This window comes from Marmota monax, unplaced genomic scaffold (assembly GCF_021218885.2).
Source record: "Marmota monax isolate L192 unplaced genomic scaffold, Marmota_monax_Labrador192_F-V1.1 WCK01_AAM20220418_F8-fsc00160, whole genome shotgun sequence".
NCBI lineage: Eukaryota > Metazoa > Chordata > Mammalia > Rodentia > Sciuridae > Marmota > Marmota monax.
This window is the reverse complement of record NW_026694183.1, coordinates 819,306-944,601: the sequence shown is the minus strand read 5'-3', so window position 1 is coordinate 944,601 and position 125,296 is coordinate 819,306. Positions and strand designations below refer to the sequence as shown.

The window sequence follows — 125,296 nt, the reverse complement described above, 5'->3', positions numbered from 1 at the left end:
TTTATGATTTGTCAGGAAATCAAATAGAAAATAAAAATTCTCTGAACATGTTAAATATAGACCACCTTTGGCAAAATATTGGAGAGCCTGAAAACAGTGAAGTCCAACATTTAAGTGCTTTTGAGTCTAACCTCCATGTGTCAGACAATACGCCCTGTGTACATTTCCAGGCAGGCTACCTCGTACCCCATGTCTAGTTGCTTTGCCAATGAGTCCATATTTTTTTTTCCATTGATGCTGGATATCAAACCCAGGGATTTCAAGCATGCTAGGGGAAAGTGCTGTACCACTGAGCTATACTCTCAGCCCAGTTCCATAATTTAGAAAAACTGCTTTCTCTGGCACTGATTATTATTGTAAGAAATATCTTTGGTCTTTGTCCCAGATTCCTTGCAGGGAGCTAAAAACCTTGCCTTGGAGTTTCATAAATGACAGGGATGTCTTGTTATTCACGAGGTCCTTTTAAGCACACCTTAGTACATCCTAATAAGGTGATAGAGGGAGGAACTGGTCACCATAAAGATCAAATGATTATAGGGTAGAATCCTGGGCAGAGGGTTCTGAAGATTGAACTCCTGAATAATGAAACTGTATGCCGGCTGATGATTGGCTCACAGCGGCCCCAGCAACATCTAGCTGATTGGCTCCTCTGCGGTGATGCTCATTGGGCTGTTTACGTCTGAGGAACAGATAGGGAGAAAGGACGGATGCACATGTCAGGAGGATAGAACGGCTATAATGACTTTTTGTTGTTCCCTTTTTATTTCATTCTGTCTCGGTTTTGTTTGGCGTCATCTTGTTGGGTTGTATTATAGTAGAAATACAGGATCAGAAATTAGTAAAAAACAAACTGAAAGAGTGTTAAGTAAATTGTTAGAGGAAGGAGGCATCTCAGTAAAATCAAGAACAATCAGGGCATACGTTGATACAATACAAAAATGTAGCCCATGGCTTTTTAAGGGGAGAGAGGGGCTTGTGGAAAGCCGGTGGTGGCAGTTGAGGCTCTGAGGGTTTTTCCTGAGAGGCTGTTTTGTTTGGCGTGTGTGGTTCTAAAAATAAAGTTAGTTTCTTTTGACAAGTGGCTCCTGATTGTGCCCAGCCAGACTGCGGCAACTGTAGAGTGTCCAAATTGGTGAAAAGACCTGTGTGCTGAAAGGTTCTCACACTCCAGCTCCATGGGTACAGAGGCTTCTGAGCTCTGGGCCCTTCCACTCTTTGTATCTTTTTGTCTGACTGTTCATTTGTATCCTTTATAATAAACGGTTAAATTTAAGTAAAATTTCTCAGATTTTTGTAAACATTCTAGTAAATTATTGCATATGAGGAGTATCATGGGGCCTCTCAGTTTAATGCCAGGTTAGATGTACAGTTAGCCTGAGACTTGTGACTGGCATCCGAAGTGAAGGTGGTCCTGCAGCACTGAGCTCTTGCACTTGTGGAGTTTGCACTAACTTAGAATACTGTCAGAACTGATTATAGGATGCCCACTTGGTGTGGGAGAGTTGTTGAGGTTGTGAAGTTGGGACCCTAGCAACTTGCTGGTGGGAACATGAGAAATGATGTGGCAACTGGAAAATAATCTGGCAGTTTCTTCAAGGTTAAGCACAGAATTGTCACATGGCCCAGAATTCTACTCCTAGATTTATACTCAAGAGAAATGAGAACTCAAGAATGTTTGCTGTTCCTTAAATTTGAGGCCACATACTGAGGCCTTATCTCAAAAAAAGGGGGGGCTTGGTGGTCAGTGGTAGAGCACCCTGGGTTGTCCCAAAGTACAAAAAAAAAAAAATGAAAAAAAAAATTAAATGTTCATTAGCTGAGGAATGGATTAGTATATTCAAGTAGTCAAGCATTGGGTGGCAATAAAAGGAATTATGAACTGATATGTCCTAAAACAAATGATCTGTGGAGAGCCATTCTCGCACGTGATTGGGCACCTCCCGGATTGGGTGTGAGGGGCTCTGGCCAAACTGTGTTGGAGCTTTCCCCACCCTCTCCAGGTGCGAGAGCCTGTCCATGTGGGGGTGTGACTGACCATTGACCCTGAGGCCAATCACTGACCCTGACCTTGGAATGCTGCCCCCCTCGACCTTCATTGGATGGAATTTTCCCCTGAATTTCTTGTTCCCCAATAAAAGGCCACTCCCTGGCATGCTCTCTCTCTCTCTCCTGCTAGCCCCTGCTAGCCCTGAGTAAGCCTTGCTGCCCTACCAGGTGGTTCGAGGTGAGAGCCGTCTTGGACCTGGTCACAGAAAAAGGTAATTGAGTCTGTGTGTTTTATTTTGATCTCACTAGTTAACTTCTGTGCCACGAACCTCTTTAATGAAACCAGCGTGCTGGTCACCTGGTGGAATGATCCTTGCAAATATGCTGAATAACCAGTCACCAAAGATGACATATTATTTGGTTGCATTAATACGAAATGTCCACCATAAGAGCTAGTGGAGAGAATGGTGGGAAGAAATGGGGAGACACTGCTAATGGGTATACAATTTATTTTCAGGATGATGGAAATGTTCTAAAATTGATTGTGGTAATGGTTGTACAACTCTTAAGAATCACTGAATTGTATAGTGTAAGTGGGTGAATTTTACAATATGAATTATATTAATAAAGCTATTATATTTTTTAAAGATCTCTTTCATTATTAATCTGATTAATCAGCTATGCAGTTTTATCGTTACAGAGTCTTCAAGTGGCTATTCTGTAATGTACTAAATTATTCACATTTGAGTTTCATTGAAATTGTTCTTACCCGTCTCTGGGAAGGCCCCGATTCCCTGTCTTAGGTCGCACAGCAAGCGTGAAAGTTGCCCGTCACTGGGTACTACAAGATCAGCTCAAGGTGTTATGACCTATCAAGACATTATTGCGGTAAACGCTTAACCGTCTCCACCTACGGGACCCATGACCGTCACCGCCGAATGGCAGATGTGATTGGACCGAGAGATTAGACAGCAAAGATCCTAATACAGGAAGGCAAGAGGGAGAGGTATGCATAGAGAAAAGATATGGCAGGAGTTCTTCTTTTAAGGAGGACACTCATCTTCGGATAGGTCTGAAGTATATCTCAGAGAGGCGATCATCCATCTTCAAACGTTGATAGTGAACCTGTATCGGCTTAGAGGCTAAGATATTAATTTGATCCTTAATGAATTGTACTATCTTATTTACAATGCAGGGTCCTATTGCCACTACTAGAAGGAGGCCTAACAATGGTCCCAATAAGGGAAGAAGATAAGGCAAAAATCCATTAAGTCCAGTCCAGAGAGGGTTCTCAAATAATTCCCTCCTCCTTTTTTTTAGGTCTTCTTGGAGTTGTTTAATTTTTGTGCGAACTATGCCAGATTTGTTAGCATAAAAACAGCACCTCTCCCCAAGGGCTAAACAAATTCCCCCTTGATTGGCAGTAAGCAAGTCTAAACCCCACCTGTTCTGAAGAACTACTTCTGCTAGAGAGTCTATCTGGTCTTGTAGGTCCTGAAGAAGTCTCCACTTCCCAGACCCCTTTTGTATAACAAAAATAGGGGTATTCCAAGGGGAGGTAGAGGGCACCACGTGTCCTAACTTAAGCTGGTCTTGAACTAATAGGGAAGCGGCCTGTAATTTGTCCTTAGTTAGGGGCCACTGTTCTACCCACACAGGGTCATCTGATAACCAAGTAATGGACAGTGGAGGCGGCCGCACTTCAGTGGCCCCTAGGATAAATTTCCCAGTCCTCTCCGGTCTCTTCCCCGCCGGGTAACCTGTTCTGCTGGATCCACGGGTGATATTCTGCCCTCATGTCTCTTTCCTAGTCCCCTTCCAGGGATCCATCCCATGTCTAGCATTGCATCATTAACAAAGTCATTATTTCCTTTCAAAGTCTGGGTAGTGAGAATAGCCCCCATTTGATGAAGCAAGTCCCTCCCCCAAAGATTCGTGGGGAGTCCAGTCACCACATAAGGCTGGAAATGGCCACTATGTCCTTCACCATCTCTCCATTTTAAAAAGGAGGCACTTCTTTTTGGTTGGGTCTGTCCTATCCCCTGTAATATGGCCGAGGGACTCTGGAGGGGCCAGGCAGGTGGCCATTGTTTTTCAGAAATGACAGAGACATCCGCCCCCGTATCTAGTATTCCCTTGAAAGCCTTGTCCTGTATCTCAATGGTCAGGTTGGGACGCGAATCCAAATGAGCTACCCAAAAGGCCTGGGGAGTTCCAGTGGAGCCAAAGCTGCCGTCGCCCTGGGACCCACGGAGGGCGTGCCCAGGAATGGAAGCTAAGGGTAGCAGCAGCAATTGAGCTATACGCTCCCCGGGGGGAAGAATAACAATTCCTTGGGTAGCTTCTACTACTATTTTTATTTCTCCCTGATAATCAGCATCAACAACCCCCGTAAGAATCTTCAAGCCCCACTGAGTTGCGCTACCTTGTCCCAACACTAGTCCCACCGTCCTCTCTGGCAGGGGTCCAAAAACCCCAATAGGCAGCGTCTGAGGTCCCATTTGGGGAGTTAATACCGCTCGGGAGGTGGGACTGAGGTCCAGTCCTGCGCTTCCTGGTGTTCCCCTGGGGAGTTCCCAGATAGAAAGGGGTTGGTCAGTGGGAGGCGGCGGAGACGCCCACTCCCTGGGGCACTGTTCTGTCCCTGCACTGCCCCGTACACTTTGGCTTCCGGGGCCCGGGGCGGGCCCCTGCTCCCGTTTCCCGACGGTATTGGGTTACCCTGGATGTCAAATTTTGACCTGCACTCACTGCTCCAATGATTTCCTTTATGACATCTAGGACAAATTCTAGGCATCCCTCTGCCAGCACCCTCGCTCCTTTCCGGGCAGTTTCTCTTTATATGTCCCTCTTTCCCACACTTAAAACACCCCTTAGAGCGGGTTCCCCTGTTATCAGATTTTTGCATTCCAGTCTTAAGGGCAGCAGCCAAAACCTGACCAGTAATATGAGGTCAGTCTATATCTTTGCATGCTCGAATCATGTCATCTATACTTTTGGCCCGGGAGGACTTAATAGCATTTTGGCAGTAAGTGTTAGCGTTTTCATATGCCAGTTGTCTAATAAGTGGCATAGCCTGTTCCAGATTAGGGAATATTTTTCCAGCAGCCTGCATTAGGCGGGCTATAAAGTCCGAATAAGGTTCAGAGGGTCCTTGAGAGATCTTGGAAATTTTTGCTTCAGTCTTAGAAATGGGCAGGGCTTTCCAGGCATGAACTGCAGCTGAGGCTATTTGAGCATAAACACCTGGGTCGTAATTAATTTGTTGGCCTATGGTGGCATACTGCCCAGTTCCTGTCAACATTTCGGCATTTCGCTGTTGATGGCCCGCATTCAGGTTAATCTGAGCCAGCTCGCGGCACCTTTCATGATATTCACTTTTCCACAATAAGAAATCCCCTCCAGATAACACAGCCCTGCAAAGTTGCTGCCAATCATTAGGTATCAGTTGACTGGCTGAGAAAGACTCGAAGAGGGTCAATGTGAAAGGGGCATGAGGTCCATAATTAATGACCGCCTCCTTAAGCTGTTTTATGTCCTTGAAGGCTAGGGGGACATGGGCTCTGGCCGGCTGTCCATCAGCATCGGCGTTTTCAATCATTGGAAAAACCTGAGCCACTCTAGAACCCCAGTGGACCCCCGCCCGTCTAGTAGGGGCGTCCTCATTCCAATCAGGATTATAGGGAGGAGGTACGGCAATTGAGGGGGCCCTAGGCACCCTCACATTTGCCCTTTTAAGGCGATGTTCTAGTTCCTCTATCTCCCTTTCTAATCCCTCCTCTTCCAAGTTGTGTTTTCATTTTATTATTTATTTATTTTTAGTTGTAGTTGCACACGATAGCTTTGTTTATATGTGGTGCTGAGGATCGAACCCAGGGCCTCATACATGCTAGGCAAGCACTCTACCATTGAGCCCCAGCCCCAGCCCCTTAAGTTGTGTTTTTAATACTAACACTTGTGATTAACATAAATTTAAGCAAATAATATAGGTGTGGCAAACCAAACACCAAGTGATTTCCAACACTTAAAAGAGTGAAAATATAGCCCTTAGTTTGCTAGGGCTACCATAACAGAATACTAGACAGATTTAAACAAAGACATTTTATTTTTTCATGGTTCTGTAGGCCAGAAGACCTGCCCGCATGGTTAGGTTCCAGTGAGGACCCCCTCTTCTGTCTGGTAGACAATGCATTCTTCTACCTCATGGGGCAGAAAGAGTAGGCTCTGGTGTCTCTTGTAAATTGACTATGATGTATCCCTATGTGGATCTGAAATTTTGGATCTGAAGACTAAGTATATTTTATCATACTTGGGAAGTTTTGATAATTTTTTCCTCTCTTTTTTTAGCCTTTTCCCTGGGAATCCTATTTCACATATTGTGACGTTTGTTCTTGTCCTGCAGGCTTCGAGACTTCCTTTTGTCTCAATTTTTTCCTTCTGTCTTTCACAATGGATAATTCCATAACTGAGTTTTCAACTAAAATGGAGACAGACAAAAACTGACAAGGCTAGTCAGGCATGGTGGTGCATGCCTGTAATCCCAACTAGTTGGGTGTGTGAGGCAGGAGAATTGCAAGATCAAGGCTAGCCTGGGCAACTCTGCAAGACCCTGTCAAAATGAAATGAAAAAGTTCTAGAGCTGACGCTCATCAGTAGATGCCCTGAGTTCAATCCTCAATCAATCAATCAATAAGCTAATGTCAAATAATAAGATAATATTGAACCTATTGAGAATTATAAACATTATTCAAATCTAATCCCGAGAACCACAATTATATGATCCATTTTATATCCACTGAAGATTGTGAATTGCATGTGTCTACATTTTAAAAAATTGTTCACATTATTTGCAGTATTATGCAACTTGTTCTGATTTTTTTAAGTCAATCATACACTCATTTTTGTCGTTTACATGGACATTCTAAGTCTGCATACTGCTCATAAAGAGACCTCAATCATTTAATAAATTGCGTTTACTGGTATCGGTTTTTACTGCATTACAAACCTTCCCCAAACTTAATATTCAAATATAACATTTATTAATTCTTTCAGTTGTTTAGGTTTAAGTTTGGATTTTAAAATTTACTTAGCATTCATTTAACTATTCATGACATTTGAGATTATTTTTCTACTGGGGAATGAACCCAGAGGTGCTTTACCACTGAGCAACATCCCCAGCGCTTTTTATTTTTTAAGCTAGGGCCTCACTAAGTTGCTGAAGTCCTTGCTAAATCGCTGAGGCTTACCTGGAATTTGTGATCCTCCTGCCACAGCCTCCTGAGTTGCTGGGATTACAGGCGCCACCATGACTGGGAGGCATGATCATTTTAAAAATAAGAGGCCAATTTCATTTTGCTATTAATGAAAAATTTAGGTAGGATGTATTTTTCTTCTTTTTAATCCCTCTTTTTTGGGGGGGAGAGGTGGTGCTGCAGAGTGAACCCAGGGGAGTTTTATTACAAAGCTACATCTCCAGCCCTTTTTTTTTTTTTAATTGAAACGTGGTCTCACTAATTACTGAGGCTGGCCTCAAATTTAGAATCCTCGTGCCTCGGCCTCCAGAGTCGCTGGGATTATAGGTGTGCACCATCTCGCCAGGCTTTTGAGAGCTGATAGGAAATGCTAGGATGTGGGAAAAAGCGGATCCCACACGGATGATGGGAAGAGAAAATGGTAGTCCGCTCTGGAAATGATTGCCAGGTCCCTTTGCCCGCTCTCTGTGCTGCCCTGCTGTCACACGTGCACGAGGCCTTTCCTCCATCTCAAGGTCAGGGTCTGCGACCCTCCCCGCTCCTCCGGGACAGCCCGACCAGCGGCCCTCGCCCCCTGGCCCCGCCCCCTCCGGGGGCCCCAGGCCGGTTGGAGCTGCTGTGAAGTGGGCCCAGGTGTCCGCCCTCGGCGGCGGCCGCCTCCCTTCTCCAACGCGTGCCGCGCGGCCTGGACACCCAGCCTCCTCGGCGCTGGCGTCCACGGAGAAGCCGGAGGGGCTCGCCCCGCGCCCAGTCTGCTGCCGGCTCCAGCCTGGGGACGTCGTCCGCACGAGGGCTGCGGTGCCAGGAAGTGGGGCCGTTCCGGTCCCTTCCCTTCCGGGCCACGCTGCACGCGGCTGCGGAAACGCCCGGGGGACCGACTTCCCCGAACCCCGGCGCGCATGGCGGCGCCCGTGGGAGGCAGCGGGCGCGGCCATCTTGCCTCCGCGGGCGACGGTCCCCGCGCCTCGCCAATTCCCTTCGCTGGGTCGCGAGTGATGTCGGGAGGACGCGGGGTCCCGGGCGCTGGGCGGGCGTGGGCTCGGCTCCGCGGGGCTGGGCGGCGAGCTGGGGGCTGCAGGGTCTGCCGGGAGGCAGTGCGGGCTCGGCCTTGAGGGGCCGGGGGCGGAGGGCCGAGGGGCTGTCGCACCGGCTGGGTCCACGCCCCGGCGGCCTCCCGGCGGCGCTGTGCCTTGGGTCGCGCCCGCTCCTGCGCTGCTGCGGGGTGAGCGTCCCAGTGTTCCGCGCCCTCGGCCCCTCCCCGCCCCCCAAGGCCACCGAACCCCGCCCCCACCGACCCCCACCCCACCCCGCCCGCTTTCCAACCTCACGTGCACCTGAGCCCCGCGCTCTCCGCAGCCCCGGGATCTAACTTACCCCAAAGTGGTGCGTTTGCATTGAGGCGAGGACTCCTGCGAGTTCCCAGCTTTTTCTTTTTAGGTTTTCCTGGCACAGTTGACACCACGTTTCTGTCATGGTAAGTGACCTTACTCAAAGATAAACCTGCCCAGATGTCGGAATGCCTCCCTCCTGTGCTTGTATGTTGTGCTAAATGAGCAGCATTCGGAGCCAGTGTATTACTAACCCACATGTGTAGGCTTCAGAGGGCTAAGTGGAAACGTTGAGGCCCTGGATTTAAGGTGAATGTATTGTAACGATTCACGACTGAACCGGTCAGGGTCACTCCCAGTGACTAAATAAAGACACACAGATACAGAAAGTACCTTTTCTCTGCGTTCAGTGATCTCTCCTCAGCTGCAGCTCCCAAAAGGGGGGGCAAGTCAGGCAAGAAAGAGAAAGAGCATGCCTGGAACCCAGGTTTTATTGGGGAGAAGCCATTTGAATTAGGCAAGGGCTAGGGTTCCAACAAACAAGTGGGTTTTATTGTTTACACCAGAGATTGAGTGATGCCCACTCCTGGAGCTGCACCTTTCTTGTCCAAGCTGAGGTAAGGTCCAATTGTACCAATTTCCTACCTCTTTACTCAGACTTAAGTGTGTACATAGCTCCTGTCCAGAGCGGCTTCTGACATATTTCCCCTTTCTTAATATAAAAAGGCAATTGGGGAATTATATCTTTCAGTCACTGGATTCTTGGTCTGAGATCATCATGACCTACTATTGAGACACAAAAGGAATTAATAGAAAACATATTATTCCAATAACATATCATATAGAATGTTTCAGAATTCCTTTTAGGATTAAAATGATTTAATTAACTCTAAAAGATCCATGTTATTATTATTACTCTGTCAAACACTCATCAAAAGATTCTTAATCTTTTACCAATTTGATTGGGAAGCATTGTGTTTGGCCACAGTAACACAGACGTAATTAACTGGCACAGCATTTAAGCCTTTCCTCAAACCATAGAGCAGAGGGCTCATTTGCATTGTTCATTATAGTGGCTTCTAGAATGTTCAACTTTGTTCCAGTCCTTCTATAAGCACTTATCTGACTATGAAGGATTTTGGAAGTAATTTAAGTCAAAGTATTTTTTTAACATTCATTTAATTTTGTTGTTGTAGTAGTTGGACAAAATACCTTGATTTTATTTATTGTTATATGGTGCTGAAAATCAAACACAGTGCCTCACAAATGCCAGGCAAGTGAGCTCCCGCTGAGCCCTAGCCCCAGCCCCTAAGTCAAATTATTAAGAAAATCCACATGTTGTAAGTTTTAAAATATAGCCATAAAGGCTGTAATTGTAGAAACAATAATATTTAAAGTAGTCACTTCAAGGATTATGAGATCAAGAGCTTGCCCAAGTCTGGTTAATTGGCCCACACCTGTTTTGAAGCCTGGATGTTGATTTCAGCATACCACAGCTCTGAAATGTCAGCTGGCAATAACTAGTGATACAGTGAGACAAGTTGTATTCCTTCAGGCTACAGGATATTCATCATCCTTTCCCTTAATTCTCACATTTAAGGAGTCTCTTATATCTGTCAGTAATGTAAAATTCTGGAGGCAGAAGTTAAGCATCAAAACATCCTTCTGGGTGCCATCTCACTGAGGGTTAAACTTTCTACAATTGTCCTTGTCAAGACCGGTCTATAAATAACTGGAGTATATAGGAGATTTCTATGTCAACAATCTTTCTATTTTGACAGTTATCCAGATATATAGTCTTAATTTCTAAGGACCAGCATGATTGGCTGGCTTAGGTTTCTCATACGCTGTCTTTTTCTCAAAAGATACTCCTAGACAGCCTGTTTACCATAGGATCTATATATATATATATATATATATATATATATATGTGTGTGTGTGTGTGTGTGTGTGTGTGTGTGTGTGTGTGTATCTATGACCATTATAGTCATTATAATTAGTCTAGTTTCATGGGTGGACTTTCCAGTGTACATTGTGATGCACATTAAAGGTGGACTTGAAAGATGGGTCCATAGAAGTCTACTCATAAGTTTTACTTACCTGACAAGCTCCTTTTGAAGTTGCAGGGTTGTAAACTCTGCAGCTGAAAACTTACCTTCTTGTGCCAGGATTTTCAGTCATTTTCACTATGACAGGTTTAAACTCTATCCTTTGAAGTCTGATTTAACTTTCTAAGTCATGTTCAGCAGAAATAAGACTTTTAATATTACAGTTTAAGAAAAATTTTGAAATATTTGTTAGATACAGCAGGGGCATATAGGGTCCTGTTTTTCCCTTTTCTTTGAATTGAATGAAATGAAATTGAATGAAAGGCTGATATAAGTTATAATATCATTAGTTTTAAGTTATAGACAATAGTACAAGTATTTAAATAATAAGAAAGGATCTATCATTTTTAGCTGGTCATAAGATTTGACAAAAGTCATTTAAAGGGACTATGGCAAATAGAAACTTAGTCTTTATTAATTGTTTGACTTGATTTTGACTTTACTAGAATTACCAAAAAATGGAAAATATAGTAAATTGTATATAAAAATTTGTATTTTGAAATTAGTTCTAGATTAACTTAAATAATTATCTCAATTTGGGATGCAGCTAGAGATAGTTTTTAAATTAGGAGATCTCTGTTTATAAAATTATATCTGTATTTTATAGTAAATTACATTTATCTTAAATATTTATAACTATAAATGGCAGAGCATCAAATATATATATATATATATATATATATATATATATATATGCATAAATTATGTGCTTCCTGTTGTGGAAAAACAATTTGAAACAAATAGACATTTAATTAAACAAATAGACATATGCTAATTATTTTATGAATTACTGATTATAGATTATTTAAATAACTGGGAAAATATGCATTGAAAATAAAGGTATAGCTATAATTTTGTAAACCTTATAAAACCATGTGCTTCTTAAAATATTTGGAATACTTCAACCTACTTTAACTATGGATACACCATTAATGTAGATCCCAGTATTTATTTATTTATTTATTGTAATTACATAGTCAGAAATGAAAATAAAGATTTTTTGGTCATCGTGGGAACATTGTGAGAAAATTGTCTCAGGTTGCTGACTTTTGTTCCTTTGACGAGCAAAATGAATCCTTATAACCTCTAAAAATAAAACATAAGCAAGCATGTGTGTCTCTCATAAATGTTACACTATTTCTGCAATTTTCCTTAATAATATAGCCATAAACCCTGTTGAGGGTTAAAAATCAGATTTTTGGCTTTGAAAACATGTTAGGATTAGGGCAGCAGAGTAGAAGCTTGTGAAACCCGATTTTCCTGAAAAGGATGAGTCTTTTTTTAGTGAGAATGTATTAAAATTATGAAGGAATTTGCCAACAGCTGGGTGCAGTCCTTGTAATTCCAGTTGTCAGGCTGTGAGAAAAAGAAGGATATGCTAGTAGCTGGGAGGCAGAGCCAGAAGTCCTGGTTAAGTGACAGCGGGAAGGACCAATGTGGAGCCCACAAAAAATATGGAGGTGGAGCAAGAGAAAGGGACACACAAAGGGCATTTCCATGGAAAATTCTATCCCAAACAGGGCTAAGGGGTAATATCACAAAGGAACAGGTGAGCATTAGTCAACCCATAGGGCTGTAGGAAGGCATACCTACACAAGAAGACACATTTTGCTATATTTTTATGACTTTCAAGATTGGGGCCACCTTCTATGGCCACTTTGATGTGGCCAGATCACTTGGAAGTGACACAGAGCCTCACCAATCAAGAAAGGAAAATGCTGGTCACATGGTGTGGCAGCCTCTCAACAGCAGCTCCAAGTCCAGCAAGAAAATAAAAGCACACCTCAAACCCATGTATTTTTGGGGAGAAGCCATTTTAATGAGGCAAGGGTTAGGGTTCCAACAAACAAGTGGGTGTAATCTAACCCCATTGGGTGACTCCCACTCCTGGAGCTGCACCTCTCTTATCCAAGCAGAGGTAAGGTTCAATTGTATTGCAATGGTGCAATACCAGTTCCGTACCTCTTTACTCAGGACTGAAAGGTGTGTACATAGCTCCTGTCGAGAGCGGCTCCTGACAGTGTATAGCAACAGTGACAGTGGCAGGGCACAAGGAAAATGAATCATTCAGGGTGACTTGTCCTTCACCCTACAGGTGCCAGGTTGCCAGGAAGAAGAAAAAAATCAAATTAAGCAAATAGATTTTAACACTTGGATATCATATAATTGCTAGGGATACCCTTAGCTGGAGATGGAGGGTTTTTGTTTTTTTAATTAATTTCTTTAGTTGTAGATGGACAGCAGGTGCCAGGTTTTTGTTCTCACGACTAAAAGGCTCAGGGATCACTCCAGTCAAACTGGGCTAACTGGGCTGCATGAAATAACCACACGAGAGACACAAATACCTTTTTCTTTGGGGTCGCTGCGTCGGCTCCTCTGACCTTAAGGGTCCACAGAAAGAGAGAGAGCAAGAGCACGCGCTGACCCCTTTTATTGAGGAGAAGTATTTTAAATGAGGCAAGGGGTCAGGTTTCAGGGGGCTGAGTCTATCTTCATGATGTCCACTGTCAGCAGGTTGACTGACACCTGGGTAGGCCACACCCAAGGGCACAGTAAGAGAAGGGGTCACACACAAGGCACTTCTATGGAAGATTCTATCCTAAACAGGGCAGGGGTTATATTATAAAGGAACAGGTGAGCATAGCTTCACCCCTGGGGCTGTAGCAAGACACGGAGTCACGGACCCTCAAACCCCCAGCTGGGAAGTATAACTCAGTCACATGTAAGGTTGGTCTCCCACAAGCAGGCTTTTATTTTATTTGTTTATTTTTTTTGTATGTGGCATTAAGTATTGAACCCAGAACCTCACACGTGCTAGGCAATGCCCTACATCACAAGTTGGTATTTTTGAAATTAGTAAAGTCATAAATTATAGATAATTATTGGAGCTAATCTTGCTACATTAAATAAAATTACTAAACATATTCATACAACCCGTTTCTTTATACATAAGGACTATTTTGACATAAATTCCTCAAAATGTCATTACTAGCCCAGTGCCATATAAAATTATAAATTAGATGTTGACCTATTTTTACCCATTAATATTTGAGATACTAACTCCCTACACTTGGATCAACATTGAGTTTGATAACAATAATAACAGTTTTTCATAGATTAGTACATAAAGGGCTGTTCATTTTTCTATTTCATTTTTGGTTAATGGTAAAGAAGAAAATATCCTCTCTAGGCTTATTTAACATGTCTACTTTCTATTTGAGATAGATGTCTTTATATTTCTCATGTCCCTAGTAAAGGCCACCATTCCTAAGTTAAAAACTCTGTCTCTCACTTCACTCCAAATTTAGATAATTATTTAAGTTAATCCAGAGCTAACTTCAATACACAAATTTTTATAAACAACTTATTATATTTATTTTTGGTAATTCTGTTAAGTCAAAATGAAGTCACACACACACACACACACACACACACACAAAAGCTAAGTTTGTATTTACCATGATCCTTTAAATGACTTTTGTCAGGTTTAAGACCACCTAGGTATAATAAATCTTTTCTTATTTAAATACTTGTACTATTGTCTATAACTTAAACTAATAATACTATGGCTTATGCCAATCCTCTACTCAATTTTATAAATAAAGGGGGGAAACAGGACCCCTATGCACACACTAGATCTTACAAAATATTTCAAAACTTTTTAAAGCTGTTACATAGGAGCTGAGCGACCCCTAACTTTGAGCGATGGAATTGTGGAGCAGAGGAGCACAGCTTTGGGAGTGGGTGTTACCCAATGAAGTGGGCGTTACCCAATGGAGTGGGCTGCCTTCTCCTTCCTTTGTAACACTACCCTGACCTTTTTGGGATGGAATGTTCCATTGAACCTCCCCTTGTGTGCCCCCTATATAAGAATAAAGAATTCAGGTGGCTCTCTTTCCAACAGATCCCTAAGGTTGAGAGCCATCACTGGGCACTAAGAAAAAGCGACTTTCTTTGTGTAAATTATTTTGTGTAAATCCAAATTCACCTGGGGTGACTCTGAATGATTTAGTTGAGTGTTGTGGCAGCGGATCTAGAAGAGGCAAAAGATGGAACATTCCAATTAATGGTTATTTCACAGATTCAGAAGAAATTGATGCAGGCCCAGCCGACTTTTGATTTGTCTTATTCTTTATTCCCCAGTGGATTTGTAAAGACTGGTAAAAATCAGTGCATTTAAACAAGTATGAATGAGGAATAGTGTGATCTGGGGAAATCTGTGCAAAGTAGGATCAGAAATGAATGAATAAATAAATGGGTTGATAGGTAGGTAGTTACTAGGGATTCTACTCAGGGGTGATTATTACTGAGCTACATCTCCGGTTCTTTTCACCTTTTATTTTGAGACATAGTCTCATTATGTTGCTAATGCTGGCCTCAAACTTGGAATCCTCAGCCCTCTGAGTTGCTAGGATTACAGGTGTGTGCCACCATGCTCAGGAGGAAATTATTATTCATAGGGTTTTACACTACACGATTCATGTTGGAATATGCTATATGACTGTGCAGGAGGACCCTGTAGTTCGCATTAGCTGTCAGCTTGTGTGTGATATCTATGACAGTCATACAAGAGATTCACAGTAAGTTGCATCAACTATGAGAAAGCAGACAAGTTTTCAAGGGATGTTGGTGTTTTGTGGCATCAGTTCTGAGGCTCATTTTGGTCTTAATGAGTTTTCTTAGAGGTGGTGCGGTGGTGATGTCCTAAACTGTAGCCTTCTCATAAATACAAAAGCAGGTTTCCTCTGTATGTCTCTAACATATTAATCAGTTTTTTATGCACATCTAGATAGGCATTTGTGTATATGTGTTTGATATGCTTTTTAAATATAATTCTTTCCAAATTTGCTGAATTATCTATTAATATTTTTTGCTTTGTACATGTTCTTCAGTTTCTTTTGTTTTGTTCTGTACATTGACCATAGTTGTTTGGTATATATTATCTTGTGATACTAGCATCTGCAATTTTTTTTTCATTACTTTGATATTGGCTCAAAGATCCATGGAACATATAACAATCTGTATTATTTGTCTCTTTAGTGTATAGTTTGGTATTAGAAAATAGATGCTCATATATACATATATATGTACACTTATAGTAGATGTTATTACATTAGCTAGAGGAATTAAGGGCTACATATGCCAAAATTTGTTTGAATTTTCAACTTTGTTGAATCAACAGATGATCGCACAGTCACAGAATATTTTATTTGAATTCTTATTTTATCACTTTGTATTAAGAAAACAAACACCAATTTTCTTTTATTGTGAAAATGAGCAGAATAACTTTTGCACACTTTCCGTATCACCAAAGGAACATCATTTCATTAATACTATGTCATTACAGGAATCCCTGACATTTGATGATGTGGCCGTGGTCTTCACCTGGGAGGAGTGGCAGCTCCTGAGCCCTGCTCAGAAGGACCTGTATCAGGATGTGATGTTGGAGAACTACAGCAGCCTTGTGTCAATGGGTGAGGACAGCTGCCTTGTGTTACTTGGAGGGTGCTAGACTGTGGCCTTCCATTTCTCAGCTGTCTAAGTCTGTGGAGCATCAGCAGTACTCTCAAGTGGTTGATTCTCAGATCTTCTTTTGCCCCATATGAAGAGTAATCCACCTTTTCCTGAGGGAGAAGCTGAGAGCTATAGATATAAAATTTGGGTTTAGTCCCTAAAATGTAACAGTCTCCCTTCTTGACATATCCTAACCCATTTCAGTGTAAGTCTTCTGTCATTTCCCACAATCAGGGTATGTATCCAGCAAACCAGATGCCCTCTCCAAATTGGAACGAGGGGAAGAACCATGGACAACAGCAGGTAAAATCTACAGTCGATTCTGTTCAGGTGAGTGAGAGAACTGGCCAGGTGGGCAGCCACAGAAGTCATATTCTGCTTACTCAGAATAGAAGGCAAAGCCATGAACCAGCCTCTTTACGTGCCCCTCTGCCCATGTCAGATCATTTCTTTGTTGGAAATATACCCTTCTTTTCTCTTCTTGCTCTCATCCTTTCTTATTTTATACCTATCTTGTTTTGGTTTCTTTGCATAATTATGTTCTTCCTAGGATTTTCAAATCCACTGTCATAGTGTCTCTGCCTGAGTCACTTGCTGTAAAAAATTCCTCTCTTCAGGCCTTTCTAAACAGAGAGCACTCTGAATGCATCACTCTTTTTCTAACTACTACATTTTAATCTTCTTTAATACCATCTAACCTCATCTTGGATGACCTGGTCTCTCACTCAGGGTTTATGTGATTTTTTAACCTTCTCTTTTTTTCCCCTTTCTGAGATTCTCCATATTTCTCTATTTTCTTTTCTGTTCTCATAAGTCTTAAAAGTTTACTTTATGATTTCTCCATTCTCTGAATTAGTTTTTTTCTGGTCTCTGGAAGAGACTTACAAATTGACTTCCCCCTTAATACTATCTAATTTATATTTAATTTCTGTATATTTTGTCCATCTTCATGGCAGCTGGCTGGTGACTTCCCATTGTGTGTGAGGAGCAAGAATCATCTTCCTCCAAAAATAATTATTTTTTGTTATCTTTGTTTATTGGTTTGTTTATTGATTTAGAGCTGGGATCTCCCTGTGTTGCCTAGGCTGGCCCCAAACTCCTGGGCTCAAGTGATCCTTCCACCTCAGCCCTCTGAGTAGCTGGAGCTACAAGTGTGAGCCACTGCATCCAGTGTGGCTATTCTGACTCAAACTTGGGTTCTCCTAGATCTGCCCGTTTCAGTTTCATCCATCCTGGCATTACCTTAAATGTTCCCGACATGCTGAGCTCTGTCTTCTTAAAATTCCCTGTAGGGTTTTGATTGTTTAATTAATTTATGTCCCAAAGCAAGTCAGAACTTAACTCATTTCCATCATAGTTTTTCTAATTCTGAACTTTCCTTAATTCATCTTAGGTGTCGCTATGCATTTATTTCCCAAAAGTTTTTGGGGTTTCATCATGTTTTTTTGTAGTGTGATTGAGATATGTTCCACATACCATGTAACTCACCCATTTAAAGTACAATTCCATGGTTTTTTAATAGCCATTTGTTGCTTAAATATCATCTAATTATGTGTAAACAATTTAGAGACATTTTGTATTTACATAAATTATGTTCTCAAGTTGCTTTGATTACTATAGTTTTGTACTAAGTTTTGAAAATGGAAAGTTGAGTCCTTTAACTTGTTCCTCTATTTCAAGGTTGTTTTTATTAGCCAGGTGAGCTGATGCATACTTGTAATCCCAGAAACTTGTGGGAGGCTGAGACAGTCAGCTTATACAAGTTAGTGAGACCCTGTATCAAAATAAAAATGAAAAAGACTGGGGATGTGGCTCAATGGTAAAGTGCTTCTGGGTTCAATCCCAAGTATCAGAAAAGGAAAAAAAAGGATATATATTTTTTGTTTGAGTCCTTTGAATTTCAATTTGAATTATAGAATGAGCTTGTGATTTTCTCCTTAAAAGCTCAGTAGAATTATGCTGAGTCTGTTTACCACTTTGGGGAGTATTGCCATTTTAATCTTATTAAATTTTCTGATTCAGGAGCAATGGACATTTTATATTTAATTAGGCTTTTAATTTCTTTCAGGGTTGCTTTGTAGCTTTCAGAATACAGTGTAAGTTTGGCACTTCCTTTGTTAAATATATTTCTAAGTAGTTTTCTTTTTTGATTTTGTAATTGATGAAATTCTTTTTTACTTGCATTTCCAGATTATTCCTTGTTAGACTATAAAAATATGATTATTTTCTTATCATGGAAGATTGCTGTTTCTCTTCAAGTGATCTCAATGCCACAATACCATCTTAATTATAGAGCTTTGGTTTTCTTTTTAAATATTAATTCTTATCAATATGGTTTATATGTGTGATTACCTTCATAATTTACTTCTTTAAAACTTGTGTGTTGAAAGCCTTGCTAACACCAATACAAAAAAAAAAAAACCTGAGGAAAAAATATTCTTGTTCCTTTTCACATTGCTTTCATTCTCAATGGAGGTGACTATATAATAAAAAGTAAACATAATAAATATGTTTGGGGGATAAAACAATACTACAAGGAAAATTAAAGCAGCTATAGGAATGTAGGTGTTGGGACATGGCACTGTGCTTTTAGGGTGGTGGGTGGGAATGGCTCCTTATTAAGGGCCTTTTAGTAGATAGATGGCAGAAGTAAGTAGGCTCTCTGGGTGTGGAGTGTTCCAGATGTGAAACAGTGGAAGTTCTACTACATTGAGACTGGAGGGAGTTTGTGGAACTTCTAGGAAGCTGGTAGGGAAAGTAGAAATAAGGATAGTTGGGTAGTAGCAGGAGGTTCTGGTCCATGGGCCACATATTGCCTATCTAAGGCATTCAAGACTTTGATTTTACTCCAAATGAGTTGAGAAAGCACTAGGTTTTGAATAGAGGAGTGGCATAGCATCACTACTTTTTTAAAATAGATTCTTTTCTCTACTATTTAGAATGTAGGCTTTAGCTAGGATGGGAGGGAACTATTATACTCATGTTACAGTCTTTGACAGTAAAGTGATACAAATTAAAATCATCAGGGGCTGGGTTGTGGCTCAGTGGTAGAGCGCTCGCCTGGCATGCATGAGGAACTGGGTTTGATCCTCAGCACCACATAAAAATGAATAGATAAAATAAAAGTATTTTATCCATCTACAACTAAAAAATATTTTAAAAATAGCTCAGTGGTATAGCACTTGCCTAGTATACGTGAAACCTTGGCCTCTGCAAAAAAATAAAAAAGAAAAAAGAAAACAAAACAAAACTAGGCTCAAGCTACCAGTCATCTTCTATTAGTGAATCTCTGCAACCAGTGCTGAATTTTTCCAGCAATAATCTTTGACAGCATATGTGAAGTGTTGCCTCTGCCACGCGACCAGCACGCTAGCTTCATACTAGAGGTCCTAAGCATAGAAGTTAACTAGTGAGATCAAAATAAACACACATAAACTAAATTTACCTTTTTCTTGACCAGGTCTGAGCTGGCCCTCCCTGGCTCCTGCCTTGAGCCACCCGGTGGGGTAGCGAGGTTTACACAAGAGACTAACAGGAGAGAGAGAGGGCATGCCAGGGAGTGGCCTTTTATTGGGGAACAAGAAATTCAACCTTCATCCAATGAAGGTTGAGGGGGACAGCATTCCAAGGTCAGGGTCAGTGATTGGTCTCAGGGTCAATGGTCAGTCACACCCCCACACGGATGGGCTCTTGCACCTAAAAAGGGTGGGGATTAGTTCTGACACAGCTTGGCCGGAACGCCTCACACCCAGTCAGGGAGGTGCCCAATCACGTGCGAGAACGGCTTCCCACAGTTGCCTATCAGGGAAGTTCACCCAGGTATGGTGTCTAACTACCCAGAATCAAAATGATACAGTTGGGTCCAAAGCCTCAGGCATACACAAACAGGGTGTCCAACATTAATAACATTGCTAGCATTAAACACATCTGGTGTGACCCAAGGCCTTAGGCATAAAAAGACACTCTTGTTAGACAAATATTCCAGGGACCCAGAGTTACCTTTCAGGAGCCAGTCAAGGCCAGTGCTTTCTTTGGTGTGTGTGATGGAATAACCCATGCCTGCAAACACTTAATTGTCCATCATTGTTTATTCCTTCTGTAGCAACATAGGAGAGTATGACCCAGAAGGAGTGGGATTGGGAGTTGGTAATGTAACTTGTGATAGAACACTTGCCTAGCATGTACAAGGCCCTGGATTCAATCTCCAAAACCACCACCACCACCACCAAAAAAAAAAAAAAAAAGTGCTGATTTAATTCTGTGGTGAGAACACTTCATATCTACCCTTTTATCAGTTTTCAAGAGGATTTCACTCCCCTTTCCACCACAGAACTGAGGATTGAACCCAGGGGATGTTCTACCACTGAATTATATCCCCAGCCTCGTTTATTTTATCTTGAGACAGAGTCTTGATAAATTGTATCCTCCCCCATGAGTTGCTGGGATTACAGGCAAATTCCACTGCACCCTGCTAGAGAATCTTACATTCTTGTCACTGTGGGGTATTTATTCCATATATTTGGATCTCTGGAGGTACACCTGGTCATAGTAGTCAGTATTTGGTTTATTTTGGTGGGCTTAACAAATTTCAGAGCTGTTTATATAGGCATGGCTAAGTTGTAGGCCTTATGCATGTACCTTCTCTTTTTCTACTTGTTTCTGAGTACAATCTTATCCAGTTCTTTCTTTGAATAATTTTGTGTGGATTGATGATATCCACATTGCTATTTCCAGATAAGACCTTTTTCAGTACTTACATATTCAATCAGTTTCTTCATTTTTATATTGGATGTATAGTAATCACCTGAAACTTTATGTTCTTAATGTACACTAGATTTTCCATTCATTCCAGACTTCAGTAATATTTCTTATTTCATCATGAGGCTTTCCCCTAATGTGGTGGTTGAAGCCATGTGATTTTTACAGTAATCGTTGTGCCCTTACTTTCACTTATCCTCTTCCCACTCCTCCCATTGAAACTATTAGTAAGTTAAACTTTAGCTTTTCTTCTTTTAGTTATATTCTGATTTCCTGTTCCTCCTGTATATCTTACTGCCTCCTTCATAACATTTTACAGATGACAGTTACAGTCTTTATTTCTTTGATTTCTTTTGAATTCTTTTTCCATAATTAGAACTAAACTTTCATGAAACTAAGAAATATATTTGTATATTCAAAACACAAACATGGCAACTTACACATAGCTGTTGTTCAGCAAATTAATTGTAGAGTAAATAAATGTAGCCTCATATGGTCTGGTATGTCTCCAGCTTCCATGGTCTGATGGTGTCCTGTGAAATTCTGGGGTTCCTGCTAAAAGTGATCTTGTTGATATTTTTACTATCTGTACATTTTGTAAAGATTTATTTAGAAAGTAGTCACATCTACAAATCACTCATACAGGAGAGAAACCTTACATATGCAGTGAATGTGGCAAAGGCTTAACTGGGAAAAGCATGTACACTTACTGATTTTACTTTATAATGTGTGTATGTTATTGTGTTTTACCAAGGTGCAAGAGATAGGGATATTTATATACAAAACCTTTTTATATTTATATGGGGTTGTCATTAAAGAGTTACATCACACCACAGCATTTTTTAAAACAGTTTAATGACAGAAGAAGATGATGAAATGATTCACTGTTCTTGTTTTTCCTAGAAATCAGAAAAGTTGATGACCCTCTGCAACATCACTTGAAAAATCAAAGCATTCAGAAGAATCTGGAGCAAGGCCATGAACATAAAGCATTCAGAAATATTGTTAATCAGAGCAAAGTTCATTTTCCACTAAAGAAAAATTGTGAAAAACCTTTAAAATCAAATTTAAGTTTAAAAAGCCAGAATAGAAGCTGTGACCTAAAGAAATTTACTGAGATTAATGGAGATGGGAAATCTATATACATCCATGCAAACCATGAATGGTTTTATACTGAAATTAAATTTCCTTTAAGTGCAAAACCTACCAATATGGCCCTGGTCATTAAACAACAGAGAACTCATAGCATAGAGAAAATACATGAATGCAGTGAGTGTGGGAAGGTGTTTGTCAGGGTGTCTCAGTTCACCAATCATCAGAGAGTTCATACAGGAGAGAAACCTTATAGGTGTAAATGTGGGAAAGCCTTCTCCAGAAAGTCCCAGCTAACAGAACATCAGAGAAATCATACAGGGATGAAACAATATGAATGCACCAAATGTGACATGTCCTTCCTCAAAAAATTACAGTTCAGTGTGCATCAGGAAACACATATGGGAGAGAAACCTTATAAGTGTAGTGAATGTGGGAAAGCCTTCATTAAAAAGTGTCGACTCATTTATCATCAGCGTACTCATACAGGAGAGAAACCCCATGGATGCAGCATATGTGGGAAATCCTTCTCTACAAAGTTCAGTCTCACTACACATCAGAAAACTCATACAAGAGAGAAACCTTATATATGTAGTGAATGTGGAAAAGGATTCATTGAGAAGAGGCATCTTATTGCACATAGTCGGACTCATACTGGAGAGAAACCCTTCATATGCAATAAATGTGGGAAAGGCTTCACCTTGAAGAACAGTCTTATCACACATCAGCTAACTCATTCAGAAGAGAAGTTGTATGCATGCAGTGAATGTGGAAAAGCCTTTTCCATGAAGCACTGTCTCATCATACATCAGCGAACACACACAGGAGAGAAACCATATACATGCAATGAGTGTGGAAAAGGCTTCACCTTGAAGAGTCCTCTCATCAGGCATCAGCGGACACATACAGGAGAGAAACCCTATGTATGCACTGAATGTCTAAAAGGCTTCACCATGAAGAGTGACCTAATTGTACATCAGCGAACTCACACTGCAGAGAAGCCATATATGTGCAATGACTGTGGGAAAGGCTTCACTGTGAAGAGCCGCCTGATTGTCCATCAGCGAACTCACACAGGAGAGAAACCTTATGTGTGCAATGAATGTGGAAAAGGTTTCCCTGCAAAGATCCGGTTGATAGGACATCAGCGAACTCACACAGGAGAGAAGCCTTATAAATGCAGTGAATGTGGAAAGGGCTTTACTGAAAAGAGTCACCTCAATGTACATCGGCGCACTCATACAGGAGAGAAACCCTACATATGCAGTGCATGTGGCAAAGGCTTAACTGGGAAAAGCATGCTTATTGCCCATCAGCGTATTCACACTGGTGAGAAACCATACATATGCAATGAGTGTGGGAAGGGCTTCACCATGAAGAGTACTCTAGGCATACATCAGCAAACTCACACTGGAGAGAAGCCTTACAAATGCAATGAGTGTGGTAAAGCCTTCAGGAAGAAGACATGCCTTGTCCAGCATCAGAGATTTCACTCAGGAAACACTTCCTTTGCATGTACTGAATGTGGAAAATTCTCTTTGCGCAAAAATGACCTCATTACCCATCAGAGAATTCACACAGGAGAGAAACCCTATCAGTGCGGTGAATGTGGGAAAGCCTTCACTACAAAGTCAGGGCTTAATGTTCATCAAAGAAAACATACAGGAGAGAGGCCCTATGGATGTAGTGATTGTGGGAAAGCTTTTGCCCACTTGTCAATCCTTGTTAAACACAAGAGAATTCACAGGTAGTTATTCTGCTAGTTGTAGGCCCTTGAGATAATATAATAAATACAAAGAATAATAACTTTGTTGTAGAGTATATGGTGGTATACTTAGGATCAATTACCTCATTCATCTTCCATATTATATGAAACAACTATATACAATCAGTCTTCATAAAAGCATTTCAGGACATTATATGATGGCTAAAAAGTGTGTACTCAGAAAAATCCCACAAATGTGACAGACTACAGAAACCTTCAGTTGAGAGAGAGACTTCATCTCCCTAGGTTCATTCCCCAATGCTGAAAATTATCAAAAAATTATCATAGGTTATGGATGAAATATCAGCTGATAGAAATATGATAAACACGGGAAAGCCTTTGCCCAGAAATTAAGACCTTAATAGATTGAGAGTGTTGACACTAGCGAAATGCTTTTCTATGGCAGGATTTGTAGTATTTTATTGCATCACTTGTGAAGAAATCAATATGAATATATTTGAATGTATAGAACCGTTTGTGAAGTAGTAAGAGATGATAATGAGGGAAAGAAGCCCTAGCAAAATGATGAAAGAAGTCTTTTTGTTACAAGTCTGTCATTACATGATAAGCTCTTCCATTTCTTTGATTCTGAGTTTAGAATACTTGAAATGGAATATATTAATAAAGTTTTATAAGTAGTATTAAGCAGTGTATGAAGTCAATATAAAGTCAGGCATGGTGGTGCACACTTGTAATCCCAGTGATTTGGGAGACTGAGGCAGGAGGATTACAAGTTTGAGACCAACCTCAGCAATACACTTAGACCCTGTCTCAGAAAAAAAAAAAAAAAAAAAAAAAAGGATTGCAGATGTTTCCCAGTGCCCCTGGGTTCAATTCCAAGTACAAAAAAAGAATAAAACCAAAACTTTTATAAGTTTTATTCAGAAATAATAAATTTAGATTCACAGAAATCTTACCCAAATAAAGAGTTTCTAAAGGCCCTTAACCAGCTTCTCCCAAAGATAACATCTTATATAACCACTGTTCATTATCAATTACAGGAAATTATTGCCATACTGTTGACTAATAGAATTTATTTGATCACCAGTTTTAATGTTTAGTTTTTAAGTTTAGGGACATTTTATGATATGTAACAACAACAATCAAGAACATAAAGTCACATCAACAAATTCCTACATGCATTTTTATTGTTGCATACTTTCCCAACTTTTTAAATTTTGGGGTGTGGTGGGGTGAAGGTATTGAGGACCAAACCCAGGGCCTCACACATACTAGTCAAGTGCAATACCACTAAGCTATCCCAACCATTTTTACTTGATTTTGGGACATGTTTTTGCTAAGTTGCCCAGGTTGGGCCTCAATATTTGTAATCTAGCCAATTTGGTGTCCTGAGTAGTTGGCTTTATAGGGATGCCATCCTGCTTGGCTCCCCACCTCACTCCTGGCAATAGGATTTGTTAATATATGTAATTTTTTCATTTGTACAATGTTATGCAAATGGAAGCACACATCATGTACCTTTTGAGATTTGATTATATAACCTTAAGCAAATTATCCTCAGTCCCATTCTGGTTGTTCTTTTTGCTGGTGGGTAATATATTTCATATAGATATACAACAGTTTACTCTTCTACTTGCCCACTGATGGACATTAGGGTTTTTGTCAGATTTTTTTGCTATTATAAATAAAGATGCTGCAAACATTCTGGTACCAAGCATTTGTGTAAGCACAAATTTCATTTCTCTAAGATGATTATGAAGAGTTTGAATTTTGGGTCCAATGGTGAGAATCAATTTTATGTTGCTTAACTATTTTCCACAGTGCCTGTTCAATTTTCCAACAGGAATATATGAGAAGTTTGATAGTTCCACATTCTTGCACTTGCTATTGTCACCATGTGTTATTTAGTCATTGTATTATGTAAGTAGTGCTGTCTCATTGCGACCTTCATTTATATTTTTCTAATTTTTGTTGTTGTTTGCTTTTGTGCTTTGCTTTGCTGGGGATTAAACCCCGAGTCCTGCACATTCTAGGCAAGTGTCCTACCACCAAGCTATATCCCTTGTCCTTTTCTTTCCTTCCTTCCTTCCTTTCTTCTTTTTTCTTTTCTTTCTTTCTTTCTTGACATGGTATTGCCCAGTCTGGTTTTGAACTTGAGATCTTCTTGCCTTAGCCTACCAGATCATTGGGAGTACAGGTGTGGGCCACTGTACCCAGCTCCTGTAATGGTTTTGATATTATTTTTTCATGTGCTTGTTTGCCTTCCAAGTATCTTTGATGAAGTGTTTACTCAAATCATTTGTCCATTTTTAATTAGGATGTTTGTTTCCCTAGTATGACATTTAGAGATGTTTTTAAAGAGGTTTGTATGCTAGGTACAATTTTCTTGGACATATCACTTACAAATATTTTCCCCAGATGTGGTGTATCATTTTTCCCTCCTCAGGAATATAAATAATATTAAATCCAAATTACATTTTTTCTTTTATGAGTTATAATTTTGATGTCATATCTAAAAATTCATTACCTAGCTGTATCATGATTATTTTCTCCTATACTTTACAAATGTAGTTTTGCTTTTAATATTTTTAAACTATGATCCATTTGGAGTTAGTTTTTGGATAGGAGTTGAGGGTTAGGTTTTATTTTCTTTGCCTATGATTATACAGTTGGTCCAACATTATTTTGAAATTACTGTTTTTTTCTCATTAAATTGACCTTGCACATTTGTAAAAAGCGGTTATATTTTTGACTACTTCTTGACTCTTCCATTGATGAATTTGTTGTTTCACCAATAACACACTATAGCAGTGATAGTCATAAAACCAAGGAATCATATTCTTCTGGCTCTAAATTTCTTTGAAAATAGTTTTATTTATTCCAGTTTCTTTGTCTTTCCATACTTTTTAATTAAGCAGAATTTATTTAATTTTTTTCTAATTCTTTTTTTTAAAATTAATTTTAAATTATTTCTTACATACATCACAATAGAGGAGAGCATTACATCCATAATAATTAAGCAGAATTTATACCCAAGATCTTTGAAGACTATTACAAACACAAAGTATCCTTCTCAAGGTATCCCAAATTAAAGACACACTATGAAAGTAAAGACATGACATGAAGAATTCTTTTAGGTCATAACTATTTCACTTTTCTTTGTTTTTAACCATTTGTAATGTTCTGTATGTACGCCATATTTTAAACATTTTTTAAATGTTTAAATGTATCTTTTTAAAAGTGCAATCACAACTATAAAGGAACTTAAAAAGAGATCAAATCTGTTTCATACACAGATTGGGCAACCTAATATACATCATAACATAAATCTTTCTAAACAAGTTTACTATGAAACATTTGTGTTTAGTGTTAAAAATAAAACAATATTCTCATTTAGAAAGAATCAAGGCATCATTTGATTAGTAAAGTCTATTCCTTCTCCCAATTTTATGCTTTCTTGTCTTCATTTAGTAATTGCAGATTTATGATAGAACAAATTTTATTATAGTATAAAAATCTTAGGAACAACAAATTACAAATATTCCATTTGTTTTTTACAAGTGTTTTCCTTCCTAAAATGTAAACATCCAGTAAATAAAACATACATGATATCCTAAGTATAGCAACACCAACAACTCACTCATTAAAGCAGTGTATGTTGGTATATTTGGTGATAAAGTTGTTTATCTTAGTACAAAGCACTTCACCAGGAGAATCAGGCAATTATTATTTGAAGCAATTCTATTTCTTCACTCAGTTTCCATATTTGTAGAAAATCATTAATTACTGTAGAATTTTGTCTGTAAGAGCAGGACACAGGAAGGTCTGAAATACCCCAGTCATTTGCCTAAAGAAAAAGCGCAGGATCTGGGCTCTATGAAGGGGTTGCTCTTGGCTGGAACACTGGCGAGCAGAGCATCCTTGCAGGTATTCTGCAGGTGGTACTGCTGCAGCTCTGCAGCAGCCTGAGAGACCCTGGTCCTCCAGGTGGCCTCCAGCTTGAGCTGCTCCGCCAGGTGCTGCAGGGCGCTTGCACTGGCCCCTGAAGCCTTGGCAGCCGGCGGCAATGAGCCCTCCAGATAAACTTTAAAATATGCTTGTGTATATTTATTTTTTTTCTGTTTTACTGAAATTGCATTCAATATATTAAACGAAAGTGGGTTCATCTGGCATCTTTATTGCACCGAGTCTTCTGACATGCTGTACTGCCATCTATCCAAGCTGGCAACCTATGCTGGGGCCACAAAACCTGACTACTCCAATAACTTAAAAAAACGTCGAAGAAAACACGCAAATACACAGAAGTACCTTTTCAAAATCCAGGGATGGCTCCTGACCTTAGGGGTCAGTGGAAAGAGAGAGAACCACTGGAATTATTTATTCTTACACAGGGGACACACAAGGGGAGGACCCATGGAACATTCTTTCCCTAAAAGGGCAAAGGGGTAGGATTTCAAAGGAACAGGTGAGTGTATCTCAACCCCACCAGGTGACACCTACTCCTGGAGCCAGCCTCATTATCCAAGAGGGGTCAAAAGCCCAATGTATTGCAGAGTGCAATAACTGTTCAGGACTCCTTTACTCAGGACTTAAAGGTGTGTACATAGCTCTGTCCAGAGCAGCTCCCAACAATGCTGTCTTGCCATTTGATTAATTCTTCTTAAAAAATAAATAAATAAAAAGCTTTTTAGCTTATGCGTATCCTGTATGTTGTTAGAAGTTTACCTGAAGGTATCATTTATAGAGCCATTGTAAATGCTCCTATATTCATGGTTTCATCTGTGTGTTGAACTTGCACCCTATCGTACTGCTAAACTCATTTGCTTTTGTAGACTCTGCTATTTCAGCACTAACATTTCTATTGGGTTCTTCATTACATTTTCTGTCTTACCAAGATTTTCTATCAAGCCATTATTCTCTTATTTTCCTTTAAACCATTCAACATGGTTTTCTTTAGGTCTTTAAATATATTTATCATTGACTTTAAGTCATTGCTATTTCTATCATTGAAACCCACTCAATTCATTTTATTGATAGCATTGTTTCCTGAGTATTAATGATTTTTCACTGTTTATTTGCAAGTATATATATTTTTGGGGTCAATATTTAAATATTTTTTCATCTTGTATAGTATGCACATGGAAACACATTATAGGTGCTCGGCAGATCCAAGCTTCCATAACACAAAGCACTGTGTAGAGTGCAGAGCAGGGGAGGAGAGATTGCCTGTGGGAGGAACATAGCTGAATTTTAGATCAAACTGGAGATAACAAATTCAAATAATTGAGAACTGATTGCAGTACAAATATGCCAACCTTTGATATTCCTCTGATTCAGGTCTTAAACCAAAGAGAAAACCAAATTGTTTTATACTGAGAATTTTGAATTGCATGCATGCATGTGTGCATGCATGTGTGTGTATAGTAGTAGATTTGCTCTTTTGTAGAATGTTCTGTTTTTTCCTCATAAATAAATATCACCCTTACTTATATATGTTGAAATTCTGTATTAAGTCTGCAGATTGTTTTCCTGAGATGTCCATGATTTACATAATCACCTGCATGTGTATATTTATATTCATAAAAGTTGGTATTTGCCCCCTTATACAAACTTTACTTGGCTAACACAACAAACTCGAAGGCTACAGATAAGGAACATCATTAGTTTAACTGTGCAGGTCGAAGTGTGGATTGCTTGGTTTGAGCTGGCCTGCCCTGGCCTGAGTAGCCTAGATGGTCTTGATCACATATCTAGGCCTCAAGTGGAATGGATAGGGGCAGTATTGACAGTCTGTCATTCTCCAGGAGGCTGGCTTGGGAGTCATCACCTGGAACAACATGTACATAGAACTGCATCACCACCCTCTCATTCCTAGAATTGACAACTCTTCCAGTTGTGCAGAGATCAAATGTGTCTACCCTGCTCCATCTTAAAACCTGAGTAGGACTCCAAACCATTAGTGCAGAAAGCACCCAAGAACCATGTGCCCTTGACCCTTGCCCTGGTAACATGAGGATAGTGCAAGCACCAGGAGAATGCAGCTCCACTCTGGCTCCACCTCTACTCCAGTCCCTAGCAACTGTCCTCTATGAGTATCAACACCCCACATCAAGGGGGTCTCTGGGGGAGATGGCCTGCACTTTCCCTTGAATGCTTATTCCTTGCTGTACTGCAATGGCACTTTTTATTCTTCCTTGAACATGTATCTATTTCCCTAAATAAACCTCCATCTATGACTAGGACTGGTGTGTGCTGAAATTCTTTTCTGGCATATGTGCCAAGAACCCTTCTGGTCCTCAGTCAAGCTTCTCCTTCTCTTAAGTCCTCATATCTTTCTTTGGAGAAATATCTTCTCCAGTGACAGTTACACTTTACATGTTATTATTCTTATATGTATAAAGTGTCTAACTCAGATACAAATTAAAGTTTATAGGGTTGTCCTACTCTCCAAAGAGTCCAATTTTTGGAAAAATCTCATGACCTCCATCAAAAGAGTAATTGGGTGGTGGGTTTGTCAGACAAATGTGGAAATATTTACTCCCAATCTGTGGCTGCTTTTTCCACTTTCTTAAATATGCTTAACAGCACAATAGTTTTTTTTTTAAATTCCTATTTATTAATTTCACGGCTCATCGGATAGTGTCTTGTCTTGGAACTAACCCAGTTCATAAAGGTTATTGCCTTTGTTCTCCTGTAAACTTTAACCATTTATGCCCACCCCCACCCCCTGTATTGCTAGGAATTGAATCCAGAGCCTCATGCTCTACCACCGAACTACATTCTCAGCCCTTTTAATTTTATTTTGAAACTGGGTAGAGTTGCCCAAGTTGGCCTCAAACTTATATTTTTCCTGCCTTAGTCTCCCCAGTAACTGGAATTATAGTCGTGGGCCACCTAAACTTTTATGTCCCTCTTCTGCTTACCTTCTTACTTGTTTTTTGCATGTAGGTATCCGAGTATCCCAACAACATAGCTGAAAAGTCTGTTCCACTGCATGGTCTGGACACTCGTGTCACACCTCCGGACCCTGCTCCCCGACTCCTTCCATGGGCTCCAGGCCTCCCGCGAGCTGCACCCCTGGGGCGTGGCCGCCCCACTCTGCCAGCTCGTCTCAGCCTTTTTCTGTTCTCAAAAGCCGCTTCCCGCGAGCCCTTTCCCGCCCACGCTTCCAGGGGTGTCTGCTTAGGGACGTCACTGTTCCTTTCCAGAGGCGGCTCTCTGCTCAGGGGCACCCGACCTCCTACTGGGCAGACATACTACTATGCTGGACAGCCGCTGATCGCAGTTCAGTCGGCCCTAAGTCCCTGGATACCGACCCGTTTTCACGCTACACATTTTCTGCCAGTGTAGAAGTGCTAGGAAATGAGGCAATTCTGCCTTTTGGCCCCAATACGTCAGCAAACATGGCCACCTCCGCGGGCTGGGGCCACCTGGGCGCGGCCATGTTACCTACTGGGAAGCGCCGGAAGTCCGTTGCGTCAGTGCGCCGTTAGAGAGTTTACACCCCCCTCGGCCGCCGTAGGCTGACGGAGCGCTGGGTGGGGGTTCCCAAGTAGAAGCCGGTAGCGGAATTGCAGCGATGAGACCACCGTAGGTCTGGAGAAAGTCACGTCGGTGTGTGTTTTTATCCTTGGAAGTCTTGTCCCCCTGGAGGCCTTACGTAGGCGGGACAGCCAGGGCTTCTTGTGGGAGGGCGGTGAGGTGGAGGCGTTGGCCGCGGGGCTGTGACCCGCCGCTCCGGGTCGCGATCCCGTGTCGCAGGGCGCTGCGGGGCTCTGGAGCTCGGGGGCGGAGTGGAGTGGTTGTGGGAGGCTGAGGCCCGCAGAGCGCGGCACGTGCGATGCCCCATTTGTTCCTTTGCAGTAGCTGCTGGCCGACCTGGCCGTCGCCTTCAGATCTCAGTAGCGACTCTGCTGCCCTCCCGCCTGACAGCCGCGCTTTCTGCTCTGCCAACAGAGTCTGTCACGCTGAGGGACGTGGCCGCGTGACCACAGCGCAGTTTATTAGCAGTTCTCGTTGGGTCTTACCCCGTCGCGGTAGGTCCAGTTCCTGTTCATGTTGATGATGATGTCTGAAAAGAACCTTCATTTTTTTCCTACTTTGTTCTGTTTGTGATTTATTTTCATGCTGGCTTGGCTCAACTCTTCAGGACAGCGTGGGAAAATAGGGTGGCAGTGCACATTCTGGTTTTGTTGCCTACCCATAAAATTCATCTCCTTTATTGTCTGGAGTTAACATTGTCCCTGGAGGTAGTGTTATGCCAGAGTCATGGGACCCCAATAGACCTCCAGGAACTGAATCCGATGCAATCACACAAGAATCTTTATTGCAAGCTCCAGCCTGGACTCACAATGGTTCAGACTCAGCGGTCTGGAGGAGTGAGTCCTGGCCCTTAGTTCAGTGAGATTTTATAGGTTTTGGGGGGTACTCTATGCATCAAAACATCACACAGCAAATCATTCCATACCGCTGGAAAGTCAAACAACAACTCTTAACATTGATTAGCACATTCAATGGCGGGAACAAGTTGGGTAGGGGTGATTGGTTAGTACAAGAGGGGGATTCGTTTCAACTGATTGGTTTAGGCCACAAGGGGTGTACTGCTAACTACAAGGTTTCCCAACATGTTATCAACCACCATAAATTACTGGGGGAGGGGGGTCATCTGGCATTCCAGGTATTTTTCCCTGTCTTATGCTGATTGGAGGTTGCTAGGGGGGTTGCTATGGGTCCTCACCTAGCCTAACTGAGTCAGGGATACCTGGCACCTCGGACCTCTCCTGTTATTTACAAACAACTCAGAAGGGTGGGTATGTGCTTAGGATTGCTCTGTGGGTTTTTCCAAGGACAAGAGCCACGCCCCCTTCCTTAGGACAGGCCTTGAGGTAGAAGCTGCTGTTATTTATTTATTTTTAAAAATGGAGTCACATCAATTTCTCAGTAGGATCATAGAGTTGTGACTTCATCCAGGACTTCAAATGTGATGACATAAAAGTGCTGGTTTATTATTTCAAGACAAAAACAGTCCGAATCATGGCTTCCATTAATACTTATACTTTTTTGTTAGTACCATTTCCCTCTCTCTTTTGGTCTCTCTACAAATTTATATATTTTATGGGTCTTTTCAGGCAAGTTTTTGGTATTGTTAAGCTTTTTTTTGGTTAATTTTTCTAAATTTATATTTTAAAATGTACAATTTAATGATCACAAAAGCATATATATAAGCAGTCATTGTCCACATGAAGAAATAGACCATTGCCAGCACCTTAGTGGTGTTCTGTGCACCTTTTCCCGTCCTCGGTCATGGGTAATTACTGTAGCACTTTTGGCTTTCCTTAATAATTTGTAAATTACATAATGAATATAATTATTCCCCATCTTGATAATTAATTGAGTGTTGCAAACTTTGAACTGTGTATCAATGGCATAGTGCATCTTTTTGTGTATGCACACAGGCTTTTTCTCAGTATTGGTGAGAGTTTCATGTTGTTGCACATAGGTTTGTTTTCCTTGTTCTGTAGCAAGGGAAAGTCAAACTTACAGTCATTATTCTGGGACTTGCAGTTTACATAAGGTCATTTGCATATGCTTCTTTTTTGTTTTCATTTTACAAGTCTCTAAAGATGTAAAAACGATGGGATGGGGTGGGGAGGAGAGATACTTGGGACTGAATTAGAACAAAATATATTGTGTGCTTTTATAGTTATGTCAAAATGGATTCTACCATTATGTATAACCAAAAAGAACCAATTAAAAAATAAGTAAAAATGTAAAAATCATTTTTGCAGGTTGGACCAAAGGTTGTAGTTTTTCTGTCTTGGTCCACTACTTGAATAATGTTTTTTCCTATGACTAATTATATTTGTATTGCTTGCAGTTTGGGTTATTATGCATATTACTATAATGAAAAGTTTTGTAAGCATTTTCTGATTCAAAAATGTGCCCTTATTTGGGGAGAGGTGGGTAATAGATACATATCGCAACACAGGACTAAACCAGTCAGGGTCACATGGTCAGGCCAAATATCTTAGTAAAACAGAAATGAACTTTTCATAACTTTGTGATGAGATAGCTCCCAATCTTAGGAAAGAATTAGGTTGGGTTTATCAGGTCTCTCCAGGAGAACTGGGCTGGCACAAAATAAAGACACAGAGAGAGAAGTACCTCTTTCATTGGGTTCAGTGATGGTCCCTCTTACCCGGCTCCCACAAAGGAGGCAAGGTAGGCAAGAAAGAGAGGGTGCATACCTTGGACGTGGGCTTTATTGGGTGAGGCTGTTTGAAAGAACATTCCATTCATATAAAGCAGAGGGGTAATGTTGCAAGGGGCAGCCCACTCCCACTGGGTAATGTGCACTCCCAAAGCTGTGCTCCTCTGCTGAGTGGAAATGGGGATCCACATGCCTCCAGGTGAGGGAAGCCAGTCTCCACATTTCCATCGCTCAGCTCCTATGTGGCAGCTCCCGACAGATACCTAAAGGTGTATACCCCAGAAGGAAATTTTGCTGTGTTGCAGGGTGTGTGTCACTTAGATCTAAGCAGTGATGCCAAAATGTTTTCCAAAGTGGTTGTGCCTTGTGCTGTTCTCCTAGCAGAGTATCATTTGCTTTATGTGGCCTGCTTATAATATTTTTTCCATACTGTAATAACATTGATAAAGTCTCCAGTGTTATATTTTGAAAGAATTATCGGTTTGCTTCTCCCACTGAGGTTGGCATTTGACTGCACAGTGGTTTTTTTGTGTGTGGTAAGCTGGATTTCAGCTATCCTGCCAACTCCAGTGCGTAGCTGGGATATCTGAGCACACCTGCTCCCGAGACGTGGAGCTGGGATGGGTCTCATTTCCCACCTTTTGCAGTTGTCCCACTTAAACCTCATAGAATAAAGGCACAGCACTATCACATTCAGAATCTGAGGCTTCATGGCCAGAGATACCAAATCTCATGGGGCACCAGATATAGGGATGGCCAGGAATAGGGGGTCATTGTGTTAAGATGAGTGCCTAGCGGCAGTGACAGTACCAGACTCTGAGGAAATGTGCCATCAAACGGATTTTCTCTTCAAACCACAGGTCCTGACTCCTCAGAACCAAAACAATTACATGAAGGAGGAAGTTTCAAGATTGCAGCATTAGCATTTCTGGGGACAGCTTTGATTGAAGAGTGAGGTTTCTGAATAAGCATTTAGAGCAGGTCTGGAAGACCCCACGGCAGAGCATCCCAGTGACCAGCTATTTTCCAAGAACAGAAGAAAATGATCCAGTCCCAGGTAACTGACTTGGGTTGTCCTCATCTTTTCCTTTCTTCCCTAAAAGATTTATAGAAGTTTATTTAAAAAAATACCAATTCAGTTAATCTGAAAAGTGTAACTTTAAAAAGTAGGCTCTGGAAAGGAGTACAATTTTCATTATTATTATTGCTCTTATTATTACTTTTTTGGAGTGTGTGAATATAGTACTGGGAATTGAACCCAGGAGTGCTCTACCATTGAGCTACACACCAAAGTCCTGTTTAATTTTTTGAGACAGGGTCTTACCAAGTTTCTGAGACTTGTCTTCAGCAACCTTCCTGCTGAAGCCTCCCAAGTCAGCAGGTGGGATTGAGGTGTGTGTTCATTGTGCCCAACTTACTCGTTTTTTTTGAGATGGTGGTCTTGCTATGTTGCCTGCACTGACACCAAACTCCTGGGCTTGCGTGATCTTTCTACCTCAGCCTTTCAAGTAGCTGGGGCTACAGATGTATGCCCCCCCACTGCTGGCTTAAATGGGCAGAGTAGTATATGGGAGATGATGTTCATAAGATACACACCAAATTAATAACTGTGGGATGTCAAATGTGACTGGAGGGTACTGTATGTTACATGAGCTCTCAGCTTGCATTTATCTCTGACAGCCATTGCCACGAGAGATTCGTTTTCATTTGTGTGATGTGCACTGATCTTGAGTAGAAAAACAGGTTATTTTCTGTACTGCTAGAACAATGCACTCTGATCTTCTCCAGAAGGAACTGGGATTTGATGTGATCTGCATCCTCCAGACTGTTCTCAGTGTAAGCATGGTTTCTTATTCCTGCTTTTGTCATTTTAAAAGGAATCATGCTGCCAATATTTACTATACTATTCTTGCCTTTTATTTGTCAATACATGCCAGCCTAAACACCTTTTTGACTGGCTGCACTGTCCTCTAAGTGATGTGTGTGCCATGATTTAGCTGTTCTGCTGCTCTTGGACATTTAGCTAACTGTTATTACAGGCCAACCACATCTCTGGTAGTGCCTTTTTATGAAGGTATCTCAGTATTTTTGAAGGTGGCCACAGAGAGGTCACTTGATGAAAGTGCTCATTCTACATTTTAATGGATATTTCTCTTTGCTGTTCAGAGTGACTGGCCATTCTATTTTATGGGCATTGTAGCATGATGTTTAAAAGGGTTAGCTCCAAGCCACTGTCACTGTCATGCTGTGTAAAAATATATATATTTTGTTTTTTGGCTTTGACTCCTGGCCAGAGATCCTAAAACTATTGTAATTTCTTTAATGATAAGAACAACAGGAGTCTCTTTGTTATATTTATATGTCCTTGGCTCTTAAAACAGCTCTGGAGGTGACAGTTATCTGTTATTTACAACCTGAGTTTGTGTTGATGGGGTGACTTGGAAAGCTCCTAAGGAGAGCCTGGGTGCCTGGGGAACCAGCTGATGAATAGAGGGTTGGAGCTTCAGCCCCACCCCACATCCTGTCCTACCTCTGAGGAATAGAACGTTGGAGACTGACTTAGTCACTGGTGGCCAGTCATTTAATCAGCTATGCCTAGGTAATGAATCTTCCATAAAAACATGAATAAGCAGAGTGTGGTTATGCACACCTATAATCCCAGCAATTTGTGATACCGAAGCAGGAGATTGCAAGCTTGAGTTCAGCCTCAGCAACTTAGAAAGGACCTAAGCAACTTAGGGACTTTGTCTCAAAAACAAAAAGGACTGGGAATATGATTCAGTGGTTAAGTACCACTGGGTTCAATTATCAGTACCCCCAAACCCCCAACACAAATAAATTAACAAATTATCAAGTCAAGGAAGGGATCAAGGGACCCTCTGATTTATACCTGGTCAGTCCGAACTATGGTAGGCCCATGTCTGTATAATGACATTTAGGTCAGTGATGGGCCTCATATACTTCGGGAGGCCATCGTCACATGTGATTTGAGTGACCTCCCTGGCTGGGTGAGAGGTGCTTAGACACAGCTGTGTTAGAGCCTTCCCCACCCTTTTCCAGGTCCAAGGGCTTGTCCGTGCAGAGACGTGTCTGGCCACTGCCCCGAAGAGCCAATCATCGCCCCTGACCTTGGGATGCTGCCCCCCTTAACCTTCATTGGATGGGATTTTCCCTGGAATTTTTGTTCCCCAATAAAAGCCCACTCCCTGGCATGTTCTCTCTCTCTCTCTCTCTCTCTCTCTCTCTCTCTCTCTCTCTCTCTCTCTCGCTAGTCTCTTCTGTAAACCTTGCCACCGCATTAGGTGACTGGTGGCAGGAGCTAGGAGAAGCCGTCTCGGAGCTGGTATTAAAGGTAATGAGAGTCTTGTCTCTTTAATTTAAAACTCCCTAGCAATTACTTATGAATCGAACCTTCTTTCATGAAGCCAGCGCTGGTCGCATGGCAGAATATACCACTGGGGCCTCATAAGATTATATTGCCTGGTGATGTTGTAGCTGTCTCAGGTTGTATAGGTAAGTATGCTCAGTTTTGTTTGCACAGAGATGAAATTGCCTGATTGATTTTTGGAGAACATAGTCCTGTTGTTAAGCAATTCATGATTGTGTATGTGTAATATATAAAGATGGTGTTTCTAAGTTAGCAAGAAGATTTAAGTACTATCCAATTGCCGGGTTTCTGTTCTCGCGACTAAAAGGCTCAGGGGTCACTCCAGTTGAACTGGGCTAACTGGACTGTGCAAAATAACCACACAAGAGACACAAATACCTTTTTCTTTGGGGTCGCTATGACGGCTCCTCTGACCTTAAGGGTCCACAGAAAGAGAGAGAGCGAGAGCATGCACTGATCTCTTTTATTGAGGAGAAGCTATTCAAATGAGGCAAGGGGTCAGGTTTCAGGGGGCTGAGTATCTTCATGATGTCCACCGTCAGCAGGTTGACTGACACCTGGGTAGGCCACACCCAAGGGCATAGTAAGAGAAGGGGACACACACAAGGCACTTCCATGGAAGATTCTATCCTATACAGGGCAAGGGGTTATATTACAAAGGAAATAGCTTCACCCATGGGGCTGTAGCAAGACACACCCATGCACGAGACACCGACCCTCAGGCCCAAGAAGTGTGGGAAAGCTCTGCCACATCTCTGCAACTGAGCGCCTCAACACCCAGCCGGGGAGTGTGACCCAGTCACATATAAGGTTGGTCTCCCACATCCAATATAGAAACATCTCACTGGATGAATACATGATGACTCATGTATAATTATAGACTATTTTATTAGTATTTTATTCCTGCACTGTATTAAATACCTAGATGCAGACTAAGAAGGGGAAGTGAGCAGAAAAACTAACATCCCATATCATCACAAGGAAATTGCCTCATTGACAGGAGTCGCTGACGCTGGAGGATGTGACCGTGAAGTTCACCTGGGAGGAATGGCAGCTCCTGGCCCCTGCTCAGAAGGACCTGTATTGGGACGTGATGTTGGAGAACTGCAGGAACCTGGTGTCCGTGGGTGAGGATGGCTGCCCTGTGCAGCTCAGAGGGTGCCAGTCTGTGGCCTTTTCTTTCTCAGTGTCTGAACGCCTTGGAGGTCCTGTGGTGTCTCAGTCCCTCTCTGGTTCCAGACAAGAGGGTGTATTGTGCTTCCTTCTGAGAGCAAAGCCTTTGCTTTGCAGATGTAAACTACAGAGTTCCTAAAATAGAACGTTACCTCCTGTTGACAGATCACAGCCCAGTTTGATGAACCTAAGACTGTCATTTCCCATGAACAGGGTGTCAAGCCAGCAAGCCTGATGCCCTCTCCAAGTTGCTAGGAGGAGAACCGAGGACAGTGGAAGATGCAATCCATGAGGCAAACAGTCCAGGTAAGAGGGAGAGCAGCTGTGGAAGGTGGGGTGAGCAGCACCTCCCACGTCTGCCTCTCAATGCAGACCTTCTCTTTGCGGTTTGGAGGGATTTGGAGAAAATCATCCTCTTTACCTCTTCTGGGAGCTGATTGTTCCTTATTAATCAATGTCTTTAAGTTGGCATAATATTCTTCCTTCAAGTCCCAGATATTCCCTTCTTCATACCTTTCCAGTTTCGGTGCTATGAAATTGCACCTTCCAAGTCCTTCTCCAGAGAGAAAACTCTGAATCCTTCTTGACTTCTGACTGCTGCACCTCCCACCCCACTGGGGTGCTGCCTGAGGAAGCCTGTCACTCATCGTGCCTTGGCCCCAAGCCTTTCTTCACTCGGAGGTTCTCAAACCCTGTGTTTTCTATTTTCTTATCTGTTCTCACCCTTTAAAATCTCTTTCACTTTAATGAGTTAAGCTCCTTCTGTTCCCAGAGCAGACTCCAAGCTGACATGTCCTGGTGTCATCTAGCACAGATATCTAGTTCTCTGTGAATCCCTGATAGTTCCTGATTTGGACCTCAAGTCTGCCTAGAGTTCCTCTTTCTGCAGAATGAGAATCATCTTCTCTCCAAGAAAACCCTCTTGAGTTTAGCTTCTCCTTTTTTCATGCATCCTAAGTTCCAGCCATCCAGATATTACCTCACATGTCCTCTACCTGTGTTTCTTTATTGAAAGGTCTAACTGTTCATGGTGAATTTCTAACTAGAAAAGATTTTTTCGTTTTTTCTTTTCTTTTTTTTTTTTTTTTTGGTACTGGGGATTGAACCTAGGGGTGCTTTATCACTGAGCCACATCCCTAGCCCTTTTTACTTTGAGGCAGGGTCTTGCTAAGTTGCACAGTCTGGCTGTGAACTTGTAATCCTCTGTCTCAGCCTTCCACGTAGCTGGGATTTCTGGTGTGGGCTGTTGGCCCTGCTAGAAAAGATATTTTTCACAAGCTGCACTTGAAGGTCCAGCCTGAATCAGATGCTAACTTATGTGTTTTCAATGATTCCTTTGTGTTTTTACTAATTCTGAGCTTTCTTCTAGTTCTTATGGGTCTTACCATGATATTTGCTTTTGTTTTCTTTCCTATTATAGTTCTGATTGCACTAAGTCGCCATTAACCATGTTACTTGTCACAAGACATTGAAGTTCTTCTTTCAGTTATTTCTTTGATAGGGTGTCATCTTACTTGCACAGATATCCATATTCTAAATTCTCCCACTGTGTTTCATATGTGATTACTTTCTCGATTCCTTCCTTTAAAAATTATCTTTTGGTAGCTCAGTGTATGCTGAGCAGCATAACAGGATAACAGCAGCAAGAAAAACAAAGAGTGGATGAGCCACAGTCATTCTAAGAAGCCAAGAGATAAAATAAGGCAGAGCTATGGGACAGAACAAGCAGGTACAGGGCTGATCTTTTAGGAAGGGGACCAACTCTTGGATGAGGTGCTGTTGAGCCAAGAGAGCTGGAAGCTAGCAGGCTGCTGACTTGGAGGAGGAGTGGGTGCTGATCGTATCTGGGTCTGCTTACAGAGGCAGGTGGAATTCACCCCGAGCTGTCTACCTGTATCCTAGGGTGAGGGAATAGAAGAGAGGAAGGGTGGTGCTGTCCAGGTTGGCAAGAAAAGGGGAGCTTGTGTTTACTGTGGTGCAGACGACCTACAGAGGAGGAGATTGGGTTGGGGAATTTAGGAGATTGTAAGGTAGACATGTTTGATAGTGTCCAAGAGGAACCCTCTGCTGCATTGGATTTAGCCCAAGTTATTCAGAGAGAGGCCAGGCCTGGAGAAGGAATTTTCTACTGATGAAATCTGCCCAAAGGGGAGGAAAGCCATAAGGAAGAGAAGAGCCAAGGGCACTTAGAAGTTAGGTGAACCCAGGCGTGGTGGCACAGCCTGTAATCCCAGCTACTCAAGAAGCTGAGGAAGGAGGGCCTCAAGTTTGAGGCCAGCCTGTATAACTTTGAACTCTGTTTCAAAATAAAAAAAATATAAAGGGCTGGGGATGTAGCTCATTGGTAGAGCACCCCTGGGTTCCATCCCTAGGACCAGAAAAGGAAAGAAAGATCAGTTGAGAACTGAGTGAGGTGGGCTGAGAGAGCACAAGAGGTCAGGCTGGGAGTTCTCTGTGTCCTGCTGGCAGTGGGACTGTGGGGACATTTCCAGGTAGTGAGACCTTTATTGCCAGGCTGACTGAGGCAGACTGTATGGTTCTAGTTGATGGTGGAGTTGTAGACTGTAGGTTTCCTGTTCTACATGTTTTCTAGCTTCCCTTTTCTTCTCAGGTGAAGAATCCTTCTGTCCTGTTCCCAGTCAAGTCGACGTAAAGCTGCCATGACCATGATTCAGGAAGAGGCAGACCATTCAGACACTGACCAAAGCCAGGCGACATCAGTGAAGAATTGTGGGATAATGCTGTTAGTGGCAGGTTGAGGGCTCAGGGAACCTGAAGAAGGTGGACCCTGCCTGTCCAGGAGCAGCATGAAGAGGGGCAGCATATCCTGTTAGTGCAGCTTGGTCCTCTGCCCTGTCATGATGTTCCCTGAGGACCACTGCTGCCCTCCTTCTGTGGGAATAGACAGGGTGTTGCAGCTGGGCCAGTGGGCAGGGTGTCACCCAGAGGAAGTTTCCCATGACTGTGAGACAGCACTTTGAGAAAGCTGGTTGAAGGTGGTGTCAGGAGGAAGAAGGCAAGTTACGAGACAGGGACCCAGGAGCTGTCCCAGGGACAGGGCCGAGTATGGAAGAACCTGACTTGCCTCTGGGCTACTTGTTTCAGTCACCAGTGTCCCCTGTCAGGATGAGCAACCTGGTTTCCTCCAGGGGACTTCTAGTTTCCAAACTCTAAATGTAGAATGGCTACAGCCTGGCCCTGCATCTTCTTCGTCTTTGAGTCTACATATTCTCTGAAGGTGGTCTTGTCCTGTTCTTTTTATTTACTAAAATTTTCCAATTTCATCTCTGCAGTCGAGGCTTTTCTCAAGGTTTATGGATCCTTCAAATTCCCCATGTCTACACCTGGGCATGTGGTGGCCACCCTCACATTGACAGGCTGTAGTTCTGCCTCCCCATTCTGTGTGCAGTGATTTGTCTCTCTTTTAAAGGCACTACTGCTGGGGGTGATGGCGCATGCCTGTAATCCCAGTGGCTTGTTCTCTTTTAATGCTGAGTAACATTCCACTATGTATGTATACCACATTTTCCCTATCCATTCATCTACCGAGGGGCATCTAGGTTGGCTCCATAGTTTAGCTATTGTGAATTGTGCTGCTGTAAATATTGATGTGGCCGTGTCCCTGTAGTATACTGTTTTTAAGTCCTTTGGGTATAAACTGAGGAGTGGGATAACTGGGTCGAATGATGGTTTCATTCCAAGTTTTCCAAGAAATCTCCATACTGCTTTCCATTTTGGCTGCACCAATTTGCAGCCCCACCAGCAATTTTTTTTTTATGAATGTGCCTTTTACCCCACATCCTTGCCAACACTTATTGTTGTTCTCCTAGGTAATTTTTAAAAATGCTTTTATTCCAGATCAAGGTGATAGAAAACTCACTGTTCCTTTCTTTCATAGAAATCTGGGAAATTGATGATCATCTACCAAAACTCTTACAGAGTGAAAGCAAGGTGAACAGGATGGTACAGTGGCATGAACACAGTGCCTTTGAAAATTCTGTTCATCAACACAGACCTCAGTTTCTACTAAGGCAAAAGCATGGTATATTTAACTTACATGAAAAAAGTATGAAACCAAACTTACCTTTGGTTGACCAGAGCAGACACTGTGAAATAAAGAACTCTGCTGAGATTTCTAGAAATGGGGAATCCTTTCTCCATGTTTCTTGTGAACAATTTCATACTGAAATTAAATTCCCTGCAAATGGAAAACTCATCAGCACTAAATCTCAGTTCACTTGTCCCAAGCCTCAGAATACTCAAAAAGTAGAGAAACCTCATGTATGCAGCGACTGTGGGAAAGCCTTCATCAAGAAGTCTTGGCTGACTGATCACCAGATCATCCACACTGGTGAGAAGCCCCATAGATGTCATCTGTGTGGGAAAGCCTTCTCCAGGAAGTTCATGCTCACAGAACACCACAGAACCCACACAGGTGAGAAACCTTACACATGCACCGAGTGTGGCAAAGCCTTTCTCAAGAAATCACGGCTCAACATCCACCAGAAGACTCATACTGGAGAGAAGCCCTATATATGCAGCGACTGTGGAAAGGGCTTCATCCAGAAAGGAAACCTCATCGTTCATCAGCGAATTCACACAGGTGAGAAGCCTTACACATGCGGTGAGTGTGGGAAAGGCTTCATCCAGAAGACCTGCCTCATAGCTCATCAGAGATTTCACACAGGGAAGACTCCCTTTGTGTGCAGCGAATGTGGAAAGTCCTGTTCGCAGAGGTCGGGGCTCATCAAGCATCAAAGAATTCACACGGGAGAGAAGCCCTTTAAATGCAGCGAGTGTGGGAAAGCCTTCACCACAAGGCAAAAGCTCATTGTCCATCAAAGAACTCACACAGGAGAGAGGCCCTATGGCTGCAGCGAGTGTGGGAAGGCTTTTGCATACATGTCTTGTCTGGTTAAGCACAAGAGAATACACACAAGGGGAGAACAGGGAGATTCAGGCAAGGTGGAAGACCCCGCAGACGGAGACAGCTCACTGCATACCTGTGATGGCCACCAGGAGAAGAGCCCTGTTAGCAACGTGACTACTCAGGTGCCTTCTGAGGCCCCTCAGACAGCAGTGAACGTCAGTGGGCTCCTCACTAACAGAAATTTGGTCTTTGTGGGACAGCCAGTGGCCAGATGTACACCCTCAGGGGACAGCATGGAATTCACACAGGAGAGAAACCTCACAAATGCGGTGAACATGGTTGTGCCCCCAGTGATAAATTACGTATTATTTTATGTCACAGAAAACCCATAGGGAGAGGCTCAGATTCAGTCTATGTGGGAAAGGATTGAGCGGAAATTTCTAGTTCACTAAATGGCTGAAAGTATACACAGAGAGCAACTATAAAATGCAAAGCTGGGAAAGGGTGGTAGATTCATCCTTCCTAAATGCTGTTTTGTTACAGAGGCACAGTGTGATGATAACCACTCAGACACGTAGGTACCAACTCTGTTTTGTCAATTAAATGAGTGAAGGACGACTGAGTTCATTTAAATGGAGAAAATAAGTACAGAAATGTTTAAATCAACATCTCGAATGTTTCCATGAGTGAAAAATCATAAGAGATGGTTGAAGGAAAAGGGTTAAAATTGATGTAGGACACACACATCATCTCACTTTCCCCTGACCAATGTGAAGGAGTAACTGAAAACCAGAAAGTACATGAAACTTGTAGAACTTCTACAGAGGGACCTGTGAAGTGTCAGCCTTCCCGTGAGTTAATGTGTTCACCTAGCAGGTATTTGACTCATGCTTCCTTTGTACCTGGACCTGTCCTGGGAACTGAGGTTACAGAGGCAAAAAAAACAAAACGTTTTGTCCCCGGGAGGAGCACTGTGGTAGTTGGGTCATCCTTAAGAGGTATCTTCACACTCCAGCTGGTCTAGTCAGAGAATGGGAACATCTGCATAGGTGACATGGACATGATTCAACTGATGCAAGGGGACACGATGGCTTATAGCTCAAAGAGCAACTCACTTTTAGGGATGAGATGGACTACTTTTTAAAATGTAGTTTTTGTTAGGGCATTATAATTATATATAGTATTTATAATTATACATAGCTGCTTTATATAATTTTGATCAGTACTTTCTATATATACATGAAGGTGAAATTTTCCTTGGTACCTTTTTAAAAAAATTTTTTTTTAGTTGTCAGTGGACCTTTATTTTATTATTTATATGTGGTGCTGAGAATCAACCCCAGTGCCTCACATATGCTAGGCAAGCGCTCTACCACTGAGCCACAACCCAGGCTCCTGGTACATTAAAAAATATTAATAATTTTTAGTTGTAGATGTACACAATGCCTTTATTTAATTAATTATTAATTATGTGGTGCTGAAGACCAAACCCAGTGTCTTACACATGGTAGGTGAGCATTCTACCACTGAGCTACAACTCCAGCCCCTCTTTGGTACATTTTTATAAGCATATAATATGATTTTGTTAAATTCATTCTATGTTTCCTCCCCTTTCCCATCTTTCTTCCCTCCTCCTTTTCCTACTCTGTGGATCTTCCCTATGTGTTTATGATATTCAGTGCCTGCTGCACCACCTTCTTTACCTTATTTGAGGAAGGACTGCTTTTCATAGTATTTATGCATATTAGAGCACAAAGAATTTGTTTTCTAATGCCCATGCCTTGTAGGTACAAGAGATTGCAAATTACTATAGTTTTATGGCAACTTAAGTTACAAAAATATTAAAAACAAATTAGAAATTCAGTGCCTCAGTTCCCTGGCCACATTTCAAGTGCTCAGTAGGTGTGCATGAGTAATGGCTATTAAACTGGACAGCACAAACAGAGCAAAACTGACCCATTCCCGTCATCCCAAAAAGTTTGGAGAGTGCTGGCTCATGTGATTCTCCCTACACAGAAAAACAGAAACTTTATATTCTATTTGGGAAATGAATGAATGAAACGGAAATTTGCCATGCTGTGGCTGTCTTAGAATTAAGTTGGATTCTTGAGTTATTGGAAGAATTCATTCCTTCAGGAATATTGTGAACTGCCATCACTGGGCAAGGTGCTGTGTTACACTCTGGGGACACTCTGGTGAAGCAGACAAAGGAATGGCCTTTGTGGACCTTATCACCTAGTGAGGCAGAGACATAGAAAAATGAATTACATAATGTTGGGAGGAAGCCACAGAGAATACTCCAGGACTGTTTGAAATTGTTTTCTGTCTCAGGAGTCTGAGAAATTTAAAAGAGTGCATACTCCTGAGTCACTCTCCAGACCTCCTTAAGCTAGAACCTCAGGGCTGGAGGGGCAATATTTTTGCATTTCTAATAACGGTTTTCTGGTGTACACTTAATTTTGAACACCCCCCGCCCCCCTGGCACAAAACACACACACACACACACACACACACATTATAATCGGATGGATTCAGGGCAGATAGTCTTCAGCAGAGAATCAAATGGGTGATCTATAGATGGGGAGTTCTCCTGGGCCCCGGATCCTGTCTCATTTCTGTGGATCTATATTCTGCCATGGCAGCATCAGGCCAGCTCATTCCCTGAACTGGTCAGAGGCTGGGTGGACTAGACCTACCGTGAGCCCTGTGGACCAGAAGAAAACCTGTCAAGTTTGAAGTCCCGGAATGAGGCCCACCCAGTGCACACCTAACTAAGCTTGGTACATGTATGTCTGCTGCCAAACCCTTCCTTCCTTCTCTCCCTTCCTTTCTTCCATTTCTCTTCTTTCCTCCTCTTCTCCCTCCTTCTTTTCTTCTTCCCTCACCTATCCGGGGAATGAACCCAGAGAAGTCCACTGTTCAGCTATACCCTGCGATCCTCTTTATTATTTATTTCAATCCAGTCTCCCTAAATCGCTGAGGCTGGCCTTGAACTCCTGATCCTCCTGCCTCAGCCTCCCACGTCACTGGGATTACAGGTGTGGTCACCTGGCCCCCATTGTGCCACCTTGTTTTCTAACTCTTGCCCTCTGTACCACCTGGATTGTCCAAGCCCTGTGGCTGTCAGGCAGAAAAGTTCCTACTGCAGTGAAGCTTGCTCATCTCCCTTTCTTCCTGATGGAGGAATGTAGGTCAAACTCTGTTTCAACTCAGAACTTGAGTTTCATCTCAAAACTCTGCTGTCCAAACCACCCCTGACCTGCCCTTGGCTACAATCCCACTGCTCCAGCCAATGGTCTTGGATTGGGACACCAACCCTTCCCATATTTCCTGCCCCTATGAAAGGAGGGAGGGGAGGAAGGCCAATGGTCAACATGCTGTGGTATGAAGAAGTGGGCTTGCTACTGTGGGAGGTGGATTTTATTCACGTTGCAGATGATACTATTGCCCAGGAGACTCTACAGCTGAAGTGCACAATGGAAGAGTCCACCTTTCCTGTTGCACACCTTGAAAGGTGGCTGTTCCACAGATGTGATCATAACTCCCCAGAAAGACTCTTACATGACCAGCAGTAACTTCCAGTTCATAGGTGCTATGCTAGGAAGACCTCAGGGAGGTAGTCCTAGAGAGCTTGCTGGTTTTGCAAGGTCGTTGGCACCACTGAGCTGGGATGGGTCTATAAGGGTCAGGGCTTGCCAACAGAGGGATCCAGAGAAGCCCTAAGATGGAGATATAAAGGGAAACCATCTAGGTTCTCAATGTTTTTCACAGGATTGAAGGACACTTCAGAAAGCAAGGCACAGGTAAATATTTATTGAAGGACATGCACAGAATTTACACTTGGAGTATGGGCAGCCCTTGTCTCAAAAGATGAGTGAGGTGCCCAGCTTTGAGCTCTCTCCATATGATTTTTGAGGGTGTAACCCTATGTGGGGAGCCATTGTTAGATTTTGCTGATTTGGAAGATGTTTACAAGCCACCTTGAAGATTGAGTCTTGTGACAATCAGATCCCATGGTGACCACTCTTTGCTTGGAAGTCAGAATCAGAATGTTCCTTGGTCAAATTTGTTGGCACATTATGTAATTTCCTCAGGTGGATGATGTTTTAAGTAATGTCTGATCTTTGATAAGCATATATGTTGAATGTTCTGTTTGTCTTGAACTGAAGAAGCAAGTTCAACATAACTTGTTTTATTTTAGTTCTCCATTTACTAAGGGCCTCTCTTCCTTGGCCCATTTTACTTTCCTGTCTCATGGCGAGGGCCTGGGCCTCAGTGATGTGGGTGTTGGGGGTTAAAGAAGGGGGTTTGTGGGGCTGATGGGGAAATTTATGTTGTTGACAACCTGGAAGGCTGAAATTGTAAACTGGGAGAATCTATAAGTCATAAATGGAGAAAATGTGGGACTGACAAATGGGGAGGCTGTAGCTTCAAAATTAGGCACCTGGAGGGACAAAGGGCCGTTTGAAGTCCCTTTTGTTTGGTAATATATTCACAGGTTCTGGGCATTAGGCTGTGCACATCTTTATGTTCATTATTCAGTGTGCCACAGCTGTACACTCAGCGCAATGCTTTTGATTCATCTGTTCGGTTCATTTATCAGCACTAATTCCTTTATATGGCTGAGTTGCATTTCTTTGTATGAATGAATATGGAATAGTTCATTCCTTCTCTTCCTGATGAATTCCTGGACCATTAATAGTTATACCTTTCACAAAAATTAACTTCAAATGCCCCCATAAATTAAAATTCCCCCATAAACAGAAACCTTGTAAAAATCCTAGGAGATGACATGGAAAATCCTGCTGTCTTTTGAGTTGGTAGTGACTTTGTAGGTACTAAAAAAAGGACAGGCCATAAAGGAAAAGTATTTGGTTGAACTTTGTTTAAATTATATATGATGATTTGTGAAATATACTTTTAAAGAGAAAGACAAGCCACAGACCAGGAGAAAATATTCACAAGATACATATCTGATAAAGGGCTTTTATATGAGACTTATTAAAAGACCTCTTAAAACTCAACAGCTAAACAAACAACCTGGTAAAAGTTGGCCAAAGTTGTGAAGAAATATTTTATGGAATGGGCTAAACAGATGGCAAAGGAGCATAAGAAATGATGCTTATATGTCATCAGTGACAAAAATTTCTTATCCAGAAAGTCCTGCACTATGGCCAAGAAGGGACAGATATGACCCTGTATGGCATCATTAAAAATATCCACTTTGAACCACAAGCACAACCCTGAGCATCCCAAAGGCCATTATCTGGCATCCCGACAGATGATCAGCTATTGGCTACTTCTCCTCTGCACTTGGACTTAGTGCAGTTGGAGCATCTGGTGCCATGCTAAGGTGCCCCCTGCAGGTGCAGAGAGCAGAATCTACAACAGAGTCATGCTCTCAGTTGGAAAAGGAACCAGAAGACCTATGAGAGCCATTGTCCATCAATAAATCATGTGCATCTCTCTACCCCGTCACCTTTAGATCCACCAAACCTCTATCATCCCTCACTTCCATTAGCCCTTCTAGTCTATAGCATGCCCCTACATCCTGTGAACTTCTGGACATGCATCCTTGTTTTTCCTGTTGCAAGGACCACCTCACCTCATCTGCTCCCACATACTCTGTCACCTGTGTCTCACTTCCCATTTCTCTATCTACTCCCAAATCATACATTTCTGCCAATTTCCTGTGTCCTCTGACCAACACCCTCAAGCCCCACAGTGCTTAACTTTCAGGCAACTCGGCTCCATGAACTGCATGCATGCCCTTGACCAATTATTCACAGTGCTGTCCCTGTCTTTTTCTTCTATATGCTTTAGCCAGTGATCTAAACCATGCCCATTGTCCTCCCCAACTCCCTACACTTTCCTGTGCACATCTTTCCTGCCTCTTCATGTCTATCTTTTCCCCAGGCTCAACTTCCTTTACTCACACTATGTATCTTCCTTGATTCACTATCATCCAAGGTCTGCCTCCTCCCTCTGTATCCTCCTTTCCCACAGCATGCTTTCATCACATGTTTTCCTCAGAACCTTTATTCCCCTTTGCCCTTTAACTGTGCATTGCTATGACATTGCTATAGCTTTCTGGGCAATAGGTAGGGCTGCATCCAGAAGTGTCCTCTGGCCAAATAAGGCATCCTGACAGATCTTAAAAAGTGGAGACTATTTTGTCCCCAGATTATAATTTTATTTACTAATACTGGAACCTATTGCCTCATTCCTTATGACTGGCTGGCATTTTTACCCCCCATTAAGATCCATGGTTAATCATCAGACAGTGAGTGTAATGGACCCCAGGTAAAGTTTTCTCAAATGTAAAGGCAACCCTCTGAGGTTAAGCATCCTAGTCTACTCCTTTGTCCTCATAGTGGCAGGAAGATGGAAATGGGGGTGGACCCAAATGGTGGTTACAAAAAAATTCAGACTTAAGGACTAAAAATCATACATCCAGATAGAAAATCATAGGCCAAGCTAATGGATTTCGTACCTTCCCAACATGTGTACAGCATAGATTCAACAATTTGTCCCAGTGCTTTTAATGCCTGTTCTGCATGGACTCTGATCTGTGCCTTTATCCAGAAGCCTTAGGTCCCTAAGCAAATATACTCAAGTGGAAATGCTTTTTACCAGTTTTCCCTGACATGACAGGGAGTTTTGACTTCTTCACCCCCTCATTTAAAACTAATTTGATTTTTAAATTTTTGTCCCCTGCCATCATTTATGGATTTCATTCTTTGAACCCATGAGATAAGAACCCAGAAAGAAAATCAGTGAGACCTACAGCCCACATAGGTTTCATTTGTCTGCAGGAGTATTAAACTGAGTCCTGTTCTCCAACTCGGGCAAAGAGTGGCTAAAATGCAGAGTAGAGGCCAGGTCCTTTTTACCAATTTTTTCTATAGACAAAGAAGCTTTCTTGAGTCATCCCCCCCCCACCTTTTCCCCAGTTCTAGAACTGGTGTTCCTGACCCACAGCAGGATGATTTGCAGTTGTCTGAGGCCAGGCTGAGAAGTGCTGGTGCTCAGACTGTCAGCATCAGGTTGAAAGGAAGAGAAAAAAATTTTTTTTCCAATCCCAATTTGGTGTCCTGCTGTGCTAGCACATTAGAGGAGCACCTTTTGCATCCACCTTAGTTATTGTCTGTTAAGTATTTGAATACATGTCTGCACATAGAGAATATTTATTTTATCTCTGACAAACTAACTCCCAACTGCAAGAATGTACAACGATTCAGTCACTATTCAAAAACGAGATTGTTACAGTAAAAAATCATCTTTTTCTTAGACACATTTACATCTATAGGTGGCCCATTCAGCCAAGATCTTTCCCGAGAGATAATCTAGTATCAACACACTATTGCCCATGTCTTAAAGGGCCAAAACAGATACAAACAAAAGATATAATGACAAACAGAGGATCCCCAAGCCATGGATGGATAGATAGGAACCTTTAAAACCGACAGACCAGATAGAGGAAAAATCTCCCCAGATTCCCAACACCTGCTTACCCGTTAATCCTACACCAGTGGTGCCACAGATTTGCCCATGAGGGGACCAGATGCTCCCACAAAGGGGACTCAGAAATGTAGAATCAAGGGTCTGGGTGTGCACACCAGGGGAGCTGGTTACCAATTGGCCAAGGTGTTGTGACTTTACTGCATTCAGTTTCCTTTTTTCTCAAAGTAGACCAAGGCGGAGCAATCCTTACAGAGCAGGGAAGGAAGGCGGGAGTTCCCCAAAGCAAAGGGGCTTTGGCAGCTGCTGGCAGTTCCTCAGTCCCCCCCTTTACTTACAGGATTAGCTCCTCTGGTTCAGCTGGTCCTGAGGCATGCCCACCCTTCTCCTATCTTTCCAGTAGTCAGTTCTCAAAAAGTTCCCTTTACATCCTCAGCATGGAAGTGCCATTGCTTGGAGTGCCAGGCCTGCCCAAGAGAGCTAGAGTGGGGGCTGCTCTCAAGTTCCATCTGGGGTGCCAAAATTTGAAGGTGAAAGCTTGGTCCCTGTCCCCAGTGCCAATCAAGGTCAATTTAATAATGAGGACACAGTTTTGAGAAAAAGGGAAAATAAGTTTTATTATTTTGATAGCAAAGGAGAAACACAGGAGACTCCTGTCCCAAAGGCTGTTACTCTCACATTCTCTATTTTTTGTAGGAATCCCTCCTGTCACGGGTGGGATTAATGTCAGTATATTTCCTTGAAAATTCTGATGTTAATTGGCATTGAGTTGTGCAAATAAGTGCAGATGAATGGACTTGTACTTGTTCAGAAGAGTTGTAGGATGCTCAGAATGCAGTGTTAGCATCCAGTTCTTCTTTCAGTTGTGTGTGTTTTGAAATTCTTCCCAGGTGTTTTGTTTCATTCCAGTTCTCTACTGATAGGTAAAATGATGGTTCCACTTGGGTAAATGAGGAATAGGAAACAACTAGGTTTGGAAAACAAGGGATGCATTGGGGCTGCCAGTCCCTCAAATGTCAGACCACAGAATTTACTCTTCCCCTGCATGTGACTGTGTGTCTCCAGGGATCATGGATAATCAGGAGAACCTCCGAGCACTCCAGGATCCTCTTATGAGATACCATTAAGAAACTTATAATTGTTGTTGAAAGGTGTCATCTGTGGAGGAAGTTTTCAGCAGTGTCCTGAGCTCCCCAAGCCTGCACGTCCATTGCTGCTACAGGCACAGTGATAATTGTAGGTCTCAGGGGAGGTGAGGTGACAGAGTCACAGAACCATATCTTAGAAGCTGGCCTCCTCCCTGCAGCACTTGTCCTGGTCACAGAGGTCTCTGCGCTGAGATTACCATCCTTGGAAAGAGAAAGAGGCTGTTGGATACCTATGTCAGTGTGAGAGCAGCATTTGTGAGGGAAGACCCATTTCAAGAGTCTGGGTAAGTGATCACATCAGAATCTGGGATTCTGTTGTGATCTGGTTGAATTCCAGAGCCACACCAAGAGGCAGAAAAATTCTTAAGGAGTGGGCTTATGTAGTGAAGAGCCAGGGGGTCCTAGATCCTGCAGCCATCTCTGATGGCTCCCAGTTGATCATAAAGTGATCCTCCTTGATGGTGGCTGCTGAACTAGATTACATCAATTTGTAAGGTGCATTTAAAATAAGTCTGCTGCTAGTCTTCCTTACAGAGATTCTGTGCTGCTTTCTGGATTTCTAGAACTGGACCTACGACATCTCCAAGCCTGTTGTGTGGAGTAGGAAGAACTTATGGGAATCCTTGAGCCCTGTGTAGAAATGGATCTGAATCATGATGTTAGACTAGAACATCTTCTCTAACTCTGGGCATGGTGTGGCTCAGGGAGACAATCATTGTACCAATCCTGAAACCATCTGTTGTCTATGATTTTTTCAGGCTATTTTCCTCTTAACTGATAAGAAATTTATAAGGAAAATATAATATAATAATTGTGGTTTTCCAACAGTCTGTATCATATATAAATCTTGTTTTCAGGTGTTTAAAAACATCCTCCTCATTGTGTCAAATACACCACCTGGTTTAGGAATTTCGTTGTGGAGTAGGGTATGAGTGTGTAGGGGTATATAGTAAATCTCTTCACCTTTGGCTCAATTTTTCTATCTTCCTAACTGCTCTAAACAGTAGGTCTATTGAATGTATATATTTGAATTGTTGCCCCAAATATGCTGTCTCAATATTTTGAAGAATTCATGCTGTACATATGCCAGTGTGTATATGTGGCCCCTGTTGTAATATCAGCCACCATCATTGATTCCTCGATAACAGTGCAACAGGCACTGGGGACAGGGACCAAGATTTCAGTTACAAATTTTGGCACTTTCTAACATACAACCAGGTGAGTTCTGTGGTAGCTCTCTTGAAATGGAACCAATACTGTCTCCCTGCACATAGCTCACCATGAGACAGGTGCCTGCTGGATTCTACTTCCCTCAGAGCACCTGCAAAATGTCTCAGGTTCTCTCATAATTGGCATTGGCTTGTAGAATAATTATTTCCAAGCAAATAGAAACACATTAGAATAAAAGCTTAAAATACCATCAGTTTAGAGGATAATAGGAATTTAGAAAATTGAAACTAAACAGTGAATTGGACTCTTTGAAGAACCCCACTCACCACTGTTAAGGAGTCCTGGTGGTTTACTGTATTGACTCTCACCACTCAGCCAGTCCCCTCCACTCCCCTAATCAGAGCATGAATTTAGTCAGATGTTTAACTGCTGCATGACCAAGTTCTCCTGGTCATCATGCAAAATCATCTCAGCAACTGCCTCAAATCTTGAAGATTGAAGAAGTCACTATGTGCTGTTTTCATGCTTTAAAAAATTCAAACAGACCTCATTAAAACCTGCCAGTAAAAAAGAGAAGCATGCAATGTTCACAGTGGGAACTCTGGAGAGTGGGAATGCTGAGTTTTGGTTGACAGGACATATGCAGCCCAGACCTCCTGTTCTTTTACAGGACACTTTGGCTGGGACAGCAGGGAACTGGTGGAATGGCAGCCAGTGATGTGGCTGTAGGCATCATCTTCTTGTCACAGACTGTGGATGGAGCTCTGGGCAATTCCTCTCTTCTCCTCCATTACCTGGTCCTGGTCCTTTACTTCACTGGGTGCAGGGTAAGACACACAGACTTGATTCTTCAGCACTTGATTGTGGCCAACTTGTTAACTCTCCTGTGTAAAGGGGTTCCCCAGACAGTGGCATCTTTCAGTTTGGAATTTTCTCTTGGTGATGTTGCATGCAAGCTGCTTTTCTATGTTCACAGAGTCAGCAGGTGTGTGTCCATTGGCAGCACGAGCCTCCTGAGTATCTTCCAGGCCATCACCATCAGCCCCAGGGACTCCAGGTGGGCAGAGCTTAAAGTGAAAGCTCCCAGGTACATTGGCTCCTCCATATTCCTGAGCTACATACTATACATGTTTATAAATATTATTATTCTTATGCATGTAACTGGAAAATGGAACAATACAACCATTATAATCCTAAAGGATTTTGGATACTGTTCTAGTGTTCGTCATGACACAACCACAGACTCACTGCATGCAGCATTGCTAACCTTCCCTGATGCCCTGTGTGTGGGGCTCATGCTCTGGGGCAGCAGCTCCATGGTGCTCATCCTGCACAGGCACAAGCAGAGAATGCAGCATGTTCATAAGTCCAGCTCCCCCAGGTCCTCTCCTGAGTCCAGAGCCACCAAAACCATCCTCCTTCTGGTGAGCACCTTTGTCTCTTTGTACACACTTTCCTGCATCTCTCAGCTGTGTTTGGCTGTTATTGATAACCCCAACTTGTTCCTGTTGAACATGGGTGCAATACTCTCTGGGTGTTTTCCAGCGATCAGCCCCTTACTGCTCATAAGCAGAGACTCCAGTGCATCCAGGTTTTGTTTTTCCTATATATAAAAAAGAAAAACCCCTGATCTGATGAACATGTGAACTATAAGGTTTTGCATAATTCTTATTTATTCATTCCAACCCATAAAATTTAAAGCATAACTGTATAGTTATTTCACATGGGAATGGTGAGTTTTACACATGCACTCATGTCTTTGTGCTTCCTGCTGGTGTGTGCTGGGTGGCTTAAGCAATTTATTTAAAAAATATCTAAGTATTTTTTTCTCCCACACTTATTTCTACCTTCATGTCATGGAGGAAGGCATTGGTAAATCAAATATCAACACGGACCCATTTGCAATATTTTACACCTGGTTTCTGATTGATAGCACATAAAATTTTTTTAAGCCAGATTTATTTTCAAAATATGAACATTGTATTTTTACAACCAGTCTTTGATGTAAGTGTACAGTAGGTTGGCCTTTTTTTATGGTTTGGACATGACTCATGTCCCAAATCTCCTGTGTTAATGTGGGGATATTCAGAGGTGGAATGATTGCATTGTGAGAGGTGTAACTTAAACAGTCCATCCTGGTTTGAATGAGCTGACCTGATGGTAACTGTGGGCAGGTGTGATATGGGTGGGTGAGGCAGGTCACTGGGGGCATGCACTGGATGGGAAATCTTGCCTTTGGCCCCTTCCCACCTTCCCAGTCTCTCTGCTTCCTTGCTGCCATGAGGGGAGCAAATTACCCCCACCATGTCATCTACCCATGATGCTCTGCCTCACACTGGGCCCAGAGCCTTGGAGTCAGTCGGCTATGGACTGAGATCTCTGGTACAAATAATCTTTTCTCCTCTAAGTAATTCTTATTGGGTGCCATCATCACAGCAATAAAAAGCTGACTAAAGTAACTTGCATATAATTTGGGTCACTTTATCTTTGCAGATCAAGAGGTTCTGCATAACATTCTTTTACAGACTGGACTTTTGGCTATTCCCTAGTCAGAAATAAGGGCAAGTATTTACTGTTTAGAGTTTATAATCCTGTTAGTAGTACTTAGTACTAAAACAACATTCTGATAAAGATCTGAAGACTTGGCTCTGCCTGAATCCCTGGTTCTTTTTTCCCAGCTTACAAAAAGATAAATGTATAAATTGAAATGTCTAAATTTACTTAAAAATTAAACTCTTGAATATACCTTTATATATTTTAAATGTGTACATGTTTAGATATATCAATATACATGTGTGTTTGTACATACATATCACTTGGATTAGGTTTATTGTGAGTCAAGCAATAATTCTAGAAAATTTTATGTAACAAATGTAAATTTCAGATTTAAATATCAATTTCATCCAATGGCAAAAGCTTTAACATAAAGTTTTCTTTCTATTGTGTTTTCTTCCTAATCTCGTTGAATCATTTGTAAAACTATGTGGAGAGTGTTTCTTCTGTATCTGCTCTTATGCTTCTGTGTTAGCTATGTCTCTTGAAGGAAACACCACTGTTTGTATATTAAAACACTATTTGCCTTTGGCTAATGAAAATTGTCTTACATGTTCCATATAATACTGGACATAATGAAAAACAACAATGCTGTTCTGACTCCTGTTCTATTGAATTTTCTACGTTGATTTCTGTTATTTCCAAGATGCTACACTTCATCTTTTCAAAAACTGACCAGATGTGTACTTATTAAATACACTCACTGTCCAACTTGACATTATATGAAATGGGATAGTAATCTTTTGCTTAAACTGGCTTTTTATTTACTGCTATGTATTTTAAGTGTTTTTATCGTACTAGCCAGGCATGAGATGTCCAGTGAGTTTTCACAAATAAAGCACATTCCACTGCGTGCAGCTCCTACTTAGAAAAACAACATCCTCAGTCTGAGATGCTGTGTTGTTCTCTGACCATCCCTAAGTGTGACGACTGTGTGACGGCTCACAGTCCAGATAACTTTCACCTCTCTCTTTTATACAATGAGAATTCAGCATAAACTCTTATATATTTGATGTTAAAAATTACATGTGCTCTTAAATTAGCATTTATCCATGTTGCTGGTGGTAGAATTCAACTATGGGAAGATCAAATGATTAAGCAGTCATTTTTTTAATGAACTAGAGAAAAGTTTTATTTTTATTGAAGTTCAACAAGTGACATCATGATTTCTGAATGATTTCCTCGAATACATTGCTGACTATTTGACAAGCATCTCTGTCCCATGATATAGGACCTTTGTCCTGTTCTTTGACTCCAGTGGTCTCATGTAGGGGGAAAACTGACAATTTATGAATCAGTATCTCAACACCCCCTTTTAGACAATATTAAGCAATGGAAATTTTTTGATAGATCATTTCTTAGGCCAGAAAAACTACAAAATATTAATAAAAGCAAAGCCTTCCAGTCTGCATGACAGATGTAAACTAGTAAGCACAGTCTCTTTAGTTCTATCTTCTTTATCCAACAATAAATCCAACTTCGTAAAAAATAGTCCTGTCAGATCTGCCTAAAGAGGGCTCAACAGTTGGAGTCCTGTTTTTGTAAATCAAGGTTAATCCCCATGTGGGTAGACAGTTTAACCCATATGTCCTAACTTCTATAGAGTGTAAAAATTTGGAACATAGTATACAAGAAATTAATGTGATCCTACCAATTATGAACATCCATACATAGTTAGATGTTCTTTGTAAACAAGGTAATGATGTAAGCAGTTCTCAGAAAAAAATTAATACCCCTTTAAAATAGCAGGACTTATACATATTCTATGTCAACACCTTTATCCCTTAAATTTGTCATGAGATGGAGGTTGAGTAAAGCAGATTTGCCTTTAACCTTGTTCACACTACCTAGTATGACTACAAACCATCTATAAGGTTTATTAGTACTTAGAGAACTTTGTAATTTAATAAGCAATTTAGTTATTAAGATAACAATCATGATTTATAGCTTTATATCCAGACTATCAGATTTTGTAAGTTTATAGGATTTGTATCAATAACACACAACACTTCATTGTAAAACTGGTAGTTCATGTAAACAGATTGTAAACCAAAATAGGCTTTTTAACAAATAAAGTTTTGAATAAACCCAATTTCTTCTAGAACTTAATTTTGTTTTAAGCAATCAAAAAAGTGGGGAAAAAAAGAATGAAAAAAATCAGAAAATACAGAAAAAGGACTTGATTAAAACATGAAATTTTTATTATTTAAATCAGTTTTTATAAATCTGACTAATAACTGATCATCATTTCCCATTGGATTTTATTTATTAATGTATTTTAAAAGTTATTTTAAGTTCCTCTAGAATTTAAGCATTACTAGATTTTAATATCAGGCATGGTACAAGGTCCACAGCAAGGCTTTGAGGGACATTTTCAAAAGGCAGTGAAGCACCTTCTCTTATTAGAACAATAAAACTCAGGCAGTCTTTAAAGAAATACAAAACCACACATGGAAATTATTTGAGTTGTTCTATAAGAAAGACCCTATAAACTCATTTTAAACTCTTGGTTAGCAGCAAAAAGATGGATGTTAATTTACAGAGAATTGTATAGAGTTTTTAATCTGCTCTTACTGAAGGCTAATAATTAACATCAATTTTATTTTCTTGTTTACTATGTATTTATTTACTTACCTATTATTAATGGGGGATGCTGGTGATTGAATCCAACAGTGCTCTACCACTCAGCTTCTTCCCCAGCACTGTTAGTTTTTTTTTTTTAATTTTGAGACAGAGTTTTGGAAAATAGCTGAAACTGACCTTGAATTTGCAATCCTCCCAAGTGCCTAGGATTACAAGTGGGTGCCAACAAAGCTGCCTTCTTTTTTTAAAAAGTAACATATTTTTCTTCATACCTCACTGTTGTGCATATTATTGGAGTTCATTAACACAATTACACCAGCAAGAATGCAATTTGCTCCGGCTCAGTCTCCAGGACTTCTGCTTTTCTTGCCCTCATATCTCCCCAGTTCCCTTCCCTCTAATCTAATCATGTTTCTTCTATTTAATTATAGTCTTTTAAAAAATCACATAACACTATATTTTGTGTTTAAAATATTTCACAATTAAATTCATCAAGATGAAATTCTCTGGTATATCTGTGCATAAAATACATGTGCATAAAACAGTTTGGTCAATTTCATTCACATTCCTCATTTTCTCCAGCCCTCTTCCCACCCCCCTTCAATCCTCTCCCTCTACTCAACTGATCTCTCTTCTGTTTTCGTGGGATGTTTTCCACCCAGAATTTTTTCTGTATTTTGGTCTGGCTTCCGCATAGGAGAGAAAGCATTTTATGCTTGACTCGCTGAGTCAGGTTTATTTCATTTCACCTGATGTTCTCCACTTCTGTTCACTAACCAGCAAATGCCATGATTTTCTTCTTTATGGCTGATTAGCACTCCATTGTGTATCTAAACCACATTTTCTTTGTTGACAGGTATCTGGATTAGCTCCATAACCTGGCTATTGTGAATTTTGCTGCTATAAGCAATGATGTGGCAATATCTCTATAGTATGGTGATTTTAGATCTTTTAGATAAACACCACCAGGTGGGATAGCTGCGTCATATGGTGGTTTTATTCTTAGTGTTGTGAGGAATCTCAGTCTCAGTTGAGAGAAGCTGTGTTGACTGGATTGCTTCCAGGGAGGCTGGCCAGCTGTGGACTCCACCAAGGGCAGCCACGTCTTGCTGGCTTTCAGTGAAGAGCTGGGTTAAACTGCCCGGTGCCCTCACCGACTTTGCTGTTCCCATTTCTCCTTGGTCTGCTTTTATTCCCAGCTGCGGTTAGGCAGTGAGTTTATATGCTCTTCCTCTCCCTCATTCTCTCGCGGTCACCCCTGCCCTCACCCTGCTCCAGGCTCAGGATTAGGGTCTCCTGTCTTTATTTTCTTTTCCTGTAACCAAACTTCAAGTGCCTCCAAGTCTCGACTTGTGCAGTGTTGATTTTTGAAAGTTTCGCGCTGTCACCACCTCTCTGGTCATCTGTTTTTCAACTTTTTTCTTTCCTTATTGCGGAGGGTCAGGGATTCTGTTGGATTGGAGTGGGCAGCAGCTGAGAGGAGGAGATGGAATGTCAGTGTAGTTTTATCATGGGTTTGAAATAATAAATCTGCCCACATTTTCTTCCTTTTTTTGGTACTGGGGATTAAACCAAGGGATGCTCAACCACTGAGCCACCTCCCAGCCCCATTTATATTTCATTTGGAGACAGGGTCTCACTAAATCATGCAGGGTCTCACTGTGGTGCTGAGGCTGGCTTTGGTCTCATAATACTTCTGTATCAGGCTCCCCAACCACTGGGATTACAGGCAAGCACCACTGTGCCTAGGTAAATTTGCCTATATTTTGTGTTTAAAATATTTCACAGTTAAATTTGTTTCTATGTGTGTTTTTATACAAGTGTCATAATAAGAAATATTCCTCCACTTGTCCGCCCTGCACAGGATCTGCTTCTGTGTCAGAATGCCTTTCCCAGACCTAAGCACTTGCCCATCTGCCTTTGCTTACCCCCTCTGCCCCTCAGACTGAAATGCAAACTACCCACATTGTCCTTTCCACCTTCCAGGACATAGGCTCAGTGTGAGGATCTGACTCTTCTGGTTATCCATGAAGTCTGAATTACTTGGTTCCTGTGGTGGGGGTTTGCTCTAAGACAGATACCTTGGCTTAGTGTGAGAGAGAAGGTGATCCTGTTCCCTGAGGGGAGAGAGAGAGAGAGAGAGAGAGAGAGAGAGAGAGAGAGAGAGAGAGAGAGAGAGAGAGGATAAAAACTTTAAAAGTCCATTTTGAAATAAGCCTCAGTGGCAGAGCAGCAAGGGCTGTATTGAAAGCATGAGGTGACATTTTCCCCAGGCCTACAAGTGCCAGCAGAAGGGTGGTCACATCTGCCCTTTACATCTCTTCCCAGCCCCCACAGCCCTCCAGGACAGCATTGCACACGTGCCGACTTTAAACAGGCTCAGGTGTTTGATGCTGATGTGGGGGTGTGACGAGACAGTTGACATGTGTGGGGGCACTCTGAGAGTGTGCGTGATAGAGAATGAGCGACAGTGACATACACGGAGGTCCAGGGGGCTTGTGGCTGGGTGCCGTAGACAGTACAGCAATAGGGAAATGGCAGTGGGGAAAGGGCACATGGGGTATAGGGTGCGGTGTGTCTTAAATGCACTGGGGAGTTCAAGGGCACAAAGGGGCAACGTGCTCACAGAAATTAGAGATGAGATAGTTTGGGTCTCAGATCCTAAACGTGTGGGAGGACACAGTGCAGGGTGGAGACCAGGAGCTCAAGTGCCAGAAGGACCGAGGGAGGAAAAACTCCAGAGCAGTTCATGTCCCCAGGGACGTCAGGACGAGGTGCATAGGTTTTCCTTGATGTAAAGACTATTTTAATGGAAAGACAAACACACTGACATGGGGACAGAAGAACTGCAGAAATCTTCCCCACTTACAGCTGAAAGGCCAGCAGAGGTCAGGTGGGCCGCACAGGATTGCAGTGGGATATATCCTGAACAGGGTAAGGAGGTGGGATGGCCAGGGCTCCAAGGCACTCTGTGCAGTGACCGGTTTGAAGAATTTCATGGCTCTGAAATTGAGGGACCTCCCTAGTTGTTGGATCTCACTCCTGGGAAATTTTGTCAGATGCCAAGTAGCCGTGTGTCTGAGAGTGCAGATAGAATTTGCTAGAATGTGAAAATAATCAATTGCTCAATAAAGGAAATAACTTTCCCTTAGTCAGGCCCTCAAAAGTGTGTCAAGACAGGGCTTTAAAATGTGTGTGTGTGTGTGTGTGTGAGTGTGTTTATATCTTTTGATAAAGACATGTCCTATGAGTTGTCAGTGGTATTAGGTAGAAGCAGAGTATGGGGACAGTGGCCAAAACCTGTGTTTGGAGGATATGGGACAGGGAAACATAATGGGGGCATTTGGTGACACATCGAGGTTGGGAAGGCAGTGGAACTGGACAGAGGGAAAGCCCTAGAGGAGAAATGCAGATGTGGAGTTGGGGATTGGGACACAGTTGCTGAGGCCACAAAAGTTTTTGGCTGTGATTTTGAAGGAGACCCATAGAGGTGATGGGGACGGGGTTGAGGTCATTTGAACATACACAGATATTGGTCGGTGTGGAAGGAAATCATGGAGGTGAGAAAAGGTGAGGAATGGGGGTTAGTCCCCCATTCCCCCTTTTTTCTATGACAAACACTGGAGAAAAACTACTTAGAGGAGGAAGGAGTTATGGGGCTCACTGTTTCAGTCTGTGGTTGCATTCCCCCACTACTTTGTCTCTAGGTGAGGCAGAACTTCACAGAGACACTGGGATCTACAGGACTGTCATCGGCCCACAAGGGAGAGTATGCTCACCACCACTATGACCCACCCTCCCTTTACTAATCGCCTGTGCACGACCCATGTCCAGATCAGGTCACACTCTGCTGTACAGTGAGAGGTGGGGATGAAGACTTCAAAATACGAATTTTGAGGGGTACATAATTTAAGACATGAAACAATGGGTATGTGGGGATATCATTCAAAAGGCATATTTTGAAAGTATATCTGTGGATTTGGAGGACAACAAAAAGCTGCCTAGAGAAGTAGAAGGAAAGGTGTGGTTTCTTTCTTGGGCAAATATTAAATCCTCTATCACAGTTTCCACCTCTTCCAGCAATACGGCTCACTCTGTGTTGACTAAGAAATTGACAATTAAGTCCACCCAGAAAGATACTCAGCACTATTTATGGCAGCTTTATCATAATGGCCCAACAGGGAAAGCCATCAAAGAGGTCCTCAGCAGATGCATGGCGTGAAGAACTGGTGTCATCCACACAGTGGGACACCACTCAGTGGTTTTCACCACTGAGTTACCAAGCCATGAAAACAGGTAGAGGAATGTAAAAACACATATTCCTCAATGAAAGATGGCAATCTGAAAGGCTAACTGCAGAGTTTTTATCTACAAGAAATTAAAGACAGACCATGAAAAGGTCAGTGGGCATTAGAGGACTGGAGGAGGGAAGGAATGGATAGGTAGTAAAGTACAGGGGATCTTTAGGGTGCGATCACTACAGTAGAATACAGCAAAATGGTCCTTACACTATGCATTTTTCCTGTTCCATACGCAGGTACAACAAAGAGTGAACTCCAAAGTAAACAGTGGACTTTGGCTAAGAATGATCTACATCCAGTTTAATGATGTCACACAGATCACACAGATTCCAGATGTTACAGTTATGGAGACTGTACTGGGAGCAGGGATATATTAGAATTCTGTACTAAATGCTTGATCATTCTTTAAATACTGCTTGCTTTTAAAAACTGAAATATTAATGTAAAGATCAATGATCCATCAAAACCAAGGAGTTATTACCTTGGAAACGCAAGGTGCATTCACTATTTGATAGGCAGTGTCATTCAGAACCCTAACAAAGTAAAGGTGAGAAACCTCATTATCACTGGAATAGATGAATAAGAGAACTGGACAGCACCCTACCTGTATTCGTGATAACAATGCTCACAAACTGCTATAAATGGACACTTTCCTGATAGAACAGATACCTTCTCCCTCTGTGGCCCCACCCAGAAAGTAACCACAGCCCCACACCCCTAAATGTGCTCCAGGGCCCCCAGGCCCAGAATCCTGCAGAACTTTGGTCACAGAGGTGATGGCTGTCCAGGACGATGTCACTTCACAGCTGCAGTGCACCTGTGTAGCACTGCAGTGGCCACTGTCCACCAGCGACCCTAACTTAGATGACAGGACAGGTAGACAGCAAGTTCACACCAGTGGTTCTGCTCTCTAGGGACAGCCTGAAGGTCACCCAGGAAAGGTGGTGTCCACTGTGCAGCTCATCTTTAATCACTGCCATGGCATGACCTGTGCTGAGTGGGCAGCCTGGTCCTCATACTGGTCCTCATACTGGTCCTCAGGAATATTTGGCCCTGGGAGAATGTGGCAGTTTACCCAGAGATGACAGTAAAAGGTCCCCACTGAACTCTCATCCAAACAGTTTTACTCTGAGCCCAGTTCCCCACCTGTGTGTCCTGCTCTGATATTTCCCATGTCCCTGCCTGAACCAGCAACTTCACTGTTTATAGATTAATGGGTTCTCCTAAGAATACAACCTAGCCTCAATATGTAAATGTATTCTGACTTAGAGAGTGGTAAGTGCTACTTTTTAAGATTGTAGGTGAGGCTGGGAGTGGTGGGACATACCTCTAATCCCAGTGGTTGGGAAGCTGAGGCAGGAGAATCACAAGTTGTAAGCCAGCCTAAGAAACTTAGAAGGGCTTTATACAACTGAGTGAGACCATGTCTCAATAAAACAAACAAATAAATAAAACTACAAACAAGTGCTAGGCATGTGGCTCAGTGGTTTAATGACTCTCTGTTCAACCCCAGTACAGTGGGGAAAAAAAGAGTGTAGGTGAGGACATGGCCATTTATCTATGTGCACTGAAACGCATCTGTGGATATTTTAACAACATGTCAGAGTGTGCGATTACACTGCTACTGTTGTAGAGCTCCCAACAGAACAGGTGCAACTCCTAGATGAGAAACCAGGTCCTTCCTTCCTTGTGGCACAGCAGGCAGCAGGAGCACTGTGTTCCCACCAGATCTCTTATTCCTGCAAACTGCAATCTGGGTGACATGGAGTGGCCCAGGTGGACACTGCACAGGAAAGGAGTTTGCATCACAACTGAGGATACCCACACACAGGAAAACAAACCTTTTAAGGAGAACTGCTGACAAACCTACCTTGTTCCTTGAAGAAACTGTGCAGAAAAACAATTCTCTCCTTAATTCTGGCAGTTGATGCTAAATCTGTCCTCCCAAGGTCTCTTTTCAAAATTATCTAACAAATAACATTCTGGAACAAAACTTTTCTGGTAATTATAAACTTACTGAAATGCTAAGGAGAATTATCCTCCAAAAAACCCACCTCTCATTTCTACATTGCATTTGTTTCAGACAATCTTTCCAGGAGTGCAGCACTTGGTCAAAAGTTGTAATTCAACTGACCTGGAAGCCTGGGAACTAATTCATTCCATGTGCCTCCAGCAACAGGAACTAGGATGGCTGACTACGGCATGCTGTGCGTAGGGTGAGGACCACTAGCTCTGTTTCCTTCCACCACGACCATGTGGGTATCACAGTCAGCCAGCTAAGGACCCCAGTGCTCTTTACGGTTTGCAATAGAAAGACAATGACTCTTCCATCCATTTCTCTATTGATGTTTTGAGTGTGAAGAACAATGAAACACTTAAACATTTGTGAAAAAATAGGTAACTTATGTAGTTATGATACAATTATGTAGTTACGATACTTAAAATTATGTTTTGAAACTGGTGATTGAGCCCAGCCTTGTCCCTGAGTGTGATCTGCAGCCTTTTTAATTTCTTATTTTTGAGGCAGCATCTAAATTGTTGAGGGTCCTTCCACTTGTGATCCTCCTCTCTTGGTCTCCCAATTTGTTGTGATTATACGTGTTTTCCACAGCACAAAGCTAGATTTTTAATTTTTTTTATGCAGACCAAGCATTGCCTGGATAGATTGGATACAGTGGATTTTCGGCTCATGAGAAGAAAGGGGCTGACAGTGGGAAAACACAGTGAAATCAGGTCATTGGTGACCACCACCCACCAAATGATGTTGGAAAATAGAGCAATGTATAAATGTATTAGGGAGGAGAGGGTGTGGAAAGTCACAAAGGTGCCCACCAGGACAAGGATTCTCTGGGTGGCTCTGGACTCAGGGCAGGATCTGGGGGAAACTTTGATGGTGTGGATGTGCTGAACCCTCTGCTTGTGCCTGTACAGAAGGAGAACCATGGAGCCACTGGACCAGATCATGAGCAAGGACAATACCATTTCAGGAAATACAAACAATGCTGCATATACTGAGTCTGTGATTCTATAACAATTTACAGAAGAACAGTAACCATAATCTCTTTTCTCTGTTGTGTTTACACTGTTCCTTTTGCTGAGCATATATAGAGGAAAAATGGAATTCACCACCATGTACAGTACCCAGCAGAGGGAAATGGAGAAGCCAATGTACTTTGGAGCTCTTCCTTTGAGATCCTTCCAACAGGAATTCATGGGGCTGATGGTGATGTTCTGGTAGACGCTCAAGAGGCAGGTGATGAAAATGGACATACTCCTTCCCACTCGATGTATATACAAAATGAGTTTGCATCCAAAATCACTGAGGAAATATTTCAATCCAAAATCTGTCATTGTCTGGGGAATTCCTCTACTGAGAAGCACCAAGGAGTTGGCTATAATCAGGTGCCTGAGAATCAAATCTCTGGACCTCAGGGTGTACTCATTGCAGAAAAGAATTAAATGATAATAAAGCAGAGAGAAATTTCCCGGGATTCCTACTACAATCTGTGATAAGAACATCAGTCCCATAACCATATCTCTGGAGTCTATTCTTTCATTCATCATATTTTCCTTTGAATGATAGCAACAGTTCTTCCGATGAGCAAAATTACTCATTAACAGTAGCTGTATCCAAGTGCAGTGGTGAGAATCTGTATCCACTTGTTACCTGTGGGGCTGAGGCAGGAGATTCACTGGAACCTGGAATCCAGTCTGAGCAACGCCGTAGTGAGCTCCCCATCTTAAAGTAATTTTTGACACCAACAGTAACTTTCATTGCATACACCTGTGGGATTGTAAAGACCTCAAGATGCACATATTGATGGGGAGAAATATGCTTTGTAGGAAAACGAGCCTAGATGATCACATTATGCTAAGTTGGGAGGAGCAATGAAAAGTGAGAGCAAATGCATAGAAAGAATTTAGCATTTAATGTTTCAGAATGAACTGATATATGCTGATCACATAGGAAAAAGAACTTCAATCACCATCCATACCGTACAAAAAATCAGATCTCAGTGGATTTCTGACCTAAATTTTAAAGATAAGCAATGGAATTTTTATAATAACAAAAAACATTTATGTAATATTATAACACAAAATGCACATTAAGCAGCACAAACATCAATTTTTACATGCAGTTTTACACTCCTGTGTTTTTTGTTTGTGACTTTTCACTCTGCTTTCCTGCCAGGCTCCTTTCTCACATCCCAAGTCACTGTATTTTTAAAGCTTAATACTGCATTCTGAAAATGGACCACCAGACTTTCTGTTGCTCACATTGTCATTCCAGGAATAAAAGAATAGTGAAATCTATAAGTGAATTATTTAAAAATCTTACTTTGTTCTTAAACAATGGCACATGAGACACTAATATCTGACAAAGTCGTTTAGGATAAAACTGAAGCCCTCAGTGATTTCAGGCTGAAATATTCTGTGCATTGATAGATACATCAGTGAAACTGATAGTGGTGAAAGATGATTTGTGGAGGACATTTCAATACACGGGATATGTCAGTACAAGTGGTGAATGTGAAATCTGTTGCATGGAATGAACTGAAATAAAAAGGAGAATCTCCTGAGTTTGTGATTAGTATTGGAATATTATTAAACCAGAGAAGTTACCAGATTTACTTGGTACTGCTGACCAGTGTCCGGTTGTCATTGTTATAATGTTACCTTCTTTTATATGTTCAGCAGGGAGAGAAGTCACGCTAGAGCCATCTCAGCACAGGGATTCTGATGAGACAAAATTCCTGTCCACTAGGTGGATTGTAATGTAGAGTTGGGAAAGAACACTTTATTCCAGAAATAGTCCCTGGTCTTGGTTTCTGCACAGGAAGAGGTGATCCTTACATTTACAGGATTATCTTTAAATAGACATGAAAGCCTCATACACACAGTCATAAAAGCAGTTTAAAATATATTCTGAGTTTTTTAAAGCAATGTGAAGAGCATGTTAGTTGTTAACTACAGTCCTTAAGCCCCTTCCAAATGACAATTCATTGTCAATGGTATTTTTCCCAAACAACCTCAGTGTGTATTTTATTAAATAACTTTAGGAGCCATGAAGAATTGATATCAGGTCAGGGACACTTCTCTTTTTACTACTGAGCTCATAAAGAAGGAATTATTCCTCTCCCTTGTCGACCTTCCCACCAACTCTGTTTTTACCCCAGGATTTCTCTGCAGACATGAGCACACCTGCAGACTTTCTTTCCTTACTGAATCTGCTGAAACAAAAGACTGAAATAGAAAACTCACTGTGCTTCTTGTGTGCAAGGTTCTGGGCTCAGTGTGAGGTCCTGACAGCCAGCATGGAGGGAGGAGGCAGCTGGGCCCTGAGATAAAGGTCTGTGCTCCTGTGACCTCACTTCCCCTCAGGGCTGCAATTATCACTTCACCTGGAGAGGCAATGACAGTGCAGGCCTGGGGAGCCCAGGACAAGGCTGAAAAACTTTCTCCACACTTGTTAATTACTAATGCAATTATGAGTTCCTTGTTAGTAACTTCAGAATAAGGGCTGGGGTTGTAGCTCCAAGGTAGGGCACTGGCCTACCATGTGTGAGGCACTGGGTTAGATCCTCAGCACCACATAAAAATAAATAACTAAATAAAATTTAAAAAAATTAACAAAAGTGTTGAGTTTTTCAGAGGCTATTGCTTTGGCTTGATCCATTGAAGCTGACAGGATCTCCTATGAAGGATCAGGAAATAGAGACATGTGACCTATATGGGACTCAGAGAGGGTTTGTGTGTCTCACTGGACTCCAGGCTTTCCTGACTTGACCCAGGCTTTCTTTGACCCAAATGATACAAATTCTGCCTTCTTGCTCATACTTCTTTATCCCCATCCTCAGTGGGAGAGCCTGGGACATGGATCCAGGCCTATCAGTTGGCCCTGTGGGCTCATCTCCAGGCAGGATGGGGTAAGGAGAGTGTAGATCATATTCAGGGCCAGTGATCCTGATTGTGACATCAGATGCTGTCATCACAACCATGTCTTAGTGATGGAGCTTGTCACTAGGAAGGAAGACTCAGTTGGGGAGTAGCCAACAGGATGGGTTACTTGGAGCATTTACTGAGGGGCACTGTGTGGAGGCATCAGGGGGTGGAGCCTTGTGAAGAGGAAATCTGCCCCAAACATTAGAAAGGACCTGGGTTTCGGTGATGAGGACTTGAGTATGCTGTAACCAGCTCACAGGAGGATGGGTACAAAGGCCCTGTCCACTATTGTTCATGGAGTCTGAAAAGAAACTGTATATGATCCTGTAGATGCTCAAAGATGAGTTGCCAAACAATGACTGCATGAAACACCTGTGTTTCATGTACAGCAGCAGCAGACATGCACGGCAGATCTGCAGAAGACATCAGTCGGAGCAAGACATCCATCATACATTTGTGCAATCTGCAGGGCCAATTCCAACTTTCAAACCTGCAGGAGAGGATGGAATACGTGGAGTTCCTGGAGTGGGTGGAGGCTCTTCAGCCAGTCATAGTTACCCGCTGGGAAGGATGATCTGGACCCCTGGGCTGTGCTCCAGGCTGTGATCAATCACCACTTGGGGAAGAGTGTCTGTCCTGCTTCTATCGTCAGTGGACAGTAGAATTCCAAGAACATGGTAGACGAGGGTTTGCCACACTAGACACGAGACAGATAAACACCCTACTGTGAGAACTACATGGCCAGGAGCATTCCCGGCAAGCAGGCTGCTGTCCCGTTGGCCTGTGCCCACCAGCCTGTTGTGATGGCCTGGTGGGGAATAGCGGGGCTCGTCATGATATTTGCATGGTGTGGAGGAGGTACAAGAGAGCTGGATCAGCCATCAGGAGGAGAGGGACATGGATAAAGCCCACCCCTCAGGGAGCTGGGCCTTGAGGCCCCACTCTCCTTCATGCCTCTCCTGAGCCTGAGCCGCTCCTCTCCCTGTTCTTCTAGCACTGAATGGCCCTGAAGTCCTTTGCTCAGCCTTTCAAGGGGGAAACCCAGGGTCCTGCTTTTTGCAGTATTTCTTCCCCTATGAGTCTGGGTGGGAAAGTCAACATCTTTGTATTTTCCTGCCTAGGGTCCCTGGCTCCAGGTGTTTTCAGAAAGCAGAAGAGGATTTATTTTCCTCAGAGGATCGGGATGGATGAGGAATCTCTAATCACCCCTCTCCTCCAAAACCAGGGCAACAGAGCAGGCTGCCTGTGGATTCAAGCCTCACTCTCTGGGGTCAGACGTCCAGAAGAAGTGTTAAGGGTGGAACTGAAACATAGAAGTAAACAGTGAGCCCAGTCATAGGTCACCTTAGAGCTCTAAAGGTGAGTTTAGGCCTCTGGGACAGGCGCATCCCTGTTCAGACTACATTAAATGTGCAGGCTCCACTGGGTCTGCAGGTGCACAGGTTGTAATGCCAAAGACTCCTAGATGAGCCCCTCTCCCACTTCCTCATAATGAGGGTGGCAGGGTGTGGGTGGGCTTTGACTGAGGTTCAAGTGCTTGTCAAGAAGCTGCTCTCTGGCTTTTGCTGAAAAGACACTGCCTCTTGTGGCATGCCCATACTACCACCATAGACCCCTCTGCAGCCTGTGTTTCATTTCGAAATTATCTATTTTTATAAAGTCTTTGGACTTTTAAAAATTGGTTCTTTTTAGTTATTCATTATAGTAGAATCCATTTTCAATAAATATAAAACCATGGATTATATCTTGCTCTATTCAGTCCCCAGTGCCTCCCCTTCCCCTTTCCTCTCCCTAAACCTTGCTTTCTTTACTGCTTTCTGCCATTTTCTCATACTTTTTTTAAAAAAGTCATTTCACGTATTCATATATGTATGTAGCAAAGTTATGTCAGATTCATTCCACTGTCTTTTATTGTTCCACCCCCTCCTTTCCTTCATTCCACTGTCTACTCCACTGAACTTGTATTCTTCTCCCCTGCACCTTTATGGTGGGTTAGCCTCCACATATCAGGGAAAACATTTGACCTTGGTTTGGGGGATTGTCATATTTCTCCTAGCATCATAGTCTCCACATCCAGTCATCCATTCACTGGCAAATGTCCTAAAGGGATTCTTCTGTACGGGTGAGATACACACCACTGTGTTTGTATACACCACATTTTCTTTATACATTCACCTGTTGAAGGGCCCCTATATTGGTTCCATATCTTATTTATTTTCAATTGAACTGCTCTAAATATTGTGTGGTGTGACACTGTAGTCTGCTGATTTTAAATTATTTGGATATATACCAAGGAGTGAGAGAACTGGGTTAAATGGTGGTTCCTTTCTTAGTATTTTTGGGAAATCTTGAGGACATTTTCCATAGTGGTTGCATCAATACAAAGTCCTACCAATAATGTATGCGTTCCCTGGACTGCTTTTGTGTATATTTCACAAGCACCATCTCTTCCGCACTATTCTTTTCTTAGAATGGTTTTGTTACATCTCCCCTCCTTGATATCCTAGTCACAATAGTAGCAACTTAATCACTTAGTTAATTCTTTTAAGAAATGAAAAAAGAAAAAGTATCCACAAAAATTTTGTTTATTTTAACCCTTTTGTATTTTTAAATTTATTTATTAGTTTTAATCAGTTATATATGACAGTAGAAATCTCTTCCATTGTACACAAATGGAACAGAATTTATCACTTCTCTGGTTGTGCATGAAGTAGAGTCACGCCATTCATGCAATCATGTGTGTACATAGGTTAATCATGCCTGTCTCATTACACTTTCTTTCCTACCCCTTTGCCCCCTCCCCATTCCCTTTGTCCCATCCAAAGTTCCTCCACTTATCCCATGCCCCGATATGGATTGGCATCCACTTATCAGAGAAAACATTTGGACCCTGGTTTTATGAGATTGGCTTACTTTTCTTTTCATGATATTCTCCAAGGCCTTCATTTACCTGCAAATGCCATAATTTTATTCTCTTTTATTGCTGAGTGATATTCCATTGTGTATATGTACCACAGTTTCTTTATCCATTCAACTATTGAAGGGCATCTAGGTTGGTTACAGTTTAGCAATTGTGAATTGTACTGCTATAAAAGTTAAAGTAGGTGCATTAGCATAATATGCTGTTTTAAGTCTTTAGGGTGTAGACTGAGGAGTGGGATAACTGACTGAGTCAAAGGATGCTTTCATCCCAAGAAATCTCCATACTGATTTCCAGAGTGGTTGCACCAATTTGCAGTCCCATGAGTAATGTGAAATACAATCTTAAGAGAAAGAGAAGCCACACACAGAATGGGAGAAAATATTTGCAAAGTACATATAGGATAAAAACCTTTTGTACAAGACTTATTACAAGGGGATCCAAAAAAAAACCGAACTAAGATAAAAATTGGCAAAAACCCCCTAAGATAAAAATCACTAAAGGGATAAGCAGATGGCAAAAGATCATGAGAAAAGAGGATCATCGTATGTAATTAGGGACAAGAACTTCTCATCCCAAAGGTTCTGTATTCAGTAATTTTTGCTTTAAACCACAAGCTTGACCCAGGGCATCCTAAAGGCCCAAGCTAACACCTGGCACCTGGGCAGATGGTCTGCTATGGGATGATTCTCCTCCTCTGCATCTGGGCCTCAGCTGGGTGCAGTTGGTACAGCTCATGCCATTCTCAGGTGTCCCCGCCATGTGCATAGAGAAGCAGTGCAACAGAGCCATGCTCAGGGTCAGAAAGAGAGTCAGGAGGCCTGTGATGTTTTGTCCATTAATGTACCCTGTGACATCCTTCATCTCTCCACCCCTGTGACCTTTAGAGCCACCAAACATCTATCATGCCTCACTTGCATTCACCACTTCTACTCCATAGGGTGCCCCAATGTCCCATGCCCTGAACATTACAAAGACCACCCACTTCACCTTCATCTGGGGGCACAATGCCACCACAAGGGTCTTCCCTTTCCTGGCCTTGTATCTACTCCCAGACCCAATATTTCAGACCCTTCCCTGTGTTCTCTGCCCAACCAGCTCAGTCTCACAGTGGTCAGCTTCCAGGCATCGTCAGATCCGCAGTGAACTAGGTACCTGCTCTTGATCCATTCCCTGTCATGCTGTCCCAGCCTTTTCTCCCATATTTTTTAGCCCACCCATGCCCGTGGCTCTCCCTAACTCCTCCCCACACTTTCTGTGCATCTCTTTCCTCTGTCTGTCTTCTCCCCAGACTTCACCTCCTACACTTACACTGTGTGTCTGCTTTAATCCATTATCGTCCAAGACCCCCCTCCTCCATCTCTATCCTCTCCTTGCAGCATGTCCTTGTCATGTTTTCCACAGAACCTTTATTTACCTTTGCCCTTTAACTCTACATTGCCAGGTTTTCTTTTGTTCCTGGAACACCCTGAAATTTTTATCCTCCTAGAACCCAATATGTTTATACCTTAACTTCCTTGTACATGGTCCCCTTGGTACTCTTAAGCCTGGCATTGCTTTATCCCATGCACAACCTGTACTCGGGTTTACGCTTACTGTTCTGCAAGCCCTTTTCTTCTTTCCCTGGCCCCTTCTTTAGGCTCTGCACCCACTTTCCTTGTGCCCTCTTGTGTCATGTGTCGTGCAGTCAAACACTGTCACTCCCTCGTTCTCCACTGTTCAAAATGGCTGCTGGTGTTCATTGACAAATGGCTCTTGAGTTAGAGTGTTCACACTTTGATCAAGTTTTAAGTCATATTAAATATATGAGTATCTTGGGCTGGGGATGTGGCTCAAGCGGTAGCACGCTCACCTGGCATGCGTGCAGCCCTGGTTCAATCCTCAGCACCACATACAAAGAAAGATGTTGTGTGTGCCGAAAACTAAAAAATAAATAAATATTAAAATTCTCTCTCTCTCTCTAAGAAAATGAGTATCTTATTTAAAAATGAATATCAATAAGCTGTCATGTTAAAGTGTAAAAATCCTCTGTGTGTGTGTGGTTTTCAGGGCATATCATGGTCATTTTGATCCCTTCAGCCTCTGCTAGGGTGCTGATTTTCACTGTGCTATAGCTGCACAGTGGTTGCCTTCAGGTCAGCCTTGGAGCTGAGGATATGGGTATTGACTAAGCTAAGTTAAAATTAAAGAAGACTCCTTTGTGACTTCTGGTGTGGATTTAATGAGCTGCTCTAGATGGGAAATTACCTTGCTTCTAGTTGACTACATGATGATAGCATTGGGTATGCAGTGCACCATCACAGTGCCAGTTATCAGTGGTCAACTTCAGTTTAAATGGAGAATCCCAGAGAGCAGAGCACTTTCACCCCACTCTCATTAGAATATAGTTTTGTAACTGTTCTACTTTATTGAAAGTTACTGTTATTAATTATATATCTTTCTACCCCAAAGATAACCTGATCTTGATCGTATGTATATTTACATATATAGGAAAACAGTGTTTGTAGTTCAGTAGTATGTGTGTATTTAGAAATGCATCCAAAATGTTCGATTGCATCTGCTGTATAAGGAAAAACTAATGCATGAGACCCTCCATTGTTCAATGCAGCAGATCTTAATGTGAACGGCCAGGTCCACTACCTACTCTGCTCTGGGCTACTCTTTATTTCATCTCTATTCTCTAAATATATAAAAGACATATTTTAGAAAAAAATCTATTTATTCCACATATGTTGCAAGTACTTTCTAAGTCTAGTTTCTCCCCTTGAAGATCTTACTTTTACCATATCCCTCTGATAACCTGGAAATGCTGGCATTTTCCATGGGATTTATGCAAATACCTAAGTTGTTCACTTATCTGAATGTCTTCTATGTTCAATTCAGTCTTTTCCATAAAATCAGGTTTTCTTAAATAAGCAAAGATTATAAAAAACTGTAGCTCTCTTAAATATTCCTCATAGATTCACATTCACAAAAATACTTTCTTCTGTGGCATTTTTAGAAGATATACTATGGGTGATAAGAATAGATTTATCAGGGCAATCAAGGGAAAATAAATTTATATCCTGTATAATAATGAGTTTTACCTCCAAAGGTCCTCTAGGAATGTGTGCCCATTAGGACTCTCTCATCACCCACTTGTCAAGAGGCAGTGTTCCACCCATTGTTCCTGCAGTGATTCGTCTCATATCCCTACTGCCACCAACAACTTACATTCTACTGAACACTGTCTGCTGTGCAAGGATCTTTTGGTTTTCCTGTGTACAACCCAGCCTAACTACACAAGATGACTGTGATTTAGAAAGTAACAAATACAAGATTTGGAGGGAATAGCTAAGCATCTCTCTACTTATTTTGTATCATAGTTGTGTTTTATTGCCCAGAGTTTGAAAGTGTGAGATCATGCTGCAACTCTTGTATAGATGACAGTAGAGAGGTACAATCTCTAGGGAAGACCCCAGGCACTTCCTTTCTTGTGGCATAGAAGGCAGCAGGAGCACTGTTCTGCCAACCAACTTCAGTCTGGGTGGTGTGGAGTGGCCGAGGGGGATGCTGCACAGGAAAGGAGTTTGGCCACACTTGAGGTTCCCTGCACATAGGGAAACAGACCTTTTAAGGAGAACAGATAAAAAACCTGCTTCACCATTTTCCCTAGAGGGAGATATTACCTTTATTTCCATTTGTAGAAAATAATTCTGTTACAGAAATGTATACTGTGTATACTAAATTCCGAAGGGTCTTGCTGCAACAAACTTCAAGCTAACAAAAGAAGCTTTCAATAAGATGAAACATTCATTATAAATACATGAAGAATTGTCATTTAGCAATATCCACCACTTATTTTTCCTCTGTATTTGTGTCTGGCAGAGTTTGGAGCAGTCCAAACCTTGTTTAACAATTGTGATTTTACTCACTTTAATGAATTCATTTAGTGTGCCCCAGCATCAAAAATAATGGTTACTCTCAAAGGATTGTTGCATCAGGATGAGAACACAAGGTCAATCCCCTCCATGATGCTCACATATGTCCCATAGTCAGACAGCTGTCCCATAGTCAGCCAGCTGAGGACTCCAATATCCATTAGGGTTACAATAGAGAGACAGTGACTCTTCCAGGTTTCTCTGTTGTGAGGGTCATGTATAACTAAAAATTAGGCATTGCACAAAAATTTAAAATTTATGTACTTAAGACAAAAGTATTTTTCTTCTTTATCCAGTTGAAACAGTCCTTGGATACTGTGGAGTCATGTATCATGAGAAGAAAGGGACTCACAGTGGGAAAACACAGGGAAATGATGCTACTGATCCTCCACAACCACCAGTTGAGATTAGAAGAAAGGGCAATATAAACATTTAATAGGGAGGAGAGGGTGTGGAAAGTCACAAAGGTGCCCACCAGGACAAGGATTCTCTGGGTGGCTCTGGACTCAGGGCAGGACCTGGGGGAAACTTTGATGCTGTGAATGTGCCAAACCCGCTGCTTGTGCCTGTACAGAAGGAGAACCATGGAGCCACTGGACCAGATTATGAGCATAGAAAAGACAACTTCAGGAAATACAAATAAGGCTGCATATAATGACTCTATGATTTTGTCTCGACCCACAATAGAACAATACCCATAATCTGTTTTCTCTGTTGTGTTTTCAGTACTGCATTTGCTAAGCACATAAAGAGGAAACATGGAATTTACCATCATGTAAAGTATCCAGCAGAGGGATACAGAGAAGCTAATGTGCTTTGGGGCTATTACTTTAAGATCCCTCCAACAGGAGTTCCTGGGGCTGACCGTGATGTTTTGGAAGATACTCAAGAGGCAGATGATGCTAATGGAAACACTCCTGCCTACTCGCTGAATACATGAAATAAGTTTGCATCCAAGATCATTCAAGAAATATTTTATCCCCAAGGCTGCCATTGTCTGGGGAACTCCATTAGAGAGAATAACAAGGGAATTGGCTATACTCAGATGCTTGAGGATCAAATCCTTGGACCTTAATGGGCACTTGTTGCAGGAGAGGACTAGATAGTAGTAAAGAAGAAAGTAATTTCCCAGAATTCCAACTGTGGTTTGTGATAAGAACATCAATCCTATTGCCATGTCCCTGTAGGCCATTCTGTCATCCATCACAGTACAGTTTGGTTTCTATGAGTGAAATGACTCATTTAAATTTTTGTAGCCAGACACTGTGGTGTGCACCAGTAGACACCAGTGACTCAGGAGTCTGAGGCAGGAGGAACTCTTAAGCTAGGAGTTTGAGATCATCCTGGGAAACACAGCAACAGCCATGGGGATTGGCAAAGACAAGAAGATGCATATGTTCATGGGGAAAATTCCCACTCTATTTTCTTAGAGAAGTTGTCATTAAAGCTCAGATGGTGATACCCTGGGAGAAGCAATGAAAAGTGAGCAGTGGACAGAATGCATAAATCAATCATTTTTCAGAATCAACTGGTATATCCTGATCATATTGAAGAAGAGACAACATCAATCACCACCTACACCATACAAAAATTCAGTTCTGGTCTAAATCTGAAAGAAAATGAATGAAACATTTTCAACAACAAAAGAATATTTTTATACTACTTGGTAACCAATTGTACATCAAACAGCAGACATTCCTGAAGAATATGGTTGAAATGACAAATTATATCTAGTTAAACTAAAATCAATTGCCACACCAACACATGGTGTGTGCAAAGGAGATTAATGTACCAAGTGGGAATAATTTATACAGAATGCACAAATGAATTGAAGTAAGAATTATGTTCTAACAAAACCCACAAAAATCACTATTCAATGAATAACAAATATGGGGAAAATTTCAGTCAAGTATGACCTTTGTATTTGGTTTAAAGACTTAATATATAGAGCAATATGAATTAGAAATGAGACTTTATAGATCCTAATAAAATATAGTGCACTAATCACAGTCAATCATCTGGATTCAATCAATGAAAGATGCACTCAATATTTAGATTGGTAATATAAATAATAATTGTCATTCCAGAGGCAAAAATATACTGGAAGGTGTACATAGTTGAACAAGTGTACTTTGTCTCTAAACCATGAAACATGATATTGTAGTTAGTGATAAAATGGTGTAGGATAGAAATTTAGTTTTCATTCATCTCAGGTGAAAAGCTCATATGTACCAACACCTATGAAACCATTGGTAGAAAGCAAGATTTTTGAAAGGCACTTTATAATAAATAATAAAATATAATCTTGATACTAGGAATTTCTGGGCATTCTAAGAATAGAAACACAAAGAAATACATTCCATGGGTCTGGAATTAAAATGAAAATGTTAATAACCCAGAGGAAACAAAAAAGGCACCTTTGGTTCTGACAACCAATGTTTAATACTCATAAAGTTACTTCCCTTATGTGTTGTGTTCCCAAGTTCATCAGGAGAAGAATTCTCACTACAAGCATCACACCATAGGTGATTCACAATTTCTGTCTCCTCTGAATGAATTGGGACACAGATGTTGGTTTGGGTTTCTGTTCAGGATAAGGTGATTCTGCCCTTAATCCTCATCTTTACTGTAGGCATGAAGGCATTATAAACACAGCTCCAATAATATGTATGATTTATTCTATGATTTATGTAGTGTCTGTGGACAGAGGTGCTTTAATTACCACAAAGCTTCAGCACCTCCACACCCAGGTTTCACTATCAACATCTGGGATTATCAATAATAGTCTCACTCACTGAGGACTTTATTACATTCTATTTGGAGCCATCATGTATTGGCCTCAGGCTAATGCAAAATAACAAAAAATTATTCCTTTCCTTGTCTACAATGACACTAGATCGCCTTCTCCCAAAATCCTTTTTCAGAAATGGGTACTTCCCCAAACTTCTCTTCTTACACACTGAGCTTTTATGTCAGAATTAGAAACTACTCACTGTGCTTCTTCTGTGCAAGGTGCTAGGCTCAGTGTGAGGTCCTGACACCCAGCATGGAGGGAGGGAGGCAGCTGGGCCCTGAGATAAAGGTCTGTGCTCCTGTGACCTCACTTCCCCTCAGGGCTGCAATTATCACTTCACCTGGAGAGGCAATGACAGTGCAGGCAGGACTTTGTGGAAAAACTTTCTCCACACTTGCTAATTAATAAGGCAATTATGAGGTCCTTGTTAGTAACTTCAAAATCAGTGTTGAGGAGTTTTGGAAAGGCTGTTTCATTTCCTTGATTCCTTAAGGTTGAAAGTCTATTCCTGGTATGTGTAGGAAATATTGAGCTGGGACCTATGAGGGACTTAGAGATCTTCTAATTAAAAATCTCACTAATTCTTAGTATTCAGATACTTGCGCTTCCCAATTCTAACACAGTCTGGAAAAATCAAAGGAGAATGTGAGAAAGCATCTTAGAAGGATGTCTCATAAGGTAAAAGCAAAAGGAAGATCATAGTGTTATAATTGAAATTAGAAAACTGTACTCATTTGTATAATAGAATTTAAAATTATGGGGAAATAATGTTAGGAAAATATTGTAGGCAAAATTACTTTATGAATATTACCCCAGCATTGGTAGAAAGTCTAATCAGAACATTAGAAGGGAGATGCTTATAACAGTATCTCACAAATAAAATCACCAGAATTAGAGGATCAGACAACAAATTGTCACTTTTTTGTGTGTCATATAAGCAAATGCTACCATTTCCATCCAACAGCAATAAATGTTTTTCAGAATTACTCCACATACTTTTGCACAGAAGATTAAAGAAGTATGCATAAACTAGTAGCTAAGGAAGAAATGTTGAATTTAATGTATCCAGTGATAATTAGTGTTACAGAATGCACAAAAATAAAAAAAATCAAATGATTTCAACAGTTAAATAAACACAAAAAATCATTCAATGATTAATAATGATGGGGGGAAAGTTCAGTGTCTTTATTTAAGCACTCTCCAGTATAAGTACACACCAACATGAATTTAAAGTAAAATGTTAGAAAATACCACGATTGGGAAGGATGACAATAGCTCAGGAATCTCATGAACTAGCAATGGGTGTTAAAATTGGTGCAAACATGTGGAAAAACTGGTGGTGTCCACTTACTGGATCAGATACAAACGTCTATGCCAGCAATTCCAATCTGATGACTGCTCAAGGAGCCCTCCAAAGATTGCCCTGTGTCCCTGTTGGATTTAATGTATGCAAGACTGGCCCAAGTTTTAGTTCCACAAGGGAAGAGTGAGACGGTGGAGGCAAGGGAAAGTGAAGTAATGAGAACTGAAAATGTAGAAAATTATATTCCATGCATGCATAATTATGTCAAGATGAGCCCCAGTATTATGCACAACGATAATGCACAAATAAAAACTTAAAAACAAATAAAGGAGGAAAAATTGTTATGAAGAATCAAAACAGATGCTAGGAAACTATGTATTTTAACTTGACAATGGGTGGAATAAAATCCCCTCTAAACAAAGATTTATTTCCACAGAAAAGTATTATTTTGTTGCAACTGCAGGAATAAAAGTGTAGTGGAATCTATAAATGAATTATTCATAAATATTGCTGTGGTACTGAACAATGGCACATGAAGTACTAATATCTGATAAAATAGTTAAGGATAAAAATGAAGTCCTCACTGATTTCACAGCTACATGGTCAAAGCTTCAGTAATGAAGCAGGATTTGTGGAGAACATTCAATACACAAGATATGTCAATAGAAGCTGGCACATGTGCATTCTTCTGCATTGAATAAACTGAAATAAAAAGGAAATTATCATGTGCGTGATTAATATTGGAGTATTATTAAACCAGAGAAATTACCAGATTAATTTGTCCTGACAACTACTGTCCAATTCTCATCCTTATAATGTTGCTTGCTCTTGTGTGTCCAGCAAGGAGAGAAGTTTTGCTCAGCCATCTCAACACAGGGATTTCTCTCCACACGAGGAGGATTGTAATGTACAATTGGAAAACAGCATCTTTTATTCCAGAAACAGTCCCAGGTCTGGGCTTCTGTACATAAGGAGGTGATCCTCACAGTTCTATCCTTATCTTTACTCTAGGTATGAAGGCTTTATACACACAGACATCATAGCACTTCAAAATATATTATATGATTTTCTAAAGTAATGTGAAGAGCAGATTAGTTGCTACTATAGTTCTTAAGCCCCTTCTAAGTCAGAATTTACTATTGATGGTATTATTCACCTATAAACATCCTCAGTGTGTATTTTATTAAATAACTTTAGGAGCCAGGAAAATTGGCATCAGGTCAGGGACACTTCTTCTTTTACTACTGAGCTCATAGTGAAGGAATTATTTCTTTTCCTTCTTTATCTTTATCCTGAATCTCTTCCTAACCCAGAATCTGTTTGTTCCCTCTGCTGACACAAGCACATGCTCAGAATTGTTTTCCTTACTGACTCTGCAGAAGTAGAAAACTGAAATAGAAACTACTCACTGTGCTTCTTGTGTGCAAGGTACTGGGCTCAGTGTGAGGTCCTGACAGCCAGCATGGAGGGAGGGAGTCAGCTGCACCCTGAGATAAAGGTCTGTGCTCCTGTGACCTCACTTCCCCTCAGGGCTGCAATTATCACTTCACCTGGAGAGGCAATGACAGTGCAGGCCTGGGGAGCCCAGGACAAGGCTGAAAAACTTTCTTCACACTTGCTAATTAATAAGGCAATTATGAGTTCTTTGTCAGTACCTCAGAATAGGTGTTGAGTTTGTGAGAGACTGTTGCTTTTGCCTGATCCCTTGAGGCTGACAGGGTCTCCTATGGAAAGTTCAGGAAATAATGACTTGTGACCTATGAGGGACCTGCAAAAGGTTATGTGACTCACTGGACTCCAGGATTCCTGAGAGTTTGTTTTGGTACTTATGTCTCTTAAATTTTTTTGTTGTCTCAGTTACACAGGATAGTAGATAGATTTTGACATAATGTACATCGTGGAGTATAACTCGCATTCCCGTGGTTGTACATGATGAGAGTAATGCTGGTTGTGTATTCCTGTATGAACATAGAAAGGTTATGTGCAATTCATTCTCCTGTCTTTCCTATTCCCAGCCGTCTTCTCTTCCCTTCATTCCCTTTTGTCTAATTCAAAGTATTTCCCCCTCCCTCCCATTATTGTGTGTTAGCATCCACATATCACAGAAAACATTATCTTTTTTGGGGGGGTGGGGTTTGTCTTATTTCACTTAGCATGATAATCTTCATTTCCATACATTCACCAGCAAACATCATCATTTTATTCTTCTTTATGGCTGATATTCCATTGTTTATATATACACCACGTTTTCTTTAGCCATTCAACTGTTGAAGGGCAACTAGGTTAGTTCCATAGCTTGGCTAATGTGAATTAAGCTGCTGTGAAAATTGATGTGGCTGTGTCAGTATAGTATTCTGGTTTTAAGTCATTTCATTATAAATTGAAGAGAGATAACTGGGTCAAATAAAAGTTCCATTCCAAGATTTCTAAGGAATCTCCATACTGCTTTCCAGGGTGCTGGCACCAATTTGCAGACCCACCAGCAATGTATGAGTGTATCCTTTCCCCAACATTCTCACCAACATTTATTGTTACTTATATTCTGCATAATTGCCATTCTGACTGGTGTCAGATGAATCTCAGGGAAGTTTTAATTTGCATTTCTGTATTTGCTAGAGATGTTGAACATTTTTTAAGTATATTTGCTGACTGATTATATTTCTTCTTCTCTGTAGTATCTGTTCAGTTCTGATTCCCATGTATTGATTGGGTTTTCCTTTTTATTTTTTTGGTGTCCCATTTTTTGAATTCTCTTTACATCTTGAAGATTAATACTCTGAGGTGCACAGGGCCAAGATTTAATCTCCTTCTGTATGCTCTCTTTTCACATGCTTGATTGTTTCCTTTGCTGTGAAGAAACGTTTTAGTTTGATACAATCCCGTTTATTTACTCATGATTTTACTTTTTGTGCTTTAGGATTCTTGTTGAGGAATTCAGTTCCTAAGCCAACATGATGGAGATTTGGGCCTAGTTATTATTCTCATACATGCAGGGTCTCTGGTCCAATGCCTGGGCCCTTGGTTTATTTTGATTTGTTTTGGTCAGGGTAAGAAATAGTGATCTATTTTCTTTTTGGTACATCAAATTTCCAGTTTTCCCAGCACTGTTTGTTGAAGAGGATTTTTTCCAATGTATGTTTATGGTGACTTTGTCAAGTATGAGATAACTATATTTATGTGGGTTTGATTCTGTGTCTTCTCTTCTGTACACCTGATCTTCATGTCTGTTTTGGTGCCAATATCATGCCATTTTTGTTACTGTAGCTCTGTAACATACTTTCAGGTCTGCTATTGTTTTGCCTGTTGTTTCACTTTTCTCACTGAGAATTGCTTTGACTATTATGGGCCTCTATATATTTCCAAATGAATTTAATCACTTTTTTATTTCTATAAAGAATGACATTGGAATTTTAACGAGAATTGCATTAAGTATGTATAAGGCTTTTTGTAGGAGTGCCATTGTGACAGTATTGAATCTGACTGTCCAAGAACATGGGAGATCTTTCCATCTTCTAAGAATCTGCTGTAGGGGTTCTGTGTTTGGGATTGAGGTCTCTGATAGCTTCATGACTGTGGCATGGTTGGTGGCTAGGAAAGCTTCTGTGCAAAGGCACGGGATGCCTGGCTGCTGTAGCAATGCCCTACATGAGGAGGCTCTGTGCGAGAGCCTTATCAGCCTCAACCTTGACTCAGGCACATAGCTCCTGGGAATCAAGGGACTTTCTAGATAACTACAATGCTTCACCAAGCTCTGGTCCTACTGGACCTGCCCACTAACATTACTTGAAACAATGGACTTTCTTGAGAGCTACACAAAGCTCCTAACATTGCACATTGCAACTATAGTGTGTAACTGAGGTGTAAGCTGCACACTGTTGCTAACTCTGTAACCTAGCTGATGACACAATAAACAATAATGTAGTTATGGCACTAATGACCTAGTGTAACCTATTGGTATAAATAAACCTGGCTGCTTTGATGAGCAGCCATCTTTCCTGCCTCTGCATCTTGTCTCTGGGTCTCTTTTTATTTTCCTTACAGTCTTTTAAAATTTCTTTCTTTTTAGCCTTCTGTAGTTTTCATTGCAGAGGTTGTTCACCTCTTCTGTTAGTTTGATTCCCAAATTTCCTTTGAGGCTATTGTAAATGGGGTGGTTTTCCTATTTTGTCTTTCTGTTGATTCATCAGAGATGTATAGGAATGTGATTGGTTTATGGGTGTTAATTTTATATCATGCTACTTTATTGATGCCTTCAATGTCTTCTATTTTATTGGAGTATAAGATTTCAAAATAATTTTTAATTATCCTCTGTATTTCTGTAGTGTCTGTTGTGATATTACCTTTTTCATCATGGATGCTGGTAATTTGAGTTGTCTCTCTCCTTCTCTTCGTTAGCATGGCTAAGAGTCTATCAATTTTACTTATTTTTTCAAAGAACCAACTTTTTGTTTTGTCAATTTTTTTCAATTGTTTCTTCTGTTTCAATTTCATTGATTTCAGCTCTAATTTTAATTATTTGTTGCCTTCTACTGCTTTTGCTGCTGATTTGTTCTTCTTTTTCTAGGGCTTTGAGATGTAGTCTGAGGACATTAATTTGTTGACTTTTTCTTTTAAGAAATGAACTCCACGCAATGAGCTTTCACCTTAGAACTGCTTTCATAGTGTCCCAGAGATTTTGATATGTTGTATTACCTCTAATTTTTAAAAATCTCCTCCTTGATGTCTTCTGCAACCCATTGTTCATTCAGTAGCATATTATTTAGTCTCCAAGTGTTGCAGTGTATTTTATTTCTTATTTTATCATTGATTTCTAATTAATTTCATTCCATTATGATCTGATAGAATGCAGGGTAGTGTCTTTACCTTTTATATTTGCTAAGAGATTCTTTGTGGCATAGTATATGTTCTATTTCAGAGAAGGATCCATGTGCTGCTGAGAAGAAAATATATTATCTCATGGAAGGATGAAATATTCTATATATGTCATTTAAGTCTAAGTTATTGATTGTATTATTGAGTTCTATAGTTTTTTTGTTCAACTTTTGTTTGGAAGATCTATGTAGTGATGAAAGAGGTGGGTTAAAATCACCCAAAATTTTGTGTTGGGGTCGATTTGACTCTTGAACTTGAGAAGAGTTTGTTTGATGAATGTAGATTCTCCATTGTTTGGGGCATATATATTTATAATTGTTAAGTCTTGGTGGTGTGTGGTTCCCTTGGCCACTATGTAGTGTCCCCCTTTATCCTTTTTGATTGACTACTTTGAAGTCTACTTTATTTTATATGAGGATGGAAACCCCTGCTTGCTTCCACAGTTCATGTGAGTGGTATAATTTTTACCAACCCTTCACCTTCAGTCTGTGAATAGCTTTTCCTATGAGATGAGTCTCTTGGACTTTTAAAAATCTAATCTGCTAGTCTTTGTCTTTTGATTGGTGAGTTTAGGCCATTAACATTCAGGATTATTATTGAGTCATGATTCACATTCCCAGCCATTTTTGTTTATTTTTGGTATTTAATGTGATCTGGTTTCCCCTCTGATTAGATTTTCCTTTACTGTAATCCCTCCGTTTGCTGATTTTCATCATTTTTTTTTCATTTCTTCTTCTTGAAATATTTTACTGAGGTTGTTCTGAAGTGTAGGCTTTCTAGTTATAAATTCTTTTAACTTTTGTTTATCATGGAAGGTTTTGATTTCATCATCAAATCTAAAGTTCAGTTTTGCTGGATAAAAAATTCTTGGTTGGCATCCATTTTCTTTCAGAGCTTGGTATATGTTGTTCTGTGGTCTCCTGGCTTTGAGAATCTGGGTTGAAAAATCTGCTGGGATATGAATTGGTCTTCCCCTATATGTGATCTGATTCCTCTCTCTTGTAGCTTTTAAGATTCTATTCTTATTCTGTATGTTAGGAATTTTTATTATAATGTGCATTTATACATAAAGGAATGTCTGTTATATTTTGTTCATTTGATGAACTGTAAGTCTCTTGTGTTTGGTTTTCCAGTTTGTTCTTTATGCTTCAGAAATTCTCTGATATTATCTCATTGAAGAGATTGTGCATTCCATTGGTTTAAAACTCTGTGTCTTCCTCTATCCCAATAACTCTTAGATTTGGTCTTTTGATGCTATCTCATAATTCTTGGATGTTCTTTCTGTTCATGGTTTCTAACTTTCTTCACTGTGATCAACTTTATTTTCCAGATTGTATACTTTGTCTTCATTATCTGATGTTCTTCCTTCCAAGTGGTGTAGTCTGTTGGTTATGCTTTCTATTGAGTTTTATATTTGATTTATTGTATCCTTCATTTCAAGGATTTCTGACTTTTTTTTCCAGTTTATCTATCTGTCTCATGAAGTAATCTTTTACTAGCTGTATTTGCTCTATTATCTCATTGTTGTAGTGATCAAGTTTTGCCTGTATTTGTTCATTTAGGTCATTCTTTAATTCACAGATCTTTAATTATGCACCTTCTAACTCCTTCTCTGACATTTCATCAACTTTCTTGTCCATGGGTTTTGATATTATAGTGTCCCGGTTTGTTTGGGGCACTTTGCTCCCTTGTTTTTTCATGTTGTCTATGTGTCTTCCTTTCTTACAATGTGAATCTGAGGTATTATGGTTTCTTCCCTATATTCTTGTAGTACCCGTGCAGATTATCTGTATGTCACCTTTATGTTGGGCTTCCAGACCCTGCTGATGTCCCTCAATGAATGCTACTGCATCCTGAGTCTGGGTCCTGCATAAGTGGAGTGGTGGATCTGGGCTGCTGGGCTTGACTTCCTCTTGTAGTCGCTGGTTGTAAGAGGTGATCCTGTGCCAAAGTTTAGGCTCTGGCAGTGTTTGCTCCACCAGGGTAGGGGTGAACTGGGTCTAGTGAGACCCTGGATCCAGCGTGGACTGGTGTGGGTGGATCTGGGCCTCTGGACTTGACCTCACGTGGTAGCCTGGTGGTCAGAAGGGGCTGTACTTGTGTCCTTAACACAAAACCAAGTGCGTCCTCAGGTAGAAGTCCTGATATGGACCAGGCCTATCTCCCCGAACATAATTTACCATGGGACAGGTGCCTTCTGGGTTATAGCTCCCTCAGAACTTCTGCATTAACAAAATGTCTCAGTGTTCTCTCAAAATTGACTTTGGCTTTTAGAATAATTATTTATAAGCAAATGGATATAAGTTACAGTGAAAGTTTAAAATTCCATCAGTTTAAAAAATAATAGGAATTTAGAAAAGCCAAACTAAACACAGTAGTGAATTGTTAAAAAAAAAAAAATCACGACTGCTGTAAATGAGGCATGCTTGTTCCCTGGATTGACAACTACCATTAAGCCAGTCTCAAGTCCCTCCCATTCTTCATCTGAGCATGGCTTAAGAGAGATGTTTACCTTCTGCATAATCAAGTTATCCTAGTCAATGTGCAAATCACCTCAGTACCTGCCTCATGTCAGGAAAGAAAATAAGTTGCCTTGTGCTGCTTTCATAACAGGAATGGTACATAATTCCTTCTTTTACAAATTCACACAAACCTCATTGAACCTACTGGTTTAAGAAAAGCATTCAAGTACATGTATGAAGATTTGAATTGGGTGTCAACTACCTTATACACAAGAAGAGATATGAAAAATTGTGGTATATACATATATACAATTATAATGCAAAAAAGTACATGTATAATGGCATAAATTGACTTGAACATACTTTATATACAGAGATACGAAAAATTGTGCTCTATATGTGTAATAAAGATTGCAATGCATTCCACTGTTGTCATGTATTAAAAATAATAAAATCAATAAAAAATAGAATTGCAAAATTAAAAAAAAAAGAAAGAAGCATTCAATATTCGCAGTGGGAATTCTGGAGAGTGGTCAACTCTAAGTTTTTCTGACAGGAAATATGCAGTGCAATCCTCCTGTTCCCCTGCAGGACACTCTGGCTGGGACAGGAGGGAACTGGCAGGATGGCAGGCAGTGATGTGGCTGTAGGAATCATCTGCCTGTCACAGACTGTGGTTGGAGTTCTGGGCAATTCCTCTCTTCTCCTCCATTACCTGGTCCTTTACTTCACTGGGTGCAGGGTAAGGCACACAGACTTTTTTTTGAGCATAGTTTCCTTCCAGACTTGATTCTTTTTTTTCCACTGAGTTAGTGTCTCTTTATTTTTTTTTGATATACTCTTCCAGGGTTAACTACTTTCCTTGTCCCCTGACAACTTTTATGTGACAACCTGCAAAAAGAGAGACCTCTGCTGCAAACATGCTTCCTATGAGGAAGATTTCCCTCCCTGTTGGTTCTTTCTCCCTGTCCTCTGGTCTCCTAGGAAGTGTTCAACATGTTTGAAAGAGGAACAAATAAAGTATATTTGAAGAAAGGAAGAAGGTCCTATGTGACCACAAGTGTTTTTCAAAGTCTTCTGTGTGGCTTTCAGTTCAGTTTTCGTCTTTCTCAGTCTATTTGACACCTGTTAATTACTGGACTCATTATATTTTTTAGATGTTCTTGTTATTTGCAGTTTGGGGATAGTCAAGGTGGTCCCTAACTTTGGGAAGACTAGCTCTGACAGAGCTGGCAATCTCTTAAAGGAAGAAAGTGACTCCACAGAACATGGGATTTGTATAAATATTCATCTACCTATGGCTGTGGGTAAAAACCTACCAGATAGGAAATAGGGTGAACAGTTAAGGAAATCTCAGGTATAATATACTGACATGTTAGAGGTTCTGTATTCTGAATAGCATTTTTACCACATAATCACATGGTTAGTGTTCTTGACATGTGTATTTATGAGAGACATTGGATGAGTTTGTTCTATTCTAGTGACCATTTTGCTATATTTATGGTGTCCTGTTTTCTACATAAATATTCACAGTAAAATTTATCATTTTTAAATTGGACAAAGTATGTGAGTAGATGTAGTTTTAGAGAAGTCAGAGTGGCCAGCTTATATATCAATTTTGCTTGTAGAGACCAATCTGTAAAAAGAACAAAAATACAAGGAGATATTACCCCACAAGTGTTTGGATGGTTAATATGAAAAAGACCAGAGAAAACAAGTGTTGGCAGGAATGTGGGGCAAGTCAACCTTGGACAGATTATGTGGGAGATCAGCTAACCTGCACCCCACCATGGAAAAGTGCAGGAGGATGCCTCTGAAAATGTAGAGTAAAACTCACCTGTGGGGCAGCAATCCGACTCCCTGCTGTGCATCTAAAGGAAAGTATTCATAGTCAACAAGACGTCTGCACCTGCAGGTTCACTGCAGCACTGTTCACGGCAGGCAAGACAGCAGCAAGGTGAGATGTGGTGTCCACCAGAGTGTGCAGGTGTGTAGGTGAGGTGGTGTGTCCATCAACACTCAGGGGAATGGTACTGAGCCTTCTACCCAGGGAAATCCTGCCACTGTGCTGACCAACGATCCTGCAGGGCAGCATGGAAGTGGCAAATAAGAATACTGTTGGAGGGGCTGGGGTATAGCTCAGTTGGTAGAGTGCTTGTCTCAGATGCACAATCCCCAGCACTGGCAAAACAAACAAACAATAAAAAAGATACTGTTTGATCTCAGGCATGTGGCTTCTAAAAGAGTAAACTTCACAGAAACAGAGTGGAATGAGTATTGTAAAGAGGTGGGTAGTGAGAGACATGGGGAGATGGTTGGAAGTTCACAGAGTTCCATTACTACATGAATGAACTCTGGGATCTACTGTACAACATAGAACTGCAGTTAGCAAGACAAGGTTGTGTTCTTGAAATTTGCTGAGAGATATTCAATGTTCCCCACACAAGTTAGATATATTACATGATAGGTAGGTAAATTAACTGGTTTTCAGTAATCATTCCATAGTATCTACCCATGTGAATTCCTCATGTACACCACAAATGTACAAAAATTCAGTTGTCAATCTCACTCCGTAAGCAGGGCTGAGTCTGAACGCATGTTTCCCTACTGTTCGGGGAGGCTTGGCTCCTCACTCTGAGCTGCAGCCACACACGGAACCTCCCCCATCCCTCAGAGCCATGAATCCATTCCACACCCAACCTCCATACAGCTGTGTTGTGACATATTTAATGTCTGTTCCTCAGTGATGTCTCTCCTAGTGGCCTCAGGACAGCCCTTCTGCCTTCCATTAACCCAACAAGACTCATCATCAGAGCTCTGTCTTCTCTTTTATCCACCCTTAACTCCAATTCCTCAGTCCGCCCCAGGGCCCCTGGGCCCCCCACAACCAAATGTCCAAGGTCAACTCTCAGCCTTCTCAACACCCAATTCAGGCTTATTTCCCTGTCCACGCTTTCCTCATGTCCTTATTCTTTTAACTACTTCAATATAACTCCCATTGAGTGTCAGTGCCCAAAACCCACCTGTGTGCACACCACAGGTTTTCACCTGGATGGTAAATCTCACAGCATTAGTTAAGATGCCTCAGTGTATACATTGTCCTTGCAGGGCTGGAGGGAGTACAGTAATGAAAGGGCTCCTGTGCTGTGGTCACCACTTGGAGCTACTGAATTAATATTAGTATTATTAATACCAATATAAGTAATTTATAATTAATTTGAAATAAATGTTACTAATATTAATTAGTAATATTAATATTAGGCTTGATATTACAGAAATCTTGGCTCAGACAAGTCAAACTGATCCTGCTGATGTCATTGTTGAAGGAGAATTTTATTTCATTTTGTTTGATGGATATTGTTCTGTTCCTCCCCCTGTCAGTAGTGGAGGTCAATATTGGCAGGGCTTATTTATTCACAAAGTAGAATATAAATTAACATTCAATTACGTAAATGTATCCAATGAATTCACTCATCTTTGTGCAGGTGAATCCGGTGACTTCGAAGGTGAACTACTAGCATCCATTCTCTCTTTTCCTTGTACCTGTGTTAATATCCTTCCTATGTGTTTTCTCTTTTCCCATTTCTCTGCTCATACCTTCAATCTGGTGCCATTCATTGAAATGAAGAACAGGAAGCAACTTGATTTGGGGTAGAAATCTTCCCAGGGAAGGAAGAAATACAATGAGACATGCAAAGCTCACTGCCAGCCCTTCATATGACAGACCTCAGTACTTCCCAGCCCCTCCAAGTGACACCCTGTTGGTCTCCCAGGATCACGGATAAGTAAGAGTCTCTCCAAACACTAGAATATCCTCTGAAGACATGTTATGAGGAAAGTTTAAAATTGTTTTTCATAAGTGACACCTGGGGAGAAAGTTTCCAGCAGTGTCCTCAGCTCTCCCAGCCTGCACAGCCATTGCTGCTGCTGGCACAGTGGTAATTGCAGGTCCCAGGGGAGGTGAGGTCACAGAGTCACAGACACATATCTCAGGACCTGGCTACCTCCCTGCAGCACACATCTTGGTCAGAGAGGCCTCTGTACTGAGGTCACCATCCTGGCAGAGAGGAAGAACCTGGTGAGTGACTCAGGGTGAGTGTGAGAGCAGCATCTGTGAGAAGAGACCCATCAAGAGTCTGGGTAAGTGATCACAGCCGAAAAGGGGACACTCAGTTGAACCCTCCAGAAGCCAGAGCCACACAAGTATTAAAATGGCTGATGAAGAATGGCTCCAGGTAGCAAAGATAAATGGGTGCTAGCCTAAATGCCAAACCACCATGGGTCCTAATTTAACTCAATGTGATTCTTACTGACAGGGATTGCTGTGGTTTAGTGCAAATGAAAATTAAATGTGATTTTCAAGGTGTACAAGGAGGTTGTTTTTAAGTCACCTAGCTGTTCAGTTTCCCTCACAGGAAGTCTACACTAAATCTTCATGATTTCTAGGTCCAGACTCATAGGATCTCCCTGCCTGTGTGTGGAGTAGAGGAGCTCACAGGAATCTTCTTAATCCTGTGCAGAGAGAGAGCTGATGGTGACTGATCAGGCAGAACATTTTCTCTGACTCTCAGCATAGTGCAGCCAACAGAGAGAGTAATTGTAGCAATCATGAAAGCCTAAGAATTCAAGGATAGTGAGGCCATTTCTCTATATTGTGAAAAGGAAATAGTGGATGGGATGACTTCAGGTTTCTAGTACTACCTGTAAGAGCTTTATATTTTTTTCATGTGGGATATCTTCTCATTGTAGTGAATGCACCATGTGGCATAGGAATCTGATAGTGGAGCAGGGTATGAATGTGCAGGGGACATAGGAAAGCCCTTCACCATCTGTTCACTAACATGTGAACATAAATTTTTCTACCCAATAAATTTTGTTAAATATATTCATTCAAATCAATGCAGACATTCTAGTATTTTGACTTTTAAATGACCATACATACCAATATTCATGGATGGCTCCTATTGTACTATCATTTACTAATCCTACCTTTTTGAAATATTTTTTCTTTGGTTATTAAATAACTCCTATTTGTATATTCTGAAGACGTGAACATTTTGTTTCAACACTATGCTCTTTAATCACGTGTTACTTCTTGGTATTCCAAGAAAGAGTACATGGCCTGGGAATGTGGCAAAATTCCTGTGAAAGGGGCCACTGAGCTGTGTTCCTAACACACAACCACATGAGTCTTGGGGTATCTGTCCTGATGTGGAGTCAATCCTGCCTTCTGCAGGTAACTCTCCATGGGACAGATGCCTCCAGGGCTAGAGTTCCCTCAGTGCATCTGCAGGTATTAAAATATCTAACTCTTCCTTCATAATTGACCTTGTACATAGAATAAATATTTCCAAGTGAATGGAAACATTTTACAATGAAAAGTTTAAGAATAGCACTAGTTTTGAAGACAATAGGAATATAGAAAAATGGAAGTCAATATGATCTGGATTGATAGAAGAACCTGCTCATTACCATTACGGAAGCTTGATGGTTCATGCTATACTCTTTGTAAACACTCAGCCAGGTTCAAGACCCCTCTGTGCACCTGATCAGAGTATGAATCTGGGCAGAGACTTAACATGTGTTTGCACAAGTTCTCCTGGTCATCTCAACCCCTGAGTAATGTCATGAAGATTCAGGAATCACCATGTGCTGCCTTCACAACACACTTCCTGCCTCAACTAGTCATGAACCTCATTAAAACCTGCTAGTGAAAATAAATCCTTAGGTAAGTTTTCAGAGTGGTAACTCTGGAGTGTGGGCAATATTGGATTTTGGTTGACAGGATACGTGCAGTCCAGGCCTCCTGTTCCCCTGCAGGACCCTCTGGCTGGGACAGCAGGGAATGGCAGAATGGCAGCCAGTGATGTGGCTATAGGTATCATCTTCTTGTCACAGACTGTGGTTGGAGCTCTGGGCAATTCCTCTCTTCTCCTCCATTACCTGGTACTTTACTTCACTGGGTTCAGGGTAAGACACACAGACTTGATTCTTCAGCACTTTATTGTGGCCAACTTGTTAGCTCTCCTGTGTAGAGGAGTTCCCCAGACAGTGGCAGCTTTTGGTGTGAAAGATTTCCTCAGTGATGTTGGATGCAAGATGCTTTTCTATCTTCACAGGGTGGGCAGGGGTGTGTCCATTGGCAGCACCTGCCTCCTGAGTGTCTTCCAGGCCATGAAGATTAGTCCTGAGAATTCCAGTTGTTCAGAGCTTAAAGTGAAAGCTCCCAAATACATTGGTTTCTCCATATACCTGAGCTGGATTCTGTACCTGCTTGTAAATATTATAATTATTTCACATATGACTGGAAAAAGGAGCAACAATAATATCACAAGCATGAAAGATTTTGAATACTGTTCTAGTGTTCCTTATCACAGAACCACAGACTCATTGTATGCAGCATTGCTAACCTTCCCTGATGTCCTGTGTGTGGGGCTCATGCTCTGGGCCAGCAGCTCCATGGTGCTCATCCTGCACAGGCACAAGCAGAGAATGAAGTACGTTCATAAGACCAGCTCCCCCAGGTCCTCCCCTGAGACCATAGCCACCAAGAACATCCTCCTCTTGGTGAGCACTTTTGTGTCTTTTTACACACTTTCCTGCATCTTTCAGGTTTGTATGATTGTTATTTATAATCCCCACTGGCTGCTGGTAAAGATGGGTGCCATAGTTGCTGGGAGTTTCCCAGCTCTCAGTCCCTTTCTGCTTATGAGAAGGGACTCCAGTGCATCCAGGCTCAGTCTCTCTGGAATAAGGAATAGGAAAATCCCCAATGTCAGGAGGAACGTGTAAATTGTAGGCTTTGCACAATTATTACATTTCTTCATTTGTACTCCCAAAATAAAAAGAATAGTGATAGTCATATCTCTAAGAATGACAATCAACACACATGTGCTTTTTTATTACAGTGTGTGCATGTGTGTTTGTATGTGTACCTGAGTAAGTGCACATGTATACCACTTAGATTTGGCTTTATTGTCCACCCAACAATATTTTGGTAAAAGTAGATGTAACAAATATAAATTTCAGACTCCATATACCAATTACAACCACAGCCAAATTCTTCAGCATAAATCTGCTTTCATTATTTTTCTTTCTTTATTTACAAGTGACATGTATTTTACATTTATCTACATATTATGTTTATGTTTCAGCTGTGTCTTTTGAAAGAAATATCAATGTGAACACTATCAAGTGTTTGTCTTTTGCAATGAAATGAAACATGTTTCATGTAATTTTGGACATGATGGGAAGCAAAGTCTTCTGATGTCCTCTTTATTAAACAGCTTATATTGAATTTATTGATTTTGTGCTGTGATTTTCACAATGCAGTATTTTTTCTTTTCATAAGCTAATTAGGTTTTAACCTTTATTTAATGTCTACCTTGTTTGTTTACAATACTGGGTACTAATAAATTTTAGTTCAGTACTTAATATTGAATTAGTGATATGTATCTTTGAAACATTTGTATGTATGTGTTGGCATGTGTTTCTAATCAAATTTCACAAATTGAAAACTCCTGTGCAAGCAGCTGCTACATGGTAAAACAATATCCTAGGTGGTATGACTCCTCTTTCCTGTATGTGTTCCCAATAGTGACCAGTATGTCACTTCTAACGGTAGAGATCACTTTCAACATTTTGCACTTTATATAAATAATATCATTCAACATCAGCTATTTTATATTTGACTTTGAAAATTCCATATGCTTCTGAAATTTGCAGGTAAACAGATGGCGTTGGAGAAGATAATACTAAGTGCAGTTAGCTAATCCCAAAGAAACAAATGCTGATTGTTTTCTCTGATATAAGGAGGCTGACTCATAGTGGGGTAGGGAGGGGGAGCATGGGAGGAATAGACAAACTCTAGATAGGGAAGAGGGGTGGGAGGGAAAGAGAGAGGGCAAGGGATTAGCGAGGATGGTGGGATGTCATGGACATCATTATCCAAAGTACATGTGTGAAGACTCAAATTGGGTGTCAACATACTTTATATATAAACAGAGATATAAAATATTGTTTTATATATGTGTAATAAGAATCATAATGCAAAAAACCCCCACAAGGTACATGTATAAAGGCATGGATTGGTGTGACCATGCTTTATATACAAAGATATAAAAATTATGTTCTATATGTATAATAAAAATTGTAATTCATTCCACTGTCATGTATTTAAAAAGACAAAATCAATTAAAAAAAGAAAAAAGAAGAAAATTTCATAGGCTTCATATTTGTATTTTCCCATGTTGTTGATGATAGAATCTAACTGAAGGAATTTCAAACAATTCTAGCATTTCTCCCTTGATTCACACATGCTCTAGTATGGATGTGATTTATGTTTCCAACCTAATTTTCACATGTTGGAAATTTTTACCCCAGTGTGATTTGTTGTGTGGTGAAACCTTTGAGAAGTGGATGCAATACAAGGTGGTTGGTCATGGGGAGGTCACCTTGGAAAGGATTAATGATGGATTATATTAGTTCCCTACAGCAAGTGCAGCTGTCTCCACTGTCTTTTGCTCCCTGTTCTGCCCTGTGGTCTCTTCTGTACGTGATTCTATCTTTGTGATTCCATCTGCTGTGAGGCCCTCACCAGGACTGAGCAGATGCTGGCACCATGCTCCTGAGTATACAGAAATGTAGTTCAATAAATTTCCTTTCTTTATAAGGTGTTTGTGTAGGCACTTGGGTAGGCAGCAGAAACTGATCAGTACAACACATTGGAACATCGTGATCAGCACTGACATGTGGGAAGTGTGACATGTTTTCATGATACTTTCATGTGTTTCTTCACATACATGTATATATGTGAACATATGTTTATGTATACATATCTACAAATTGCATACATTTTTCTGAACATAGGTTTATATAGGCTTGCCTTTAGCATGTATGATCAGAGTTTACCAAATATGTCTATGAATTTCAACCCATCAGGTACTCATACTTTTATTTTTATATTTTTGAAGAAGAAAATGCTTTTATTAAGCTGAACATGAAGAAAAGCAAAATCTTATTAGAATTAAACCTGGATAAATAACGCTGTTATGAAATTTACATGTCTCACATTCATTTGAAAGGAAAATGTTACATTTGAGGACTCTTCTTGGTGTAATGAACTAATTTCTACAGAATTTTCAAAATAGTAAATAGCAATTGGCATGTGTTCTTAAACTGTGCTACAACAGATTTTGAATCTCTGCTGATCAGAGGCAGCAAGATAAGGTGTGATTTGTTAAACATCAAGAACTACATCTCTAATGAGACTGCTACCTCAGTGCACCTTTTTCATTGATGTGGCCAGTGTTGGCTGTGGGTGCCGCATAATAAGCACATTTCTCCTGAAGTAATAGGTACTCTTTGATCAAGTGAGTTTTCTTCCTAATTCTTTACACTTTCCAAGAAGAAACAAATACACTGGTCTTCTCTCCCAGGGAGGCAAATGTGAAATGCAGCTGTTGTAAACCTAACTCACAATTAAATGTCGGTAATGAATTATTATTAGAAACATCTCTAAAGTCATTCTGGGATTTAAAGCAATAGGCTTCTACATAACTCTCAAAAGTAGCTTTCCATTTTCATATACAACCTGATAAATAAAGTATTTGATGTGTTTTAGCAATTCTTCTCTCTATACTGCACTTATCCCTCAATAAGTGTTAGAGCTCTGTTCTCAAAGATTTTCTACATATCAAGCATCTTTAAAGAGAAGTTTTGTTTTTACACAAAACTTTGTGTGTAAAGCTTTGAAGATTTGCTTTGCTTATGTATCCATGAAGATTAATTTGAATATGTACATACATACATACATGCACACATACATATGTATGAGTGAGCTATTTACTCCTAGAATAAAACCACACCTGAGGGTACAAGTGTGAGGTTCAGTTTGGTCTTCCTAGAACACTCCTCTGTGTCTAGGAGGCAGGTAGAATGTGCTGCAGATGCCACGAGGCTGTGGAAGGGTCCTCATCTGTTAAATCCCATCACTGGTCTCCCCAACACAGCTGCACCCATATCTGCTTCCCCTGCAGCGCTGGCCTCTACCATCTGTCAGAAATGAGATGTGCTTGTTGGCCCAGCCATGGCTTATTGCAATACTCCTCCTCTGCACTTGGTGTTCAATCCATCTGTTCAGTCAAGTGGCCATCTAGAATTAAAAAATACCTTCTTTGGCAGCTTGTGTTCCTTGCATACTACTTGAAGGACACATGGAAACCTTCATTCCAGCTTCTCTCCACTTCCTGACTGCTGGGACTCTATCTTCATGCCCAGCTCTAAAGGGCACCCTCCACATGTGGCCCTGTGGTTCTTTTAGCATTAGAACCTTTTGGTCCAGTGATATGTGCAGGCACACATGATCTACCAGGTAATTGGGCCATGTTTTATTGGTTACCTACCCCACATTCAGATGGTGTAGAGATTGTCACAGCCTCATCCAAATGGGAAAATTTTCAGCCTACTTTCTGAAAATATTAACATCCTGCTGGTAACCTCTCCTAATGTGTCTCAGACATCTTTAACTTCTTCATTGTTTAAGAAAATAAAATACCTGGAAGGCACTGGGAATCCCTGCTGTGTGAAGGATGGAACATGGTGCTGGCTGAGCCCCAGAACCACCTTGGGCTTCACGAGCTCTGCAACAAGCCCTTTGCTTCTCATTTCCTACTTTGTATAATCCTATGTGTGCTTGGTGAAGATTTCTCTGCTATTTTCTGTGGTTTTTTGGATGACCACATCATGACTTTACATTACCTAGATTCCTTTCTATCCAGGCTCTTGAGTGCAACCCTCCCAAATCTTATCACAAGTGTGTTGATTGTAGGTTTATGCACAATTGTCAACTATTTAATTTCTCACTTTACACAGCTTTCTAGGGAAGCAAGGGTATTTCAGCTGGTTGCATCTAGAATTGGCCTGGGAATGGTGCAGGTCAGTAGTGTGGGTTGACCTCATTCTTGTACACAGAATCCTTTAATGTCACTTTGGTGTTGGCTTATTTATTTATTTCTTTGTTTTTGCTGTGCTGGAGATTGAGCATAAGGCATTTTGCATGTGAAGCAAGTTTGCTACCACTTAGTTACATCCCAGCCTTCTTTATAAAACACTGTGTTTGCAGCATGGTCTCACTAAGTTGCTCTGGCTGGCTGCAAACTTGCAATCTTCCTGCCCCAGCTCCTGAGTAGCTGGGATTACAGGTCTTCCTTGTCTGAATGCCTAGTCCCATCAATCTTTATTAAATATTGCTTGAAGCCAATAAAACCAACTTGGTCCTAATGACAGCATTTGTTGAATCACTGTTTTACTAAAGTATTCACTCATGGAAACAGTTTCTAGCATGAACACAGTGAAGAAATGGGTCTTGACATTGTTCCACATTGATTGCATTTCCTGTGTGTGCTCATGTCTCAAGGGTAGGTTCATGTGATGTTTTTGCTACATCCTGTTGTTTCATGGATGTTGAAGCTAATTGAGAGCCTTCAGTGATAGAGATTGTGTCAAATTTGGGGGCAGAATCCAGGTTTGCTTACTGTAGAGAGAAACAAGACTGAAACCAAAGAACAGCAAGAATTTTGGAGATCCATAGAAGATGATATGCCCTAGTGTCCAGATCCTCAAGCTACAACAACAGATATCTAGAGGAGATATAAAGTCATCCCAAGTAAATGACTCTCATGGGAACAGGGCCATGCAGCCTCCACCATGAATGCTTGTTGCCCACATTCTGGGTTACACATGTATTTAAGTGCACCTTGCCCATGAGCCCATGTCAGAGGGAACTGTAGACTTGTCCCACTACAACAAACGGGCCACAGACACAAGGCCTTGGAGAACACACTGCCTCATCCTCAGGTTGTACTTGTGGATCTGTGAACCCTCCTGGGTGCTGTGTGTCCAAGGACAAGCCTGAAGGAGAGAAGGAGTTTGGGTACCTGTTCCATGAAGCTGTAGGTTTCAAAGATACAGAAGAATGTAGCCCATCCCAGGTGGAGAGATGACCCCAGGAGAATGAAGTCAGGGGAGCCTGAGGCCAGATGTGGAACTGGGAATCTTCCAGAGGGAAGAGTCTCTGCCTCTCACACAGGGATAGGAGACAACATTAGAAGCCTGTTTCCCACGTCTATGACAAATCCCCAGAAGCTCAGTTCCCTGAAGAGAGAAGAGTTTGTCTCATGGTTTTGGTAGATCACGAGTATGGCACCAACAGCAGCTCAGTTCCTGTGAGTCTCCTGGGCTATGTCACAAGGTGCTGAATGATATTAGGGGAAGAATGTTGTGAGAGGAAGGTGACATGGTGAGGTGCATTCTAAATGTCTATTAGGCCCATTATACTATTTACGTTGGTAATATCTTTGTTGACTTTTATCTTTGGATGACCTATTTATTGGTGATAAAAATGAATTAAAATTACTAGGTATTATTTTATTGTAGTATATCTTGAATTTAATGTCAAGAATAATTTTATTTAACGTGTCCTGACATTTGGAGCATGTGTATTTACTACTGTTATTTCTTCTGTTTGCATTGTTACTTCAGCAGAATGTACTGTCCTTCTGTGGTTAACTTTTGCTTGAAATCTCCTTTGGTTTCATCTGAGAATAGCTAGCTCCTCCTGATGGTTTTCAGATCCCATTTGTGTGATATGTAAATGTCCTTTTACAAACTTCGGCCTGTGGGCATCTTTGCCTCTGTGATCTGTCTCTTGCAAACAGCATCCTGTTGGATCTTATCTTTTGATTTATTCTGCTAATCTATGTCTTTTAGTTGTGAAGTAGAGACCATTTTTTAGAGTTAGTTTGAATATAAGTCTGTAGTTTTCTGATATTTTTGCTATATTTAATTTGATTTTGATTTTTCATTTACTCTTATAGTAGGCATCACCCCCTTGATATCTTTGGGGTTTGTTCTGGATTTCTCTGTGTGCAGCATATCTTTGCATAGTTTTCATAGTTAAAACTTGGTTGTTGTGATTTCTTTAATTTATCTTTGTCATGCAATGGTTTAATTTCCCCACTCATTTTGAAATAGATTTTTTTGGGGATATAGCAATCTTGATGCAAAATTTTTTTTCAGCTTACAATACCTCATTCTAGTGTTTCTTTAATATTGGTGTCTTGAGTTGAGAATTCAAAGGTGAATCTTATTGATTTGCCTCTTAATGTGACCTGATGCTTTTTTTCTTGTAGATTTAAATATTCTGTCTTAATTTTCAGTGATGATTATGATGTTTCTTGGAATATCTCTTTTACTCTTGTCTATTTGTGGTCATTTATGATTTTCTATATGCTAATTTCTATCTCATTTCTTATGAGAACTCTTTTGTGTCACTTTGTCATTGTGTGAAATTGTCATTGATATTTTGGTTAGTATGCATTAAAGATTTAAAGTGGTTTTGATTATATGTTCAGTCCTATAATATTCAATCTTCCTATCCAAAACATGGGTTGTCTTTCCATTTTCTACATTCTACTTCAATTTTTTTCTTCATTGTTTTCTATTTTAATTTTAGAGGCCTTTCATATCCGTGGTTAGATTTATCCATAGGTATTCTAATTTTGGTGTTATTGTGAATGGGATCACTTTTTGAATTTCATTTTCAGTAGATTCATTGTTTGCATAGGTAAGTGACTGATTTATCTGTTGATTTTATATTCTGCTACTTTACTGAATTTATCACCTGTACAAATGTTTTGGTTGTATTTTGTGTGTACTTTCTCAATTATATCATTTGCAAAGAAGTAATTTTATTTTTTTCCTATTTTTATCCCTTTAATTTTCTTATTTTTTTAAATTGATTTTATTTTTTAAAATACATGCCAGTGGAATGCATTACAATTCTTATTATACATATTGAGCACAATTTTTCATATTTTGTATATAAAGTATGTTCACAAGCCATGTCTTTATACATGTACTTTTTTTGCATTACAATTCTTTTTTTTAAAGAGAGAGAGAGAGAGAGAGAGAGAGAGAGAGAGAGAGAGAATTTTTTAAATATTTATTTTTTAGTTTTTGGCGGACACAACATCTTTGTTTGTATGTGGTGCTGAGGATCAAATCCGGGCCTCACGCATGCCAGGCGAGTACACTACCACTTGAGCCACACCCCAGACCCTGCATTACAATTCTTATTACACATATATACCACAATTTTTTATATCTCTGTTTGTATATAAAGTAGGATGACACCCAATTCGGGTCTTCACACATGTACTTTGGATAATGATGTCCATCATATTCCACCATCTTTGCTAATCCCCTGCCTCTTCCCTTTCCCTCCCTCCCCTCTTCCCTATCTAGAATTCCTCCCATGTTCCTCTTCCCTACCCCACTATGAGTCAGCCTCCTTTTATCAGAGAAAACATTCGGCATTTGATTTTTTGGGGTTAGCTAACTTCAATTAGCATTGTTTTCTCCAATGCCATCCATTTACATGCAAATGCCATGATTTTATTCTCTTTTATTGCTAAATAAAATTCCATTGTGTATATATACCACATTTTTAAATCCATTCATCCACTGAAGTCATCTAGGTTGGCTCCACAGTTTAGCTATTGTGAATTGTGCTGCTATAAACATTGATGTGGCTGTGTCCCTGTAGTATGCTGTATTTAAGTTCTTTGAATATAGTCTGAGGAGCAGGATAGCTGGGTAAAATGGTGGTTCCATTCCCAGATTTCCAAGGAGTCTCCATAGTGCTTTCCTTATTGGCTGCACCTATTTGCAGTCCCACCAGCAATGTATGAGTGTACCTTTTCCCCACATCCTCACCAACACTTACTGTTGTTTGTATTCATAATAGCTGCCATTTTGACTGGAGTGAGACGATATCTTAGAGTAGTTTTGATTTGCATTTCTCTAATTGCTAGAGATGATAAGCATTTTTTCATATATTTGTTAATGAAAGATCCACAGATCCCAAACCCGGAACGAACCACGCGAGACACTGGCTGCAAAAAGCAGGAGGCGTTTATTTTCACACAGGCGCCTGCGGGTGCACAGCTATACCTCAGCTGGAGCTTCGGTGAACTGGCACACCGGGCTTTGGGGTACAGATCTTTTATAGGGAACAAGTGGGTTAGCTCTTAGCATAGCACAGCAACAGTCTTTCTATTGGTCCCTCTGAATCCAGCAGTTGGGTCACCTAGGGGGTAAACTTGGTTTTCAACTTTCTGTTCTCGGAAAAACCATAAAATTGCACCTGTCCTTTCAGTTCCTGTTTTTCTCCTGTTTTGCTCAAGTTTGCCCTTAGGGTTATCTATATGGAACATCTTGTGGTAGCATTGTGCAGAACTCGAAAGGCTACGTGCTGCTGGAGGGGTTTTGCCATGGGGGTTGTGTAAGGGAGCATCTTGCAGCTTCAGGGCACAGGGGTTAGATTTCCTAATGTTGGGCCTGGGGCCTTGGGGTCCTTCATTAATTGATTGTATATTCTCTTCTGAGAAGTGTCTGTTCAGGTCCTTGGCCCATTTGTTGATTGGGTTATTTGTTTTTTTGGTGCTTAAGTTTTTTTTTTATTATTTATTTTTTTTTTAATTTTATTTTTTTTATATATATTTTTTTAATTTTTTTATTGTGGGTTGTTCAAAACATTACAAATTTCTTGACATATCATATTCCACACTTTCATTCAAGTGGGTTATGAACTCCCACCTTCGCCCCATACACAGATTGCAGAATCACATCAGTTACACATCCATTGATTTACATATTGCCATACTAGTGTCTGTTGTGCTCCGCTGCCTTTCCCATCCTCCCCCCTCCCCCCTCCCCACCTCTCCCCTCCCCTCCCCTCCTCTCTCTCTACCCCCTCCACTGTATAACCCTGAGGGTCTCCTTCCATTACCATGCAATTTCCCTTCTCTCTCCCTTTCCCTCCCACCTCTCATCCCTGTTAAATGTTAATCTTCTTCTCCTGCTCTTCGTCCCTACTCTGATCTTAGTTACTCTCCTTATATCAAAGAAGACATTTGGCATTTGTTTTTTAGGGATTGGCTAGCTTCACTTAGCATAATCTGCTCTAATGCCATCCATTTCCCTGCAAATTCTATGATTTTGTCATTTTTTAATGCAGAGTAATACTCCATTGTGTATAAATGCCACATTTTTTTTTTATCCATTCGTCTATTGAAGGGCATCTAGGTTGGTTCCACAGTCTTGCTATTGTGAACTGTGCTGCTATGAACATCGATTAGCAGTGTCCCTGTAGCATGCTCTTTTTAGGTCTTTAGGGAATAGACCAAGAAGGGGAATAGCTGGGTCAAATGGTGGCTCCATTCCCAGCTTTCCAAGAAATCTCCATACTGCTTTCCAAATTGGCTGCACCAATCTGCAGTCCCACCAGCAATGTACAAGTGTACCCTTTTCCCCACATCCTCGCCAGCACTTGTTGTTGTTTGACTTCCTAATGGCTGCCAATCTTACTGGAGTGAGATGGTATCTTAGGGTGGTTTTGATTTGCATTTCTCTGACAGCTAGAGATGTTGAGCATTTTTTCATGTACTTGTTGATTGACTGTATGTCCTCCTCTGAGAAGTGTCTGTTCAGGTCCTTGGCCCATTTGTTGATTGGTTGTTTGTTCTCTTATTGTCTAATTTTTTGAGTTCTTTGTATACTCTGGATATTAGGGCTCTATCTGAAGTGTGAGGAGTAAAGATTTGTTCCCAGGGTGTAGGCTCCCTATTTACCTCTCTTATTGTTTCTTTTGCTGAGAAAAAACTTTTTAGTTTGAGTAAGTCCCATTTGTTGATTCTAGTTATTAACTTTTGTGCTATGGGTGTCCTATTGAGGAATTTGGAGCCCGACCCCACCGAATGTAGATCGTAGCCAACTTTTTCTTCTATCAGACGGCGTGTCTCTGATTTGATATCAAGCTCCTTGATCCATTTTGAATTCACTTTTGTGCATGGCGAGAGAAAGGGATTCAGTTTCATTTTGTTGCATATGTGTGGTAAGCCATTCTTATAGACCGTGGCCGCCATTAGAAGATGGCGCTGGCTTCCACTGTGGCCTGTGATAAGCAACTCCTTTTATGGAGAGTTGGCACGCAATCCCTTCCCACCCTGTGAGAAAGGTCCACGTGGCAGCTTGGGATTGGTATGCGGGAGGCTTTATTAGGCTGTGCTTGGGCGCTCGGTCACTAGAAGATGATACTTGAATCAAGGCCTGAATAAACTGCTGAAAGAAGAATCCTGTGTCGTGTTTTCCCTTGCCGGCGAGGGGTCGCAACAATTGGTGGCCCGTACGGGGAATTATATTCCTCGAACCCAGGATCCAGAACTTTCAGCAGTCAGGGTGGTGCACCGGTAAGTTCCCAGGTAAAGTGGGAATCCGCAAGCAAATAGCGGGGTGCTCTCTCTGTAAATAGAGAGAGAGCGGGAAAAAGGGACGCTCCCCTGTAAAAGGAAGAGAGCGGGGAATTCATAGAACGGAACGCTCCCCTGTAAAAGAAAGAGAGTGGGGAATTCATAGAATGGAACGCTCCCCTGTAAAAGGAAGAGAGCGGGGACTTTTGTACTTTCACTTTCTTTATAGCTCTAAAAACATTATGGGCACTACCTCTTCAAGCCCAATTTTGTTGGCCCTAGATGGGTTGTTACATTCAAAAGGACTTAAGATAAAGCAGAGTACTTTGCAGATGTTTTTAAGAGAAGCTGATATAGCGGCTCCTTGGTTTGCTTTTTCAGGGAGTCTTACGATTCCCAGCTGGGACAAATTAGGGAAAGATCTAGATTTCGCTCGTGAGCAAGGCACCTTAGAGGGTGGTGTTATTCCACTTTGGAAGTTAGTTAGAGGATGTATAACAGATGGTAAATGCCAGGAAGCTGTGAGTGAGGGTCAGGCTGTTCTTGAACAACTACATGAGGAAAAATCTGAAGGATCACGTAGTGAAGTGGCAGAGAGTATTAAAAGTAACAGTAGTGAGAAGGCAAAAGAGCCTGAAGATAAAAATAGGAGAAGGCTCTACCCAGACTTGACCGAATTAAAAACGCCTGAGAACACAAGCGACTCAGAGAGTTCTGAGGACCTTGATATATTGTTACAACAACTACATAAGATAAAAATGAAAAAGAAGAAAAAGGAGACACAGGGCACACAGGCCTACTGTAAGAAGGGGAAGGGAGTTAACATCGGTCAACAAAACTCTGAGGAGGAGGAGGTAGAATATCTAGAAGAAGATATGGTGCCGATTGCCCCACCTCCGTATGTGGGGGGGAGCCAAGGTTCCGGGAGATCTTTTCATGCACAAGTTTGGAGGACAGTTAATACAGACATGGGACTTGCATACCCTGTATTTCAGGACAATAACAGGGGAAGATATCATGAGCCTTTAGACTTTAAGATAATTAAAACCTTGGCAGAATCTGTCCGCACTTATGGCATAGATGCCGCTTTCACTGTCACTCAGGTGGAGGGACTTACTAGATTTTGCATGACTCCCTCAGATTGGGCTAGTCTAGTCCGCGCTTGTGTTTCCCCAGGGAAATATTAGGAGTCCAAAGTTGGCTGTTTAATGTTTCTGGCAGTACCCAAGACTTGGAGCGAGGTAGGAGACTTAAAATTACTTCACACAATTCACAATTGTTTAATGCTACATTACCCTCCGCAGCAGTCTGTCTCCAATCTCCGTTCCTGTTTCTTTTGGCTAATGTTACATTACAGGGGATGCTTAATTGTTCTAATATTACCTGTTATTTGTCTGAGTGTTGGAATGGCTCCTGGACTACGGCAGTGATTATGAAAATTCCAACTTTTGTCCCGATCCCGGTTACTGCGGATCCAGAGTCATTTCCTATTGTTGAACTGATTAGAGCCCGTAGAGATTTTGGAATTACGGCAGCTATAGTGACAGCTGTGGCAGTGTCTGCTGCTGCAGCAGTTACAGCTGGAGTAGCCATGGCCAGCCAGGTTCAAACTGCTGCCACTATTAATCAGGTTATTCAACAAACATCCACCATACTTGAATCTCAAAGTAGAATTAATCAACACATTTTATCTGGGATTCTGGCTGCTAATCAAAGGATAGATCTGCTTCAAGCTCAAGTTGAGGAATTGTCTGTTCTAGTACATTTAGGTTGTGTTGATCAACGTGCACATTTATGTATAACCTCTGTCAGATTTAATGATTCCAGGAATGCCTCCCACATCATCGGGGAATATCTATCCGGAACCTGGTCCATGGAAGCAGAAAACTTGATCCAGTCTCAACTAACTCAGATTGCTGTTTTGAATAGTACCCGTGTCGAACCAGTGACTTTGGGTCAATTCACCACTTGGCTATCCTCTGCCTTTTCCTTTTTTAAGGAATGGGTGGGAGTGGGCATTTTTGGGGCAATGTGTTGCTTCAGTGTTGTACTTTGTTTGTGGCTTCTCTGTCGCCTTAAAACTCGCCATGCGCAAGAGAAGGCTATGATCGTACAGGCTCTTGCGGCCTTAGAAAATGGCATTTCTCCACAAATCTGGCTTGCACATCTTAAACAGTGATTTCTGGGCATGGCCATTGCACCCCAAGTTAGTTTCACATTGCACTGGGATTGGCATGTCCTCTTCCTTATTCTCTCCCAGTGCTGAATAGCCCTTGCACTCTGCAGGTCTTGTTACCATTGCACGCAGATGGGTTTCAGGATTGGTCTTTCTTCTCGGCTACAGACTCTTTACCTTCCTCTGGGGCTTAGGGATTGTGTTGCCAACTTAAATTTTGTCATTACTACCAGGCTACTTGTGTTATCCTACTTCTCACCGTCGTCACGATGCAGGATGCGAGGCAAGGCACTGCACTTGAGTGATCCCTCAATGGACCTCAAGGAAAGCATGTCCTATTGCATGCGGGTTTGACGTCCACACCCCGCCCTACGAAAACAGGCATCGGCTGATATGGGACCAGGTCTAGGGAAGGGCCCTCCTTAGGACTGAACCATACATTGCAGCCACTTCTGCACAGTGGGATAGGACCTCTACTTTCACCCGCATTGTTTTATAAAACAGAAGGGGGAACTGTGGTAAGCCATTCTTATAGAACGTGGCCGCCATTAGAAGATGGCACCGGCTTCCACTGTGGCCTGTGATAAACAACTCCTTTTATGGAGAGTTGGCATGCAATCCCTTCCCACCCTATGAGAAAGGTCCACATGGCAGCTTGGGATTGGTATGTGGGAGGCTTTATTAGGCTGTGCTTGGGCGCTCGGCGGGGGGTCACTAGAAGATGATACTTGAATCAAGGCCTGAATAAACTGCTGAAAGAAGAATCCTGTGTCGTGTTTTCCCTTGCCAGCGAGGGGTCGCGACACATATGGATTTCCAGTTTTCCCAGGTGCTTAAGTTTTTAAGTTCTTTATATACCCTAGAGATTAGTGCTCTATCTGATGTCTGAGGGATAAAGATTTGCTCCCAGGATGTAGGCTCTGTTCGCCTCAAAGATTGTTTCTTTTGCTGAGAAAAAAAATTTAGTTTGATTCTTTCTCATTTATTGATCTAAAGCTTAATTTACCTGGTTACAAGATTTTTGGTTGGCTCCCATTATTGTTCAGAGCTTGATATATATTGTTCCAGGATCTTCTAGCTTTTAGGGTCTGTGTTGAAAAATCTGATGTTATCCTAATTGATTTTCCCTTATATGTATTCAGAGTCCCTTCTCTTGTGGCTTTTAAAATTCTCTCCTTATTTTGTATGTTGGGCATTTTCATTATAATGTGCCTTGGCGTGGGTCTGTTGTGACTTTGTACATTTGGTGTATTGTAGGCTTCTTGAATTTGGATTTGCAATTCATTCTTAATGTTTGGAAAGTTTTCTGACACTATTTCATTGAATAAATTGTTCATTCCTTTGGTTTGGACCTCTATGCCTTCCTCTATCCAAATAACTCTTAAATTTGCTCTTTTTATGCTATCCCATGTTTCTTGTATGTTCTGCTCATGTTTTTTTTTTTATCATTTTCACTCTGGTCTATGTTCTTTTCAAGATGACTTATTTGATCTCCATTGTCTGATGTCCTACCTTCTAAGTGGTCAACTCTATTGGTGATGCTTTAATTTGAGTTTTTAATTTGGTTTATTATTTCTTTTATTTCAAGGATTTCTGTCTTATTTTTTAAGAACCTCTATCTTCCTGTTGAGGTGATCTTTTGCTTCTTGGATTAGTTTATGTAGCTCATTGTTGAAGTGTCCTTTCACTGCCTGTATTTGTTCTCTTATGTCTTCTTTGAGATTCCAAAACGTTTTAACCCTGTATATCCTGAAATCTTTGTAATTTTTCTGCTGTAGCTGCCAATGCTTATAATGTGTTGTCTTGATTTGTTTGAGGTACTTTCTTCCCTTTTCTTTTCATGTTGCTCGTGTGTCTTCCTTTCCACTCTGTGGATCTGGTGTGTTATTGTTTTTACCCTATAGATTTGTAGTGGTCTTGTAGGGCTCCAAGATCTCTCCTTTGTGGGGAAGGGCAATCTCAACAGATCCCAATATCAACAATACATCACCTATGAACAAATTGTTGTTATTAAGACATTTACAGTTTAGTCTCAATGTCCAGAAATGTTGGATTAAATTATTTTTTAAGATATAATCAGTGGTTTCATAAAAAGTTTTATTTACAGTTTCTGGTGGTGGCCAATGGACTGGGGGTCAGGCATAGGACAATATGTTGAAGGGAGAATATTTGAGTGTATATAGTTAATATATCTTAGGAAATGTGATGGAGAAATCTAGTGAAGAGTGTTAGTAGCAGGAGAATAGATAGGAGGTAATTTGGGGTAGACAATTACATGAGAAGACAGGAGCATACATAAAACAAACACACATATGTTTTTAGAAAAATACAGGATGTTAAAATAGTGTAATTTGAAGGGTGAAGGAAGAAGAAAGAGAAAAAATTGAGAGAAGAAAAAGAGGCAAAAAAAGAAAAAAGAGCTTATGTAATTCCTTTATATTATATTAATTAGGTGACTCAGTTCTCAAAGTCCTATTTCACACAAAGTTCTTGGTTTTACATATGTTGTGGATGTGAGGGCCAGAGAATAGAAGGGTATAAGAGAAAGAATAAGAGAAAAAAGAAAAAATACTCTTAGAGATCTGTTTCTTTCTCTTCTCATGCAGTAGGTGGGGTGGTCTCATTCAGTAGATGTCCCTGCCCTAGGGATGGTGTAGGCAACCAGGGTGTGAAGACTGGATCTGGTGTGGAGCATCTGGAAGTAGGGAGTGCATCCCACCAGTCCCAGCAGGGAAACAGTGCCTCGCGGGTCTTTTTTTGTGACCACTTGTCTGACTTGAGACCCTGGTTCGTCTCCCTCTCTTGCCTGGAGATTTTCCAAATCCTGATCTCTCTGTTATTCTCCAGAATTTAGTCCCCTCCCCTTTCTTATTTATCAGGTCCCAACTGCCTGACCTCTCACCCCCAGGCTCACACCAGGTGGGCGGTGCCCTGTCCGCACTGTACTCCTACCCAACTGAGACCTGTTCTTGTGCTGGGTGGCCACTGTGCCTAGTTACACCATTGGGGATTGGAAATCAGGTACCTGCTCAAATGGCATCCAAACTGGTAGCCACGCCCACTGTAAAGTGGTGAGAAAGGTTTTCCAAGATGGAGTTGGTCTGCTTCCAGCACCAGGATGTCTAGTCATGTCGGGTAGCTGCGCATTTTTTTTTAATCCAAGGTTTGAGAGATACATTTCAAGAAATGAACATTTTAATATATATCCAGCTATGTTATAGTTATACAGTAGTTTAGCCTGTTTTATGGCTTGGATATAAATCTCCTGTGCTAATTTAGGGATATTCAGAGCTGAAATGATTCCATTGTGATAGCTGTAACTTTTCCCATCCATATTAGTTTGAAAGGACTGATCCGTTGGAACTGTAGTCAGGTGTAGTGTCACTGGGGGATACATGTCACTGGGTATGAGCACTGGAAGAGGACATCTTTCCTTGTGGCTTCTTCCTGTCTTCCCATTCTGCTTCCTGTCTGCCTTGAGGGGAGCAGGTACCCTCTACCTTGCCATCTCCTCAAGATGCTCTGCCTCACCTTGGGCTCAGAGGAATGATGTCAGTCATCAATGCACTGAGCCTTCTGAGACCATGAGCCCAAATAATCTTTCCTACTCTAGGTAATCCTTGTTGGAGGCCTTTTTCACAGCAATGAAAAGCTTCCTAAAGCGGCCTGCATATAATTTGGGTCACTTTATGTTTTTCAGATTAAGAGGTTCTATGTATCTTTTCTTTAGGAATGGACTATTGGCTATTCCCTAATGAGAAATGAGGACAAGTGGTAACTGTTTAGAGTTTATAGCCCTATTTGTATCCCTTAATACTACAATGACATTCTGCCAAAGATCTCAAGACTTGACTTGCCCTGTGTCCCTGGTTCTGGATTCTTAATTTGAAAAAGATCTGTACATACAAAAGAAATAAAAATGTCAAAATTCACTAAAACATCAAAATCCAAGTACACCTTTATTTTAAAAAAATGTGTACATGTATTGAGTATATAAATACACATGTGGGCCTGATGGAAAGAGAATTCTCTTGATTTTTCTGTGACGTGAACATTTCACAGGAGGATGGATGTTCTGTTTCTTTCTATGGACTTTCTGTTCAAGGTTGTTTATGCTAATAAGCATCCTGGGATAACATATACTTTAAGGGTGGAAAATGTCTTTGAGTGCAGAGAGAATTGAGAGTCCAGGAAAGGAAGAGAAACACCTAAAACATCAAAGACTCTGGAGATCCATGGGAGGAGCTGTGCCTGTGGAGTCCTCAGATCTTCAACCTATATGGAGAGGAGTCATGAGAGTGAGGCTATCAAATGGGAAGTGAGGGACAGGCCATCTAAGGGCTCCCATCACAAAATCATGCTCACGCAACCAAGAATATTGTCAATACTATAGATAAATTATTTTTTTTTCTTAAAAAAATCATTCTTGTGATATAATGCTAAAGTCAACTGTAAACTTGTCCCACTCTAATGAATATGTTCCAGATATTGTGCCTTGGGATGTCTCACTGCCTTATTTCCAGATTGTACTTCTTGGCCAGGTAAAAGTCCCAGGTGTGGTGTGACCATATGGATGTCAGAAGAACTGATGCCCCAAAGCTTTATTATTTAAAATACAGAATAACAATGTAGATCATAGTAAGGAAGAGATGATCTGAGGAGGCTGAAATCAGGACCAAGGTAGGTGTGTTCAATCCCGAGAGAAGAGTCTAATGATCTCATATAGATATAGCAGAAAGCCTTGTTTATTAGCCTCTTCTATGTCAAAACCCAAGAATTTAGGTATTTCATTTAAAAGTATTTATTTATTTTTAAGTTTTAGTTGGACAAAATATCTTTATTTTACATTTTGGATATTTCACAGAGAGAGAGAGAGAGAGAGAGAGAGAGAGAGAGAGAGAGAGAGAGAGAGAGATATCATATTTCAGTTTAGCATCCTCATAAGCATGCCACCCACATTGGCTCATTTCCTGTGTGGCTGCATTTTGTGTCATATGGAGGTGGTGGGAAACATGAGAGGAATGTGTGTGTGTGAGAGGTCACATGGTGAATTTGAAAACTAGAGAGCAGATCCTTATATCAACCCTTTCATGAGAGCTAGTGAGAGTCTCATGTGAAACACCTTGATTATTTCAATGGACAAAGACCCAGTGACCTGTCAACCTTCACCAGGGTCATCTCATAAAAGTTCCACCACCTCTTAACATTGCCACACAGGACACCAAACTTTTAACTTCTACAAAAGTGAACTTTACAAAAACAGAGTGTAATGAGGATTGTAAAGAGGTGGGTAGTGAAATACATGGGGGATTATTGTTAGTGCACAAAGTTCCATTACTACATGAATGAACCCTGGGGATCTGCTGTACAGCATGGAACCTGCAGATAGCAAGACAGTGTTGTGTGCTTCTAATTTGCTGAGAGATCTTCAATGTCCCCCACACAAGTTAAGTATATTACATGATATGTAGGTAAATTACCTGATTTTCAGTAATCATTCCATAGTATCTACCCATGTGAATTCCTCATGTATACCACAAATGTACACAAATTCAGTTGTCAGTCACCCATCCATAAGCAGGGCTGAGTCTGAACACATGTTACCCTAATGTTCACAGAGGCTTGGCTCCTCACTCTGAGCTGTAGCTACACACTGAACCTCCCCCATCCCTCAGAGCCAGGAATCCATTCCATGCCTAACCCCCACACAGCTGTGTTGTGACATATTTAATGTCTGTTCCTCAGTGATGTCTCTCATGGTAGCCTAATGACAGCCTTTCTGCCTTCCATTAACCCAACAAGTCTCATCATCAGAGTTCTGTCCTCTCTTGTATCCACCCTCAACTCCATTTACTCAGTCGGTCACAAGGGCCCCTGGGCCCCACACCCAAATGTCCAAGGTCTACTCTCAGCCTTCTCAACACCCAATTCAGGCTCCAAAGTGACTGCAGCCAGGGCCATCATCCTCATTAGCTCTTTCCCCACCACCTTCCCCTGCTCTTTCATTGTTCTCTGTCGAATTTGTCTCCTCCAAGGCCCATTCTCTCTGCATAGACTCACTTTTTTTGTCACACTCTGGGCCTGTTTTGGACAACTAATTAATGCAGTCCCTGTTCCCCCATCCGTATTCACAACTTCCCACCAGGTGTAGCTATGAACACCTCAGAGGCTTTACATCCAGTAATCTGCAACATTATTTTGCATTCTGTCCCCATCCCCAGAAGCATCTTCATTCCTGTGTGACCTGGCACCCCATGTCTCTCTTACCTGGTTAACCCTATGTCCTTGTGTCCCTTGGCTCCTCAACCCAGGTGTGCCTATACCTAGCCATGTCCATGAGCTTTTTCTGGATAGATAATGAGTTTTTTTTTCTTTTTTGCATCTATCTTCTCTATTTTGCACTCTCTCCTTCATATCACAGGAGCTCTACCATCTTGTTTTCCTGTCCACCCTTTCGTCATGTCCTTATTCTTTTAACCACTTCAGACTCACTCCCATTTAGTGTCACTGCCCAAAACCCACCTGTGTTCACACCACAGGTTTCCACCTGGATGGTAAATCTCACAGCATTAGTTAAGGTGCCTCAGTGTATACATTGTCCTTGCAGGGCTGGAGGGAGTACAGTAACTGAAAGGGCTCCTGTGCTGTGGTCACCCCCATAGGGCTACTGAATTAATGTTAGTAGCCCTTGAATATCTGATATTTACAGAATTCTTGGCTCAGACAAGTCAAACTGATTCTGCTGATGACATTGTTGAAGAGAATTTTATTACATTCTGTTTGTTTGATGGATATTGCTCTGTTTCTCCCTCCTGTCAGTAGTGGAGGTCAATATTGACAGGGCATATTTATTCACAAAATTATGATATGAATTAACATTCAATGTGTAAATGTATCCAATGAATTCACTCATGTTTGTGCAGATGAATCTGGTGACTTCCAAGGTGAACTACTAGCATCACATTCTTTTTTCCTTGTACCTGTATAATATCCTTCCTATGTGTTTTCTCTCTTTCCATTTCTCTGCTCATACCTAAAATCTGGTGCCATTCATTGAAATGAAGAATGGGAAGCAACTGGATTTGGGGTAGAAATCTTCCCAGGGAAGGAAGAAATACAATGAGACATGCAAAGCTCACTGCCAGCCCTTCATATGACAGACCTCAGTACTTCCCAGCCCCTCCAAGTGACACCCTGTTGGTCTCCCAGGATCATGGATAAGTAAGAGTCTCTCCAAACACTAGAATATCCTCTGAAGACATGTTATGAGGAAAGTTTAAAATTGTTTTTCATAAGTGACACCTGGGAGAAAGTTTCCAGCAGTGTCCTCAGCTCCCCCAGCCTGCACAGCCATTGCTGCTCTAGGCACAGCGGTAATTGCAGGTCCCAGGGGAGGTGAGGTCACAGAGCCACAGATCCATATCTCAGGAGCTGGCCGCGTCCCTGCAGCACACATGTTGGTCAGAGAGACCTCTGCACTGAGGTCACCATCCTGGCAGAGAGGAAGAGCCTGGTGAGTGACTCAGGGTGAGTGTGAGAGCAGCATCTGTGAGAAGAGACCCATCAAGAGTCTGGGTAAGTGATCACAGCCAAAAAGGGGACACTCAGTTGAACCCTCCATAAGCCAGAGCCACACAAGTATTAAAATGGTTGATGAAGAATGGCTCTAGGTAGCAAAGATAAAAGGATCCCATCCTAAATGCCAAACCACCATGGGTCCTAATTTAACTACATGTGATTTTTACTGACAGGGATTGCTGTGGTTTAATCCAAGAGAAAATTAAATGTGATTTTCAAGGTGTACAAGGAGGTTGTTTTAAAGTCACCCAGCTGCTCAGTTTCCCTTACAGGAAGTCTACACTAAATCTTCATGATTTCTAGGTCCAGACTCATAGTATCTCCCTGCCTGTGTGTGGAGTAGGAGGAGCTCACGGGAATCTTCTTAGTCCTGTGCAGAGAGAGAGCTGATGGTGACTGCTTGGGCAGAACATTTTCTCTGACTCTCAGCATGGTGAGAGTAATTGTACCGATACAATGGAGAGAGTAATTGTACCAATACTGAAAGCATCACAATTCAAGGATAGTGAGGCCATTTCTCTGTATTATGGAAAGTAACATGTATGGAAATAGTGGACAAGGTTATTACAGAATTCTATTACCATCTGTAAGAGCTTTATATTTTTTTCATGTGGAATATTTTGTCATTGTAGTGAATGTACCATTTGGCATAGGAATCTGATAGTGGAGCAGGGTATGAATGTGCAGGGAACATAGGAAAGCTCTTCACCATCTGTTAAGTAACAAGTGGACATAAATTTTTTTACCCAATAAATTTTGTTAAATATATGCATTCAAATGAATGCAGAAATTCTAGTATTTCAACTTTTAAATACTAACACATACCAAATTTCTTGAATGGCTCCTATTGTAATATCATTCACTAATATTGTTTTTCTGATACATTTTTTTCCTTAGGTATTAATTAACACATATCTGAGTCTTCTAAAATATGAATACTTTGTTTCTACACTATACTCTTTAATTATGTGTTATTTCTTAGTATCCCAAGACTTAGGAGAAGATCTGGGAATTGGCAAAATTCCTGAGATAGGGCCCTTGAGCTTGTGTTCCTAACAATTCACCATATGAGTCATGGGGAGCTGTCCTGATGTGGAGTCAGTCCTGCCTCCCTGCATGGGACTAACCATGGCACAGGTGCCTGCAGGGCTGAGGTTCCCTCAGTGCATCTGCAGTCATTAAATCAATATCTAAATGTTCCTTCATAAGTGACCTTGCACATAGAATTAATATTTCAGAGTAAATGGGAACATTTTACAATGAACTGTCTAAGATACCACTAGTTTTGAAGACAATATAAATATAGACAAATGGAAGAAAATATGAGCTGGATTGATAGAAGAACCTGCTCACGACCTTTAGAGAAGCTTGATGGTTCTTGCTGTGCTCTCTGTAAACACTCAGCCAGGTTCAAGACACCTCTGTACCTGATTGGAGTGTGAATCTGGACAGAGACTTAATATCTGTGTGCAGAAGTTCTCTTGGTCATCAGCAAAGTCATCTCAGCACCTGGCTCATGTCATGAAGATGAATCACCATGTGCTGCTTTCACAACAGGGATTTACACATACTTCATGATTTGACTATCCATACCAACCTCATAAAAACCTGCTAGTGAAATAAGACCTTTTGTAAATTTTCAGAGTGGTAACTCTGAAGAGTGTACAATACTGGGTTTTGGTTGATAGGACATGTGCAGTCCAGTCCTCCTGTTTCCTGCCAGACCCACTGGCTGGCACAGCAGAGAACTGGCAGGGTGGCAGCCAGTGATGTGGTTGTTGGTATCATCTTCTTGTCACAGACTGTGGTTGGAGCTCTGGGCAATTCCTCTCTTCTCCTCCATTATCTGGTCCATTACCTCATAGGGTTCAAGGTAAGACACACGGACTTGATTCTTCAGCACTTGATTGTGGCCAACTTGTTAGCTCTCCTGTGTAGAGGTGTTCCCCAGACAGTGGAAGCTTTTGGAGTGAAAGGTTTCCTCAGTAATTTTGGATGTAAGCTGCTTTTCTATCTTCACAGGGTGGGCAGGGGTGTGTCCATTGGCAGCACCTGCTTCCTGAGTGTCTTCCAGGCCATGAAGATTAGTCCTGAGAATTCCAGTTGTTCAGAGCTTAAAGTGAAAGCTCCCAAATACATTGGTTTCTTCATATACCTGAGCTGGATTCTGTACGTGCTTGTAAATATTATGATTATTTCACATATGACTGGAAAAAGGAGCAACAATAATATCACAAGCATGAAAGATTATGGATACTGCTCTTCTGTTCGTCTTGACACAACCTCACTATCACTGTATGCAGTACTGGTAACATTCCCCGATGCCCTGTGTTTGGGGCTCATGCTCTGGGCCAGCAGCTTCATGGTGCTCATCCTGCACAGGCACAAGCAGATAATGCAGCATGTTCATAAGACCAGCTCCCCCAGGTCTTCCCCTGAGTCCAGAGCCACCCAAACCATCCTTCTTTTGGTGAGCACTTTTGTGTCTTTTTACACACTTTCCTGCATTTTTCAGGTTTGTATGATTGTTATTTATAATCCCCACTGGCTGCTGGTAAAGATGGGTGCAATAGTTTCTGGGAGTTTCCCAGCTCTCAGCCCCTTTCTGCTCATGAGCAGGGACTCCAGTGCATCCAGGCTTGGTCTCTCTGGAATGAGGAATAGAAAAATCCCCAATGTCAGGAGGAACGTGTAAGTTGTAGGCTTTTGCACAATTCTTACATGTTTCTCCATTTTTACTTACAAATTGAAAGAAGAGTGATACAGTAATATCTCCAAGAATGACAATCAACACACCAGACTTATTTATTATATTGTGTCCATGTGTGTGTATGTGTGTACCTGAGTAGGTGCACATATATATCACTTAGATTTGGTTTTATTGTCCATCCAACAATATTTGGGAAAAGGAGATGTAACGAATATAAATTTTAGATATCATATACCAAGTACAACAACTGCTGAATTCTTCAGCATAATATCTGCTTTCTTTATTTTCTACTATTCTAGTTTATTAACTTGTGTAAACAAGTGACATGTATTTTTCATTTATCTACAAGTTATAGTTATGCCTTAGCTGTGTCTTTTGAAGAAAATGTCAAAGTGAACACTATCAAATGTTTACCTTTGCAATGAAATGAGACATACATTTCATATAACCTTGGACATGATGGGAAGCAAAGGCTACTGATGTCCTCTTTATTAAACAGCTTATATTGAATTCATTGATTTTGGTACTGTGATTTTCATAATGCAATATTTCTTATTTTCATAAGATAAATAGAATTTAATCTTTATTTACTGTCTATCTGTGTCATTTACGACATTGGGTACTAATAAATTTTATTTTACTACTTATTATTGAATCAGTGATAAGTCCCTTTGAAATGTTTGTATGTATGTGTTGGCATGCATTTCTAATAAAATCTCACAAACTGCACCTGTGCAAGCAAATGCTACATGGTAAAACAAAGCCTTAGTCTGTATGACTCCTCTTTCCTGTATGTGTCCCCAAGAGTGACCAGTATGTGACTTCTAAGAATAGAGATCAGTTTCAACGGTTTGCAATTTACATAAATGAAATCATTCAACATCAGCTGTTTTATATTTGACTTTGAAAATGCCATATTCTTCAAATTTGTATTTTCCCATGTTTTGATGATAGAATCTCAATAAAGGATTTCAAACAATTCTAGCATTTCTCCCTTGATGCACACATGCTGTGGTTTGGATGTGATTTATGTTTCCAACCCAAGTCCATGAGTTGGAATTTTTGCTCCAGTGTTATGTGCTGGGTGGTGAAACCTTTGAAAAGCGGGCGCAATACAAGATGGTTGGTCATGGGGAGGTCACTAGGAGGGGATTAATGATGGATTACTGCTGTCTCTTGCTCCCTGTTCTGCTCTGCGGTCTCTTCTGTATGTGATTCTACCTTTGTGATTCCATCTGCTGTGAGGCCCTCACCAGGACTGAGCAGATGCTGGCACCATGCTCCTGAGTCTCCAGAAATGTAGTTCAACAAATTTCCTTTCTTTATAAGGTGTTTGTGTAGGCATTTGGATAGGCAGCAGAAACTGATCAGTACAACACATTGGAGCATCATGATCAGCACTGACATGTGGGAAGTGTGACATGTTTTCATGATACTTTCATGTGTTTCTTTGCATATATATATATATATATATATAACATATATTTACATATAAGTATCTACAAATAACCCACATTTTCTGACCATAGGTTTATATCTACTTGTCTTTAGCATATATTAGTAGAGTTTCCCAAATGTTTCTATGAATGTCAACCCATTCTGTGCACCTACATTTATTTTTATATTTTTGAAGAAGAAAATGCTTTTATTAATCTGAACATGAAGAAAACCCAAAATCTTATTAGAATTAAACATGGATAAATAACGCTCTTTTGAAATTTACATTTCTCTCATTCAATTGAGAGGAAAACGTTACATGTGAGGACTCTTCCTGGTGCAATGAACTAATTCATACCGATTTTTTAAAATAGTAAGTAGCAATTGGCATATGCTCTTAATCTGTGCTATGACATAGAATCTCTGCTGATCAGAGGCAGCAGGAAATGGTCTGATTTGTTAAACATCAAGAACTACATTTCTAAAGAGACTGCTACCTCAGTGCACCATTTTCATTGATGTGGCCAGTGTTGGCTGTGGGTGCCACAAAATTAGCACATTTCTCCTGAAGTAACAGGTACTCATTGATCAAATGTGTTTTCTTCCAAATTCTTCATACTTTCCAATAGAAACAAAAACACTGGTCTTCTTTCCCCAGGGAGTCAAATGTGAAATGCAGCTATTGTAAACCTTCTAACTCACAAATTAAATGTAGGCAATTAATTATTATTAAGAATATCTCTAAAGTCATTTTGGCATGGAAAACACCAAGCTTCTACATAACTCTCCAAAGTAGCTTTCTATTTTTGAATACAACCTGATTAATAAAATATTTGATATGTATTTTAGCAACTCTTCTCTGTATTCTACACTTATTTTCAATAAGGATTAAAGTTCTGTTCACAAAGAATATCTACATATCAATAATTTTTGAAAAAGTTTGTTTTCACAGAACTGAAGAATTGCTTTGCTTATGTATTCATGATGATTAATTTGAGCCTGTACATACATACATGGCATACATTCATATGTGTAAGTGAGCTAGTTAACTCCTAGAATAAAACCACACCCAAGGGGACAAGTGTGAGGTGCAGTTTGGTCTTCCTAGACACCCTCCTCTGTGTCAAGGAGGCAAGTAGATTGTGCTGAAGATGCCATGAGGCTGTGGAAGGGTCCTCATCTGTTAACTTCCTTCACTGGTCTCCTCAACACAGCTGCACCCCATCTGCTCCCCCTGCAGCGCTGGCCTCTACCATGTGTCAGAAATGAGATGTGCTTATTGGCACAGCCAAGGCTTTTTGCAATTCTCTAGATAACTCCTCCTCTGCACTGATGTTCAATTCTTTGTGTTCAGTCAAGTAACCATCCAGAATTTTAAAAATACCTCCTTTTGCAGTTTGTGTGCCTTGAATATTCTTTAAAGGACACATGCACACCTTCACTCTAGCTTCTCTCCACTTCTTGACTGCTGGGACTCCATCTTCATGCCCAGCTCTAAAGGGCACCCTCCACATGTGGCCCTGTGGTTCTTTTAGCATTACAACTATTTGGTCCAGTGATATGTGCAGGCACACATTATGTACCAGGCCACTGGATTATGTATTTTTCATTACGTACCCCAGTCTCTGGTGCGTAGATATTGTAGTAGCCCCATCCAAGTGGGAAAATTTTTAATCTGTTTCCTGAAAATATTAATATCCTGCTGGTAACCTCTCCTAATGTGTCTGCAGATACAATAACACAAAAATTAAAACAATAACACCAAAATTAAAACACCTAGAAATAAAAGTCCCATCACCTCTTAACATTGCCACACCAGACACCAAGTTTCTAATTAAAATCCTTGTGAGACACACCACATCAATTGGTAAAGTCATCCATTTTTACAAGGGAGGGTGAGCCCTTCCAAAACTCCATGAAAGGGCAGAGCGAGGCATAGGCAGCAGTGAACTCCACCCAGGAAAGAAAGAATGGGAAATTCCTTTGCAGAAAAGCAAACTCAACACCAATCTTGGCAAAGACTAAATCCACTTCATACAAGTGGATATGGAAAACACAGCACTCTGGCTCAGAAGAACAAAGCAGTATCTGGAATAACAGAAGGGGGAGAAAACAAGGTTGAAGGTATAGACTGCAAGCACAGACATCATGCTGAGGCAGATCCAGGGGGAACTTTTTTTGTGACCACCTGTAAAACGAGTGATCTGACCTCTACTGCAAACATGCTTTCTGTGAGAGAGATTTCCCTCCCTGTTGCTTCTTTTTCCCTGTCCTCAGGTCACCTAGGAAGTGTTCAACATGTTTGAAAGAGGAACAGATGAAGTATATTTGAAAAAAAGGGCCCTATGTGACCACAAGTGTTTTTCAAACTCTTCTGTGTGGCTTTCAGTTTTTGTCTGTATTAGTCTATTTGACAACTGTTAATCACTGGACTCATTATATTTTTTAGATGTTCTTGTTATTTGCAGTTTGGGATAGTCAAGGTGGCCCCTAGCCTTGGGAAGACTAGCTCTGCCAGGGCTGGGAATCTCTTAAAGGAAGAAAGTGACTCCACAGAACATGGGACTCATATAAAAATTCATCTACTCATGGCTGTGGGTAAAAACTTACCAGATAGGAAATAGGGTGAACAGTTATGGAAATCTCAGGTATAATATACTGACATGTTAGAGGTTCTGTATTCTGAATAGCATTTTTACCACATAATCACATGGTTAGTGTTCTTGACATGTGTATTTATGAGAGACATTGGATGAGTTTGTTCTATTCTAGTGACCATTTTGCTATATTTATGGTGTCCTGTTTTCTACATAAATATTCACAGTAAAATTTATCATTTTTAAATTGGACAAAGTATGTGAGTAGATGTAGTTTTAGAGAAGTCAGAGTGGCCAGCTTATATATCAATTTTGCTTGTAGAGACCAATCTGTAAAAAGAACAAAAATACAAGGAGATATTACCCCACAAGTGTTTGGATGGTTAATATGAAAAAGACCAGAGAAAACAAGTGTTGGCAGGAATGTGGGGCAAGTCAACCTTGGACAGATTATGTGGGAGATCAGCTAACCTGCACCCCACCATGGAAAAGTGCAGGAGGATGCCTCTGAAAATGTAGAGTAAAACTCACCTGTGGGGCAGCAATCCGACTCCCTGCTGTGCATCTAAAGGAAAGTATTCATAGTCAACAAGACGTCTGCACCTCCAGGTTCACTGCAGCACTGTTCACGACAGGCAAGACAGCAGCAAGGTGAGATGTGGTGTCCACCAGTATGTGCAGGTGTGTACGTGAGGTGGTGTGTCCATTAACATGCAGGGGAACAGTACTGAGCCTTCGACCCAGGAAAATTCTGCCCCTGTGCTGACCAATGATCCTGGAGGCAGCATGGAAGTGGCAAATAAGAATACTGTTGGAGGTGCTGGGATATAACTCACTTGGTAGAGTGCTTGTCTCAGATGCACAAGGCCCTGGGTTTAATCCCCAGCACTGCCAAAACAACAACAACAAAATAAACAACAAAAAAAGAATACTGTTTGATCTCACCCATGTGGCTTCTAAAAGAGTAAACTTCACAGAAACAGAGTGGAATGAGTATTGTAAAGAGGTGGTTAGTGAGAGACATGGGCTGCTGGTTAGAAGTGTACAGAGTTCTATTGCCACATGAATGAACTCTGGGGTCTACTGTACAACATAGTAACTGCAGTTAGCAAGACAAGGTTGTTTTTGAAATTTGTTGAGAGATCTTCAATGTCCCCCACACAAGTTAAATATATTGCATGATAGGTAGATAAATTAACTGATTTTCAGTAATCATTCCATAGTATCTACCCATGTGAGCTCCTCATGTACACCAAAAATGTACACAAATTCAGTTATCAGTCACCCCTCCATAAGCAGGGCTGAGTCTGAACACATGTTCCTCTACTGTTCAGGCAGGCTAGGCTCCTCACTCTGAACTGTAGCCACATACTGCAGCTCCTCCATCTCTCAGAGACATAAATCCATGCCACACCCAACCCCCACACAGCTGTGTCTGCCACTCGACCAGCACTGGCTTCATTAAAGAAGGTTCAATTCATGAGTAAATGCTAGGGAGTTTTAAGTTAAAAAGACAATACTCTAATTACCTTCAAAACCAGCTCTGAGATGGCTTCTCCTAGCTCCTTTCTCCAGGCACCTAATGCAGTAGCGAGGTTTACTGAAGAGACGAGTGACAGAGGGAGAACACTCCAGGGAGTGGACTTTTATTGGGAAACAAGAAATTCCAGGGAAAATCCCATACAATGAAGGTTAAGGGGGCAGCATCTTAAGGTCAGGGGCAATGATTGGGTTATTGGGGCAGTGGCCAGACGGATAAACCCTCGGACCTGGAGAAGGGTGGGGAAGGCTAAGACACAGCTGTCTAAGCACCTCTCACCCAGCCAGGGAGGTAATTCAAATCACATGCGAGGATGGCCTCCCACATATTCCCCCTTTTTTCTTTTAAAAATCAGGCAATGGTTTACTCTCTTGGGTCTCTGCACTCTCACTCTGAAGACTCGCCATCTTATAATTACTACACAAAAAAGAATTAACAGCAAAGAGAACAATAAAATAATGTAACAGGCCAAGAGTTTAAGAATATTTCCAGGGTTAAATCCACTCAATTCCTTCAATATTGGACTAGCCAAAAAGAAGGGTCCGAAAAATCAGCTCTATTATTTTGAATATCTTGGATGTGATGATGGAGTTCCAAAAGATCGAAGTTATTATTAATATTTTGTCAAATACCCAACAAATGGTTCTTAACCTTCTCCCAATCCCAGAGAGAAGCATTGTACTTGGCAGCTGTAACACACACATATTTATAATTTGCATGGCATTTAAGCCTTTCCTTAAACTTTAAAGCTGAAAGTTCATTACCTATATTTATAACAGTCGCCTCTAAGGTGTTTCACTTAATCTCAATCCTTTCATCAATATTTACTTGATTGTGCAGAGCCTTGGAAGTATTTTGGGCTAAATTATTAAGAAATTTTGCATTTGAATATTTTGAGATAAAGTTATCGAGGTTGTGACAGTGGATGCAATGAAAGGAACCAAGGTGATATCTCCCACAATTATAATTCCAATGGCACGTCTAGGTCTCGCTAGCTGGGTAAGGATTTGTTGTAAGACTTGAAAATCAGCATCAGCGTACCATGGTTCTGAAATATTAGCAGGCAATAAAACAAAAGAGGGCTGATGAAGTACCAGCACTCCTTTTCCTGTATTATACATAGTAATACAATTGGTTAGGTAACATTTGTTACATGTTATAACATATCTGTCATCTATCCATTTAACTTTTACATTTCCAATGATTAAAACGTAGGGAGATTGGGACACAGGCTCATAAGCTATAGCAAGATCCCTCCTTACAGCTCTTGCCAAAAAATTTTGGTTAAGGCTTGTGTGTAAAATGTAAGTACTCTGAGGCAGCAATTAAGTGCCAAACATCCTTTTGAATACCACCCTCACTGTAAGTCAAAATATTACTAACAAATCCTGCAGATGTCATATCAGATTTTTTTTCATAATTGTCTTTTATCAATTTTTGGAGACCAGTCTAAAATATTCCCACTATCTTTAGACACCTTATGTTGTACTGAAAAATTATTTACACATTCTATCCATCAAGGAAAGGTGCCAATCTCAATTGTAGAACTATTTGGACAATAAAGTATTTGTGGAGGTTTTGCCAAAAAGACTGGTTTGTTATGGAAAAGTCCCATTTTGATCACTGATTTAGTATAAAGTTTTATGTCTCCATAAATAGTATTATTAGTCAGTCTACTTCTCCAAATCACTGTGTTTTCCTCAAGTGATACTCTCAGACAGCGAGCATGTTTATAGTGGGACCAACACAAAGGTAATTGGGCACTATAGCCAGAATAATTACATCTAGTCATATGATAGGGAGTAATATGAGTATCTGTAAATCCTCCCATCATGAATGAGTCATTATTAAACACTGGAATAGATTCTCTAGTCCACAGTGCTGGATGTACCAGGGGTGGATCTGGGAAATATGTCCAATAAGTGTCTCTTCAACTCCCTTTTACCTGACAGCCCCGCAGGGCAATCACTGTAGCTACCATCATCAATGAAGTCTCATTCCTTCCTAGGAGTTGAATTATTCATGAAGCGTGTGTTGTCAGCTTCTTCATGTCTTCCCATGAGATCAGCTTTTCAGCTAGGTCATGCTGCTTCCTATTCATTCTTTTTTGATATCTCTTCCTTTTGAGTGGAGGCTTCTCTGGGTCTATTTTCAGTCCTTGGAATCTTGGTTCTATCTCTTCCATGTCTGAATGCGTGTTCAGGCACCCATATAGGACGGAAAGCAACTTCTGGAAAAATACAAGCATGACCTCTGCCCCACATAATCACTGGATCTGGGCCTTTCCATTGACCAGTCTGTAAGTCTTTCCACAGAACTCTGCCTAAAGGGCCTGTTGTTGTGGAAGACATATGTCTTTCAGCTGCAATGTGACCTTCTGTGTCACAATTTAAAAAAATTAAAACAAACAAGGAATGGTTGAGGATATTTTGGAAGGTCATAAACCTACTGATACCTTTTAACTTTTGTAATTGTAGCTTAATAAATAAATGAGCTCATTCCACAATGGCTTCACTTTGGGGGTGATAAGAAATCCCTGTTTTATGGTCAATTTGAAACTCTTGGCAAAATTGTTGAAAAGAAGAGCTTACATAAGCTGGTGCATTAACTGTTTTAATCTATAAAGGGCATCCTAACACAGCAAAGGCTGCTAGGCCATGAGAAATTACATGTTGAGTATTTTTCCTTTGTACATGCTGTGGCAAAAAATCTGGAATGTGTATCAACTATTACATGTACATAACAAGTTTACCAAATAGAGGAATATGAGTTACATCCATTTGTCATATTTCATTTGGTTTTAATCCATGGGGCTTTCCCCTGATGGCAGAGATGGAGTGTGAAACACACACTTAGGGCAGTGACTTATAACTTGACGAGCTTGTTCTCTGGTAATATTAAATTTTTTTTTTACATAAGCTAGAAGCATTCTGATGATGCAAGGAATGTGAAGCTTGTGCACAATCATATGGAGACATCTGTTGACAAACAGCTACCAATTTATTAATTCTGTTATACCTGAAGTTAAAGATCCTGGAACATTAGTGTGAGCTCTTATGTGTCCTATGAAACATGGGTATTTTCACATTTGCACCACCTTTTGTAGATTATGAA

General features: G+C 41.0%; 7 protein-coding genes and 1 long non-coding RNA gene across 16 annotated transcripts; 5 read left to right on the top strand and 3 right to left on the bottom strand.

Annotated features, from left to right (window-relative positions):
• The first annotated feature begins 8,561 nt into the window (after nucleotides 1–8,561).
• On the top strand, nucleotides 8,562–24,992 carry Znf615 (zinc finger protein 615). The gene is made up of 4 exons (XM_046466052.2): nucleotides 8,562–8,712; nucleotides 16,022–16,148; nucleotides 16,423–16,518; nucleotides 21,850–24,992. Exons 1-4 carry the CDS (start codon nucleotides 8,710–8,712, stop codon nucleotides 23,787–23,789), a joined length of 2,166 nt encoding a protein of 721 aa, XP_046322008.1. The 5' UTR covers nucleotides 8,562–8,709; the 3' UTR covers nucleotides 23,790–24,992.
• Nucleotides 24,667–31,259, bottom strand: LOC124107853 (uncharacterized). 2 transcript variants are annotated; one of them, XR_009228775.1, is made up of 2 exons: nucleotides 30,688–31,259; nucleotides 24,667–29,591 (listed from the first exon to the last, which is right to left on the bottom strand). It is a non-coding gene; the product is annotated as an uncharacterized LOC124107853 (long non-coding RNA). The 2 variants fall into 2 exon arrangements; XR_006856537.2 differs by having other exon boundaries at nucleotides 24,667–28,990.
• On the top strand, nucleotides 31,257–44,831 carry Znf350 (zinc finger protein 350). Of its 8 annotated transcripts, none has more exons than XR_009228774.1 (7): nucleotides 31,257–31,378; nucleotides 31,628–31,800; nucleotides 34,835–35,031; nucleotides 37,035–37,326; nucleotides 38,363–38,489; nucleotides 38,749–38,841; nucleotides 41,147–42,427. XR_009228774.1 is itself a non-coding variant. In XM_058585998.1 (7 exons), exons 4-7 carry the CDS (start codon nucleotides 37,135–37,137, stop codon nucleotides 43,795–43,797), a joined length of 1,776 nt encoding a protein of 591 aa, XP_058441981.1. In that variant the 5' UTR covers nucleotides 31,258–31,378; nucleotides 31,631–31,800; nucleotides 34,835–35,031; nucleotides 37,035–37,134; the 3' UTR covers nucleotides 43,798–44,831. The 8 variants fall into 8 exon arrangements, 7 of the variants coding, with proteins under 7 accessions (XP_058441981.1, XP_058441982.1, XP_058441980.1 ...); XM_058585998.1 differs by lacking the exon at nucleotides 41,147–42,427 and adding an exon at nucleotides 42,434–44,831 and having other exon boundaries at nucleotides 31,258–31,378; nucleotides 31,631–31,800; XM_058585999.1 differs by lacking the exon at nucleotides 41,147–42,427 and adding an exon at nucleotides 42,434–44,831 and having other exon boundaries at nucleotides 31,276–31,378; nucleotides 31,721–31,800.
• A 6,675-nt stretch (nucleotides 44,832–51,506) lies between these two features.
• Nucleotides 51,507–57,819, top strand: LOC124107836 (vomeronasal type-1 receptor 4-like). Its single transcript, XM_046466051.2, has one exon. It carries the CDS (start codon nucleotides 53,889–53,891, stop codon nucleotides 54,795–54,797), a length of 909 nt encoding a protein of 302 aa, XP_046322007.1. The 5' UTR covers nucleotides 51,507–53,888; the 3' UTR covers nucleotides 54,798–57,819.
• A 4,824-nt stretch (nucleotides 57,820–62,643) lies between these two features.
• LOC124107796 (vomeronasal type-1 receptor 4-like) lies at nucleotides 62,644–66,236 on the bottom strand. The gene is made up of 2 exons (XM_046465993.1): nucleotides 65,295–66,236; nucleotides 62,644–62,688 (listed from the first exon to the last, which is right to left on the bottom strand). The coding sequence occupies exons 1-2, from the start codon at nucleotides 66,234–66,236 to the stop codon at nucleotides 62,644–62,646; spliced, it is 987 nt and encodes a 328-aa protein (XP_046321949.1).
• An 8,765-nt stretch (nucleotides 66,237–75,001) lies between these two features.
• Nucleotides 75,002–76,596, bottom strand: LOC124107795 (vomeronasal type-1 receptor 4-like). The gene is made up of 2 exons (XM_046465992.1): nucleotides 75,676–76,596; nucleotides 75,002–75,073 (listed from the first exon to the last, which is right to left on the bottom strand). Exons 1-2 carry the CDS (start codon nucleotides 76,594–76,596, stop codon nucleotides 75,002–75,004), a joined length of 993 nt encoding a protein of 330 aa, XP_046321948.1.
• A 16,092-nt stretch (nucleotides 76,597–92,688) lies between these two features.
• LOC124107794 (vomeronasal type-1 receptor 4-like) lies at nucleotides 92,689–93,627 on the top strand. The gene has a single exon (XM_046465991.1). The coding sequence runs from the start codon at nucleotides 92,689–92,691 to the stop codon at nucleotides 93,625–93,627; it is 939 nt and encodes a 312-aa protein (XP_046321947.1).
• A 20,727-nt stretch (nucleotides 93,628–114,354) lies between these two features.
• Nucleotides 114,355–116,593, top strand: LOC124107793 (vomeronasal type-1 receptor 4-like). Its single transcript, XM_046465990.1, has 2 exons — nucleotides 114,355–114,363; nucleotides 115,622–116,593. Exons 1-2 carry the CDS (start codon nucleotides 114,355–114,357, stop codon nucleotides 116,591–116,593), a joined length of 981 nt encoding a protein of 326 aa, XP_046321946.1.
• Nucleotides 116,594–125,296: the final 8,703 nt, after the last annotated feature.

Coding starts and splice junctions, on each gene's coding strand:
- Znf615 (XM_046466052.2), top strand. Junction 16,149..16,422: donor CAGCAGCCTTGTGTCAATGG/GTGAGGACAGCT, acceptor TCCCACAATCAG/GGTATGTATCCAGCAAACCA. Junction 16,519..21,849: donor CTACAGTCGATTCTGTTCAG/GTGAGTGAGAGA, acceptor TGTTTTTCCTAG/AAATCAGAAAAGTTGATGAC.
- Znf350 (XM_058585998.1), top strand. CDS start 37,135: ATGGGATTTTCCCTGGAATTTTTGTTCCCCAATAAAAGCCCACTCCCT. Junction 37,327..38,362: donor TCTCGGAGCTGGTATTAAAG/GTAATGAGAGTC, acceptor CCTCATTGACAG/GAGTCGCTGACGCTGGAGGA. Junction 38,490..38,748: donor CAGGAACCTGGTGTCCGTGG/GTGAGGATGGCT, acceptor TCCCATGAACAG/GGTGTCAAGCCAGCAAGCCT.
- LOC124107836 (XM_046466051.2), top strand. CDS start 53,889: ATGGCAGCCAGTGATGTGGCTGTAGGCATCATCTTCTTGTCACAGACT.
- LOC124107796 (XM_046465993.1), bottom strand. CDS start 66,236: ATGAGTAATTTTGCTCATCGGAAGAACTGTTGCTATCATTCAAAGGAA. Junction 62,689..65,294: donor TCATGAGCCGAAAATCCACT/GTATCCAATCTA, acceptor AATTTCTTGTAG/ATAAAAACTCTGCAGTTAGC.
- LOC124107795 (XM_046465992.1), bottom strand. CDS start 76,596: ATGGCCTACAGGGACATGGCAATAGGATTGATGTTCTTATCACAAACC. Junction 75,074..75,675: donor TAAAGAAGAAAAATACTTTT/GTCTTAAGTACA, acceptor CCCTATGTGCAG/GGAACCTCAAGTGTGGCCAA.
- LOC124107794 (XM_046465991.1), top strand. CDS start 92,689: ATGGCAGCCAGTGATGTGGCTATAGGTATCATCTTCTTGTCACAGACT.